At 46.6% G+C, this 121,916-nt stretch overlaps 2 protein-coding genes and 1 long non-coding RNA gene across 9 annotated transcripts; 2 read left to right on the top strand and 1 right to left on the bottom strand.

The window, feature by feature from the left end:
- Window positions 1-39,912: 39,912 nt before the first annotated feature.
- On the top strand, window positions 39,913-44,073 carry LOC121832073 (uncharacterized). The gene is made up of 4 exons (XR_013042436.1): window positions 39,913-40,312; window positions 40,440-40,542; window positions 40,986-42,779; window positions 42,858-44,073. It is a non-coding gene; the product is annotated as an uncharacterized LOC121832073 (long non-coding RNA).
- Window positions 44,074-60,669: 16,596 nt separating this feature from the next.
- On the bottom strand, window positions 60,670-63,720 carry LOC121832303 (uncharacterized). Of its 5 annotated transcripts, none has more exons than XR_006075921.2 (2): window positions 61,442-63,665; window positions 60,670-60,897 (listed from the first exon to the last, which is right to left on the bottom strand). XR_006075921.2 is itself a non-coding variant. In XM_076545093.1 (2 exons), exons 1-2 carry the CDS (start codon window positions 63,508-63,510, stop codon window positions 60,889-60,891), a joined length of 558 nt encoding a protein of 185 aa, XP_076401208.1. In that variant the 5' UTR covers window positions 63,511-63,720; the 3' UTR covers window positions 60,670-60,888. The 5 variants fall into 5 exon arrangements, 1 of the variants encoding a protein (XP_076401208.1); XR_013042434.1 differs by having other exon boundaries at window positions 61,970-63,665; XR_013042433.1 differs by having other exon boundaries at window positions 60,670-62,150; window positions 62,340-63,665.
- On the top strand, window positions 63,193-119,548 carry Lats2 (large tumor suppressor kinase 2). 3 transcript variants are annotated; one of them, XM_006988433.4, is made up of 8 exons: window positions 63,193-63,411; window positions 74,275-74,814; window positions 106,654-106,786; window positions 108,559-109,859; window positions 111,110-111,692; window positions 112,185-112,367; window positions 114,414-114,520; window positions 117,373-119,548. In XM_006988433.4, exons 2-8 carry the CDS (start codon window positions 74,476-74,478, stop codon window positions 117,865-117,867), a joined length of 3,141 nt encoding a protein of 1,046 aa, XP_006988495.2. In that variant the 5' UTR covers window positions 63,193-63,411; window positions 74,275-74,475; the 3' UTR covers window positions 117,868-119,548. The 3 variants fall into 3 exon arrangements, with proteins under 3 accessions (XP_006988495.2, XP_076401207.1, XP_042140874.2); XM_042284940.2 differs by lacking the exon at window positions 63,193-63,411 and adding an exon at window positions 63,758-63,988; XM_076545092.1 differs by lacking the exons at window positions 114,414-114,520; window positions 117,373-119,548 and adding an exon at window positions 114,308-114,339 and having other exon boundaries at window positions 63,271-63,411.
- The last annotated feature ends 2,368 nt before the right edge of the window (window positions 119,549-121,916 follow it).

Below are 121,916 nucleotides of genomic sequence, written 5' to 3'. Positions count from 1 at the left end.
GTAAGCAATATAAGTCTCTGTAGTTTACTTGGTTGGGTCTGAGCAGCTGTGGGACTGGAGGGAGACAAAGATTTGTCCTGACTGTGGGCAAGGCAGGAAAACTCTAGCTACACAGATCCCTACCTTACTAGATGAGTAGGTCATAGGTTTGGTGCCCAGGAAATTCTCAATTGAAATGACCCCTTTGGGTAAGTCCTATGAGCATTCAACTTTGAGAACCACTGGCCTTATTGGTTCAACATAGTGAATTTCCTCCTTGAGGTGCCATTTTAGGAAAGGACTGAGGGGTAAACCCCTGATTTCTGTGCTCCTCACTGACACCTCAATTATAAGGTCTCTACTTAATGGGAGCGAGGGCAGGGAGAGCCAGAAGGTATCACCCACTCTTGAGTATCTTTGCACAAGGCACTTTGATCTGCAGAACACCTTGATTTTCTCCGTTCAAAGCCATAAGGATAAAAATAAGGACCTTGGAGGGCTTGGATGGAAGCTGGCTAATTAATGATATGCACATTCAAATGTTTAGGGCTTTCTGGAAATTACCATGGAAAAACATCCAAAACTGAAATAAGATAAAATACATGGGTGCATGGAAATCTTTAATCTGGTGTCTGATTTGCCTCATGCTTCTGTTGGGTAGGGCTTTTACATCCTGAAACCCTTCCGGTAGACACTTGCATTCAAATTTCATGAGTTAAAAAGAAGAATGTAGTGGCCACAATGAGAAATTGTTGTGAGGGCAGAACATTATCATGTAAGGAGTGTCTCTGAATGTCAATGATCCAGCCACTGGCTGACCACAAAACCACAGAGAACGACTGTCCCAAGAGCCAAGAGCCAAAGTGCCGGGTACCATTTAGTCACACACATACTGAGACATGGGGAGGCGAAGAGCAGGACACATGGGCATCTCATAAGGGCAGATGTTAAAATGTCTGTAACTGACTTTTAATCTGCAGTCAGCTTGCATGATGTTGCAAGTGTGCCAATCAGTTTCAAAGTGAATTCTAAGAATGTCTGGCTACCAGCATGTCTGCAGCATGAAAGGAATGAATTACAGTTCCTCACAATTACGTGTCTCAAATGCCATTCTGCTAAGGGAAAGGAGGAGGGGTGGAAAAGCTTCCTAAGGTGGTGTGATGTCATCCCTGTGACATCCTGGGAAAGGCAAAGCTGTGGGGTTGGAAGATGGGCCAGTGATTGCAAGGAGCTGAAAGGTGAGGGATGCGTGGTTACCCATCTCTGTGGGGCCAAGCTGTATGAGTTTTTGTCAAAACTCAGAACTATATATTAAAAAGAGTGAATTTTGCCATATGCAAATTATCTTTCAAAACCTTTAAAAACTCTTTCCTGCACACAATCCACTGTGAGGCAAATAGGAGTATTTAGACACGGGCTTGTTTGGACACTGTGTGGCTTAGGAGTCGGGAAGGCTGTGATGTAATAGCTCACTGGTTAGGAACAGTTTGCAGAGGAGCTGAGTTTGGTTTTCAGCATCCATGTCACAACCTCCTGTAACTCCAGTTCCAGCAGATTCCACACAGCCTCAGGCCACAGAGGGCACACACAGGCAGCACACACACACACACACACACACACACACACACACACACACACACACACACGTAAAAATGAAATAAATCTTACCGAAGGAAGGAAGGAAGGAAGGAAGGAAGGAAGGAAGGAAGGAAGGAAGGAAGGAAGGAAGGAAGGAAGGAAGGAAACAAGGAAACAAGGAAACAGAAAAAGAGAGCCAAAGCCATGAGGCGATGACGATGACACATGCCTTTAATTCCAGCACTGAGGCAGAGGCAGATGGATCTCTGTGAGTTTGAGGCCAGCCTGGTCAACAGAGCAAGTTCCAGGACAGCTAGGGTTACACAGAGAAACCCTGTCTTGAAAAGCAAAAGGACAACAAAAAGAAAGAAAGAATTACATAGAAAGATTTGTGAAGCCACTTAGCACTCAGGGGAGGAATCTTATAACATGATTCCAGAAAGTGGAGAAAAATAAAAATCAGTCTGGTTGGTTAGAGTGGGAAGTCCCTACACAGAGTTTAGCTAGTGACTGAGTGAATGTTCAGGTTTCTCTTTCTCTCTTCATTAGGCATCAGTTTGCCTACATGTAAGCTTAAAGAGAGCCTGCCTGGTTAGCCTCCCAGTTAGAAAAGTTTTTCTTTTCTTTTTTGTTTGTTTGTTTTTTCGAGACAGGGTTTCTCTGTGTAGTTTGGTGCCTGTCCTGAATCTCACTCTGTAGACCAGGCTGGTCTCAAACTCGCAGAGATCCAAGTGCCCTGTCTCCTGAGTGCTGGGATTAAAGGCGTGCACCACCACTGCCCAGCTAGAAAAGTTTTTCAAATGGCACTTTTCTTTAAAACTAACCTTTAAGAATCCATCTACAAGGCAGAGGCAGGCGGATCTCTGTGAGTTCGAGGCCAGCCTGGGCAACCAAGTGAGTTCCAGGAAAGGCGCAAAGCTACACAAGAGAAACCCTGTCTCTAAAAACAAACAAACAAACAAACAAACAAACAAACAAACAAACAAAAAAGAATCCATCTACAGGGGGCTGGAGAGATGGCTCAGCGGTTAAAAGCACTGGCTGCTCTTCCAAAGGTCCTGAGTTCAATTCCCAGCAACCACATGGTGGCTCACAACCATCTATAATGAAATCTGATGCTCTCTTCTGGCCTGCAGGCATACATGCAGGCAGAAACACTGTATATGTAATAAATAAATAAATCTTTAAAAAGAATCCATCTACAGATATTGGTGAGTGGTTAATGGCTTGCACATTGGAATATTCAGGGGCAACAGTAGGGTGCCTGCAAATCACCTTAAAATACATCCACACATTAATAAAATGAATGGATGGACAGATGGAAGGTTAAGTAGATAGATGTGTGTGATAAAATAAGTATTTGTGTACCACATAATGACATTTTAGACAATAATGGCCCATATACACAATGGGAGACCATGACATTATAAGGGAACTGAAGAACCTCTGACAGCTTGTGACAATGTAGCTGGTTAATGCCATGGCCCTCACATGTCCCTGTACACAGTATGTCCCCAGCAGCACTGTTGATGTCTTGTGTTCATTTACTATCTCCTGTCACATCTAGGGGCGGATGTGGCTGGTCTGTGCTTCTAGGTGTGTACAAGGGGACTCCAGGAAGTCCCCACAATGAGGAATTCATCCAATACTGCATTTCTCGGAATTTGTCCCTACAGTGAGGTGGCCTGTGACTGTATGTCAAAGTATCAGCGTAGAAGCGTGATCTGCGGGTCTCCAATTGATGTGCAGGCACAGAGTGATGTCTGCATCCCTGGAAACTCCTCCAGATGTCTGTTGTCAGCTAGAAGCCTCGAGGCAGACGTTCTGGGGCAGCAGCACAGCCTGTGTTTTAAATTTTCTCTGGGTGATTCTGTTACTAGCCGAGATTAAAGAACTACTGTTATACTTTCATGATGGACAGCACTGAACAGCTGTCTGCTGGCAGACGGGTGTTCATCATACAATTCTTTCATGTTTTCAACTTGGGATGGTTGACTGTCTTAAGATACTGGCACACAGAGAACCGAGTCCAGGCGTGCTCAGCCGGCACTGTCAGGAAGTAGAACCTTCTACGGGTGATGATGGCCTGGCCTTCTATTGCCCCTGTCCCTGTGAGCAACTAGACGTTTCTGACAAGCACACAGAATTTCACAAATGGGCTTTTATCTGATAGAATAGCAGCTTGTTATTTGGTGGTGCAAACTGCAGAAATGGGATCCCACTGGAAATTAAAGATCTCTAAGTATTAACTGATTAAAAGCAATGAGAAAGTTTCCAAAAGCAATGAGAAATTTTCCTTATTTGCAAGAACAAGAATTCAGAAGCCTGCAGTCTTTGCATTTAGAGTCTGGCTTGAGGCTGGAGGATCACTTGGTCAGGAGGTCAGTCTGCTGGAATGTTGTGTCTGCCCCAAAGTTACGGGCACAGCAACTCTAAGGACAGAGAGCTAGGACTTCTCTGATCTACAAAATGGGCTTTACCAACTGATTGGTGCTTGCTTTGCTAATAGAGATCTGTCTAAAGCAGTGGTTCTCAACCTGTGGGTCTCAACCCCTCTGGGGGTCAAATGACCCTTTCACATGGATGTATATCATATATCCTGAATATCAGATATTCACAGTATTATTCATAATAGTAGCAAAATTACAGTTATGAAGTAGCAATGAAAATAATTTTATGGTTGGGGGGTCACCACAACCTAGGTGTATTAAAGGCTCACAGCATTAGGAAGTTTGAGAGCCACTGGTAAAGCCTGGTTTTGGAGCTTGATGGTAGAGTGTATGCTTAACATACACAAGACTCTTGATTCTATTTCTAGAATGTGCGCGCGCGCACGCGCGGACACACACACACAGAGACTTAATATCTCAATCTCAGTGTGAATCTTAAGTTGGGTTAAGATACCCTTTTATTATGCACACTTCAAAACTCTTTCTTCGGTAGCTCCCGTTACCTGCCAGTATGAACCAGGAATGGAATGGATCAAGTTCTCTGCAGTCAATCATAACATCAGGGCAAGAGATTATTTCACACCCAGATATTTTGGGAACATTCATGTGGTTATTTGACCAGAAATTCTACTTTCAAAATTCCTAGGTAAGTGTTTTCTGGAGCAGCACAAGGCTTTTGGCTTGTGGTTTCTAGCTAGGATTCCTTATAGATGATTTTGTTACCTCAGTCACTTTCCCACTGTAACAAAACATGGTGACCAAGGCAACTTCTAAAAGAAAGTGTTTCACTGGCTTAGAGTTTCAGAGGTTTGGAGTGAACATGGGAGAGATCCCATCTTGATTGGCAAGCAGGAGGCAGAGAGAGAGAACACTGGGATTGCTGAGGGCATTTTGAAACCCCAAAGCTCAGTGGTACAACGTCTCCAACAAAGTCACACCTCCCAATCCTTCCCAAACATCCCCACTGACTGGGGACACCATGCATTCAAACAGACGGGCCCGTGGGGGCCGTTCTCATTCACACCACCGCACTAGGCCTCTTCTTTTCACTGGATTATGAAAAGTGTTTACAGATTTTGGTAAAAGTTCATTCCCTGTGGAAGGAAAGGGAGCAACCTAGTGCATATTGTGATTGCTCCTGACAAGTACTGTCTTAGCCCAGGCTATCCCTGTGCGGAACTGCCAAGGTTGCTGTTAACTATCAACTTGACAGAGGTTAGAATCACCCGGGAGATGGGCCTCTGGACTTGCCTAAGGGTCATTATCTTGATAACATTCATTGAAGTGGGACAACCCATACACTGTGGGTGGAATCATTCATTCCCTGGGCAGGGGGTTGTGGGATGTATCAGAGTGGAGCAAGCACTGAGCTCTTGGGAGGTTGAGGTAGGCAGTCCTCTGTGAGTTCAAGACCAGCTTGTGGTATTGTATTGTGCATGCTAATAAACTTATCTGGGGCCAGAGACAGAGCAGCCACAATATTAAACATAAAGGATAGGCAGTGGTAGCACACGACTTTAATCCTAGCATTCCAGAGGCAGAAATCCATGTGTTCAAGGATACAGACAGGCATGGTGACTCATCACGCCTTTAATCCCAGAAAGCGAGCCTTTAATCCCAGGGAGTGATGGTAGAAAGCAGAAAGGTATATAAGGCGTGAGGACCAGAAACTAGAAGCATTTGGCTGGTTAAGCATTTGGCCTGGTTAAGCATTCAGGCTTTTGAGCAGAAATTCAGCTGAGACCCATTCTGGATGACGACTCAGAGGCCTCCAGTCTGAGGAAGCAAAACCAGCTGAGGATCCGTCGAGGTGAGGTAGCTGTGGCTTGTTCTGTCTCTGATCTACCAGCATTGACCCCAATAACTGGTTTGATTTTATTAATAAGAACTTTTAAGATTCATGATACACCACCTGGCTTTACATAGCAGATTTCAGGCCAGCCAGAGCTGCATAGTAAGACCCTGGAAGAGAGAGAGAGAGAGAGAGAGAGAGAGAGAGAGAGAGAGAGAGAGAGAGAGAGAGAGAGAGAGAGAGAGAGAGAGAGAGAATGTTAGCCAAGCACTACCAAATGATGTGCATTTCACATCGTGTGCCAGCTGCTTCAAGCTGCTGCCTTTGCTTTTTTGCAGTGGTGGACAGTAAACCGGAACTATGAGCTAAAATAAACCCTCTGACTTTAAGTTGCTTTGGCCAGAGGATTTTATCACAAAAGGGAAAGAAACTAAAACAGTGTCAACACGAGTCCAGGTTATTTGTTTTATTGCCTGCCCTATTGCCCATCCACTCTGCCTGCCTTCCTTCCTTCCTTCCTTCCTTCCTTCCTTCCTTCCTTCCTTCCTTCCTTCCTTCCTTCCTTGTCTTTTTTCGACCTTCCACCCGTTATTTATTTATTTATTTATTTATTTATTTATTTATTTATTTATTTATTCTCTTTTGCTCTTTTTTTTTGGAAGTCTCATTGTGTTACTGAAGCTGGTTCTGAACTCTGGGGTCTAGAGACACTCTTTCTCAGTCACTGGAGACACAGGGGCCCAGCTGAGAGAGTCTTCCTCTCAAGTGGATAGAACCCAAGTGGGTTTGCAAATTGGTGAAAATTACATCTTTATTTTAATCTTAACTTCTCATTAAAATTGACTTTCTTCCTGGTGTAAATATAGAGCGTATCTTGGTCACACTGGCAGTTCCAGTGACTGTACTGCCTACAGAAAATCTAGGGAGTCTCATGTGACATTACAACTCTCACCATCATTTCTAGAATGCCATGGATACCTGCTGCTACTGCAGAACACCAGACATGTCATGCCTGCCCTCAGAGCCTAATACATGTACCTGTGTGCACCCACATTCGCATAACCAGATCATATGGTCTTTCAGTAAAACTGGCTCCTTTTCATTCCATTTAAAATTTTTCTTTTCTCCTTTTTTTTTTTTTTTTTTTTTTTTGACAAGAGCCTAGGCTAGTATTGGAATATATGCGGCCCAGGCAGGCCTTTTGTGGCCATTCTCTTGCCTCAGCTTCCCAAGTGCTGAAATTACAGGTATGTGTCATCACACTGGCTAAAATTTTTCTCATATTATTATTTCTATGTTATTGTTATTCAGTGCTGGGGGTTGAACCTACGACTTCACACATGACTGGCAAGCCCTCTACTGCTATTTTGTCTCATTTGGAAAGCACTGAGAACGGAGTCCACAGGCTCTGCAGGCTGCTAAAGGAGCTCATGGCTCAAAAAAGGGTCCAGACTGAGACTCCCCTAAGGTTTCCTCGGGAGCAGGGACATGCTGGAAGCCACTCCTGGGTCCTGACCAGTCAGACTTTGCATTTTTCTGAAGTCAAGGGGCTGAGGGGAGGGGGTTGCTGAGAACAGCTTGGTAGGAAACAACACTTTCTGGAGGAAGTATGGCCAGAAGAGGAGGCATCTGGCCGAGTCCTCTTCTGTCACCTCCTCTGTGTTCCCCAAACTTCCCATCTGGGTCTGGTGACTTGCTAATATTTCATTGACATGTTTTGCTATGAAAAACAATCTTCAAATTCCTTGGTTTTGAGATGAGCCTCAGTGTTTTCAGTGGTATAAAAACAAAAGTAGATTTATTGCAAATGTATTACATAGTTTTCAGTGAAGCTCAATCTTGGCCCATTGTATAGAAAGTCACGGTAAATGTCTCTTGGTTTGGCTGCTGAAAAGCCAAGTAGAAGCTGTTCCAAGCTCAAGATGAGCAGTGTGTTTAATTTAAGAAGGAAGAGGAGGAGGAGGAGGGAAAGGAGGAGGAACAAGAGGAGAGGAAGAAGAGGAGGAAGAAGAGGAGGAAGTAGGATCCTTGATGACCTCATTCAAGTCACTGGCTTTTTATTAAAGGTGATTTCTGGTTGCCATGTCCTGACTATGGTTTCTTTGCTTGTTTTTCTTCCTTTACTTAAAAAAAGTGTTAAAATTGTTTAATTTGTTGTTAACTTGTTTTCCCCCCTTTTTTATTGCAAATAAATTTTTTTCATACCAATATATTTGGATCCCAGTTTCCCCTCCCCCATTTCCTTCCAGATCCTCCCCACCTCTCCACTCATCTAACTCCATGCTTTCTTTCTCTTTTTCTTTAGAAGACACGCCTCATTAAAATAAATAAGTAACACTCCTTCTGTTTCTATTTTGAAGAATAATTTGAGGAGTACTGGTGTTAATTCTTCTTTGAAGGTCCCATAGAATTCTGAATCCATTGGCCCTGGGTTTTTTTTAGTTGGGACAAATTTAATTACTGCTTCTATTTCCCTAGAGGTTATGGTTCTGTTTAAATTGCTCACCTGATCTTGATATAACTTTGGAAGGTCGTATATATCAAAAAATTTGCCCATTTCTTTTAGGTTTTCCAGTTTGGTAGAATACACAGTTTTAAAGTATGTTCTTATGATTCCCTGGATTTCTTCCTTGGTGTCTGTTGTGGTGTCCTTCTTTTTGCCTCTACTTTTATTAATTTGAATCTTCCCTTCCATCTTTTAGTTAATTTGGCCAAGGGCTTATCAATCTTACTGATTTTCTCAAAGAACTAACTCTTTGTTTCATTGAGTTTGAAACTTCTCTGTTTCTGTTTTATTGATTTCAGCCCCAAGTTTGATTATTTCATGCTATCTCCTCTTTTTCGGTGTTACTTCTTTTTGTTCTATAGCTTTCAGGTGCACCATTAAATTGCTAACATGAGCTCCCTCCCAGGTTTTTTATGTAGGCACTTAGTGCTACTTGCTTCTTAGAATGGTTTTCATTGTGTCCCATAGGCTTGGGTATATTGTGCTTTCATTTTCATTCAATTCTGAAAAGTTTTTAATTTCTTTCTTAATTTCTGTCTTGATCCATTTTTCAGTCAGTAGAAGGTTGTTCAATTTCCATGAGTTTTTATACATTCTGTTTTTGTTGATATCCAACTTTAATTCATGGGGGTCAGATATGATTCAGGGTGTTGTTTCAATTTTCTTATATCTGTTGGGACTTTGTATCTAAGTATGTGTTCAACTTTGAAGAAAGTTCAGGAGCTGCTGATAAGCAGCAGAAACACCTTTATGTTTGGGTGAAATATTCTGTAAATATCTGCTAGATCCATTAAATTTATGATGTTATTTAATTCCAGCATTTCTCTGTTTAGTTTTGCCTGGATGACCTATCTACTGGTAAGAGTAGGATATTAAAGTCTCCCACTATCACCGTGTGAGAGTTGACAAGTAATTTTAACTGTAATAATGTTTCTGTCATGAACTTGGGTGCCCTTGTGTTTGGGTCCATAAATGCTTAGAATTGCAATATCCTCCTGGTGGAATTTTTCATTAACAAGTATATAGTTTCAGTGGGTATGTAGTATCATCCTTCCTAATTCTGATTAATTTTGGTTCAAAGTCTATTTTGTCAGATATCAAAATAGCTACAAGTCAGGTGGTGGTGTACGCCTTTAATCCCAGCACTTGGGAAGCAGAGGTAAGAGGATCTCTGTGAATTCAAGCCTGGTCTACAGAGCAAGTTCCAGGACAGCCAGAGCTACATAGAGAAACCCTGTCTTGAAGTTTAAAAAAAAAAAAAAAAAAAAAAAGGCTCCACTAGCTTCTTCTTTGGTCCATTTTCTTGGAATATCTTCTTCTATCTTTTAGATGTTTATTCTTGGTGGCTACATGGATGCAGCAGAAAGATGGATCCAGGTTTCTAATCCAGTATGTTAGTCTGTGTCTTTTTATTGGGAATTGAGACCATTAATATTGAGATTCATTCATGAGCAGTGGTTTTTTGATTCCTGTTATTTTGTGGTTATTGTGTGGGTTTTTTCACTCTCTTTTGATTTACTGGTCTAGGATTATTTATTCCTTGTTTGGGAGGGGGTATGGCTAACCTCTTCAAATTGTAATTTTCCTTCTAGTGCTTTCTGTAGATCTTGATTTGTAGATAAATGCTGTGTAAACTTGGTTTTAGTGCAGAATGTTTTTCTTTCTCCATCTACTGTGATTGATAGTTTTGCTAGATATAGTAGTCTGGGCTGGCATTTGTGGTCTCCTAGAGTTTGTAGAACATATTTTCAGGTCCTTCTGACTTTTAGAATCTCCACTTGGGAACTGGGCATTATTCTAATGGGTCTGCTTCTATATGTTACTTGGCTTTTTTCCTTGCAGCTTTTAATATTCTTTCTCTGATCTGCACATTTAATTTTTTTTATTATGCATCATGGGGAATTTCTTTTCTGAACCAGTCTATTTGATGTTCTGTATGCCTCTTGTACCTTGATAGGCACACCCTTCTTTAGGTTAGGGTAATTTTCTTCTATAATTTTGCTGAAAAAAAAAATTCTGAGCCTTTGATCTGGGTTTCTCCTTCTTCTATTCCTCTTATTCATACATTTGGTCCTTTTAGAGTGTCCCAGATTTCCTGGATGTTTTTGTGCCTGGACTTTTTTAGAATTAACACTTTATTTAACTGAGATATCCATTACTTCTACCTTGTCCTCAATGCCTGGGATTCTTACCTCCATGTCTTGTGCTTTGTTGGTGAGGCTTACTGTATCACAAATTCTAATTGGTCTTAATAATAAAAACCTAGAGTTAGATATAGGGGTAAATGCTGAAAGATCATAGAGAAAAAAGAGCAAGCCACAACCACCACCTCTTACCTTGCCAGCTCCTCAGCCTGAAAGAGAGCAAGCTCCTGTCTCCTCCCCCCTTATATTCCTTTTCGCTGCCAATTTATATCACTTCCTGTCTCAACCTCCTTAGTGCTGGGATTAAAGGTAAGTGTGCCTCCCAAGTGCTGGGAGCAAAGGCATGAGATCCCAAGTGTTGGGATTAAAGGTGTGTGCCACCACTGCCTGGCTTCTGTGGCTAACCAGTGGCTGGCTTTGCCCTCTGATCTTCAGGCAAGCTTTATTTGTTAGAGCATACACAAAATATCACCACAGCTTACTTCTGAAGTTTTTGTTTGACTTCCTAAATTGTTTATTTCTGGTTTTATCTTGGTTTGGATTTTCTTTAGTGATTTTATTTCTACTTTCATATTTTGCACTGTTTTCATTATTGCATTGCACTGTTTGTATTTTCATAGACTTTAATAAGGGGTTTATTTATCTCCTCCTCTTTAATTTCCTTGAACATATTCATAATAACAAGTTATGAAGATATAAATGAATGATTTAAATTATAAAAATTTTTTCAGATTGCTCTTCCATTCTATGATATAACAGTCTAGAGCTTAACATTTAATAGCATTCTGATAAGCTGGTAGAACAATGACTACTTACTGTACAGTCACAGGCTCAACATTGTAGATTTATTTTGGTTGTCATCTAAATATAAACTTCAAAAAGGTTCTCATCAGGCCAAAAAAAAAATCTCTGTCCAATTTATACCTCAATCTCTAGACAGAAGGAAAATGCACATGCTTTTAACCTAAATCTGTAGTTCTTACTAGGACTCCAAGGTGTGAGTCCATTTCCGCTGGTTTACATATACCCATCACCTGCTTTGTCTATGATATGAATTTCAGTACAGATTGGTATCACTAATGTATCTAAAACTTTTATGTCATTTTAAAGATAATTCATATAGGCCTCAGAGGATTAAAAGAGTCATAAAACTTGTATCCACTTCACAGAGGTTGGAAGGACTCCATATAAGTACAGCTTAAATTTCCCCCACTTGTCTATTCCTAAGGATGGTATTTTTCTCTCTCCTGGTCTTGGGACTCCTGCCCTTCCCAATTACTAAGATTATGGGCCTAAAAGTTCCAAGTAAGTTCATAAATTTTAACTTCTGTTCCTAATTTAAATTTGTCTCAACAGGTTTCCACTTGGCTGACAGACACCTCCAAGCTTCAGTTGCTGACTACACTGCTTCAGATGTCTATGTACTTTAGACTTGCTAAAAACTGACATGTATCCAGCCCAGCCAATGTGATTGTTTCCTGTCTCTACAGCTGGGTCAGATAGCCACATGCTTCTGATGCCCCATTGCCCAACCTTTGACTAGCCTTTTAACCTTTTTGGGACCCTGACAACAATGCCCCAATGTCAGCTCAAAGCAGTTCCAGAAGAAAATACATCATCCCATGCTCCTTGCCCAGAATAGGCTGAAATGCTGGGTCAAAAGAAAACTCCCTGGCATAGGGGACAAAATGGCTAACTAAAATGCCCACTGACATACCAGAAAAATAGGTTCAGAGTTGTCAATTGATAAATTTATTAACTAAAATGGTTCTGCAATAAGATAAGACACTTGACTTTCTTTGTGCAGAAACAAAGAGATACTATATGTCCTTAAAAATTATTATTCAAGATTATAATCTGGCTCTACTCAAAGATCAGAACTACAGGGCCTTAAGAATGGCAATAGATACAGATGTCGCTGACCTAGAAAAATCAGTTAGCTAATGGTTCTTAGGTCCCAATATCCTTGAACCCCTGGGCAGATAGAACTCATGATTAAGTCCTATCATTGGTACTTGTGAATGGGGGAATGTAGGGAGTCCTAAAACAGCTTGACCACACAGCTGCCATGACAGGCTTAGAGGCCCAGACACAGCTTTTGTGACAGGCCTACTGGCAGGCAACATCTGGATCCAGAAGAAGCCATGTGCTGACCCCACCCAGGGAGGGCCTGCATCTAAGGGGAAACACCTGACATTTCAAACATTCCCAGCACCCCTAGACAAATGTCAGCCAATCAGGGTCCTGAACCCTGGAAATCCCCTCACCCCAACCTCTGCTATGATTAAAAAAGAAAAAAAAAAAACCCTTGCCTGGGCTTGGGACTCTCTGCTCTCACTGCTGCATTGGACAGAGAGTCTAAGCTCCAAGCTTTAAATAAAGGCTCTTTTCTTTTATGTATGGGATTCAGTCTCTGTGGTGGTCTTTTGTGCATCCCTGTGATCTGGGCAAAATAACAGTCTATGTATTCCTGGCTCTCCTGGAGTTCACTATATTCACGAGGCTGGCCTTGTACTCATAGAGATCCTCCTGCTTCTGCTAGAATTAAAGGTGTGCACCACCATGCTCAGCTTCCACATTATCTTTATGGATTTATTAATGAATATTTTGGTTCTTTCCATACTTGACTTGTGTAAATAAATACTCCTGCAATTAAAATAGGAATGCAAATGTTTCTTCAAGATCCTGGTTTCAATGGATGGCTCTGTAAACTATTATACTGTGTAAAAATAAACACATGTTCTCTCTCATATGTGAATTTTGGATTTTACTTTATATATGTGTGCATATATGCATTTGTATGTGTGAGGGTGTCATAGTTATGGTTACTATCACTGTAAGAAGACACTATGACCAAGGCAACTTAAAAAGTAAAGCATTCAATTGGGAGCTTGCTCATAGTTTTAGAGCGTTAGTCCATGAACATCATCATGGGGAGCATGGCAGTAGGCAGGCAGGCATGGTGCTGGGGCAATGGCTGAGAGCTTACATCTGATCTGTATGCTACAGTTTGAGAGAGTGAGACAGGGCCTATTGTGGGCTTTTGAAACCCCAAAACCCACCTCTAACACCCAGTGACACACTTCCTCCAACTAGACCGTACCTTCTCCAACAAGGCCATACCTCCGAATCCTTTCCAAACAAACCAAGCATTCAAATATATAAGCCTGTGGGGGCCATTGTCATTCAAACCACCACATTTCATCCTGGCCCCCATAGTCTTGTAACCATGTCATAATGCAAAATATACTCAGTTCAACTTCAAAAGTCTCCTTAATCTTTCACAATCTCAAGACTGCTTAAAAGTCCAAAGTCTCTTCTGAGACTCAAGCTGATCTTTTTATTGTAACCTCCTGTAAAATCAAAATTAAAAAAGCAGATCACATCACCATACCATGGCAGAGAATATACATTACCATTTCAAAAGGGAGGAAAGGGAGCATAGTGAGGAAATTTTAGACCAAAGCAAGACTGAAACCCAGCTGGGCAGATTCCAAATTCTACATCTCTATGCCTGATGTCAAAAGGCTTATTAGATGGCTCTTCATATCTCAAAAAGCTGAACACATTTCTCTCTCTCTCTCTCTCTCTCTCTCTCTCTCTCTCTCTCTCTCTCGCATGTGTGTGGCAGTTCCACACCCTATATGCTGCTCTCCTTGGCAAATATCCATGGCTCTGGCTTCTCCAATATCTGGAGGTCTCCAAGTCAATCCAGGATTCATCTTTACAGAGTCACACAATGGCCTCTCTGAGACTTCAAGGAAGGACACCCCTGACACATGCCTGGCCTCAGCAGCTTTCCTTAACACAGAGGAAGATTCCACAACCTTTTTACTCTGGTATCCTTCTTGATAAAGCCAGATCCCTGTGGCCAAAGCCACCAACATTTGCTCTCTGCTAGCGCCGGAACCTGGCCTACTCCTTGAATTATATTTGCATAAACTTCCTGTTTTTGTTTAGGAAATTCCTTCAGCCTTTTCCTTTTATAGGTTGCTGGATTAGCTGAGGAGAGTCTTGCCTTGAGGTTACTACTCCCATTATTCCATTTAGCACCAGGTCTTTTTGTTTGTTTGTTTGTTTTTAGCTTCTGGTCTCCTTGAATACAGAATTTAGCTCCATTACACTTCCAGGTGCTCTTTTTTCTCCTCTAACTCTGCATTTTTTATTTCTCTTTGCCCTGCTTGTACCTTTTCATTTCATGTCAATCTGCATAAGAGTGATCACTAGTAACCACAGGACGTAGTCAATACCAGGCTGTCTTAAAATCTGCCAGTAGTATTAGTGCAAGGCTCTTCAACTGAGCCTATGGCAGACTTTTTGGACAAGGACAGAAAGCAGCCACATTCTTTACCAAAATGTTACAAGAATGGGCTCTACCCCAGCTGTTACTGTTCCCCTCTGAAACCTCTGAGCTGGGCAGCTATAGTCCACATTGCACTTAGTACTACTGTCTTCCAACTCCTTACAGGGATGGCCCATTAAACACCCCCCCCCCCCCCCCCCCCCCCCGCTTAAAATGTTCAACTGTTCTTCTAGTCCATTACCATTGTTTGTAATCTGTATTTAAATCCATATTGTAGAAAAAGCAGCTAACTGGTATCTTGTAACACAGCTGTAGTAGACTCATGCCTTTGCATCATAGTAAAAGTTATACCTTTGAGTTAAAAAGCAAGAGGGCTAGATATATAAATTAGATAGAGATGTTTTAGCTTATAAGACAACCAGAAGAAATTTAAAATCTACACACAGATTGCAAACCCAGTGCCACTTTGAGATCTTTGGCAGCAGTTAACTCTGCAGCTCACACACGATTGAGCCTGTATGATAATGAGTATTCAGAGATGGGTAATTCCTGGGGAGCGCTCACCAACTTAAGACAGAATGCCTGTGTGGCCTGGGCAGGTGTCTTCATGACAAGTAAGGTGACCTGCAGATGTCCCATGCAACCTAAGTCAGAAGCTCATTTTTTTAGTAAAAGGGGGACCTGTAAGGCCCTGGCTCCCATTTTGGGTAAATGTTGCCTTGCTTGCTGACCTTGACCTTGATATCCTCCCTATGCTAATTCCCTGCCGGGTTCCACCCTCCTAAATGCTTAAGGGAAGTTTCTTGTCTGTATATCCTGCATAATGGGTGTTAATAGCTTAGATGCAAGATTGTAAAACATCGGTAGCAAACTTCTGCCCTCCAGGTTTCTCCCATTGTGCTGTAAGCCTGTATTTAAGACCTCTTCCCTCCTTCAATAAACAGCATTCGGCATTAAATAAATAAATAAATAAATTTAAAAGAAAAGAAATTTAAAATCTATGCATAGGACAGCATAGGCCTTTGGCTGTGAGACCCAGAAGGGTTGAGAAATTTTTCCATGGAGGAGGATCCTGGGAAAACTGACCTTCTGTGACAAGGCAGAGTAAGGAAATCAACCCAACAGTGTCCACAGTATGAGAAGAGCCCTGGCAGCAGGTGAGACACGGGACACTGTTCCCCAGTGGTTATCATTACCATAGTCCAGACGGAGTTGTCTGTGCCCATCATCATCTTTGGAGACCTTGGGGTTGCCTAAAGGATCTGGTATTTTTGTCTACCACAGGAAGCCTTTTCCACTTAAAATTTTAAATGCCACATTTATCAGATCTCTCTGAAAAATTTTGAGGGTCATCTATTAAGTATACCTGATTTTAAATGAACTTTACTTGTTTTTAGTTACTTGTTCTAGGTTTAACCTTGAAAACATACACAGGAGGCTAAATAAAGCTCATTTCTGTAAATAAATTACGTTTGTACTTAGCATGGCACAAGTATAGTTTTGAAGACATTAAGGAATTTAATCATTTATAAGTGACTCTTAACTTGCATGTCTTAATCATCTTTAACAGTTTACAACAAGTGAGTAGCTTTTGACAGTCTTGTGTTTTGCATGGGTCCTTGGAAGAATTAGGGTCACTCTAGGATGAAGTTTGGCTTAGCAGAGCAGTGGGGCAGCTAGCTTCTGGTGAACTGACTGCCCCTTTCTTCGCAAAAGGCCCTTTAAAAAAAAAAAAGATTGTTATACAACTTACACCTCTTAGCAGGTCAATTTCCACATACCAAAATTTCTTATCTAGAGTCATTTGAAGGAACCAAATGCCAAAGCAATTCCGTCAAAAGACCTCTTGGTTTTCCAAGTCTTTTCACAACCAAGTTTTGCAAAGGCTTTGAACCCTTCAGGAAGAACTCAGATAATAATGAAATACTACAAAGGGTACCAATAACAAAAGGTATCAGTAACAAAAGGTAACATCACAAAAGGCAGCTCAAAGCCCAGGTGCTAACACTCCAGAATTCAAGCCAGATGCAATGCTCTCTGGGATCTCCCCGCCCCCCAAGCTTGTATGAGATGAGTGGTGTGCGATATTTTGATTGTGTTCTGACAAATGAAGCTTGCTTGGAGTCAAGGGCAGAGCCACAAGCTGTCCAAATTTAACCATAGAGGTTTGGAGGGCTGTAGACAGACAGGAAGTAGTAAGGCAGGGCTGGGCTGAGAGAGGCTCTCAGCCCTTTTGGAGGAAGGAAGAGAAGTATTAGGATGTCACTGGTGGCTGCTCCCCTGCTTCTCTGATCTTTCAGGTTCTTACACCAATATCTGACTCCTGATTTTTCATTAATAAATAATAATTAGTTAAGGCTTCAGATTAGGATTCTACAGTTTTATCCCTGTTAAGTTTAGCCTTAAAAAATTATAATTCTTGAGTTGAAGCTTTTTTAGTATTAAAATAAAAACTAAACCATAAGTACAGTCCACAGGGAGACTGGCAACTTTACTTTCCTGGTCCTTTCACAGAGCACCATTGCAGAATATCACAGTTTCTCATATGACTCAGCTTATCTAAATAGCTAAAGCTTAACAAGGTTAGCAAAGACAAGGAGGCTAGACGTACATTCTTAAGTCAGTCTCTGTTCGCCTGAATAGACCCTAGGTAAGGAGAGACGTTCTACAGGCTCTTTTTCAGATGACTTGTGTCTTAATGCATCATGAGATAGGAATATCCCAGTTTCTGGTGTTTAGTAGTTGTGACCATAACCTTAGTTGACTGGTGACTGCACTGGGTATTTGAGATTCTAGTGTAACCTTGAGCCTTTCTCAGGGTGAGCCTTTAAACATAAAAAACCATGTTGGAGGTTAACATATTTCAGTTAACAAGAACAGTTAGCAGAACTTCAGGAATTAAAAAGCAAGATTAGTGCATTTGGATACTTTCCCAGAACTATGGACTTTGATGCATTAGGTCTTTGATTTCATTTTGGCTGGTGGTGTCTATATGCTGAGTTTTACAGCTTGAGTGGTAATATTATTTATGTATAAATTTCTAATTGTTAACCCTGTGTTATAAGTTTTAAATAAACTTTTTTTTACAGATTTTACAGACTTTTTACCATATCCAATAAATGTACAAATCCTGAGATATAGAAAGTTCATATAATAGTTGTATAAATCTTGAGGTAACATTTATAACTTAGCAAAAGTTTTAGGCAGTTAAATGAAACCATTTAACCATTAGTCTATTTTTTTAGCCATTCTGCCTTGGGTTCTCTCTCTCTCTCTCTCTCTCTCTCTCTCTCTCTCTCTCTCTCTCTCTCTCTCTCTCTCTCTCTCTCTCTCTCTCTCTCTTGCTGTGGGATGGTCTGTATGTCAAATTGCTCTGATTGGTCAATAAATAAAACACTGATTGGCCAGTGGCCAGGCAGGAAATAGGTGGGACAAGGAGAGAGGAGAATTCTGGGAAGCAGAAGGCTGAGGAGAGAGAAACTGCCAGCTGCCGCCATGACCAGCAGCATGTGAAGACGCCAGTAAGCCACCAGCCACGTGGCAAGGTATAGATTTATGGAAATGAATTAATTTAAGCTATAAGAACAGTTAGCAAGAAGCCTGCCACGGCCATACAGTTTGTAAGCAATATAAGTCTCTGTGTTTACTTGGTTGGGTCTGAGCAGCTGTGGGACTGGCGGGTGACAAAGATTTGTCCTGACTGTGGGCAAGGCAGGAAAACTCTAGCTTCTTCTCTCTCTCTCTCTCTCTCTCTCTCTCTCTCTCTCTCTCTCTCTCTCTCTCTCTCATATCACAGTCCATGTGACTCTTCTAACATAGGACAGAAACTTTCCAATCCTGGAGCCAGTTTTCAGTAAAGACTTACAACATAAAATAATATTTCGAAATTATCAATACTCAAAAGACATTTGAATCCCTGTTAGACTGAATCCGGCAATCAGAAAGAAATTTTGAGCCCTGGCTACCAAAGTAGCCATGGCAAGTGTACACAAAGCTGTCCCAAGTGGCATGCTGTGGAGGGGTCCGTATTGCCCCAGCGCAGGGCATGGGAGTAGCAGCAGCTAGAGCTTAGTCCAGCTCCCATGTCTGCCTGTAACTGGAAAAGATTAATGGAGCACAGAAACACTTCCAAGGGATGGAGACAGCAAAAATGAAACACAGAACACAGGCTAGAGGACTGTCCAGCTTACCAGTAGTATAACCCATGGCATTCATCTGTTTCGGTCACCATAAGTCTGAATACACAGACAGGTAACACACAAGACAAGACATGGGGCCAAATTAACAATAGGGACCATGACAACAAGAATTGGGAGTCATTCAGAGACTCACTGATGATAGGGATTCACAATACACCCCCATGGTTGCTGACCTAGACACTTCTGCCTAGCCATTTCTAGCTCAAAATAGCCATTTCTAGGTCAAAAAGTCTTGTGTGACCAGGACCCTGTGGCTTTGCGTGGTTGTGTAAAGCGTGCAGTGCAACCATGTGATCTACACGCATGTGTGGAATAGCCACGTGGGCCAGTGTGCGCAGGCGCAGCCCAGCCTTTATAAGCCGGTGCCATATTCCCGGCTCCACTCTGTATTCACATGTGTTTTCACAGGCCTGTCGCATCTGTCTCTCTTTCTTATCTTAATAAAACTCTTGTTAGTGGATTCTCTCGTGTTTCATGACATTTCCTTGCAGGGTAAGAACGCTGCAAATAACTAACAACCAGTTTGACCAAAGAAGTTTAAAAAAAAAAGAAAAGAAAAGAAAAGAAATGGGAGGCTTTTTCTCAACTGCCTCTCTACAACCCAGGCACTCTGCAACCAGAGGCTTCCTAAGTGTTGGAGTTCCCTGGTCAGTTAGGGCAGGCCTCTCTGATATTTCTATCTCAGCTCCAGGTGATGCTTGATGTCCTGCGCTGGGCCTGCCGAAGCTCTTGGCTCCCAGTATTGCCAAATGCCTTTGGGGTTCCACAGCTTTGTTGCACAACCCAGGCATGGAAACTCTGCCAGTGGGGAGTCAAGTGCTGAGCCTCTCTGATTTCCAGCTCAGCTCCCAGACTCGCCAGAGGATCCCTGGGGTCCTAAGGTGGGTCAGAAAAAGAACTGGTGGTTCTGGCCAAACTCCCAAGCAACCAGTGGGCGATACAACATCTCATTTGTTGCCCTGGATAGGGAAATACTGGATCTCATCAGATGCCCTCACATCCCCTGATCTGGATCCCACAGAACCAGATGTCACAGAGAGTATCATCTATGACTTAACCAGAGGAGGCTTCCATAAATGGTGTTTGCTGCCTGTTTTCTTTTGAAGTGGCCATTTGCTTAGGTAGTCCACTGAACTGAAGGCATGCCTTCAGGCCTTCGAATGTCTCCAAGGTGGGCATCCCCTGGGGAACAGCTCTTTAGTCCTTGAGGGCTGGAGGGAAGGGCCCAGCTTCTGAATTTGGCTTGGGGTCTTGATCTCACTGGGGCCACCAAATGTTAATCCCATAGATTTGAGAAGAAAGACCACTCATTTAAATTATGGCCAAATTAATTAAAGCAAGGTTTTTTATTAATGTACATGGGCTGTCTCTCCCTAGAGCAGGGCTCAAGGGATAAGCACTAAGCATGGGGAAGATAAAAGTTTTTAGAACTCAAGAGCAGGGGGTTTCCAAATGGGGGAATTTGGCAGGCAAATAGAAGGGGTTACAGAGGTAGAACATAAGCCTAACAAGTTGGTTATATCAACCTCCTGAAACAAAGACATGGTTGCAAGGTGGTCATAACTTTTTGAAGCAAAGGCTTGGTTGTCATTTCCTGGGAAAGGCAGAACAGAACCATTTATAGTTAAGGTTACAGGTGGGGCATAACCCAGTCCTGCAGAAAAATATTTAATCATAAACAAGAATAAACCTAATTTGGCTTTACTGTAAGATGGCTTTCAAACCCAAGATGGAGGCAGGCTGGTTTATCAAAAACCCACCCCAGTGACATGCCCACTCCAACAAGACGAGACCCACCCCTAATCCTTCCCAAACAGTTCCACTAACTGAGGAGCAAGCATTCAAACGTAGGAGCCTGTGTGGGCCATTTTCATTCAAACCACTGCAGAGCTATAGATTGTAGAATTAAAAATGGGAACACGAGAGGGAGAAAAGGAGGTCTTATAGACACAGAGAAGGGAAAGAGGTCTATTAAGGGAAAGGAGGAGAGAAGCAGGAGGGAGAATCAGTGAAATGAAAGTTTATGAAAATGCCATAATGAAAGCCATTACTTTACATGCTAATTTTTTTTTCTAGAGCTGTGGACCAAACCCAGGGCCTTGCACTTGCTAGGCAAGCACTCTATCACTGAGCTAAATCCCCAACCCTTTACAAGCTAATTTTAAAGAATTGGGATTTTTTTTAAAAATTCTGGTCACATAAGCCAGACCCATAAAGAAAAATATAGCATTTTTTCTCATATGGAGAGTGTAGATTTAAAAAACAATGAAAGTAGGAAAGTGACTGTTAGGCTAGGGGAAGGGACTAGCAGAGGGAGATGAGTAAGTACAATACAAAGCACATGTACCTGTTGCTTTGTATAACTGAATAAGCTGTTAAAAAGACCCAGCTTCCAGATAAGATGGCAGACTAGAGGCTTCCTCTGTGAGAGGTGGTGAAGGAAAGGATCTGAATCAGAAAAAAAAAATAAAAAATAAAAAAAAAATAAAAAAAGACATTATCCCAAACAGAGAAGTAGAGAAAAGATTCAGAAATCCACAAAGAAAGTAAAGGTGCCAGGAAAGGGTGTAGCTAGAGTTTTCCTGCCTTGCCCACAGTTAGGACAAATCTTTGTCACTCGCCAGTCCCACAGCTGCTCAGACCCAACCAGGTAAACATAGAGACTTATTTTGCTTACAAACTGTATGGCTGTGGCAGGCTTCTTGCTAACTGTTCTTATATCTTAAATTAATCCATTTTCACAAATCTATACCCTGCCACGTGGCTCGTGGCTTACCAGCATTTTTACATGTTGTTTGTCCTAGCAGGCGGCTTGGCAGTGAGTCCTTTTGTCTTCCTGTTCTTTTATTTCTCCTCTCTGTTAGTCCCGCCTATACTTCCTGCCTAGCCACGGCCAATCAGGTTTTATTTATTGACCAATCAGAGCAACTTGACATACAGACCATCCCCCAGCACAGCCAAGTGCAGACCATCTCAGACACCTGCACTCAGGCCCATGGTCTTAATCATTCTCTATGCGGACTTGCTGGGTAAAGCCATGAGGAACCCGAGAACAGGCTCCCACAGGACATACAGAATATCCCACAGCAAAAGGGTTCAGAAACCAAGACGCGACCTGCGGAGAAGCAAGCAGAACTCAGCCTCAGTCGCTCAGTTCCCCACGTGGGGAAGGGGACTCGGAAGTCATTTCCGAAACCGGGACAGTCCTGCCTTCTGCAAGAGCCCACAGTCCTCAAAAACCTCAAGTCCTGTGGTGGGGTTTTGGCAGAACAATGAATGATTCCTCCAGCAGACCGCGCTGCCGAGAAGAAAAATCCCCTTCAGCCATATTATATGAGTTTGAGGGCAGTGGCCAGGCACCATCCTGAGAGAGACCGTTGTTAAAAACCGAGCTACCTCAGAACAGGAAATATCTACAGATCAGAAAGCCTCAGCTTGACCTGCTGTTGCCCATGGGTGAGGGAAGGCCCAGAGAGGTGGCCGTGGAAAGCAGGAGGGGTCGGCTGAGAAGCCAAAGGAACCTGGTGGCAGGAGCCAGGTTTGGCTGGGAAGTGATAGCCTTCCTTAGAAGGCTAGGGCAGATCTCATCAGCTGTAGTGGGTCTGATACAGCCCTGAGCCTCAGGCCAGTGGGTGGATCAAATTCCAGAGCTAAGTATCTGTCATTTCCTACTGAAGAGCCTGTGCATTCTGGAGTTCCAGGGCGATCCGTGTTATCCATAGTAGGTGTGACCGGTATCCTGGAAGACCTGCAGGTCCTCAGCCTGTACCAATCTCAGCGCTGTGACTGCTTCCCATGTTCTGAACATACATGGGAGACCCTCATCCCTCAGCTGGGGCGGTCACCCAGTGTCCGGGTGGGGGTGGGGAGGGGGCGGGGTGTGTGATCAATACAAAGCTAAGTGTGGCTGGAGGAGGCCGCTGAAACGCAGAGAAGGGATGCTATGAAGACAGCTCTGACTTCATCAGACACTTGTGTGATGCACACTCAACAACAGCCGCAGGAGAGGCAAGAGTCCACAGCTCAACAGACATTTAACCGGCAGTCTCCACCATTTTATTTGTTTTGAGACAGAGTCTCGCTGTGTAGCTCTGATTGGCCTGGAACTTGCTGTATAGCCCAGGCTGGCCTCAAATTCATGGAGATGGGCCAGCCTCTGCCTTCCAGGTTTGAAGGGGTGCGGCCACTATGCCCGGCCTTTTGGGGCCGGTCCCCAGGTTTTGAGGATCCAAAGCGGCTTCTTTTTGTGATTCCTCCCCTGCAATTGTTCAGCAGGATTTTTACCACGCTGTATTTTTTTAAATATTTTTAAATATCTTTGTTATTCTCTTCCATATATTCATCTAATTTAAATACTTTTTTTTTTTTTTAAACCAGTGGTTTTCATTTTCCCTGTTTTTCACTTTTTCTTTTTTTCTCCTGCGGGCACCAAATGAATTTAGTAGTATTTTGAGTTTCCTTTATTGGGTTAAAAAAAAAAAAGCCTTCAATTTGTATTTTTTGCTCCCTTTCATGCTTTAAAAACATTTTTTGTTTTGTTTGTTTGTGTGTTTGTTTTTGTTTGTTTGAGACAGGGTTTCTCTGTGTAGCCCGGATTGTCCTGGAACTTGCTCTGTAGACCAGGCTAACCTCAAATTCAAAGCCTGCCTCTGCCTCCTGAGTGCTGGGATTAAAGGCGTGTGCCACCACTGCCCCGCTAAAAATAACTTTTTTAACTATTTGGAAATGCTTCATTTTCCTGAGAATTCCGCACCCCCGCAACTCTCCTGCTCTCTTCCACGGTTTCTCCCGTCCAAATCTTCTTCCCCTTTCACCTGTTTACACTCACTCCTTTTTAATTCCTGGTCCATGTCCCCTTTCTTTACCTTGGTCATTTACTATTCCACATTTTCAATACTTTTTTTTGTCAATTCTTTGTTTGTTTTTTTGAGACAGGGTTTTTTCTGTGTAACAGTCTGGCTGTCCTGGGACTTGCTTTGTAAATCAGGCTGGCCTCGAACTCACAGAGATCCACCTGCCTATGCCTCCCGAGTGCTGGGATGGAGTGTGCCACCACCGCCCAGCTTTCAGTATTTTTCAACCCCTTTCCATTTTCAGACTTGAAGTCCTTAGTGACATGTAGCAAGCAATTAAAGCCGTTACATTATCCATTTATTGACTGGGGGACCTTGTCTACTGGTTTTAAATTTGCACTTCTTTATATAACATCATATTTATCCCTATCTGATGTGTAGTGGGCAAAGTTTCCCTTGTTCTATAGGCTGTCTCTTCACCCTGCTGATCGCTTCCTTCACTTTACAGAAGCCTTTACATTTCCTGTGACCCCACGTCAATTCTCCTGATTGTTTCCTGTGCTATTGACTTCCTGTTCAAAAGCTTTGTTTATGCCCATATCTTGAAACGTCTTCCCTGATTCCTTCTACACAGTTTCAAAGTTTCAAGGTCTTTGCTCTACTTTAAATTGATCTGTGTGAAGAGTAAGCATGGATCTGGTTGAGTGATTCTCAACCTGTGGGTCGTGGCCCCTTGGGGGTTGAATGGCCCTTTCACAAGGTTTTGCCTAGGACCATCGGAAAACTCAGATATTTACATTATGGTTGGGGTCATCACAACATGAAGAACTGTATTAAAGGGTCACCGTATTAGGAAGGTTGAGAACCACTGATTTAGTCTCATGTGTCTACATCTGGAGTTCCAGTTCCCCCAAGTATCACTTGTTCCAGACGCTCTTTCTCCAGTGCATGTTTTTACACTTTCCTCAACCATTGGGTGCTGGTAGCCAGGTAGATTTCTTTGACCTGTGGGTATTTTTCTTCCAGTACCACAGCTCTTTCGTAGATATTGAGATAGGTATTGTGGCATGCCCAGCATTGATCTTCCTATGGATGATTGCTTTCGCTATTTTGGGGCCTTTGTACTTTTATATGAATTTCAGTGGTTTTGTTTTTCATGACTTTTGTAAAGAATGTCATTGGACTCTGGTGGGATTTGGGTTGATGATGGGAATCTCTTTCAGCAGTACAATATTTTCACAGTATTCTTTTCCTTCTCCTTCTCTTTTCTTGAAGCTGTTGTGAGTGGGATTGTTCCTCCGGCTTCTTGGTGAGTTTGTTACTGGTGTATAGGAAAGGCTCTACCTGTTGTGTGTTTATTTTTCATACTGCCACTTCGATGAAGTGTTCACTGGGTCTAAGAATATTCCAGTAGAGTTTTTAAAGTATAGGATCATGTCATTTTCAAATAGGGATAATTTCACTTCTCCCTTTCCTATTTCTATCCCTTTGATTTCTTTCTCTTATCTAATTGCTCTAAGACTTTGGACACTGTATTAGTAAGAGCAGAGATTGGGCACCCATGACTCATACAATATTTTAGAGGAAATGTTTCTCCATTAGAATACCATTAGTTGCATGCCCCTCACATATGCCCTCTGTTACACTGAGTCATGCCCCTTCTCATTTCTTCGGGGCTTTGATCATGAAGGGATATTGAACTTGTAGAAGGTCTTTTGTGCATCACCAGGAACATCGTTTGAACCTTTCCTGCTGATCTTCTTCTACAGATTTTATAGTTTCAGGTCTCATGTCTAAGTTTGGAATCTACTTTGAGTCAGTTTTTCCGTATGATGGAAGATAAGCGATTGCCATAGTTAGCTTCGGTCATCCACTTGATACATCTAGGTCGAAGACCCTCAACTAAGGAACCACCCTCATTGGATTGACCTGTGACCTTGTTTGTGAGGTTTTTCTTCTTGCTCTCTGTTAATAATTTTATTTTTGTTTAGTTTTTTTATACAGCATATTTTGATAATATCCTTTTTCCTTTCCCAACTCCCAGATCCTCTCCACCTCTCTATCCATCCAATGTCATATTCTCTTTGTCTCTCTAAAAAAAAAATCAACAACAACAACAACAAAAGCAAGACAAAATTAAAAAAAAACAATAAGGGAAGTGCCACAACAAAATAAAACAAAAGCCCACAAAACCCACCACAGTGTCTACTTTGTATTGGCCAGCTTCTCCTGAGCATAGGGCCTGCCCTGGATGGTGGTTGATAGACCAGTGACCCTCCACTGGATTGGTTCCTACTCCCATCAGGTATCAATTTGCCAATAGCTTCTTGGTTAGGAGTGGGACTTTGTGCTCACTTCTCCTTCTCAGTGCTGGAATTTTGTCTGGTTTGACCTGTGCAGGTCTGATGGGTTTTCTCCCTCACTGTGAGTTCATATGTGTGTCAGTCCTGTTGTGTTTGGAAGATCCTGTTTCTTTGGAATCATCCACTGCCTCTAGCTCTTAAAATCTTTCCACCTCCTTTGGGTCATTTTCTTCACTGCTAATTGATGCACAAGGGTCAAGCCTAATGGGGGAGCTGATCCTGGGCTGTGTAAAGTCACTGAACAAGCCAGGGAAGCAAGTCAGTAAGCACCGTTCCTCCATGGTCTCTGCTTCAGTTCCTGCCTCAGCTTCTCTCAAAGGTGAACTGTAACCTGTGAGCCAAATAAAGCCCCTTCTCCCCCAAGTTGGTACTGGTCAGTGTTTATTACAGTAACAGAGAAGTAAAGGAGGTCAGCGTTCAACTCCATTGTTCTGCAAGTTCTCCCGGCATCATTTGTTGAAAACTATTCTTTCCCCATTGTGCATTCTTGGTACTCTCTTTAGAAACTGATTGATCACACATGGATGAGTTTGTTTCTGGGCTCCCTAGTCTGCTCCATTTATCTGTATGTCAGTAATAATAGCAGTGTAATAGCGTCATGTGGTTTTAATGACCAGAGCTTTGAAATAGATGTTGAAACCGGCAACTGTGCTGCATCCAGATTTGTAATTCTTCAAGATTCCTGTGTCTATTTGGGACCCTTTATGATGTCAAATGAACCTCAACGTTGTTCTTTTTATAACTGAAAGTTACTATTGGGGCATCAACAGGGATTGCATTGATTCCACTGGGACTATGGACACGTTACCACTATTAAGTCCAACTCCCTCCTTTCCCAGGAAGAATGTGTGGACTGCTGTCTCTGGTTGTACGGAGCTGTGCTGAGGGTCGTGATTATGGTCACAGAATATCTTGACTTTTCCAACCACTTTTGATATGTGTGGTTCTGTGCTTGTTCAGGATGTGGGAGTCTCTCACCTCGTCTCTGAATTTCTCATAAGGAGAAAATGTGTATTAAGTGTTATTGGATGGGTGTGCCCACAGAGAGAAAGGGTTCTGGTGTTTCTTTTCCACCATCTTGCTGACATCATTGTTCTGATTAATTTCAATGTAATGACCTGGGAAAGTGGGTCAGGTATAAGTTTGGGACCTGGTTTTGCCACTTACTCCCTGTGAGGCGTTAGGCAAATCAAACGCTTTGTGCTTGGAGCTAGAGACATGCCTTGAGTAGTCACTGCTGTTGTAGAGGATCTGGATTCAGTTCCCAGCACCCACATGAAAGTTTACAACTATCTATAACTCCAGTTCCAGGAGATCCAAAGCCCTCCCTTGGCTTCTGAAGGCACCAGGCCCACCCATGGCATACATACATATATGCAAGCAAACATTCATGCACAAAAATAAATCTTTAAAAATAGCTTTGAGAAGCAGGTGGATGGATCATTGTGGGTGCAAGGTCAGCCATGACAAAGAGAGTTCCAGGACAGACAGGGCTGTTACACAGAGAAACCCTGTCTTGAGAAAAAAAATAAAAAATAAAAAAAAAACTTTGTATTTAATTTTAATTTATATCAGATAGTGTGCTGGTTACTTTTATGTCAAATTAACACAAACTAGAATCATTTGGGAAGAAGAAATCTCAACTGAGAAGATGTCCCCACCAGACTGGCCTACAGGAAAGCCCGTGCTACATTTTCTCATTTAGGGAATGATATGGAATGGCCCAGTCCATTGTCGGTGGTGCCCCTCCCTGAGCTGGTAGTCCCAGGTATTATAAGAAAGCAGGCTGAGCAAGCCACGAGAAGCCAGCCAGAAAGCAGCCTCTACCATGACCTCTGCATCAGCTCCCGCTTCCAGGTCCTGTCCTGACTTCCCTCAGTGATGAGCTGTTACCTGGAAGCATAAACTGAAATAAAGCCTTTCCTTCACAGGTTGCTTTGGGTCCTGGTGTTCATCACAGTAATAAATACCTTATGACAGCTGGGATCTATATCAGGTCAGCCATTTCATAAGATGTCGCTGTAGCTTTGAGAAAAACCCTTTAGGGAATTTACCCCAGGACTTCATGCATCCTGAGCATATACATCAACCAGGTCCCGCCCTGTGCTTGTAGAGAGCGGCTGCCCGGGACGGGGAGGGTCTGTTTTGTTGTGGTACTGTATAGCTATTAAGATGACAATCTAGCTATTTCAGCTCAGTGGCCTCAGGTATATTGACAGTATTATATCATCACCACTACTGTACTTCTCCAGGAATTTTTTATTATCATAAACAGAAACTCATTAAACAATAACTTTCACCTGAAGAACTCTCAAATAATGTCGAGGCCTCACCCCAGATCCACTGAATCAGGGCTTCTTGGAGGAAGCCCCAGCACTGGTATTTCAAAAACAGTCAAAGGGCTGAGGAGATGACTCAGTTGTTAAAAACACTGGCCATTCTTGCAGGGTAGTTGGATTTGGTTCCCAGCACCCACATGGTGGCTCACCTGTGACTCCAGTTTGGATGCCCTCTTCAGGCCTCTGCAGGCACACACATATACACATTAAATAAAAAATGTTAAAATCACAATCAGACTGGGTGCTCTGGTGCACACCATAATCTCAGCACTCAAGAGGCAGAGGCAGGAGGATTGCCACAAGTTCAAGGCCAGTCTTGTCGACATAGGGAATTACAAGTTAGTTATCCAGGGCGACAAAGTGAGACTCTTGTCTCAACAAGAACAAACAAGGGTGGGAAAAACGGCTCAGGACTTAAGAGCACTCTTTACTCTTACAAAGCACCCAGGTTCAGTTCGCAGTCCCCACTTGGTGGCTTGTATCCATCCACAACTCCATTTCCAGAGATTTTGGTACGCTCCTCTGACCTTCAAGAGTGACAAGCACATGTGGTATGCATACATGCATGTAGGCAAAACATTCATATAAAGTAAAATTAATAAATCTAATTAAAAAAAAATAATCCCCCCAAACCACCACAAAGCAAACAAAGGTAATAGCTACTGAATTCATTCACAGAATTATTAAACATAAAGTTTTCAGCTCATTAAGTTCTCCTGCCACCTGGACTCCTGAACCTATTAAGGAAGAAGATGAAGAGAATTGATTCTTAGGGGTCTCAGCCAGTTTTCCATCAACATAATGAAATTGGTGTCATTAACTTAGATAAAAGGTTTGTGTAGCTCACAGTTGGGTTCCAATCAAGCCCAGAAAAACACACGCCTCTGGTGGGAGTGCTGGATGGCGACAACCAGAGGCCCGTGGCCAGCAAAACTTCACACCTTGGGGCCAGGAAGCAAAGAGAAAGAGGGCAGGGTCCCACCATCTCCAATGACTCAGGGATCTCTATTATTCTCTACCTCCTACAGAGTCCACCATTCCTCAGTAGTGCCACTGTCTAAGTTAGGTTTTCTGTTGCTGTGAAGAGACACCATGACATGGCAACTCTTACAAAGGAAAAATATTTCATTGGAGTGGCTTGCTCACAGTTTTCAGAGGTTTAGTCCATTATCATCATGGTGCAACATGGTGGCGTGAAGGCAGACATGATGCTGGAGAAGTAGCCGAGCGTCCTCCATCTTGTCTTGCAGGCAACAGGAAGTGATCTGTCTCACTAGGTGTGGCTTGAGCATATTTGAGACCTCAAAGCCTGCCTCCACAGGGATACACTTCCTCCAACAAGACCACACCTACTTCAATAAGGCCACACCTCCTAATTGCGCCACTCCCTTTAGGGGACATTTTCTTTCAAACCATCACATTCCACTCCCTGGCTCCCAAAGGCTTTTAGCCATATCACAATGCAAAAATGCATTCAAGCCAACTTCAAAAGTCCCCATAGTCTATAACAATCTCAAACTTATTTAAAAGTCTCAAGTTCAAAGTCTCTTCTGAGTTTCATGCAATCTCTTAACTGTAATTTCCCTATAAAATCAAAATCAAAAAGCAGATATATAATGGCACAGGATATACACTACCATTCCAAAACATAGGGAAGGGAGCATAATGAGGAAATACTGGACCAAAGCAAGACCAAAAACCAGCTGGGCAAACTCCAAACTCTGCATCTCCATGTCTGATGTCAAAATGCTCTTCAGTTCCCTAACTCTGTTCAGCTTTGGTGAGTGCAACACACGTCTTTCTCTTGGGCTGGTTCCACTCCCTGTTAGCAGCTCTCCTGAGCAAGTGTCCCACAACTCCGCCTTTCTGGCTGTTTTGAGATTTCTTCTGCCAACAGAATTAATCCGAATCTCTTCACATTAGCCTCAGGCAGACTCTTCAGACAAGGGCAAAAAGCAGCCACATTCTTCGCCAAAATATCACAAGAACTATCTCTAGGCAACATATTAAAATTCTTCTCCTCTGAAACCTCTTGAGCCAGCCCCCCACAGTTCAAACCACCCTCAGCACCACTGTCCTCCATGCTCCTACTAGAATGGTCCATTAAGCAGCACTTAAAGTGGTCAACTGCTTTTCTAATCCACAGTCCCAAAGTCCATATTCCTTTAAACAAAAGCAAGGTCAGGCCTATCACAACAGTACCCTACTCCTGTTACCAACTTCTGTCTTAGTTAGGGTTTCTATTGCTGTGAAGAGACACCATGACTCCTAATAGTGCCACTCCATTGGGGGCCATTTTCTTTCAAACCACCACAGCCACCAAGGGAACTTAGCATGTGGAACTCAGGGGGACATTCAACATCCAAACAATAATGCTAGGCACTAGAACACAGATAGAGCACCAGGTTCTTTCCACCCAGACTCCCAGAGCTGACTTCCATCCCAGTTACCTTCATATATCCCTTCCCAATCTTTTTTTTTTTTTTTTTTTTTTTTTGGTTTTTCGAGACAGGGTTTCTCTGTGTAGCTTTGTGCCTTTCCTGGGACTCACTTGGTAGTCCAGGCTGGCCTCGAACTCACAGAGATCCACCTGGCTCTGCCTCCCGAGTGCTGGGATTAAAGGCGTGCGCCACCACCGCCCGGCCCTTCCCAATCTTTTAAAAACTGTTTTATATTATTATTATTATTATTATTATTATTATTATTATTATTATTATTAAATGGTTTTTAGAGACAGGGTTTCTCTGTGTAGCCCTGGCTGACCTAGAACTTGCTCTCTAGCCCAGGCTAGCCTCAAACTCAGAGATTCCCCTGCCTCTGCCTCCTGAGTGCTGGGATTAAAGGTGTGAGCCACCACACCTAGTTTAATAATTATTTATTGGGGGGACGGAGAGAGCTTGCATGCTACAGTGTGAGTGTTGAGATCAGAGGACAACTTTCAAAAGTTGATTCTCTACATTTTCCATGTGGGCCCTGGATATCAAACCCAAGCCATCAATGCTTGGTGGCAAGCACATTGAGTCTCCTTGCCAGCCTTTATCAATCTTTCAAAATGAGTCTGCATTTTTATTGTTGTTTGTTTTTCCTGATCAGAGAGGCAGCACATGTTCTTTAAAGTCACCAAATAAAGACGGGCTGGAGAGATGGCTCAGCAGTTTAAGAACCCTTGCTGTTCCATCACAAGAGGAGGAGTTTGGATTCCGACACCCAAGGGGGGCCCTCTTCTAGCCTCCATGGGTTCCCACACATATGTATACACACACACATACACACACAATTTTTAAAAATAAAAAAAAAATCACAGTTGTCATATTAAACTTTCCTATGGGCTGGGCGGCGGCGGCACAGACCTTTCATCCTAGTACTCAGGAGGCAGAGGCAGGTGCATCTCTGTAAATTCGAGGCTAGCCTGGTCTATAGAGTTCCAAGACAGTCAAGTCAACACACAGAAACTCTGTCTCAAAAAAAACCAAAAACAGAAAAACAGAAACAACAACAAAACAAAACAAAACAAAACAAACAAACAAAAAAAAAAACCCAACTTCCTAAGATGTTTTCAGATAACTCCAGGCCTATGAGGTCTTTCTTCTGCCCGACTGCCATCTGCCCCTGTGTCTGTGCTGGGTAGCTTTAGTTCAGAGCATCCTGCGTGGCCTTTAGCCTTATGCTCACAATTTCAGGGAACAGTTTTGTAGATGGAAGGTTCTGTTTCCTGACATGTTCATGTCACATCCTTGGCTTGCTTTGCTCTTGTTCACATTTTTAGTTGGAACCAAATTTTCTTCAGCCTTGTGAAGTACTCACAAAATACAAGGTGAAAGGCTCTGTTCATTTAAATAATTTTAGCTGCTTCCACAAAAGAATCTAATTTTCCAATGTGCTTTTTAAAATATGCTTTCTCACAAAGGAAGAAGTGAAAATTAGTCATGAATACTGTTCAAGTGTCTCTCCTCGGGAGAGGACTGACAGGTGGATGAGGATGGGGATACTGGTTCCCTGTAATGGGTTCTGAGTCCCTGTGATTGGTTCTGGTTCCCTGTAAGGAGTTCTGAGTTCCTGTGATGGGTTCTGAGTTCCAGTGATGAGTTCTGAATCCCTGTGATGGATTCTGAGTTCTTGTGATGGGTTCTGAGTTCCAGTGATGATTTCTGAGTTCCTGTGATGGGTTCTGAGTTCCTGTGATGGGTTCTGAGTCCCTGTGATGGATTCTTAGTTCCTGTGACAGGTTCTGATACCCTGTGATGGGAGTTCTGAGTTCCTGTGATGGGTTCTGAGTTCCAGTGATGAGTTCTGAATCCCTGTGATGGATTCTGAGTTCTTGTGATGAGTTCTGAATCCCTGTGATGGATTCTGAGTTCTTGTGATGGGTTCTGAGTCCATGTGATGGGAGTTCTGAGTTCTTGTGATGGGTTCTGGTCCCTGTGATGGGTTCTGGTCCCTGTGATGGGTTCTGGTCCCTGTGATGAGTTCTGGTTCCCTGTGATGGGTTCTGGTCCCTGTGATGGGTTCTGAGTTCCTGTGATGGGTTCTGGTCCCTGTGATGAGTTCTGAATCCCTGTGATGGATTCTGAGTTCTTGTGATGGGTTCTGGTTCCCTGTGATGGGTTCTGGTCCCTGTGATGGGGGTTCTGGTTCCATGTGATGGATTCTGAGTTCTTGTGATGGGTTCTGAGTCCCTGTGATGGGTTCTGGTCCCTGTGATGGGTTCTGGTCCCTGTGATGGGTTCTGGTCCCTGTGATGGGTTCTGGTTCCCTGTGATGGGTTCTGGTCCCTGTGATGGGTTCTGAGTTCCTGTGATGGGTTCTGGTCCCTGTGATGAGTTCTGAATCCCTGTGATGGATTCTGAGTTCTTGTGATGGGTTCTGGTTCCCTGTGATGGGTTCTGGCCCCTGTGATTGGTTCTGAGTCCCTGTGATGGGTTCTGAGTTCCTGTGATGGGTTCTGAGTTCCTGTGATGGGTTCTGGTTCCCTGTGATGAGTTCTGGTCCCTGTGATGGGTTCTGATTTCTTAAGCTGACTAACTTCTAGCTTCAGTTTTAAACACAATGACCCCATGAGGTTCCTGCCTTCCCGCTCTCTTGCCAGCCAGCAGCTCTTTCCTATCACCTAGAGCTTGAGACCTAATGGTCAATGCGGCAGGCTGCCCTGAGCATGCTGCAGGGGCAGTTTACCTTAGGAAACACCTTCTTTCCCAGGCTGCCCTCTCCTCCTCAGAGGCTTTTCCTTGAAGAGGATGAAAGCTGCTTAGAATCTTCCTCAGTTTCTTTGTTTCCAAATGGGATATTACCAGAGTGCCATCACAAAAATTTGAAATGTCTGTTGAGCCTTTACCTCAGGGAAAGGGCCACGGCAGCCACAGAATAAACAGCTGCTCTGGCATTTTCTTCACCCTCATCTTTCCTTCCTCTCCCTCATTAGCAGTCGCCAACACCATCATTGTCTGTACCACGCCGCCTCCGGCACAGGTGTGGTAAGCTGCTCATATCCACCTTTGATTTATTTCTCCCCAGAGAAGGACTAATAAGAGATTAATTTCAACCCTGTAATTCTGGTCCCAGTGAGTAACATCTAGTAACAAGGTCCCCTTTAATCAACACAGACAAGCATGTCATTAGATACACCTCAGTGAGCTTGTTAAGGACAAGTAGTATGGCTAAGCTAGACAAATTTCTTAGTCTTACATATTTTTTAAATGTCTTATTACCATATATTAATTATGCATCATAATAATGTTTCATTATGATTTTATTACATGTACATAGTGCATTTCGGTCATGTTCATCTCAACCCTGTGACTCTCTTTCCTACATCCAACATCCTCTAACGTTCATTCAGCATCCATGTCCTCTGTGTGTGTGTGGCTCAGTGAGTTTCATTTGGGTTCTTTCCAGGACACCGGCACCTTACCAGTGGGTACACACTGAAGGAAACATCTCTTGCTCTCCCACCAACATTGACAATGTATAAATCCTGAGGGAGGGTTAGGCCCCACAGGTCCCTCCCTCCTACACAGCAGGATCCTGAGGGCCTCAATCTTTTGCAGATCCTGTGTAGGCAATCACAGCTACTATGAGTCCAAGAGTCTACGGACATATCACGCTTAGAAGTCAGTGTTCCGTCCACACTGCTCCTCACTCCTTCCTCGGGCTCCTCTCTTCTTCTGCCCCTTGTTCCCAGTGCTCCCCAAACCTTAGAAAAGTCGACACAGAGGTCCTACTACAGCTGTGCGCTCAACAGGCATTTACTGTCTGCCCCTTGACCAGTAGAGTGTCTCTGGTGACCAGCAATCACCGTGAAAAGAAGCACCTGGAACCAGAGCTGATAAGAACACTGATGTACGGGCAGAAACAGTTTGGAATACAATTCGACGGGCACAATACGTCCATTTATTACTATAATGGCCGTGGCTTCCCACTAGGACCCACAATCTCCCCAGCCATGGGCTTTTGACTAGGTGTACAGTACCTAACATGAATCCCCTCCTGTGGAGTGGGCATCAAATTCAATCAGAAAAGGTGTCCCCAAAACAGACTCACGAGAGTCTGTTAAAGGATCTCAAGAATTTATTAAAGTATAAGATGGGGATAATACACTCACAGATACAGAATAAGGAAGACACAGCCACTGATCCAGTTGCTGAGTCCTGCCGTTCTGCCCAGGGGAGCCGGGAACCAAGCTCAAGCTGCTCCACGCTGGCTGGTCCGGTCCTCGCCACCCAAGAGAGTGCCTGACTCCTCTCCCTCAGCTCTTAAGGGGTCATATATGCAGACAAAGCCATGCCCTAGGGCTTGCACCCCAAAGCCATTGGCTGAACGAATGAATTCCCACAACACTCACTACTTTTAAATCATATCCATTCTATTTCTCTCCATTCAAAGAATCACTCCCCACTCATAAACCCCTTTCTGGTTTCCTGGGCTCCATGCACACTCTCACCTCAACATAAATGCATATATAAGTTAGAATGGTTTGCATATGAAAAAGAATATGTAGTGTTATCTTTCTGAGCATGAGTTACCTCAATGTATTTTCCAGTTCCATCCTGGACATTTTGCAAATTTCCTGCAAATTTTGTTTTTTCACAGCTCCATAAGATCTACATTTTCATTATCAATTCATCAGTTGATCGACATCTGGGCTAATTGCATATCATTGCTATTGGAAATAGAACAAATATGGCTGTACAAGGATCTCTGGCAGGATATGGAGCCCTCTGAGCGTATGCCTAGAAGTGGGAGATCTGGATCATCTTCAAGTTCTATTTTTCATTGTTTTTTGTTTTGTTTTAATTGTGTGTAGGTGTGTGTCTGCATGTGGGTGTGTACTTGGAAGTGCAGGTGGTCTCAGAGCCCAGAGGCACTGAAGCCTCTGGAGCAGCCTGATGTGGGTGCTGGGATCCAAACTCCAGTTCTCCTAAGAAGCAGCAAGTGCTCTTAACTTCTAGTTCTCTCCCTCCAGCCTCTGCTTTTCATTTCTCGGCAGCCATCATACCGACTCCGACTCTGTAGCGGCTGCTCTGGTTGACACTCCCACCAGCAGGGCTAAGTTTCCTCTCTCCACATCCTCACCAGCGTCTACTGGGATTTCTTCTCTTTTTCTTTCTTCCTTTTTTTTTTTTTTTTGTTTGTTTTAGGTTTGTTGTTTTTGTTTTTTGTTTTATTTTATTTATTTATTTATTTTTGGAGGTAGGGTCTCTCTATGTAGTCTAGGCTGTCCTGGAACTCACTGTAGACCAGGCTCATCTCGAACTCAGATATCTATCTGCCTGTCTCTGCCTCCCGAGTACTAGAACTAAAGGCATGTGCCACCATAATTTGTTTTTTTTTTCTTTTTTCTCATTTTTTTATTAAGAAATTTTCTACTCACTCCACATACCACCCACAGATCCCCCTCCTCCCACCTCCAGCCCTCTCTCCCAAGCCACCCTGTATTCCCACATCCCCCAAATCAAGGTCTCCCATGGGGAGTCAGCAGAGCCCAGCACACTGAACCTAGGCAGGTTCAAGCCCCTTCCCACTGCACCAAGGCTGTTCAAGGTGTCACGCAGACACCAGATTCCCAGAAGCCTGCCCATTCACCAGGGACAGATCCTGACCCCCCTGCTTGGGTGGCAGAGTTTGAGCCAAACAACCGTCTTGATGACGGCATTTCTACATGGGTTGAGATGGAATCTCAAAATAATTTTAATTTACTTTCCCTGATGGCTAAGGATGTTGAACACCATGAAAATATTTATAGCCATTTGTGTTTCTTCTTTTGAGGATTCTCTGTTCAGTTCCATTATTTATTTTTGTTTATGTGTATAGATGTGCCTGTGTGAGTAAATGCTGTGTGTGTGTGTGTGTGTGTGTGTGTGTGTGTGTGTGTGTGTGTGCATGTGTGTGTGTGTGTGTCTACGAAGCCTATTCAGGGGATCAGATCCCTTGGAGATTGAGTTACAGGAGCTTGTGAGATGCTTACTCCAGGTAGGAGGAACCCAGCCAGGGTCCTCTGGAGAGCAGTAAGTGCTCTCCAGCACTAAGCCTCCCATAGTCTATTTCTTAACTGACTTGTTTATTTCCTTGTTTTGTTTTTTTTTTGGGGGGGGGTTGTTATTTATCCTTTTAGATATTAACCCTTTGTAAAATGTGTAGCTAGCAAAGATTTTCGACAATTCTGTAGGCTGTCTCTCCACACCATTAAGGATTTCCTTTGTTATACAGAAGCCTTTTTCTTTCCCAAGATCCCATTTACCAATGTCAGCCTTGTTTCTGACTCCTGGAGTCCTATCAGGAGCCTACACTGGAGCTGATAGCTTGAAGAGTCTGCCCTCCTTCTTGCTCCAGTGGCTTCAGAATTTCAAGCCTTACATTAAGATCTTTGCTCCATTTGAAGTTTATTTATTTATTATTTATTTGTGTGCAGGGCAAGAGATAAGGATCTATCTGGTTTGATTATTTTACCTGTAGATACCCAGCTTTCATAGCACCATTTTTTGGAGAGGCTGTCTTTTCTCCAATGTATCAGGTGGTCATAACTGTGTGGGTTTCAATCTGGGTTCTTTATTCCATTGATCTACATATCCTTTTTTCCTTTTCTTTTCTTTCTTTCTTTTGAGACAGGGTTTTTCTGTGTCACCTTGGCTGTCCTGGACCTAACTATGTAGCCCAGGCTGGCCTCAAACTCTCAGAGATCCGCCTGCCTTTGCCTCCCAAGTGCTGGGATAAAGATCTGCATCTCCACCCCCTATAGTTGTTTTTTGTTTTTTTACTCGTTGTGGGCCCACCAGCTACCAAATAAATCCATGGAAACTTATTCTTATGAATGCTCTGGCCTTAGCTTGGCTTGTTTCTAGCCAGGTTTTCTAATTTAAATTATCCTGTTTCTCTTTAACTATGTTTTGTCTCTGGGCTTTTTGCCTTTCTTTATTCTATATATCTTTCTTCTTCTTACTCCTGGCTGGTTGTGTGGCTGGGTGGCTGGCCCCTGGCATCCTCTTCTCCTTTTCTCACTTCTCACTTTTCTTTTTTTGAGCTGAGATTTTTTTCTCCTATTTATTCTCTCTGCCTGCCAGCCCTGCCTATCCTTTCTTCTGCAACAAATGCAACATAAAAGAATGCAACACATCTTTGCATCATTAAACAATATTCCACAGCATAAAAGAATGTAACACATCTTCAACTAATGTCCCACAACAACCACCCAGCCTTTTTTTTTTTTTTTTTGCCAGTACCATGTTATTTTGATGACTATGGCTCTGTAGTATACCTTAAAGCTAAGTTTAGCTCAGGTTGCTTTGGATACCTGGGTCTCTTTTGTCCTTCCGTATGAATTTTGTTCCTTTCTATTTCTGTGAAGAACACTGTTGGAATTTTGATGGGGTTGATATTGAATTGTAGGTTGCTTTTGTAAAGATAATTTTCACGGTATTGATCCTTCTAATCATGAGTATGGAAGGTCTTTCCATCTACTGGTATCTCCTTCAGTTTCCTTCTTCAATATTTTAAAGTTTGTATCATAGACATTTGAAAAGATATGTCCTTGCTGGGTGGTGGTGGCAAATGCCTTAATCCCAGCACTTGGGAGGCAGAGGCAGGTGGATCTCTGTGAGTTCAAGGCCAGCCTGGTCTACATAGTGAGTTCAAGGACAGCCGGGGCTACACAGAGAAACTCTGTCTCAAAAAATAAAAACAAACAAACAAAAAACAAAAACAAAAAAAGAGATATGTCCTTAATGATATCTCAATTTCACTGGTACCTGTTGAAATGTCTTCTTTTTCTCTCTAATTTTATTGTTGTATTGGGGTTAATACTGTGACTTTATATCTAGTAGGACTTGTTTTATGAAATTGGGTGTACTTGTGATGAGTGCATATAGGCTTAGGATGCCATGTCCTCCTGATGGATTGTGCCCTTGATAGCACGCAGTGACTCCCTTTGTCTCTTCTGATTAGTTTGGTTTGAAGTCTATTTTATCAGATATTAGAATAGCGATGCCTGCATGTTTCCTAGTTCTATTTGCTGGAATATTTGTTTTGTTGAGACAGGGTCTCGCACAATCCTGGCTGGCCTGGAACTTGCTATGTAGATCAGATTGGCCTTGAACTCATAGAGATCTGCCTACCTATGCCTCCTGAGTACTGAAATTAAAGGTGTGTGCCAAACATCTGGCTTTGAAATGCTTTTGACCATCCTTTCCCCTAAGATAGAGTTTGTGATGGCTATTCTTGGCCATGAACTTGACTATATCTGGAATTAACTAAAACCCAAGCTGCTGGGTACATTTATGAGGGATATTTTTTTCTCCTTGATTGATTCATTTGAGGTATGAAGACCCACCCTAAATCTGGAAATCTGGATCTTTTCTTTTCTTTTTTTTTTTTTTTTTTTTTTTTAGCTGAGGATTGAACCCAGAGCCTTGTGCTTGCTAGGCAAGCGCTCTACCCTGAGCTAAATCCCCAACCCAAATCTGGATCTTTTGAGGCAGGGAGACCCACCTTAAATTTGGGTCACACCTTCTAGTGGCAGCCTATGTAAAGGACATGGCAGAAGGAAGCTCTCACTCTTTGCCTGCTTGCCCTCACACTCACTGGCAAATCCATTCCTTCGCTGGGATTAGAGCCTACTTCTTTGGGATTACAGCATATACTTAAGACTAGCTGAGACATCCAGCCTCACGGATCGGACCATTACTGGACTCTTGGATTTTTTTCCATCAGGAGAGCACCAACAACAGAAACAAAGGAATAATTCCACCCAAATGTGGCTTTGTGAACTGAGTTTAACCGGGGTTACTCACAGGAGCACGGTGACTCGTGGTCACACCACTGAAGAAAAACATCTCTCTTTCCTAGCAACTACTAACGACATATCCATGGGGAGGGTGAGAGCCATGAGTCCTCTCCCTCCCAGCAACCAGTAGAATCATCTGGGGTGGGGGGGTGGAGCTTCATTAGCCCCCCCCCCCCTTAACTGTCTAAATCCTTGGTGAGGATGAGATCGCATGAGCCATCCTCAGGAACTGTTAAGTGTCTGTAAATCCTGGGGGCAGGAGCGGAATCTCCCGAGCTCCTCCCCTCCCACAAGGGAAAGGTAACAAGCCCAATCCTGGGCAGGTCTCTTACAGCTAACCACAGCCGCTGGCGACTCAGGAGGACCCATTCTCTTGCCCCAGTGGGCACACCTTTCCTGGCGTGTTGATTGTGAAGTACACAGAATCCAGAGCTGAGTAGAGCTGTTGGTGACATTCTCCCTCAGCAGCTTGCATCCCGCCCTCCGGCACCACAAGAGCTAGCCAGAGAGGGAAGGCGTTTCCAGCCCGGTCCCAGCTGATGGCTCCATCTTCAGCTTTAGGGTCTTATTGTCTAATTCTGGAATGCAAGCAGCGTAAGCGTCAATAGCCTCCATCATTTCAGGGGCCTCCGGGGTCTCTGAAGTAACCCACTCCTGGCCCTGGGGTTTTCATTTAACACCTTATGGCTTTGGGGGCATGCCTTTCCTCATTTACTTCCAGATGAATCTCCAAATCTGTAGGACGCTCAGAGGCACAACTCGTAATGAAACCTTTTACGGAGGGTGGGCAGGGTCTCTGAAGGCCCACCCCCTACCCATTCCAAGTAAGTACCCATTCCAGGTAAGTACCCCTTCCAAGTAAGTGCTCAGGAGTGAGCGGCTAGGGACCACAGCTGTTCCAACAAGGCCACACCTCCTAGTGCCATTCCCTTGAGGAGTCATTTTCTTTCAAAGCATCACGGAAGGCCTTAGGCTGGGCCAGCAGTTTCCACCCTCCCACTAGTTTTTCTTGCAGGAGGAAATGTACTTGGCTTATTCGGGGTGGGGATGCGGGCAAGCACAGCCTTTGCACCTTCACTGCTCTCCCACTGGTATTTTCACCCTGGCCTTCTGGACGCTCACAAGCAACGAACTTGGCTGTCAGTCTTTTTTATTTTTCCCTATAAACTCCAACTCAACACAGATCCTCCCACATTTGCTTTCAGGTTGCACAGATGGGTCCGTGTCTGCTCTTTCTGTTTCTAACCCCCTTTGTCTGTTTTTACAGGAACCTGACTCACTTGCCTCTGTAAACCATCCAGACCCGCTGAAGCCTCTGTTGCCTGAATGATGCTCTTCTACCAGGGAGCTCAGCACCATCACAAAAGCCCCACAGCCGTCCTGAGGTCCCTGGGAATCAGCCTCTTTCTTAACGCTCCAAGGAAGACGGCCCTGTTTGGCACAGTGAACCAGGCATCAGACACGTCCTCTCTCGTGTGCAGTGCACTCAATAGTGCCTGTGCTTCCGGTTTTCCTCCAGTCCCTGGTGCTCACGGGGACCACGGCTGACAATAACCTGCTCTACTTCATGTTCATATGCAACCACTCCAGAGTGACTGACTTTCCTCATACGGCCCCAGATTATTCAGCCTTTGTCTTAAAGAGGCATGGGTAGCTATGTCGCTCAGTTGCTCCATTTGCATAGTTTTCAGACTAACCCCATTTGCCCCCATGTGGTGGAACAATCTTTTTGTACACTGCAAAGGTGTATTGCTCTCATTGGTTAAATGGCCAATAGCTAGGAAGGAAGAGGTTAGGTGGGACTTGCAGACAGGAAGAGAACGCAGGGATGAAGAAGGGCAGAGTTGCTAGGAGACATGGGGAGAAGCCAGCCAGCCACGAGCAAGTCGAACACACAAAATGGGATAGAGGTAATAAAGCCATGTGGCAGCAAGTAAATTAATAGAAATGGGTTAAGTTATAAGGGCCAGTTAGAAACAAGCCTAAGCTGTCAGCCGAGCATTTATAATTAAAAATAAGTCTTTGTGCGATTATTTGAAAGCTGGCTGGTGGGGCAGAATATTCTGCCTACACCCCCATGTCCTACAGTCTCACAGTCCACACTGTGAGAGGGTCCCCCATCTGTTGTTCAAAGTCTCTTCCCAAGGCAAAACACTCCCTGATTATCATCGTTTCCTGTACTGGACCATTATTAAGTCCCCCATCTGCACGTTATAGAATGGATTTTCCTTTCTTCTGTATTAAAGGCTAGCTTCTATAATTTATACCTCCCTCCCTCCCTCCCTCCCTCCTCGTTGTCTAATTCTTCCTGAGTTCTGGGTTTGGGGATCCCAGGAGGGACTGTTCAGCGACAGTCTGATTTGTACTTTTTTCCTTTCCCCTGCCAGCCATGAGAAACAGCAAGTTTCTCCAGCACTCCATCTCCTTCCCCCACCTTCACCAGCCCCTTTCCTGCTAACTTAGAGCAAAAGGTAGCATCCACGTGTCCCTCCTTACTCAGGCATGTTCTTTCTGGGCAGATAGCTCAGCCTCATTTGCATGTCTTACGGTCCAGAGTCATGTGATCGATACCACAGTCTGCTTACCATCCCTTCCCATACACGCTACCTTCAGATCGTAATATATTCTCTGGCTTGTCCGCCATCCCGCACTCATGTGTAGACCCCATGCATCAGGAAGGCCCGCCACTGCATCCCACACAGAGGAAGACGACCACCCCAGGATTCACATGTCGAGAATCTTCACCCACAGGAGACAGGGCAATCCTCACTGCAGCAAGAAGGCAGGACCGTCCGCACCACATGGACGACAACATGTTGGGGTTATGTCCACGGATGCTGAACCCTCAGACAGCTTAGCTTCAGCCACACGTCTCATCACGCACAGCAGACAATGCAAGCGCTCCTCTTGAACTCATCTTTGGTTCTGTCGGGTCCTTTGCTGGGGCTCCAAGTGTGTGAACTTCTAAGGAATCCCGAAGAAACATCTGCTCACCCCAGATAGGGGACCAAGGACAGGGACAAAGAAATGACTGCACCCAACGTGGCTTGTGAACCAATGAGTATGGCTGGACTTTCTTATAGGAGGGTGGGAAACTTTATGGGCAGTTATAGCAGTAGAGGAAAAATTTCTCTTCCAGTAACTGCTTGGTGGCGGCGGCGGCGGCGGCGGCGGCGGCGGCGGCAGCAGCGCAAGCCTTTCATCTCAGCACTCGGGAGGGAGGCCAAGACAGGCAGATCTCTAAGATTTCGAGGCCAGCCTGGTCCATAGAGAGAGAGTTCCAGGTCAGCCAGGGCTACACAGAAAAGGCCAGTCTCAAAAACAAACAAAAGAGCAACAAAAGATTATCTATGAACCCTTGGGGATGGATGGGGAGGGGTCTTGTGAGCCCTTCTCCTCTAGCAACCTTTCACCGTATAAGCCCTCGGGGAGGGGAGGCCTCATGAGCTCCTCCCCACTTCCTTGACAGAAAGGGAGCAGTCTTGAGTGGGCAGCTCCCTTTCCCACAGTCACAGCTGGTGACAGTTCAGGAGTGCAACGACCACCTCACACCTGGAGGACGGTGATCCATCACACACCCTACATGCATGCGGGCAGTGCCCTTCATGGGCTGGGGAAAGAGGAAGCGAGCTGAGCACCAGCATTCCCCCACCCCCACCCCTCCTTCCCTCTCTCCCTCCCTAACCCCCCCCTTCCCAGCTGGGGACACAATGTGACCAGTGTCTCACCCTCCTACCTCCATGCCTTCCTACCATCGCACAGTGCTCCGTGAGAGCCACAGTAAGTCCCCCCTCCTTTAGTTAGGTATCTGGTCACAGCGACCACACTTCCACCCAACACCCTGTACCCGTGTGTCCCTGCACACGGTGTTTCTGGAGGCTTCCGGCCCACCTGGCTGGTACTCTGGCAAACCAAAAGCCTGCATTTGCGAAGCCACAGGGAAGGTGCCCATCCACCTTCACAAAAACGCTCTGTAGCTTGGGCTGGTCTCAAACTCCTGACCCTTCCACCCCACGAATCCCAAGTGCCATGCCCAACTTGGTGTTGTTTAATCTCAAATAACTGTATTTTGGTTGCTTAGAAATGTTCAATTGCATCAATTTACCACTCGATACGAAAACTTCTGGGGGAAAACAGTTCCGAAGCCAAGCCCCAGTGGTTGAACACATTCTGCCTCTTCTTAACCTTTGTCTTATTGCCACCAAGCACCACGAATTTAAGGGTTGTCTTCAAACCAAACATCAGTTTATTATGCAGTCACAAAAACTCAGATTTTTTTTTTTTTACATGTACCCATTGTAGTTCAGGGAAGCAGATAGTGCTTTTGATCGCACAATAAAAATGATATTGGAGTGAAATTATAGTTCTCTGAGGCTAATTTGGGGGTGTGGTTTTAAGACTGTGTTTCCAGGCTGTGGACCTGGGGTTGAATAACTTGAGCTGGCATAGCACTGACCCCGGCGTGAAGTCTGAGCTGCTTTCCGGTCTTTTCTCCGCAGCAGCCCCCATTTGAACCTCAATTGCTATTTGCTGCCCTCTGGGCACTTGAATCTTTGTTAGTATGTTGCTCTGAGCTTCTTGGTGGGTTGCTCTATAAAAAGCATCTGCCATTATTTCTCTTCTGGGTGGGACTTCCCCCTCGGTTTATTCCATTCATTCTGTGCACAATCTCTCCACAAAAGCACTCGATGGAGGCCGCCGGCTGACATCCAGTCTTCGCCAATCTGACTAAAAGGCACACCTACAGAAACAAAGTCTTACACCCCTGAGGGCTTCTGGGCACTGCCGGGAAGATAGGCACTGTGACCCAGCACCTCTGAAAACTACCCCCGCTTGCTTTCATTATCTCAGCGGAGAGGAACGCAGGTTCAAATCTGAAACCCATTTCCGACGGAGCGAAGACGTGCTTGTTCGCTTAAATGGAGCCCGTGGGCCAGTGTTTTGTCAGCTCTGCTTTTCCAAGAACTTGGAGATAATGACTTCATTGCAAATTAACGTCCAGGGAATGGTCCGCTGCAAATAGCTGCCAGGGAATTCTGGGGGTCCTACCCCTCACACTGGCACGTGTCCTCAGTCAGCCCATTTGGCACGGACCACCATGCCCATGAGATAGGAGAGCTGTCTCCTAAAGCAAAAGGGCAAATTCCTGTCAGCATTCCTTGTGGTGTGAGGAATGACTTCTCCAAAGGAAGGAATTGAAATCATCCGACCAGCTCACTTCACCCAGAGTCTCAGTTTCCTGACATTCTGCAAGTTTTTCAGTGACACATTCTGTGGGCATGTGAACTGAGGAAGCTGGGTGCTGCCTTGAACCATGCTGTTGTAAACACCTGCCCAGAGAGCTAGTGCCCTGCATCAGTGAGACATTCCTGTGCATGTGCCTTGCTTTATTTTTTAATTACTGGTCTTTTGAGACAGGGTCTTACTATGTAACCTAGGCTGGCCTTGAACTCACAATCTTCCTGCTTCAGCCTCCTCAGTTAAGAGATGACAGGCCTCCATCATCAGACCTCCTTTTCCGTAAAGCATGGGCGAGCACAGAGCTTGCTTGACTGGCATCAGCTCAGGTAATTATATGATGAATGTAAACACAAACCTACCAAGAAAGGAGAGGATGAAAGAAGAAAGGAGGAAGGGAGGGAGAGAGGGAGAAGGGAGAAGGGAGGATGTGATAGAACGCTATGGGCTCCCCGCAGGTCACATCATCTGTGTATTTCTAGTCTGACTGGTGAGTCCTGTTTCTTCTCCGCACAATTGTGCTGAAGGAAGACTCTGATTATCCCTGAACCAGAACCCCAAATTTCAAACCCTCCACATCAGGGTTCTACTCTTGCCAAACAAAACACTTGTCAGGCCTTAAAGTGGCTTAAAATTAATTCCCCAGCTGCAGCTCTGATGTGCGGTCAGCGGTGTTCCTCGCGAAGGCTTGGGAAATTCCGTTCAAAGTCCCCAGATTCCTTTAGCTTTCCTTGGCATGTACAGCCTGTAGGATTTAATATGGCTTAATAGTTTCATTAAAAAAAAAAAAAAAACTATTCAAAAGCCACAGGATGTTTGTTGTAACTGTGCCTTACTTAAAAATCACCAAAATTGCCTTTTTCCAGAGGCTTTGCTCATGGCTCCTAAGAACCCTCGGAAGCTCTGTGCTGCGATCAGCAGCACGCGGGGCCGTCACCTTCTGCACAATTCTACTTCCCTCTTCAAATTTGGTGCTAATAATTTGATTCCTGAGACTGGACATTCTGGAAGGTCTCTATCCTCCCTTCTAGGATGTCCTTCCACTTTTGACACTAAGCTTGAAAGAAAGGTTTACTCCACACCCTACTCTTCACCAGGGGCTTCACACATGCTACCACTCTTGATCCTCTTGACGCTAGAGACAGCATGGATCTTTACAGAAGAGAAAAACAAAGCCCTAGAAGTTAAGGAGCTTAGGGTTGGGGATTTAGCTCAGTGGTAGAGCGCTTGCCTAGCAAGCTCAAGGCCCTGGGTTCAGTCCACAGCTCAGGGCGGGGGTGGGGGGTGGGGGGTGGGGTGGGGGGTGGTGGTGGATGGGATTAAGAAACTTGGTCAAGGTTCCACCATTGGCTGGTTATGTTGGCTTCAAAGCTGGGTGGGGGTGAGCGATGTCTTTCCAGACTAGAGGTTGTGTGCCTGCCATCCAAGGCAGGGAAGGGCTTTACGTAGAGTGGCAGGAAGAAGTGTTTTTAAGGTCAGATAAATGAGACCTTTTTTTCTCTTGAGAAAAGAGAGGGGGAGATTATTAAAAAAATGAAACCCGCCGGGCGGTGGTGGCGCACGCCTTTAATCCCAGCACTCGGGAGGCAGAGCCAGGTGGATCTCTGTGAGTTCGAGGCCAGCCTGGACTACCAAGTGAGTCCCAGGAAAGGCGCAAAGCTACACAGAGAAACCCTGTCTCGAAAAAACCAAAAAAAAAAAAAAAAAAAAAAAAAAATGAAACCCATATATAACCTTGGAAGCCAAGGGTTGTGTTATACACATGAATCTCAATATTCGGGAAGCCAGGGCAGGAGGGTTACTCTAACTTTGGGGCCTGCCTGGGCTACAGAGTGATACTCTTGTCTCAAAACAACAAACCAAACACAAACAAACAAAAACCCATATGGAAAACAAAAACTTTAACACAGCATTCCTGGGTCCCTGAACTAAGAACCAGCCCACACTACTGGCCTGATCAACCCCTCGGCAAGTTACTCATTTCAACATATCACATCCCATTCAATTCTGCCACCAACCACAAGCTCCTCTTTGCTGGGCCCTGAGCTGCTGGGATCAAGACTAAAATCATCTCTGCAGCGCTTTTCACTGTGGCAGGGTGAGGCTTCTCGCCATCTCCCAAGGGGTTCATTTCTAGCCCCCCGTTCAAGAAGAGGAGGCTCCACCATAGCCTCAGAGCAGGTCCTGGCTGGAGGGGGGACCCCAGAGGGGCAGAGGCACCCACAGCATCTCTATCATAGCTCCCCTCAAGCCTGATGGCAAAAACACATGGCGAGCACCAGCAGGCTGGCGGAGGGAAAGGCCCACCCACACCTGCTGGGCTTCCTACTGTCTCCATCTGTCCATCTGTCTGGTCTGGTTGCTTGGCCAGTGGTCCTGTAGAAGGTGCCGCCTCCCACGTTCTCTCCTTTCATAGGCAGTTCTTCCAAGAAGTCAGCTCCTTCCTCTCTCTGCTGCTTTTCCCAGACAAGGATGCAGGGGATCAACTGGGTGTGAGGGATAGAGGAACTAAACACCTAGAGGGGGAAAATAACATTCCAGGAAATAGGCTGATGGCCTTCAGAAAGAAAGGCGGCTGGCTGGGTATCCATAACACCAGCCAGGCAGGTGTCCTAGTCTGTTTGTATGTGTGGGGTCTGTTGTTGTTTTTATCTGCATGTGTGTGAAGGTATTGTACGTCCTGTGTGCAGGTGCCTGCAGAGGTGGAAGGAAGGTATTGGACCCACGGAGCTGGAGTAAGCACCCTTAACTGATGAACCATTCTCTAGCCTCCCGTTGAGTTCTTCCACAAAATACTAGAGCCTGGGTAATTTATAAAGAAACGTATTTCTCACACCAGTCTCGAAAATCCAAAATCAAAGTGCCAGCATCTGCCTAGGGCCTCTTGTTGCATCTGTCACGATGAAAGGGAATTACAGTAACCTGCTGTACTTGTCACAAGCTAGAGGCTCCTGGGAAGAAAACACCATCAATTGAGGAATTGCCTACATCAGATTAGCCTGTAGGCAAATCTGTAAGGACACTTTTTTTTTAGGCTTATTTATTTATTTACTTATTTATTTAATGTGTGTAGGTGTTTCGCCTGCAAGTATGCAAGTACCATCTGTGGGTCTGATGCCTCCAAAGGCCAGAAGAGGACACCTGATCCCCTGGAAGTGGAGTTATAGGTGACAGTGAGCCATCGTGCGGGTGCTGGGAACAAAACCTGGATTCTCCGCAAGAGTAGCCAGTGCTCTTATCCACCGAGCCACCTCTCCAGCCTTGTGGGACATTTTCTTGATTAGTGATTGATGTGGGAAAGCCCAGCCACCCCTGAGTGCAGGGTGCTAGGTTGTATAAGAAAGCAGACTGAGGGAACCATGGACGGCAGGCCAGTAAGCTGTGTTCTTCCATGGCCTCTGCTTCAGTTTCTGCCTTAAGTTCCTGCCCTGAGTTCCCTCCATCAGGGACTGTATGCTATAAGATGACGTCAACCCTTTCCTCCCCGCGTGACTTTTAGCCATCAGGGCGATAGCAAACTAATTCACCTGTAGACACAGGAGTCCCCTCCCCTTCTCATTAAGCCCATCAAGCGATGTTGTCTTTATTTTTTCATCTAACCCTAATCGATTTCCAAGGCTCCACCTCTCAACACCACCAGCAAATACTTTGGGGACTGAGTTTTCAGCACATGAACTTTTGTGGGGGTGCATCACACAGGGGACCCTGGGGTTCAATTGACATAAGGCTCCGCCACTGCCCTTGAAGGCTCACTGGTCTCTCATTTAATGAAGTCTTAGAGTGGTAGTCTAGCAGATTAGCCTGGATTTGGATTCTACTGTCTCATTTCATCAGTATAATGTTTCTCACAGGAGGAAAAAAAAAGTTTTCTAATTCTTTTCTTTCTTTCCTTTTTTATTTTTTTATTTTTGCTAACTTGTAGGCTAAGCATTTGTACATTAGTCTAAACACAGGTTCAGTCACTGGGCACATCCTGGGCCATATGGTAATGTGGGTGGGGCTGGGGGATGCTAGAGAATCAGAAATCATTGATAGCCAATTCCTCTCCCCTGGCCTCCCCCTACATCGTGTTGATCTTGTCTCAATGACTCTCGCTCCCATTCACAGTTTTTCCACGCCTGCTGGCATTGCTCTGGAGCAATTTTTCATGTAAAGGACAGATAACAAATACTTAAGCTTTTATAAGCCATATGGCGTGTGTTGCAATTACTCGACTGTAGACAGAAAGCAGCCACGGGAGATATGGAAGCGAGTGAGCGTGGCCGCATTCCAGTTACAGCTTGCTTCATGGCCCTGCAATATGGATTGCACATCCTGTTCATGGGTCATGAAATGCTTTTCTTCTCCCAATAACTTATAAATAAATAGCCCATGGGCTATATAAAACAGACAAAGGGCCAGACTCGATCCATGAGCCCTCATGATGGGTGGGCGTGTGTTCTTCCAACGTGCATATGTTGGCACCCTAAGCCTTAGTACCTCAGACTGTGACCTTCTTTACAGATAGGATCTGTGTAGATGCAGTCACACTGAAGTGAAGCCGTCAGGGCGGGCACTAATCAAACACGACCCGTGTCCTGATGCAGAGCCGGGGATGCAGACATACGCAGAGGGCCAATCATGTGGAGAAACCCAGGAGGTGGCCACAGACCTGGAAAGATGAGCCAAGGCCACCAAGAGAAGGAAAAGAGCCTGGAATAGGTTCTCCTCAGCTTGTGGGCACCAATCTTCTCCACACTTCCCCACACCTTGCTGGTGGATTTTCAGCCTATGGGGATTTGAGGGGGACTTGCTTTCTGTTGCTTAAGTGATTCCAGTCTGTGGCATGGGTGCTCTTCAGTCCATGATGGGACGATGTCCCCAATAAACCACCACGAGCTGAAAATACCAGGAATAGAAAGTGTATTTAACAACCCAAGCCAGCGAACAGGGCAGCTCGGTCACACAGCATGCTCTTGACAGTCCTCATCCCCCCTGGTGATTTCAGGGCTGACCTGGAGCCCCAGATGTTTATCAGCACACCTGACTCTGCTTAGATTAGAATTTTTCATATTTTCACTTAGCTATGAATTACCTAGCTTGTGAAGTTAGCTCGGTGCTCAGCCTGAGCAGCGCACACACCCTGTCTCCACAGAACGTGCACTTTGTAGGAGGAACTAGGCCTAAGTCAAATAACCCTAAAGAGAACTATGTGGTGAGAAACAGTACCACATGCCACACAGTCTAACTTCTCTATCTGGTGGGCAGTCTATCTGGTGGGCAAGAGAGGCCATCGGGGCTGGCCTTCTGAAGGGGGTGTGACACAGAGGGTGGCCTTAGTATCCTAAACACATAAACATCCGCTCTTGTTCTTGAGGACATTCTCTAAGCAAAATCCCCAGGAGATGTCTGAAGCTAGATGCCTGCCCTCCACATCCACTGCGTCTTCTTACGAACACTTGCGGTGAAGTGTGAGTTATGAAGTAAGCTCGGTGAGAGACGAGCCACACTAATGGTGGAACAGAGCAGTTCTAACAGCACATGGTATGCTATGGATGGTCTCTCCCGAAGTGGTTACAACACAGTAATCCTACCCTTCTTTTCCTGGCCCTCCCCTCTCTTTCCTCCTCCTCTTTTTGTGCTGGTGGTTGAACCTGGGTCGTCCCACCTGCCAGGCAAGCACTTTACGGGCTGAGCTATCACCTATCCTAATTGTTTATTTCTTGAATTTTCCATTTTTTTTTTTGGTTGGTTTTTTCGAGACAGGGTTTCTCTGTGTAGCTTTGCGCCTTTCCTGGAGCTCACTTGGTAGCCCAGGCTGGCCTCGAACTCACAGAGATCCGCCTGCCTCTGCCTCCCGAGTGCTGGGATTAGAATTTTCCATTTAAAAATTGGGTGGGGGGGCATGGTTGACTGTGGGAAACTGAGACTTCAGATAGAGGGGTGGGGACCACTGCACATTTTTTTCTTATGTTAAATTTTTTCTTCATGGTTTTAAAAGGAATTGAGACGTGAAAACATTTTCATGGAGTCCTAACAGCATCGCATGCTCTGGGATGTGGGTCCCTCGGTCCCTCCAATAAAATAGACAACCCAGGTGCTGCTGGCGTGACAAAAGCAGGTTGGGACAAGCTCTACATTTGGCTCAGCCAGCTGTGGCCCTAGAGCCTCCTGTGATGGCCTCCGAGAAGGACTTGTCTGGAGAAATCTTCTGGGGTGTCCAGCAAGAGTGGAGTGACAGAGTCCTGCTCTCAAAGGCTTTATACCTTGTGCAGCTCCTTTTACAAGTGTCCACTGTAAGCCGGGCGGTGGTGGCGCACGCCTTTAATCCCAGCACTCGGGAGGCAGAGCCAGGCGGATCTCTGTGAGTTCGAGGCCAGCCTGGGCTACCAAGTGAGTTCCAGGAAAGGCACAAAGCTACACAGAGAAACCTTGTCTCGAAAAACCAAAAAAAAAAAAACAAGTGTCCACTGTAGCCGGGCGGTGGTGGCGCACGCCTTTAATCCCAGCACTCGGGAGGCAGAGCCAGGCGGATCTCTGTGAGTTCGAGGCCAGCCTGGGCTACCAAGTGAGTTCCAGGAAAGGCGCAAAGCTACACAGAGAAACCTTGTCTCAAAAAAAAAAAAAAAAAAAAAAAAAAAACCAAGTGTCCACTGTTGACTACTTAGAAAATGTTGACCAGAAAGGGTGGAGAGATTCAATGAAAATGTTCAGACATTGTTTCCTGACATGTCTCTTCTTAGATTTTTGTTTGTTCATCTATCTGTTTGGAAATCTCTCTTTCTATGTAGCTCAGGTTAACCTTGAACCTAAGGTCCTCACTGGCCCTAACTCCCCACAAAGCCAGACTTTAGCTGCATTTTCTCTAGATTTTTATATGTAAACTGCATTTATGTTGGAGTAGCTGCACTCATCAGGGGGATCTTATCCTCTTTAATAAGTGAGCTACAAGACAAGAGGCCCAGAAGCAAGACTCTGCTAAGGCCTATACTATCATGCTTCGTCTTTCCAGACAGACCTAATATGCGGTTTTAATTTTGAGCTGTGCTTTAATCTTATTTTTAATTATGCGTGTGTGTGTGTGTGTGTGTGTGTGTGTGTGTGTGTGGTCCTGTGTGCATATGAATGCAGTCCCTGGAGAAGACAGAAGAGGACTTCAGATCTCCTGGAACATCAGTTACAGGTGGTTATGAGATGTACGAAATGCATGCTGGGAACTGAACTTGGGTCCTCTGCAAGAGTATGTACTCTGATTCATGGAGCCAGCCCTTAGCTATTATTTTAAATATAATTTTAACTGCTTAAAACATTTTCCTTAGGCCGGGCGTTGGTGGCGCACGCCTTTAATCCCAGCACTCGGGAGGCAGAGGCAGGCGGATCTCTGTGAGTTCGAGGCCAGCCTGGTCTACCAAGTGAGCTCCAGGAAAGGCGCAAAGCTACACAGAGAAACCCTGTCTCGAAAAACCAAAAAAAAAAAAAAAAAAAAAAAAAAAAAAAAAAAAAAAAAAAAAAACATTTTCCTTTTGAAACCAAGAGTGATAGCCTACATGCAAAAACTTAACACTCAGGAGGTGGAGGCAGAAGTTCAAGGTCATTTTCAGCTGTGAGTTTGAGGCCATCCTGTGGTACATGATGTGGTTTCCAGCACCCACATCATAATTACCAGTAACTCCAGCTCCAGGGGATCCCAAACCCTCCTCCTGGCCTTCAAAGGCACCAGAATACATGTGACGTACATACAGACAAGCAGGAACACACACACACACACACACACACACACACACACACACACACACACACACCTAAATAAATAAATTCTGGGACCAGCAAAATGACTGAGAGGCTAAGAGGTGCTTGGTGCCAACTCTGACAGCCTGAGTATCCTTGTGATAGGAGAGAAAGAATCAACACAAGTTGTCCTTTGACCTCCACTGTGGCCACACACGTACACATACAAACGTAATAGAAGATCTTTGTGTCTTAAAGTTATGGGATCTCTGAGTGTCACACTTCCATCATCAAAGGGAAAGTCAGGCCCCATGTTTGAAGGCTGCTTTATTTCCAGCTGTCTAAACAGTGTAGCTTCATGTCTATGGCCACTTAAGACTACGTAAAGACTAAGTCTAAACACAATTTCTATCACCTCATACTCTTCCCCGGCCCCCAACTCTAGCCGGGAAGTACAGCCTTGTAATCCTAGGGCTAGGCCTGCTGCGAATGCCAGCAGCTCAGGAGGCTGAGAGGGGGATGTCACAAGTTCAAGACCAGCTGTGGGATGCAGTGAGACCTTGCCTCCAAACAGCAAGCTAAAAACGGATGGGGGATAGGGAAGATATGGAGACACAGCTCAGCGGCAGAACAAGCCTCGGGTGCAGGAGACTCTAGGTTCAATCTCCAGCGCCACAAACAAGCACACAGACTTAGGCATTCATGAGTAGGTCAAGCCTTGCTGGTATGAATTTAATTTATTTCTTACAAAAATAACACCTTGGTGGGCAGTAGCCATTTGGAGATAAAAGTGTCTTTTTGTTGTGGACTATTTGTTTACACTGTGTGAAGATGTGTTGCTGTGATTGGTGTAATAAACAGCTGAATGGCCAATAGCTGGGCAAGAGATATAGGCAGGAATTTTCAGGAAGGAAGAGGAGGATGAATCTAAGCTCAAGAAGGAGATGCCAGGAGACGGGGAGAGGAAACAGGAGGTGCAAGATGGAAGAGAAGTAACCCTGTGAGATAGAGTGTAGATTATAAATGCATTAATTTAAGTTTCAAGTTATAAGCCTAAGCTAAAGGCCAAGCTTTCATAAGTTTCTGTGTCATTTCTTTATGGGCCAACAACAGTCCCAACTAGAAAGTACTGTTACACCTGTTACTGATTCCTAGGTTCTAAGGTTCTCTTCTTTGGAAAGGCGTGACATGTAACCAATTAAAAACTATTATGCGCTAAGAATTATATTTCCTGTTAACAGTTAGCATTCAAATACTTGATAGATTTGTATGCCTCTAATCCCAGCCCTTGGAGACTGAGGCAGGAGAATCACAAGGTTGTCTGTCTGAGCTATGCAGTAAAACTGTCTAAAAAAAAAAAAAAAAAAAAAAAAAAAAAAAAACAGAAAAGGAAGCAAGGAAGGGGGCAGGAGAGATGGCTCAGCTGTTTCAGGCTGGGCTCACAACCAGAATGTAAGAACTAAGGAAAGAAGAAAGGGACAAAGGTAGGTAGGTATTCTAATTTCAGAAGACACCAAGAAGAGTGCAAGCACTGTGATTATTTTGTTTTTCTCATCTTTAGTAGAACTTCTGTCTGTTCTTTATATAACAATACATGGGGCTGGAGAGATGGTTCAGCGGTTAAGAGCCCTGGGTGTTCTTCCGAAGGACGTAGGTTCAATTCCCAGCACCCACATGGCAGCCTGTGACTGCCTGTAACCCTACCTCCAGGGGATTCCACACCTTCACACAGACATATATGCAGGCAAAACACCAATGCACATAAAATAAAGATAAATAAATCAGTTAAAAAATACATATTTTGGTAAAGTGGCCGCTGGGTACTAGATAAGGGACTAGATCCTATGGTAGCTACCACACTCACACAAGTTCTAATCCCACCCTTAAACATGTTGATCATCTTTCTATTAGTGTGACAATATCTGAGGAAATCATGATACACAGAGAGTTTCAGAGGTTCCATTCAAGTGGTCCTATTGGTTTTGGCCTCCAGCAGCGAGTACATCCTTGTGGATGCTTGGAGGAGTCTAGTTCACTTCACAACAGCTGGTGAAGAGAGATACAGGGAGGCACAGCGGTCCCCTGTTCCTTTCTCCTTGCTTCAAGTGATGGTTTTTTGTTTTTTGTTTTTTTTAAATGTGTTTTGTGCTTTGTTTTGTGTTTTTCAGACAGGCTGTCTGTAGCCCAGGCTGGCCTTGAACTCTTGAATTCATGATGTAGCTAAGGTTGACCTTGAACTCCTGATTCTCCTGCCTCTGCTTTCCAAGTACTGGCCTCACATGCCACCATGCCCAGCTTTGTCGTTGTTGGTGGTCGTGGTCTGCTTGTTTGTTCTAGGTCATGACCCAGGCTGATCTTGAATTTCTGGGTTCAGGGACCCTCCCACCCCAGCCCCTTGGCTAGCCAGGGACACCACAGGCGTACACCACTGCCATGCTGCTCTTTCCACTGGACAGTAATCACGGAACTCTGCCATCTCTTCTCCCCACTCCCTGCCGCTCTAACACCCTCCCTGTTCTCTTCCAAGTCCATTCTCTGCATGCCTCAAATACCAGCTTCCCTCCGGCCTGCTCAGCCCCTTCCCTTTCTACATAGCACTCTCTCAAACGCTGGGCCTTCCGCTCACCTCGGTCCTTCTGAAAGGGATTCATTCTGGGGCATTTGCCCAGTTCCAGCTCTTCTGGGCCTTCGATTACTGATCATCTAGCACAATCAGCAGCAACTGCTTCCCTTTGCTCCGGAATCTGGCAGCCCGGGCCTCACTGGCCCGCTCCCACTTCTGCATGAGGAATCAACTTATTACCATCTCTCAGGCTTTCTTCAGGTCAGGTTTATCGAGCAGCTAATGATAACACATTTCATTTTTCCGTTTCTGACCTGGTATCCGATAGACAAATGGAAATGACTTGTCGTTTATGGAACCACTAACAACCCAAACAGCACCTCACAGTCCATTTTAAATTCAATAGATCAAAACACATTTCCTTTACCATCAGTTACACAATTAACTATTTATTGTAGATTTAGATAGATAGGCTGGATGCTCCCAAGTGACTCTGAAATGTTCATTTTGTTACAGAAATTGAGTGTGGTAAGACAAAGGCCTTGGACTTATTCTTCATAAAGAATATTTACCAATATTTGCTACAAAATAGTCCTTAAACTTTTTAGCAGGTATGGCAGCACACACCTATATACCAGCTGGTAGAGTTCAGGGTCATTATCAGCTACATGAGATCCTATCTCAAAAATAAACAAAGAAACAAACAAATGTTTTTAATGAGCCAGCTGAAACTATTGGCACATAGCTTCAGTAATTGGGAGACCGAGGCAGGAACACTGTTTGGGCCCAGAAGTTTGAGACCAGAGTGGACCAGGGACACCAGTTCCTTATGTTTTGTTGTTTGTTTCTGAGATGAGATCTCTCACTATGCAGGCCAAGCTGACCTCGAACTCACATTGATCCACCTGCCTCTGCTTCCCAGGTGCTGGGATTAAAGGCGTATCATCATACCTAGCCTGTTTCAAGTTTTTTTTCTTTTTAATTAACTTTTAAAAAATGTTTTCTGGCAGGGTGGTGGTGGTGGTGGTGGTGGTGGTGGTGGTGGTGGTGGCGGCGGCGGCGGCGGCACGCCTTTAATCCTGGCGCTTGGGAAGCAGAGCCAGGCGGGTCTCTGTGAGTTCGAGGCCAGCCTGGTCTACAAAGCAAGATCCAGGACAGGCAATGGAGAAACCCTGTCTCGGAAAACAAAACAATGTTTTGTCTTATGTATGTCTGTGTACCTCTTTTGCATTTGGTGCCTGCTGAGACCAGAAGTTGGCATCAGATCCTTTGGAACTGGAGTTACAGCCAGTTGTGAGCTGCCAGGTAGGTAGGTCATCTGGAAGAACAGCCAGTGCTCTTAACCACTGCGCCATCTCTCTGGCCTCTGTTTTATGCTTTTGTTATTATTAACGCAGGATTTTACTCTGTAGGTCTGGCTGACCTGGAACTCACTCTATAGACCAAGGTGGCCTTGAACTTACAGAGATCCACCTGCCTCTGCCTCCAAAAGCTGGGGTTAAAGGTTTGCAACCCCTCCACCCTCCCCACCCCCACTTGTTTTCCAGTTTTGATGGAAGGCTTCAGAACACACAGAAACAGAGTATCTGGAACTTTTCCAGATACAGCCAGAGCAGCATTCTGTTCCTATCCTGATGTGACAGACATCGCAGTCGACCAGCAACATAATGAGGAATTCTCCCACACAGTGAACCAGCTCCAGGAGAGCTCAAAGAGGGCATGCACTAGAAGAGTGTCTACTGATCTCCTTACTAACAGGAATTGTCAAAAGAAACTGTGTAAACGCAGAACTTGGCTGCTTTGGGCTTTCCTGGGAACAGATCTCAAAGTATTGAGCAATGCTGACTGATGCAACCCCATACTTCATTACTCATCTGAGAAGCAGAGCAGCTATTTGGAAAATGAACATAGCATCACTGCAGGCATCTGGAAGAGCAGGTCTGTGGGATTTGCCAGGGGCCACCAACATGGTCCTGGTTCCTGAACTGCCCAGCTCTACATAGGAATACATAGGAAGCTTGTCTATGTTGCTTCTTCTTCTTCTTCTTCTTCTTCTTCTTCTTCTTCTTCTTCTTCTTCTTCTTCTTCTTCTTCTTCTCTCTCTCTCTCTCTCTCTCTCTCTCTCTCTCTCTCTCTCTCTCTCTCTCTCTCTCTCCCTCTCTCTTGGTTTTTCAAGACAGAGTTTCTCTGTGTAGCCCTGGCTGTCCTGGAACTCACTTTGTAGACCAGGCTGGTCTTGAGCTCAGAGATCCACCTGCCTCTGCATCCTGAGTGATGGAATTAAAGGTGTGCACCACTACCACCTGGCTCCCCTCCACAACTAGAAGTAAAGCAATTAGAAATAATTTAAAATCAGGGAAGAGTTCACCCGCCCGACTTTAACACTGCAAGCTAAGTGTGAGAGCTCATATTCTAGGGATTTAGCCCTGACACCCAGACCGCTTCACTGTTGAGTGAAATACTTAAATGTGGTTAAGGGAAGTCCCTTATCTGCTGAGTCTCAAAGCAGCCTTTGCTTTGCTTTTTTGAGATACCATCTCCCTGGCTACGAGGGTGAGGATGACCTTGAATCCTGAGCATCTTGCTTTTACCTTCCTTGTGTACCAGGCCTGAGCCACCACACCCAACAGTCAAGCTTATGATAGCAGAGAAAATGAGTATCCGATCACCCGAGACAGAACCGTGGCCGAGGAAAAGCCAACGGAGGGCAAAAGCGTTTCCCATTTACACTCCACCTTCCTCTGTTTGCCAAGCCGGGGAGTGCTCTTCACACCCCAAGTGATTATCTGCAGAGTGTCCTATAAACATTTTGAGTTGTCATTGGGGTTAAAAGTCAGATTCCACTACCTCTGGCCTCTTTTGGCCTCTGGTCTTCTGGCCTCATTTGGACTGTATGCAAATGGTACACAGATATACATGTAGGTGAAACACCCAAACAAATAAAATAAAAATAAATTCGGAGTGGTGGTGGTGGTGATGGTGGTGGTGCACGCCTTTAATCCCAGTACTCAGGAGACAGAGGCAGGCGGATCTCTGTGAGTTGAAGGCCAGCTTAGTCCACAGAGTGAGTTCCAGGAAAAAACAAAATACATAATTTTTTTTTAAGCTTTAAGGAGTTCAAATGCATCATGGAAATTTATTATCTAACTAGCAAAGGCGATATGGTTAACTCTTTTCTCAAAGTTCTATACGTTTTTAGAACCACAATAGCCAAAGAACAATGGAGAAGGAGCCCTCCCTAGCCGACTCAGAGAAACAGCTAACACTCACTCATTCATTCATATGGGTGTCTTTACATAGTCTAAGCTGGCCTGGAACTCCATCTTCCTTCCTCAGCATCCTGAGCGCTGAGACTTCAGGTCTGCACCCCACACTTGACCAGAAATGGTTAATGCTTTAAACTTTGATATTTGGCATTCTAAAGATGGCTTTAAAGTGTATTTGCTATGCATGTCACTCAAGAGATTCTTTATAGTTTCCTGTTGTGGAGGAAGCTGTGGCCTGGTTAGTGAGACAAAACATATGGGCCTAACCAATCCAAAATGAAAAGAATCAGTGTGGCATGCTTTCTTACCAGTCATCCGGGTCTCTTGTGATCTGATCCTGCTCCACATTTTTATGAGTGTCCAGGGAGAACTCTAGATTTTGGTGAGGCAGATTTCCTGAGTCTCCAACACACTGGTGGCAAAGAAGGAGAAAAGCACGTGCCTGAAGACCAGAGTCTGCTCTCCAAACATCTACCGTGTGAAGAGGCTGAGTAAATAATCAGATTTTTTTTTCCACTCAGCGACAACATGAGCAAGGTGTGAGTCTTAGGGGATCTTCTGCTTGGAAGGACACCTAAACTGTCCTATCCTTACTGCAGGAGTCTCTCCTCTCCTCCTCCCTGGGCAAACATCTCTGCTCTCAGACACACTCCCCCTGTCTTCAGGCCCTGCTGGGGGTACAGCTTAGTGGCACCTGTGAGGCCCACCGACAAACCAACAACACCAAAAGCGTAAAGGGGTTAATCTGGCTCGTTTCCTTATTTGTAAGTGCATTGTAATCATGACTTCGTGTGATTCCCTGCAGAGAGCCTAGTAATTCAGTGCGCCTAAGCTCTGCACTTAGTGCTATCTAGATTCAAATCCCAGCTCTTTGATCCTGGGCAAATTACTTGGCTCTCTGCACTTCAAGGTCGGTTTCTATCAGAAAGGGTTAATAGCACGGGTTACCTTGAAGATTGGATGAGATAACTCAGGCAGACCAGAGCATCACTGGGTGGGAAGGACAGCGCTACAGCACAGTACACACAAATTATAGAGCAGTCTGTACATGATAGTTTTGTCACTGACGATGATGTGCTCAACAGGCCTTGTGTTATCTCTTTCCCTCCTCAGCTACATACATCAAGTAGTTTGCTAATTTAAAAATATTTTTTTTATTGTGGGCTATCCTACTATAGATGTATCAAAAGTTGTGACAAAAAAATCAACTAGAATCACTATATTCAGAGACTACACATTTATTATTATTATTATTATTATTATTATTTTAAAGATGGGATCTCTCTGGCCTCAAAGCTGGACTAGAATTCACTGTGTAGCTGAGGATGACCTTAACTTCAGATCCTCTTGCCTCCATCTCATGAATGCTGGGACTATGGGCACGATCCATAATGCCTGATTTGTTTGACTATTTTGGACATTTTCAATTTGTCTCTAGTCTCAAATACATGTATTTAAAGACATTTTAAAAAATTAAAGGTGTAAACAGTGTACTTGTGACTCACAACCATCCTAGTCCCAAGGGATCCAATGCCCTTTTCTGGCCTCCACGGGCACCAGGCACACGTGTGGTGCCCATACCTACATTCAAGCAAAACACTCACACACATAAATCTAAAAACCAAAAACTTAAATGTAACAGTTTTCCTTCATCTTTTTTTTTTTTTTTTTTTTTTTTTTTTTTTTTTTTTGGTTTTTCGAGACAAGGTTTCTCTGTGTAGCTTTGTGCCTTTCCTGGATCTCACTCTATAGACCAGGCTGGCCTCAAACTCACAGAGATCCACCTGGCTCTGCCTCCTGAGTGCTGGGATTAAAGGCGTGTGCCACCACTGCCCAGCACCTTCATCTTTTTTTCAAAATTTATTTATTTTTATGTGCATTGACATTTTTGTCTGCATGTATAGTTTGAGCAAGAATGCTAGATCACAGACAGCTGTGAGCTGCCATGTGGGTGCTGGGAATCAAACCCAGGTCCTCTGGGAAAACAGCCAGTGCTCTTAACCACTCGGCCATCTCCCCAGCCCCCTGCTGTCACCTCTTCAATTAAAGCAATCAAGCACTATAGATTGGGTTGAAGATTTTCCTCTCCTGGTCCGGTTCCCATTCCCTTTCTATAGGCCACCACTGTCATGAATTTGGTGTATAAGAGTTCACACTCACACAAAACATGGGATTAGTATAGGTTCCAAAGGCTCTGTTTATTTATGAATGTGGTATCATAATGTATACAGTTCTGCAAACTGCTTTTCTTCACTCCACACTGGTTCTGAATTCTCTCTGCAATCACTATCCTTGGACAAAAACGAAGCCAGTCTCTTCGCTCCGTATGTATACCACCATGTGAATTTTCCCTCTTTGCTGTTGCCTTTTCACTGTTATAATCAGTGTCATAATAGTCACTGCAACTGCAAAAAAAAAAAAAAAGTTTTTGTTTTCTTTGAGACAGGGTTTCTCTGTGTAGTTTTGGTGCCTCTCCTGGATCTCACTCTGTAGACCAGGCTGGCCTTGAACTCACAGAGATCCGCTTGGCTCTGCCTCCCGAGCGCTGGGATAAAAGGTGTGAGCCACCACCACCCCGGCACAAAAAGATTTTTTTAAGATTTATTTTTATGTATGTGTGTGTCTGTGTTGTGTGTGTGCGTGTGTGTGTGTGTGTGTGTGTGTGTGTGTGTGTATGCGTGTGCGTGTGCGTGCACATATATCCTCAAAGGCCAGAACAAGGTATTGGATCCCTGGAGTTACAGGCATCTGTGAGGTTTCTGATGTAGTTGCTGGAACGCATAACAAGTGTTTTGAACTGCTAAGCCTTCTCTCCAGCCCTAAGTGCAAAAAACTGATTAGGTATTTCCACATGAATGGGAAGAGTCCATTTGTATTGGTAAGCAACTTAAAGGAGGTCTGTGTCTGTGGGGGCTGGCTTTGCCCTCTTGGTATGATAGAGCTTCTCACCTCACTGTACCCTGGAAGCAAAAGCCAGGAGGGGGTCCCGACATCCTCAAGGGCCCACAAGATGATTTAACTTCAGCTGGGCTCCACTTTCTAAAGGTGCCACCCATCAACATAGACTTTTGGTTGGAAGCCAAATCTTCTTCAATACATGAACTTTTCTTTCTTTCTTTCTTTCTTTCTTTCTTTCTTTCTTTCTTTCTTTCTTTCTTTCTTTCTTTCTTTCTTTCTTTCTTTCTTTCTTTCTTTCCTCTTTCTTTCTTTCTTTCTTTCTTTCCTCTTTCTTTCTTTCTTTCTTTCCTCTTTCTTTCTTTTTCTTTTCTTATTTATTTATTTATTTTGAGACAGGGTTTCTCTTGTGTATTGCTGGCTGTCTTGGATTTCCTTCTGTAGATCAGGCTGGCCTTGAACTCCGAGATCCACCTGCTTCTGCCTCCGGAGTGCTGGGATTAAAGGTGTGTGCCACCACAGCCCCGCTGAATACGTGTACTTTCGAGGGACATTTATAATCTAAACCACAACACCACTTACTTTATAGTATTTTTCATTTGATGAAAGTTTCCTTCTTTTGTTTATTTTGTTGTTTTCTCCATGGCTGTCTTGGGACTCTCTCTGTAGACCAGTCTGGCCTCGAACTCCTCGAACTGTCTCCCGGGTACTGGGATTATAGGTGTGCACCACTAACAACTGGCTTGATCAAAGTGTTTTACACCTTTAAAGCGCAAGAGACAAGAACTTTAAACACACAGTGAAGGCTGCCCCTGTGCTTGGCGTTGGGGGAGGAAGCACCCAGGTGAGTGCCCGTGTTGGAGATGCATTCATTTGGGTGCAAGATGCATGTCAGCGTAGCACACGGGGTTAGGATGACAAGAGAAAAATAATCTGCAGGAGGCTTACTTACTAAAGTTCAAAGGATGGAGAAAAGAGAACTCTCAGGAGATTCTCAGGTAATTTAAACAGTCCAGACAAGGTTTCCTCTGATAATTCAGCCTGAATTTAGCACAGGAGCCAGGGTTTGAGTTCCTTCCCCAGTACAAAAATAAAATAAAAGCTGGAACAAATGATCTTCATTATTGTTTCTTCCGGAACTGAAACTTCAAATGTCACAATTGTTAATTAAGGAGGAAACCAGGTTGACTTTTAAAACCATTAGTCCTCAGCATCACTTACCACAGACCGTAGGTGGTGGGAAGTGTGATGTTAGAGAGCCAATAGGAGATGGAAGACTTGGCTTCCACGCTGTTATTTCTTCTCAGCGTCTGTCCCTGGACCAAATCCCCAAATGGAGGCTAAAGGAGTGGCCGAAGTGTAAACGCCAGTCTCGCTGGTTGGTTCGTACTGTTCTGTTCTAGAAAACCATAAGGCACTTTCCATAAAACGTGCCCGGGGAGGGAGCTGGTTAAATTGCGTCCTATTAAGCTCGGATTGTCAGGCGTCCTGGTTTTTTTTTTTTGATTCGATGCTCCGGTCTCAAGAGCCAGCACTACTTTCCGCGGCTGGCACCGGGGCCTGTGTGAACTTACTTTTTTTAACCGACTGGTCCGAGGCGCTGGGGAGAACCGGCGCTCCGGGGCTGCCGACTTCCGACGCGAGCCGCGCGCAGGGCAGGTGGCGGCCCGGCCGGGAGGCGCAGGAAGCGGCCGGCGGGGCGGAGCGGGCGGTGGGGAGCAAGGCCGCGGGCGCCCCGCCCGGGCTGGTATGCGGCCGGGAGTGACGCGGGAGGAGGGGTCACGTGACGCCCGTGGAATGCCAACAATGTAGCGAATGTCCCGCTCGGGTCTGCGCGTCGGAACCGCGGCGTGAGCGCCCCGGGAAGATGGAGCCGCCGCCGCCAGCGCCGCCACCGCTTCCCCGGACTCCCCCGACCCTACGGGGTCAGCAACCACTGCCGCCAGCGGCGCCCGGTCTCCCGGCGCGCGAGGTCCCGGAGCCGCGGGCCAGGACGCCGCCGAGGGTGTAGAGCGCTCCCGGAGGTGAGGGGCCGCGGCCGGGAAGTTTGTCGGGACGGGGCTCCGCCCGCCCGCCCGCCCGATCCCGCGGTCGAGCCGCCCCGCGGGCCGCGGAGAGTCCATCGGGCCGGTACCGGGCGGGTGCGGGGCAATGGGTGGCGGCGGCGGGGCGGCTTTGTTGTGCTCGGCGGCGGCGGCGGCGGTGGCGTCCGGAGGCTGAGACCCCGAGTCCCGCGGCGCCGACCCCGCCCAGCCTGGGCCTCGGGGCGCCGCGCCGTCCTCCACGCGCGCTCGCGGCCTTGCGCGCTGCGGACCCCGGGCTCCCCGGCGGCGCGGTCCCCGCCCGGTGTCCTGTCCCCGGCCGCGCCGTCCGGCGGTCCGTGCGGGGCCGTTGCGTAACGCCTCTCTCTCTGGAGCCGACTTCTCCCCGGCCGGCCTCCGCTGCTCCTTCCTCCCCGCCGCGACGCTGGGCCCTGAGTTCGCAGCGCTGGTCCCCAGCCCAGGTCACCCACACAGGAGCCTCCTGCGGGGGCCCGGGTCTCACCCGGGGCGACCTCGGCTGCCAGCCTGGTGCTCGAAGCCGCCGAGGGAAAACACGCCTGTGAGGAGGGAACGGGAGAGAACTGGACGTGCAGATTTTGTTGACAAAAAGTTTAAGGGGAGGACTTTTACTTCTTTAAACTTTTCCTGCGTGTCCGTACTGTGGCTGGTTATTAGGGGGTTTGTACCAAATCTTGCGCCGTAGTTTTCGTTTAACCCTAGGTTAGGTCTGTAAATGATGCTCACCAGTTTTGAGTGCTAAATCCGGAGACTCGGCTACTTTTTATGATTCTACCCCCCACCCCCCTCCTTGGCAACTGTTGTAATAAGGCATTAACAAAAATCTTCCAGTACAGGAATGCAGACTCTGCTTAGAAAGCCTGTTTTAACTTAACTATAATTAACGAGACATTACAGTATTCAGCCTCTCGTAAAATTTTGTCTCGTTATCCGGGTATAGAGAAGACTGTTGAACGAATCCACCGTGGCTCCTTTGAAATTGCTTAGCTTTTACCACATTTCAAAGTGTCAGCTTTGTATGGGACCAACAGAGGCTGCTATGCAGAATTATTAGAACAGAGTTACAGAATCGCATACGTTCTGAACCGAGAGTTATTCTTCAGCCTCTCCATCTAGTTGGAATAGTCGTAAGTGTAAATTGGAGCTGTCGGTATTTCTCTCCTTAGCAAATCACAGCTTTGGTGGGAGGGACTTTCAGTGGTGGGCGGGGAACACGCTTACAATAAAATGCCTTGTTATTTTAAATGCTGTGTTGTAAATAGCCTGCCCTAGGCTCTTAAAACCCACTGGAGAGTGGAATGAAGGGTTTGGAACTGGTAAATCCACGCTAAATGCTTACGAAAACTATTGGGGAGCCTTGTGGGGGAGGGTAAGGGGGGGGAGGGTATTGTGTTTGTATTGGGAAATCCAGACTAACACAACGTTTTGTATTCATTTCACGCTTGTAATAACGTGAAACTTCAAAGCAATATTCTATACTATTTAAGAATAAGAATATGCTTGAAGGACAGTTGATAAAGTCAATGAATTTATTTACATTGTCTTGACTAAATCTGTTCTGCAAATGGGTAGCCGTCCAGCCGTCCACTGAAGGAGCGAGTCAGCTCTGTGGAAGCTGTAGAAATTCCCAGAAATCTCTGTCCTTCTAAGAAGCCCATGGTGATCCCTCTGAAGCGGCTGGAGTTCAGAGGAAGAAGACCTCTTCCAGTGGTAGGGCCACTATTCCCTTCGTTTGCCAGTTCTGTGCCACCCTCCGAGGGGCACCCTTAGTTCCTAAGGATCTACTACTCAGCTGCTCCCTCTGTGCTTGAACCCGAATGCCATTTGATTTATTGTTTCATCCTAAAGGTATAATAAAACAGTAATGTTGGAAATAAAGATAATTGGTGATGCTAAAATTATGGAGGAAATTAGGCAATTGCTTAATGCTTGCCATTCGCTTGGCAAATACTTTGTGTTGGTTAACGTCTAGACTTGGTCGACCTAATTGTAATTGAGAGTGGTGGGTTTTGTTGTTGTTTTGTTTGTAAAGCTAATTAACAAGTAGTTTTTGTTTGTGTACCAATGTTTGAGACATACATAGGATTTTTCTGGCTGATGAATGAAAGCGGTCATATTTCTTTTTTTTTTTTTTTTTTTTTTTTTTTTTTTTTTTTTTTTTTTTTTTAAAGATTTATTTTATTTATTATATAACTGTGTTCTTTCTGCAAGTTTGCCTGTACTCCAGAAGAGGAGATCAGATCTCATTACAGATGGTTGTGAGCCACCACATGGTTGCTGGGAATTGAACTCATGACCTCTGGAAGAGCAGTCAGTGCTCTTAACCTCTGAGCCATCTCTCCAGCCCCCGAAAGCGGTCATATTTCATAGCAGGAGTTTGCATTTCCTGTTGTTGACCCTGATTGCTAAGATACCTAGTTGCAGACCGTACAGATCTCTAAATCAGGGTAACACAGACCTTGAAGAATGGAAGTTGGTTTTGAATGAAGTAGGCCTGGGTAGAATATGAAGCTCTCTGGCCCTGGCAGTTATTGGAGCAGGAATGCTGAGGGCTAGCACGTTCCATTACTAATTAACTCATCCTACCTCCTGACTCTTCTCCTGTTTAATTTTATTTTTTTTTAACATTAAAAGTCCCCCAGACAGCACCTGCCCGCCCCCAGCATTGTCTGTCTTCCTGAATACATACTTCATTCTTGTGTGTTCAAGCCTTTACCCGGAAGTTGGAGACTCCCAGAGTAGCTCCACATTCCATCAGCAGTAGCCCCTGAGCTCTTCCGGGTCAAGCATTCCTTCCTCTGCACGGTTTTCTCTGAGTGGTCTCACACGGAAAGACTCATGCTCGTGCATCAGCAGGCAGGCACACACACACTGGCTCTTCAGCTAGGTTGATGGTCTCTGTGATTCTCCAGCGGAATGCCCGTTCTCAGTCCGGATGCTAGGTTGATGGTCTCTGTGATTCTCCAGCGGAATGCCCGTTCTCAGTCCGGATGCTAGGTTGATGGTCTCTGTGATTCTCCAGCGGAATGTCCATTCTCACTCCCGATTGAGGAAGATGGGGAACTTGGAGAGGGTGGGTGCAGAGGAGGCACAGCTTGCCCAGAGATATGGAGCCCTGCTGGGGGTGGCCTGCCCTGTCCTCTTCGGCTACTTGCTTTTATGAGTTCTGCAGGGAAGGAGCATGCGCTTGTCTACTCTGGCCACCACACAGGCTCCCCAAGGCCTTTGGTGACTCTTGGACAGTGGGGAACTGGTGTCTTCCTGAACCTCCAGGAAGACGGCCACTGCCTTCCTTAGAGACCCTCAGCCTGTGGCTTTCCGGCCTGGACGGTGGTATGTGATTCTGACATTTAGTGTCTGGCTCGAGGTCTGGCCTCTCCATTTGATTTAATTTCATCTTTGCTAATTTAATTATAGTGGGAATGTAATTTAAATAATAACTGGAGGTTTTGGTCTAAGAAATACTATTTTAAAATAATGCCCCCCCCCCCCAAAAAAAAAAAAACCAAATCTAAGCCATGTGAGCAAATGCAGAGAGCTGATAGCGAGGTGGCACACATTGCCACTCCAGTGCAGGGCAGGGGGTGGGTGCTAAAGCAGGTGGACTGAGTTTGAGACCAGCCTGAGCCACATAGTTAGACCATGTCACAGACAAGGCTGGCACAATGGCCTAAGCCTAAAGACCTGAGTTTGATCCCCAGCACCTGCATGGTAGAAGAGAAGAAAGAACCGACCCCTGTAAGTGTCCTCCGACCTCCACAGGTGTGCTGTGATGTTCACACACCCACACATACACAAACAAATGTAAAACAATTTTTTAATTAAAAAAAAAACAACCCACTAAACTAGAATAGAGCCGATGTGTGTCATAAGCACTATCCTGCCGGTAAGGGTTTTGAACGGTTTGTTGGTTGGTGTTTGGTGAGTGTTTGGCCGCCTGTGTGGGATGGGGAAGCATGAGGAGAAAGGAGAGCAAGAATTCTTGACCATCTGCTGGCATTCTCCCGGATCGGGTTGAGGACAGAGCTGGGTTTGGTAGGAAGCATGGAAGGAATGCTTAAAATGCTGCACGCAGTTGTCGGCAGCCGCCAGCCAAGCGGAAGGTTTGGTAATGGGCTCTTGTTCTGCAGTGAGGTGGTTTTGTTCTGTGGCTTGTTACAGATTTTTTTGTTTGTTTGGGGGGTCTTTGTTTTGCTTTGTTTTCCGATAGGGTCTCATTGGGAAGCCCTGGCGAGCCTGGAACTCACTATGTAGACCAGGCTGGCCTGGAACCTTCCCCAGTCTTCTTGTCCTGCCTCCTGAGTGCTGGGATTACAGGTGTGAGTTGCTAAATTGTTTCAGATTTTCAGTTTCAGGGTCTTATTCAGTTTCCTTTAAAATACATTTAAATCAGTTGTTAATGCCAAACAAATTCCAACAACTAGATTTACTTTATTTGATATTCCCAAGGGCCGTATTTATAAACTTACTGATGAAGGAAAAAGTCCATCTGTCAGTCTTGTTGGAGGGTGTGGGAGTTAGCTCGGCAAAGCTCATCTCCGGCTGTACTTTTCATTTGACTGATGAATATTTCCATGAAAAAATTCTTTTAAAAGTTCAAGATTTGGCTGTAAAACCAACTGTCTTCAAATTAAACCTTAAAACGCAGAGTCTCCAAGCTGAGAAGATAATTTTTCTTTTTTACGAAACTGAAAACATGCTGCTTTCTAGATGATTCTGTCAAGGACCTGGGGCACTGCTGGGTGCTATTTTACCTCTTAAAAAGACAGAGTTCCCGGGGTCTTCTAGGACCAACACTTCCCACAGAATGTTGGGGAGAGATCGGGAGAAAAAAATCAGAACACTGAAGAAAATCAAGTGGTAGCTTTATGGGGTGTCCCTGAAATCCTCTCTGCTTACTTATCTTCAGGTTGTTTGTGAGTCTGGAAAGGGGAGACAAAACCAAAACCCTTGACCCTGGGGCTGCCACCACCTGGTGTCTCTCAGCTCAGGTGCACCCTGACAGACGAGTCTTCGCTTTCCCTGCCTTGGTCAACTGTTTTTGTTGGAGATGAGATCTCAAGAGCCCAGGCTGGCTGCAGACTCACTTTGTAGCCCAAGACTAAAACTGTTTCTCTTCCTGCCTGCATGCCCAACTTTTGTGGGTTTTGGTTTTGTTTGTCTGGGGTGGGGGGTTGTGGCCTTAGGGCCTCGCTGTGACTGGAACTCAGGGCCTCCTGCTTGCTAGGTGGGTGCTCTCCACGGAACCATACCTCCAGTCCCTCGGCTGACTTTGTGATTGGAGTGGTTGTGGAACATGTCGGGTGTTGTGTGGACGTCCTCCCTTGGTGACAGGGGCTAGGATGGTGTGTGAACCACTCCTGGAGTTTAGACTCTAGACTGCGTGGGACTCAGCCCCACTATTAGGACCCAGTGGCTAGGCTAGGTATTTCATCTAGGAACCATGGTTTAGAAAGAGAACCATTATGCATGTGTGTGTGCATGTGTGTGTGTAACTATTTATGAGTATGTACAGTTTTGTCCCATGACATTAAACACATTCTTGTTGCAGCAAGCGACACTTGTCTCTACCTGAAACTTGCTCATGGGTCCATCAGGCAATCCCTTCTGTCCTCTTGCTTCAGACTAATCTCAGTTCTCCTGTCTCTGGGCTGCAGGTTCATGTTTCAGTTGGCCTGGGTCATGGCTGGACTGGCTTTTTTCCTTCTGCTTTTTTCTTTCCCACACAGGGAAGTCCGGTTTCACTTTCTCAGACCATCCATCCTCACATCCTGGAGACACGTGGGCATACCTGCTTTCTGTGTTCAGTGTGGTCCCTTTTCAGTTACCATGATGAATTTTGGCTGGCTTTTGTCTCCTGACCTGAGTTCAATTTTGTGCCTGCCCATTCTGAACCCTTAGGTGTATATCACTGTAATACACTACTTCAGCCCTGTCCTGTGAACATCACCAGTTCCGATCGGTCGGTGCTGCCCCTTGGTGATAATGGGCTGGGCCACTTCCACTAGCCTGTGTTAGAGCCCTAGAAGTTTTGTTTTGTCAATTTTTCGTTAACACATTTCATGCAGTGCTTAAATAATGATTATTTTGTCTGTCTCCCATCTTGAAGTTTAAGCTGCACAGTGTGAAGCTGCTCATTCTTAGCCCAGTGAGCAGGACACCTTGTATGGATGTTCAGTTTGTACACCGGTCAGAAGTCCTACATGTAGGAGTGTGGGCCTCATATCATATGTATAACCGTTCATTTGAGAGTATATCCAGCATACGTGGAGACCCTGGGCCACTCTCAGAGGACCTGGGCAGCAACAGTCACCTTTTTTGGTAGTATCATGCACATTTTCTACAGAGTATACATGGCCACCTCTTCTGTGACCTGTGCTGAGACCATTCCTGTTTTTCCAGTGCCTGGAAGTTGGTCCAGTTCCTACCATCCATTTGATGTAGACTCTTCCTGCCCCACTCTGTGCTAGGTTATGATAGATGGTATCAGAGTTGGCTATACGTGGTCAGGGCTGTGCCCACAGCCTTGGAAAATGTCCCAGGGCAAGAGCTGATGCATAATAGAAATGAAAACATCATCTTTTTTTCTCACAAAGGTGTCACATCAGCTACCGTGGGCCCAGCAGGAACTGTAAGGAAGCATCGCTGTGGGAAGCAGGGGCTTGGAGCAAACCACTCACTCGGGCCTCTTGCTACAGCCCCTGAGCTTGTGCCAATGTGGTCTGAAGGCAACAGCATCATATGTTAGTTGTGCGAGATTCGCACAGGAGAACGGTACCTAGCAGTGAGTGATGGCTGCTGCCATACATGGCCTGGGTGAGGGAGCAAGAACCACGCCCAGAGTGGAGACACAGAAGCCAGAGGCTGCGGAATCACACGATAGAAAGTACAGAAGCTGGTCAGGCTGATCCTAGGTATCAGAAGTCAAGGAAACAGGTCCCTTGAGTCTGGGCATAGGGTGGTAGTGGCATGCCGTCTGGTGTAGCCGCTTCTTCCGAGCATGTGAGCTCCTTGTGAATGCTGTCAGCCTAATGATGGCTGTGCCAGGAAGAGACTGCCCAGGGTCCCCACTCCTCTTCTTCCTCCCGGCTTCAGCAGCCTCTGTTTCAGTTCCAATTCCAGTGGAAGCTTGGAGGGCTTGGGCCCACCGGGGCCTCCTTTGTTGCCCTGTGCCCCGGCCTCGGCTGTGGGATGGGCGGGAAATGTGGCTTGTTCTGGTTTAACAGAACTTTGTGTGGCCGTTTTCTTCACAGCCCTCGCCCTGGCCTCGATGTCGGAAAGGGCTAGCCTTCTCTGTAGTCTGCTAGAGTCCTTTGGTAGTAAAGTCTGGCTGTCACAGACCACCCCTTCCCTGAGGGAAGTTCCGGGAGGGGCTTGTGCTCTCTGTCCTGCTGCCCTTTGGCGTGTGTGAGTGGGTAGCCTACAGGCTGGTTAAATGCCTGGGACTCTTACGGCAGCTGCCTCTGCCTTTAAGCCCAGACCTCTGGCTTGGTGTGACCAGGTCCGGAAGCTCTTCTCACCATTTGTGGGCAGGTGTGCTGTGCCGCCTCTCAGTCAGCCAACAGATTCCCAGCCTCGCTTCTGAACTGAGACCAAAAATGACATTTGCCAAGGGCCCTTCAGAAGAAAATCCTGCTGCCTCTGTGGTTTGTCTCCAGGAAAGCCTCAGCCTCACTGTTCTGAGTCCTGCATTCTTCCCTCCGGCTGGAATTCCATCCCCTCTCCAGTCAGACTCCTTATCGCTGCTCAGTGTCTCTGACTTTCCCCTGCATCCTCCTTCCATCCTGTGCTGGATTCCTCTCCTCTGGGGCCTCTTTCTCTCCGGTTCCTGCTTCCCTTGCCCTCTGCCTCACTTCACTGTGAATTGCTGAGGTGAGTTCTCAGTCATTCTGTCAGCGCCTGAAGCCTAATAGGCACTCGGCCCATGCCTCTGATCTAAGCTCTGGGAGGGAGGCTGAGGCAGGACTGAGTCCCAGGCCTACCTTGGCTGTATAGCAAGGCCTTCTCTCAAAAAAGATATCCCCAGGGGCTGGGGTTAAGAGAACTTGTTGCTCTTTTAGAGGACCATGGTTCCATCCCTAGCACCTCCTTGGGTCTCCTACCCACTCATTAACACCAATTCCAGGGAGTCTAATGTCTTCGGACTCCAGAAGAACCAGGCATGCATCAGGTGCACACACATACACAGAGGCAAAACATTCATACACAGAAAGTAAACTTTAAAAATCTTAAGAAAAAAAAAGACCCCACCCCATTTGCAGAGCAGATAGGCTAGGAACAGAGCAGTGGGCAGAGGGTCTGTGTCTGTCATTGGTTGTCAAGATACGGCGCTGGTAGCTTTAATTGTCAACTTGACACAGCATAGAATCATGTGGGAAATAGTCTTCCTGAGGGGTTGCTTGGTCAGTTTGGCCTGTGGGTATATCTGTGGGAAACAGTTCTGATTGGATTTAATGAAGCAGAAGACTCACTCACATGGGCCCCACCATTCTGGGGGGTCCTGGGCTGTGTCAGTGGAGAGTGAGAGAGGAGAGAGAGAGAGAGAGAGAGAGAGAGAGAGAAGAGAGCGCATTTGATGCGTTCCCACTGTGTGGTGTCCCTTAATGATGAGCTGTAGACTGGAATTGTGAGCCAAGCAGACCCTTTCTCCCCCAAGTGCATTTTGTCCAGGGTTTATCCTAGGTATGTTTTCTCTTAATTTTTTACAGAAAGGCAAGAAAATTAAAGCTTAGATACCCCACTTTTATGTGAATTCTGAGTGGAAAGCAGTAATTCCTTGCGAGTTTCCAGCCATACGCGTCACTCCCAGGATCCTCTGCACATGCTGTGTAGGCTCTTAGGAACCTTCTGCTTTTGTTGGAATGTGAGCTTATGGTTTTAGAAATCTAGGTCTTTCAAAACAGATGCTCAGACCAGGAAGTCCCTGGAAATGAGTGTGCTCGCAATATGCCTCGTTTTACATCAATTAAGCAGAGTTCTAGGCTTCTAGGCCTTAGCCAACCTGGGCCCAGGGGCTCACCTGTCCAGGTCTCATAGCCCACTCTCTATCTTGCTTTCCATAAGCGTTTCAGTGATTCACGGGAAGAAACCATGCATTAAAATAGAGATTTCACAGTGAGAATTTAGTCTGGTTCTTTTTAATGGTTTCTCCTCAGTTGTACCAAGAAAGTGGACAGTTAGAACAGTAAAGACCGCTGTCCCCATACAAAGCAGCCACTTTAATGTCATATCTAGTATTTCCTGCTGTATGTGGTTATGTAACAATGTAACAGCATGTGAGTTAATTCATATAAACTTCTGACATTGTCTAGCCTGTGGTAAGTACTGGACAATATTAGTTACTCTTATTTTTACCCCCACGTGAAGATGGCTGTGAAACGGAATCTTGTTTGTGGTCATGGGGTTACTGGAGCCGAAAGTCCTGATTCTCTGTCTATCTGTAGAGGGTGTTCTTTTAGGAGTCAATCTTTGTGTATTGAAACTCAAAAGTCTCTCCCTTGAAGTCCATTTAGTGAGCTCTGGAGAGTGAGAGGGAGTTGGTGGGGGAGGGCAGAGACAGAATGGGTTAGGGCAGTGGGCTTTGGTACCATCTGGGGTGCCAGCCTGCCTTCACTACCACGGGCACGCCTGCAGGTGAAGACAGTTTGTGAGTGAGTGGCGGCACTCTTCGTGCCGCGGCCTCCCTGTGGGGAGGATCGGTGCCTCTTGTTTGTGACTGGGTGGCCTCTTGATAAATGCAGCATGCGCTGGACAGATTGTAAGTGGGAAATACGTTCAGGCCACAAAACCTGCCCCTCACAGCCCAGCAGGCTGCAGAGTATCATGCTCCTCCTCCCTTGTGATCCTGGGGCAGCTGTTAGCTGTGGCCTCTGACTGGCATCGAGAGGATCAGACCATGTGTTGTTAGCCCCGGGAAAAGTCCCAAGTGCACGTCCTGAGGATAGTGTCTCCCAGTGCCCGTTTCTTCCTCATTATCAGAGTTGAACACTCCTAACCCGACTTTGCTAAGTGGAACGCTCTGGCATGCTTTCTCACTCTTCCTTTTTAAAGACGTATGTATTTCATGTGTTGGGTATTTTGCCTGTGTGTATGTGTGTGCACCGACCACGTTTGTGGATGTTACTTGAAGAGGGCATCAGATCTCCTGAGCTGGAGTTACAATGGTTGTGGCCTACCCTGCAGGTGGTGGGCATTGAACCCCGTCCTCTGGAAGAGCAACACTTAACCCAGGGCCCTGTGCATGCTAAGCACACGCTTCCCTCCTGAGCTCTCCAGCCCCTTACATTCGTTCTCAAGGTGTCGTATGCAGCCACTTTCAACCACAGTAAATGACACCTTCAATAGGACGGTCTGTTTTTTCAGAGAGTTGGGGAGGGCTTCATCAGGAAATTTTTCAAAAGATGTGAAGGGTCACCGCCTCAGGTGGGTGAAGATGTTGGGTAAAGCCACATGGAGAGTGGTGTGGATCAGTGGTGTTGATTGATATTGGAGACAAGCCAGAAATCTGCCGAGTATGTTTATAACCCAAATCCTCCTGCTGTGTTTTCAGATTACATGACAGTGAGCTGGCAATTGCTGAGACTGTGGTGTGTGCCCCGTGTGGTGTTTTGGGGGGTACACTCAGCTGTGGGCTTCCTGTTACGGGAGCCTCCTTGGGACAGCTCCTGAGGCAGGTGGTAATGACACTTCTGGGAGGCAATGTGCTTCTTCTTTACTGTCTAGGTAGAATATTTCCAAAGTCACCATGCATTTCTGCAAAGTAGCTTTAACATTATGTGTGAAGTCCACAAATGAATGTTTTTGTCCCCCCCCCCTTTTTTTTTTCAGAGAGTGATGGTCTTCAAAATGAAATCTCTGGAAGATTTTAGATTCTCTTTAGGAACTACAGAAATTGAAGGACAGAAAACGTTTGAAAGAAGTTGTTCTGAAAGCATGTTTACAATGAACTGACACTATTGACTGTGCTTTTTTTAAATATAAGACACTTTGAGAAGATTGTATTTATGGTAAAAGGAAACTGGACTAACGATGAGGCCAAAGACTTTCCCTGCCACAACTTACTCTGGAAATAGCCGGCAGCGCCTGCAGGAGATCCGCGAGGGCCTGAAGCAGCCATCCAAGTCCTCCACCCCGGGGCTGCCTGGGGCACCGAACAGTGACCCTCCCCTGGATGCCAAAGGCCTGGGGGGCAAGGATGCCTCCAGGCAGCAGCAGATGAGAGCCACCCCGAAGTTTGGACCTTATCAAAAAGCGCTCAGGGAAATCCGATATTCCCTACTGCCCTTTGCCAATGAATCGGGCACTTCAGCCACTGCGGAAGTAAACCGGCAGATGCTTCAGGAGTTGGTGAACGCGGGATGCGACCAGGTGGGTCCAGGCGCCAGCACCCTTCAGCCGCTCTGTGGAAACTTTGAACTGTTTAACACACAGTCCTTTTCTGTGTCCTCAGCCGACGGCCACCTTCTCTCCAAGGGTCTTAGCCGCTTTTCCTTCTTGCAATTGTTCCTTGTTGTGACTCTTTCATTCTGTCCTGGGTTTGTGTGTACATGTGTGGAACCCAGGGCCCTGTGCATGCTAAGCATAAGCTACGCCATCTTCCAGTTCTGTTCTTAGCCCTTTCCTTGGGACCTGCTTGGGATTATTCATTCTGAGCTTCTGTGGGGAAGAGACTGACTTCTCTTACCTTGTTTTTGGTTTGAACATTTATTTCCTTCCTGTAGGAGTGCTATTTAACATGTATCAAAGAACATGCTCAAAGAACATCAGGTTGGCTTAAATGCTTTTAGTTTCTTGGAAATAATTTAATGACTGGATCACAGTCCTAGCACAGGCTAACCGTGTCACCCTTCACTTCCAAAGGGAACGTCAATCCTCCTGTACTTTACTGCTGCAGATCCCAGAGAACTGACCGCGAGGTGATGTGTTTGTGAAACATCCCTCTTTTTTTAATGTCCTCTCTGACGCTTGGGGATGTGCCCGAGTTACCTTGGCTCTAGCGGGCTCCGTTCAGTGGAGTCATTTTGCACAGCCCAGCTCCTTGAGTAATCTGTGGCCTGCTGTAACAGTGGAGGCTGACAGCAGCTGCCTGACCTGTCTTACTGTGAGAGCGTGCAGCTGAATCTGCTGCCCAGCGAGCGCTGTTCCCTGACAGAACTCGGTAGTGTAAGGGTCGGGGTGGAGCAGCTCTGAGGAGCGAGCGAGGTTGAAGAGGCAGCTTTCAGGCCAACAGCAAGTCTTAGGATCTTCTTCTAATGAAAATCACTTGCAAACAAAAGAGGCAATCACAGCCTGGTGTTTTCGGAGTTGTACTTCAAATGCAAGAGAAAGAAACACGTCAAACAAATAATGCAAAGTACAGGTGGGCTCTTACTAAAGTAAAATCCATTAGTGTTAATTGCAGAGCAAGAAATGCCCTGGCTGCTTCTCTAATACAGTGAAATACAAATACAGGGAAGCTAAGGCTCATGATGCCTGCAAAGGGCCCATCCACATCTAATTTATGTTAATTGCTAGCAGAAAGGCCTCCCATTTACCATAGTTAATGCTCCCGAAATAATTCAGTCAGTTTGCTGTCTAGTGTTACTTTACAACTTAAACCAGCTGCGCCTCCCCACTTACCCTCCAACTCAGACCAGAGTGAGTGCATTTGTTCTCAGGGGACTCTGGGAGGAAAGTCATTGTGTGAACCCGAACAGCAGGAGGGAGATTGACAGTGCTCTGGAGTTGCCCGTGGGCGGGTTGTACCAGGTGAAGGGCGTCCCCCCCCAGCTTCTTCCCTTGTCCCTGTCACATCACAGTAGGTGCACTGTTTAGATGCAACTTTGTTCTTTCCTAGTTTGACTTAGAGCGCCATCTTTGTTTTCTGGGGTCCATGTTTCCCCACAGGGCCTAGTGGTGGTGGCCCATGCTTTGCGCTCGCGCACACCCCCCCCCCACACACACACCCCACATCCTCCCCCCCCCCCACGCACACGTACTGTCTCTTTTAGAGCCAGGTTCTTGCTATATGTCCAAGCTGGCCTTGAACTCCTGAGCCCCAGAGAACCTCCTGTTGGCTCTGTTGCACTTAACTCCACAAGTGATGTCTTAAGCCTGTGCACACAGGCATGTATTTTTCTGTTATTTATACTATGACTAATTGAAAATATTTACTTGACTGCTTGAAATGGGCATTTTCTTTTAAATATTACATTAAAGTAGATATACATCTTAAACATGCACAGTTTATAAACTTACAGCCCCATGGATTTTCATACATTAATTACACCCATCTAGCATGTATGGGTACTTTTGTAATCAAACCTTTTAAAAGGGAAGTATCAGGAAAAAGTGAAAGACGTCAGGGTATTTTCAATGTAACAGTGTAATGTGTTTGCCAGATGATATACTGTGTACATAATACGTGTAACTTTTGTAAATAAATGACATGAAGCCTTATGAGATGTGTAAGTAACTAGGTTAATGTTCTAGGAGGTGTTAGCTGTTCTTCAGCTAGAGATTCAGGCCTTGGAAGGTGAGGTTCCGATTATATTATCACACTCTGCAGCTTTGCTTGCGTGCGGGTAGCCTGTCTCTGTCCCGAAGCTGTGTGGGACTTATATATTATCTCCCTAAGCTGTAGTGGGTGACAGGCAGGTGGAGCACCCACTTGGGCGTGCAGGGTGTTGCAGGATTGACAAGTGGAGCACCTTTGTGGTGAGGAGGGTTGCAGAGTTGTTGGGTGATAGGCAGAACGTGTCCTTGGGGGTACAGAGGTGTTGCCGGGTGACAAGAGGCGCGTCCATATGGTGCAGATGTAGAGGCGTTGCTGGGTGACAGGCAGAGGACCTGCATGGGGGTACAGAGTGTTGCTAGGGGCGTTGCTAAGGTGCAGGGGTGTTGCTGGGTTGGTAGACAGCTTCTGCATCCAGCCATGGAGGGGTATTATTTGGCTTCCTGTTCTCAGGGAGCCTGAGGTGTTTTGGAGGCTGAGGTCTTGAGGGATGTGGATCCAAGTGCAGACACATGGCTCCTGGCTGTCTAGAATAGCACCTTCCCTGGGTTGTGTCCCCTAGGGGAAGACTTAGATGAGAAAGTTCTTTCAGATGCCAGTAGAAGGAAATGGTTTTGCCTCCCTTGAGGACTGATGTTTTTCCCCTGGACTCCATGTCTGTAACCAGCCTGTAGTCTGTGGCTCCACGTCCTTAACAGTTCCTTGGTCCTGGGTTTCTGTGTCAGCCGTAATTTCCCTAGCCCACCTCACACGTACTCTAGTAATTCAGATCTGTAATGGAACCAGGGCAGAGAGAATGTAAACAGACTGACTGTCTTTACGGTGGGCCAGGAGTACAGGCTGTGGTCAGGATGTGCCTTCTCACAGCGGCTTCCTGACAACAGGCCCAGCGAGAGGTGAGCGGGGTGCTGTGGGAAATAAGCAAAGGAAGTCAGTTCGTGACATTGTGAAGCCATCAAGGGGAGATCGTGAAATTTGCCCAGCAGTCAGACAAGTCATTGGCAGTGCCCAACGGGGCAGAGCCTGTGTACCAGGAGCTCACCTAGGCGCGGAGTGTGCTGTTTGCAGCAGCTCCTCCGAGCTCGTCATCTGTTACAGCAGCCGTGTGAGGTGGGCTGTAGTCCCTGTTTGAAGCCACAGTGAGTTGAGGGGAGTCAGAGGGACCCCTACCTGCAAAGTACTTGCTTGACTTCCTTAGTGGTGGCTGCAGATTCGGGCTTTGACTCAGTGTCTGTCACTGGGCCCAGTGCTAGGTGGCTGCTGGCTTTTCAGACTGTTTTCCACGTGGGGTGACTTTTCCCTCTGGCTCCCTCCTACCCACTGAGGGTGTGGGTTATCATCGCCTCCTCTTCTGGCATTGGCTGGTGGGGCGCACAGCCCTTGCAAGCGCTGGCGTCCACAGTGCTCAGGCTGTAGCTGTGATGCTCCGCACACTCCCAGCTGCCCATTCTCCTCCTGGAACAGACTCCCTGTCTGTTTATCCAGGGGCCTTCAAGGTGCCATTTTGTAGCGTCCCACCTTCCCAGAGGGATCCTAGTGTCCGCCAAGCTGGTTTTGTCTTAGCAGCAGGCTTTCCCGAAGCCCACGTGTGGATTTGAGCTGTCCTGTTTAGCCCTCCATAACACTTTGTTTCCAGCTCCTAGGGCTGAGGCCTGTGTTGGCAGGCTCTGAGTACTGTTGTCTCACTTCCCCTCCGAGGCCTGGGCTCCGAAGAGCTCCCACAGGCCTCCCAGCTGCTGGTTAATATTTGCCAAAGCAGATGTGGTTCATATACTGGTCCAGGCAAAAGCCTCCGCCAACCCCCCCCCCCCCCATACACACACCAGATAAGGAATAGTCGATAATCCACAAAGCAGATCTTCCTTATGAAGTTTATCTGGTTAACGTGAAAAGAGCGTAGAGAGCTGGGAGTGGTGTGCGCACCTGTACCCAGGTGCTGAGTTTGAGTCCTCGCTGGGCTACCTAGGGAAGAGAGTGTGAAGAAGCCTAAGCTGTGCTTGGCTTTGTGCTGGGATCTGCCTCCAGTGAATCTCTGAAGTACAGGTATTGGCCAGTGGAAAGACGGCGGATTTAGATCTCATATGTTTCCTCCTCCTTCCTTTTTCCTGAAAGGGATCCCCTTTCAACATGAATGCCCCTGAAGTACTAGTAAGTGGGGAAGGAGGAAAGCCGCATTTCAGTCTGTAGTGCGGGCAACAGGAAACAGCTCACAATGGTCTTCGGGTGGGACAGCTGTTTGCCTCATCACCTTCTTCTTCTAATGGCCTTCAAATCAAATTTGGCCCTGCCAAAAGGTAAACCACATACTTTTTGCAAAAGGATATTTTAAAAGGATTTAAGGGTAGCTCCTCCGCAGAGTATGTGCCTAGCATATGCAAGGCCCGGGACCCTGCCCCCAGCACCTAGAAAGCCCAAGTAGATAAATAAAACGACTGCGAGGAGATACAAGAGTTCCTACCTCTCCATCATCCCCGCTGTGCGGTCTCTCCCTAACTACTAAGGCATGCCACTTTGTGAAGGTTAGCAAATAGAGGGAAGTGTAAAGACAAGACTTGCCCGCAAGCCTCCCATCCCAGCCGTAGCCAGGCCCAGCCCTGCCCTCAGCTTCAGAGATCCCAGGAGATGGGATGTATTCGTGGTACTGTGGCTGGAAGCAGATTGCTTGTATTTTAATGGACACAGATCTGACCACTCTTGAACATTTGCTTTAAAATTGGGCATTGTTTTCCTAATTTAAAGAAGTGTGTATTATATGACCTGTTAAACAGTGGATGAATGTGTTAGACATGCTTTTTTTTTTTTTTTGTACAGCACAGTGGGTTCACGTTGCATGTAGTAGTTTGCGTCTAGCTCCCTCAACACCCCTGGTCTCTTCAGTTCTGGGAACATTCCCCACCATCCTCAGAAGGCCGTAGGCTGTCCCTGTCCCTTCTTTCCTGCTCTTGTCCTGTGGATTCTGTCTTCTCCCCCGACTCCCCAGGCTGTCTTCAGCCAGTGATTGAAGTTTGAACTGGACTCGTCTTCTCTCACTACCCTGGAATTCCTTCATAGCATTCATCAGAGCTTGTTACCGAGTGGTAGAGCGCTGTCAGCTCAGCCCAGGAAGCAACAGTTTTGTTCTAGCCACTGCTTTCTGGAACTCAGAGCCAAGCAAGCACAAAAATACCTAAAGCAAGTCAGGGGGCGAACATTTCCACATGAACATTTTCATGTCGCTTAATACCATTTTAAAACATGACTTTTAAGGCCTGCATTATAGTCCATTGCTCAAATAACTGTTCTTGTTTTATCATAAAAAGCCGGAATGAGTCCAGCAGTGGTGGTGCACGCCTTTAATCCTAGTATTCAGAAGGCAGAGGCAGGCGGATCTCTGTGAGGTCGAGACCAGCCTGGTCTACAGAGTGAGTTCCAGGACAGCCAGGGCTGTTACACGGAGAAACCCTGTCTCAAAACAACAACAAAAAATGCTGGAATGGCCATCCTTCTCCATGAATCTGAATGGATGGCACTGATTTCCTTGGTGTAACGTTTAGAAATGGAATTAGTAGGGTAAATAGCATTTTTACAGTTTTTCCTGTATTGCTGAGTTAGTAAATGATGCGTAGGCATCCATCCCTGCTCACTGGGACTAAGATACAGCAGGAGATAGTTGTTCCTTTATGTTTGAGCCTGGTAGTGGATGTGTGCGAGCAACAGAAAGTGGACCAGGTCCTGACTTTAAACAGCGGCCAGGCGCTACATTGTTAGAGGCTCCTACTGTGTGCCCAAGCTGACCTGCCTGCCTATGCAGACCACACTTAAGGGCAATATCTTCTCTTCCTCACCATCCGCTACATTTGTGATGGTGCAAGTCTTAGCTGATTTTGGAACCCCAAACCTAAATTTGCAAAAGAGCTGGCCGTGGTCAGGCAGATGGGTGAGACCTGCTTGTTGAGGAGAAGCCAAGCTACAGGCACCCTGGAGCCATGGTTCCCTTCCCCACTGCGGCTGCCAGTGTGCAGAGGTGTTCATCCTCACAGCCTTTAGTGAGCTGAGACCCTGGCGTCTACTTTAAGCAGCCTTTCCCCCATCCCTTAGTACAGGTGCTAGCGTTTTCTATGTATGCCATAATGCGGAGATTGCCGGTGATCACAGATAGATTTACTTAAAGCCCATGCTGTCACCCTGCAGTTCTCTGTCACAATTATGTGGTGGTCTGCTGGGTTCCCAGGCTGTGACACAAATGTAGCTTAGGTTAGAGTCATAGCAGCCTGACAGGAGGGGTCTTGGGGGCAAGGCTCTGAGTTCAGTTTGCACAGCCTGTTGCCATCCACCCATTTTGTGGTTGTAGAGTGGAGGAGGGGCTGGGGAGATGATGCATCGAAGAGCACTGGCTGCTTCTCCAGAGGACCGGATTTGATTCCCAGCACTCACATGGCAGCTCCCAACTACCTAACTCCAGTTCTGGGGGATCTAACTCCCCCTGCTGGCCTCCTCAAGCACTGCATGCGCATAGTGCACAGATGTACGTGCAGGCAACCCATGGCGACTTTGTGAAGGGTTCCTTCTGTCTTCGCTGGGGTATGGGAAACTGCCTTTGACCCATGTTCCTCAGCTCAGTCAGTGCTGCTGTAGCACCCAGCCTCACTGTCGGGAGCAAGGTGCTCAGTGATGCTCCAAGTGTCAAAGGCCCACAGACTGTGGACGCACCATCTGAGCGCGCTGGCCACGTTACTGCTGGTAATCCATCCCCAGCGCCGGGGCAGCTGCAGGGGGCAGGAGGATGTGGCTGTCGTGTAGGGCCCAGGATGTCTTCTTGTCCATCCTTCACAAGTGGCATCTTTTCATCCAGTACCATGCCCAGGTTGAGGCAGCCGACGCTTCCACTCTACTAACTGTCTCTTCGAGAGCTCCCCCAGGCCAGGACCTGGGAGCTGAAGAGCCTTGGCGACAGGCCTGTCAGCTGGCACAAGGCCACCAACAAAACTGTGTGCCGTCAGGAAAAGGGAGAAGGCGGCTCTTGTTAGGAGTCTGTAGTACAGCCGCATCATCTGGCAGTATCAGCAGAGAGTCTTGTCTCTAGATTATTGAGGTAAACACTCCCGCATCATGAGCTGTCTTGCGGAGTAGAAAGAATGCCTGCCTGCATGGTGGCTGGCACATGGTTGGAACATGTTAGACTATGGTGGCAAAATCCAGTGCCATCTGCCATATTTTATTAACTAGTAAGATCAGTGACCTCTGACCAGCTTTCAGGTCCCCTTTTCCATGGGATCACATGGAGAAGATTTCCTCAGACCCAGAGAATGGTGGGTTGGTGGATATACATTTGGCTGGCTATGATGTTAGAAGTATTATTAGTCACGTGTTAGACATTAAAGTTGTTTTATACAAGAATAAGTGATTAACAACAAAACTTTTACCCCAGCCAGCAAGTAAACATTCATTGTAAATTTGACATAATTTCATTTGGTTTATAAAAGGTTTTATTCAGCGAAAGAGCCTGGGCTGGTGATATTTGCCATCTAGGAGTCCCAAGAATGTGGTAGAACAGAACAGCTTGAACCCTGGTCAGCTGCCTCTCTTAGAGTGTCTTAGAGATGGCGTCAAGGAACGCTGTAGCTCTGTCACCTTCCGGCTTTGCCTTCCTTTAGTCTTGCCGCTGCTTCCTGGTTTCCTGTTTTACTTTGGAAATGTTCGGCCAAGCAGCGGCAGCCTCCCGGTGGCTGGGATGAGCCAGTGAGTCTTGGTAGGACGGTTTCTGGGGGTCATATTCACAGCTCTGCCTTTGGGTGTCCCAGGAAAGTGGAGAAGCAGTAGCAGAGAACTGCCGTCTCTGAGATGCCGTTGACGGCTTCAGGGTCTTCCCCGGCAGGAGGTGCTCCCTGCCCCTTCTGCTTCTCTCTCTCATGCCTCTCCCTTCCTCAAGTCCTTTTTGCCCTCTCACCCTCTCCCTGGTCCAGGAAAGTCCTGGGCATTCTTCCTAGTGTCTGGATATCCTACTTGGTTTTGCCATTGTTCTTAACTCCAGTCATTGGGTTAATGGGGGCTTTCCTCAGGGCTGTCTGCTCTTTCAAAGTGCCTTTCCAGTGTGCGTTTTCACTGCCGACCTGTTCTGCATGTAGGTTTTCTCATTACCGCCCTGACACAGTGACTCTTCCAGCAAGTTTCCAGATGCAGCATCCAGCACCTCGTTTGCTGCCCTGTGTCCCTCCTCCTCCTCCATCTGATCCCACTTACCTAGCAGACTCCTGTTCCTCCTGTTACTGGTTCAGCTCTTGTACCTCAGATGGGTCTCCACATTTACACACACACACACACACACACACACACACACACACACACACACACACACACACCGTCACCAAGCTCTGTGACCTTATCCTTTCTAGCTTTCCTCACACTGCCATTCCAGCTGGACTGCAGTCCCCTGCTCAGCCACACAGTCACACTCCCGCTGTCCTGTGGTGTCTGTGGCCTTTTGGTTCAGTTCAGGCTGGCCTCTCAGTCTTCCCGATTCCTGTTTGTGTGGGTGCTGTGCATGGGATCCTCGTAGAGTCCCTCTCCTGGGAAGTACAGGGATTCCTACCTCCGCCAGTCTGTCCACGGTTATCTGAAACCTAGGAGGTGATGCTGTCGGGGTTACACTGCATGGTACCTGAGCTATGGAGCTGGGCAGCCGCGCCCAAGGGGTGGAGGGAGCTGTCCCCTCCCACTTTATACAACATAACATTCTCGCGGAGGAAGATTGAGCCACCAGCCCAGCACCCAGAGACAGTTATTCTTACTTACTAGGCTTTTAAACAGTATTCCCTCTGCTTCTTGTTTCATCTGTCTCTGGGATTACAAAACAACAACAGGGGCTGGAGAGATGGCTCAGAGGTTAAGAGCACTGACTGCTCTTCCAGAGGACCTGGGTTCAATTCCCAGCACCCACATGGTGGCTTACAACCATCTGTAATGAGATCTGGTGCCCTCTTCTGGCCTGTAGGTAGAACACTGTATACATAATAATAAAAACAACAACAAACTTCAATTGAGGTATAGTATCTAGGTATTTTAAAGCCAAATACTGACATGATGTCCCTCATAAACACTTAAGTATACTACTCTAAGTGACAAAGAATCAAGACTGTGGGCTGGGGAGATGACTCCGTGGGTATAAGGCTGCTGTGAGTGATGAAGACCTGAGTTTGGATGCCCAGTACCACATAAAAGCTGAAAGATCAAGGTCAGCTTGGGCCACATCCTGAGGCCTGAACTCAAAAACCACCACTTTTATTACCCAGGAAGATCTTCAGCTATGTTTGAGAGATTAAAATGCTTATCCAAGCTGGGCGTGGTGGAACATATCTGTAATCCCAGCCCTTTGAAGTCGGAGATCAGCCTGGGTTACAAAGTGAAGGTCCTATCTCAAAAATAAGAAATGATCACTTGAGAGGCAGAGGCAAGTGAATCTCTGTGAACTCAAGACCTGCCTGGTCTACATAGTGAGTTCCAGGCCAGTCAGTGCTACCAAAAAAAAAAGTATTTAAAAGTTCAACTAAAAATATAAAATAATTTTCAGGTTGGAGAGATGGCTCAACCATTAAAGGCTAGGCTCACAACCAAAAAAGACAAAATAGCCGGGCGGTGGTGGCGCACGCCTTTAATCCCAGCACTCGGGAGGCAGAGGCAGGCGGTTCTCTGTGAGTTCGAGGCCAGCCTGGGCTACCAAGTGAGCTCCAGGAAAGGCGCAAAACTACGCAGAGAAACCCTGTCTCGAAAAACAAAACAAAACAAAACAAAAAATAATTTCCTTTGTACAGTTCATGTTTTAAGACCTTACAGCTGTCACGATAGTAAACAGTTACTTGCAGGCATGGCCTTTGATGCTCAGGATGTATGACAAGAGGACTGTGAGGTGACTCAGTAGGGAAAAGTGCTTGTGGCCGAGCCTGGTGACCTGAACTTGATCCCCAGGACCCACATGGTAGAAGAAAACTGACTTCTACAAGTTGTCCTCTGACCTCCACATGTGCTCTTGCGTGCACACACACACGCACACGCTCACACACACACACACACACACACACACACACACACACACGCACACATACACGCTCACACACACATATGCGTGCGTGCGTACGTGCACGTTTTTTAAAACGTGGTGAGGTTGGGTTGACAGTTAAGCGCGTTTCACGTAGGGATTAAGGAATGTCCTCTTTGTCAGCATAGAAGAGATGGTCCACCTAGGATTCAGGCTCAAGTCCTTCCATCCCCAGCCCTTAAACCCTGTGCCAATTGCAAAATGGATGCATAGAAGAGATGAGGAAGAAAAGTCAGTCAGTGAGGGACTCAGAGTGCCCGTGTACGATGGCTTGTTGATTGGACCTTTGGGTAAAGAGTATCAGGGTTGATGAACATGGTCTCCCTGACCAGAGGGCCTTAGAGGTGTTGTCGAGGAAGACTCTGGCTTCCCACCCACACTGGTACAGCCCAGGTGGCCTCCACTAAATGTGCTCACCTTCTCTGCCTCCTCAGCACGGTATCTGCCTTGGACATAGTTTCTCTTGGTGTCAAAGCCCCCTCTGATCCCCACAGCCGGACAAGAGTAAATTCTGTGGTGTTGCACACTGACCTCAGCACCCACACCTGGCAGTTACTATGGCTACGGTCCTGCCCCACACAGAGAAGGCTGTCTGCAGCCCTGCAACAAGTGTTTTGTTTTGTTTTTAGTAAATGCTTACATTCTAGCTGAATTCTGAGTATTTTTAACACTTGCCTCAGAGAATGCCTGGGTTTTAGAGGCCTTTTTGGTCTGTCTACCAATTTACATATCTGCTACCCCCCCCCAAAAAAAAACAACACCCTTTCCAAGGCAAACCGAGTCCACATCTTCTGTGTGACTGAGCCATGAATGCAGTCCAGAGAGCTGACACCGAGGTGGCCTAGCCGCTTTCAGTTTACAACCAGAACGAGAAGCTTGCCGCTTCACCAAAGGGACAGCATTTTCCAAAGCCTCACTTGTTAAATTTATTTTTATGTGTGTGGTGTTCTGCCTGCTTGGGTGTGCAGTGCTCATGGAGGCCAGAAGAGGGCATCAGATCCCTTGGAACTCAAGTTACAGATGGTTGTGAGTCACCATGTGGGTGCTGGGGATCAATCCAGGTCCTCCGGGAGAGCCATCAGTGCCCTTAACCACGGAACCATTGTAGCTAGAGCAACAGATTTGACATACAGACCATCCCACAGCACTTCCCTTTTTCTTTTTTTTAAAAAGGAAGGTTTTAACTTTTACACATCTCCAAAGCCAGCTTAGTATATTTGGGAATTTGGGCGTAGCTTCTCTTACTACTTCCTGCTGGAGGGGGGCGCTGTATCTTATGGGGACACAAAGAAAATTTTAGGATCATGGAGTAGTCTGTGAGACTGTATCGTCTGAGCCAGTTGCCTTGAAACGATTCTGGATATTGGATCATCTGGGCCATGGTGTCATCGGAGACCTTTCAGGTGGTCTTGGCTGGTCAAACCTGATGTATCTTAATCTGGAACAAATCCATAGCCTCTGGCTTTCTATGGAAACAAAAGCAGAGCCTCCTTTCCAAAGCAACATATCCTTACATCCAAATTTTGAAGTTAAGGTACCTTTAAAATACACATTTTGGCATAACTCAACAGCTTTTGCAATCAAATGTTTCTCTTCAGTTACGAATATCAAAGAGAACATAATCCAGATTCTCTGTGTGGTAGCCATCTTTATGTGGCTTATTTTTTATATTAGCTTGAGCCTATTGCTTTTAATTGAGGCCTATTGCAGCCTTTTAAGCCTGAAACGGCACTGTGGCTGCTGACTCTGCCCACTTCAGCTTCCCAACATGGCGGTGGTACGTTTTCCGCCAGCTCTGGGAGCCATCAATTTTCAGAAATAGTGGGTCTATGCTTCTTATCAAAGCAGCGTGTAGCCCAGAAACCTCTTTTTATTTTGTACTAGCAAAAGCTAAATCCACCATGCAGCTTAATGTGCCACTTGCAGAGGCCTTATTCCCGCCATACTGCAGGTTAAGCACACACGCCAGGAACCCGCCAGTAACTCAAACCGGCAGCTGCTGCTCATTTGAGAGAGACAATTAGGAAGCTGTTTTTAGCTCCGTTTTAGAATCTTTTCTCAGGTTTTAGGTGGGAACTCTTGCCCTCTCTTTGGGCGCCATTTGTAGCTAGAGTTTTCCTGCCTTGCCCACAGTCAGGACAAATCTCTGTCACCCGCCAGTCCCACAGCCGCTCAGACCCAACCAAGTAAACACAGAGACTTATGTTGCTTACAAACTGTATGGCCGTGGCAGGCTTCTTACTAACTGTTCTTATAGCTTAAATTAATTCATTTCCATAAATCTATACCTTGCCACGTGGCTGGTGGCTTACCGGCGTCTTCACATGCTGCTGGTCATGGCGGCGGCTGGCGGTGTCTCTCCTCAGCCTTCTGCTTCCCAGTATTCTCCTCTCTCCTTGTCCCACCTACTTCCTGCCTGGCCACTGGCCAATCAGTGTTTTATTTATTGACCAATCAGAGCAACAGATTTGACATACAGACCATCCCACAGCAGAACCATCTCATCTTGTTTTGTTTTGTTTTGATACAAAGTCTATCAGGTAGCCCAGGCTGGCCTTGAACTGGGATTGCACCGGGATCTTGGGCATTGGCTGGTGTTCTATCACTGAGCTACATCCTCAGCACTGAGCAGCTGTTACAGTCTGTTATTTAGTGAATAACATGATGAAAGCCCAGGCCATTTTTTTCAGTTAGCATATTCATTGTACAAAACAATAAGTTCCATAGTGGGGGTTTTTGTTTGTTTGTTTGTTTGTTTGTTTATTAAGGTACACAGTATTTTGGGGAATACATTACCACCACATTTCCTCTCTTTTTGTCTAAAATTAAAGAAAGCTTATAACTAATACAAGAAAAACTATACAATATATACAGCCAAAAATTACATTAATGATGTCTAGTCCATTAACATTTGACAAATTCAGATAAAAACTCCATTATATATATTAAGAGTGTCCAGTACAGTAACATCTGATAAACTCAGACCAAAAAAATTTCATTACTTATCTTATTTAAAACAAGTAGTTCCTTTTTAAAAGTAGATTTTATAATCTCCCTTTTTATCTTATCATATCCATATTCTCTCTTTTTCCTTTTCATAATACATTCAGTAGTCTACCTTTTGTCATTTTTATATCTTCTCCTTTTTCTTCAGTGTAGATTCAATGATCTACCTATTTATCCTATTTATCTTTTTGATCAAAGTGGATTCAATGATCTATCTCATATCTTATTCTCTTTTTCTTTTTGCTTTCTAGGGGTGAAGATATCTTTAGGGAATCTTGAAAAGAAAATTTTTGGTTAATTGTCAAGTCCTGTATCATTTGTCCAGCCGCTGCATAATGAGAAAGTTCAGGGTTTGTTTCAAGTCCTTGTTCAAGTAGTCTGTCAGGCTGGATCATCTCAGCTAGCCATCTCAAAATTGTCCTAAGCAGTTTGTAGTCCAAAGCAGATCTTTCCATGGTGTTAATCAGCTTAATGGCTTTACCATAGTTCTTTTGAAGATTTTCAAGTTACAAAAAAGAGACAAGGTTTCTACTTTGAAACAGACCTGGCTCTCCTGGAACTCACTCTGTAGACTAGGCTGGCCTTGAACTCACAGAGATCTGCCTGCCTCTGTCTCCCGAGTGCTAGGATTAAAGGTGAGCGCCACCACCACCCGGCCCATGGTGACATTTTTGTATATATGTATCGTACGCTTTGATCATACCCTCCATTATCCTTTGTCTCTCCTCCTTCTGATGCCCCAAGTTCTCCTTCTACTTACATGTCTTATATTCATATTTTTAAAATTTTTAGTATATGATCTGTATTATATATGCATGTATATGTGTCTCTACAGTGTGTATGTGCACATGTGTAGTAGTTGTGAATGTAGGCAGTATGGGCATGCATGTTTGTAGAGGTCGTAGTCTTCATTTTCCTTTTGGACACATACACTAGATGCATGCAAGTATGTGGCTTCTCCTGTGTCTTCCACCCATGTCCCAAGTAGCAGCACTGAGATCACAGACATGTGTACATGCTGCTACAGCTTTGCAAGGTTCCAGGAACCCACACTCGGGTCCTCACACTTGTACCTCAAGCATCTTCTCAACCCTTTTCATTCACATATGATTAAGACTAGATTCTGTAAATGGAGAAAACATGACATCTTTCTGAACTTGGCTAATTTTGCTGCATGAGATGATCTCAAATTGCATCCACATCTTTTTTTTTTTTTTTTTTTAAACAAATGTGACTTTGTTCTTCTGTATGGCCTAATAAAACTCCTCTGTGTTTACCTTTGTCTCTTCTTATTTATTGATGGGCAGTTAGGCTGGTTCATAGCTTGGCTATGATGAATAGCGCCTCAGTGAGCACAGATATGCTTGTTGTATGTGACCTAGGTTCCTGCGGGGGAAACCCGGGAATGATAGGGCTGGATCACAGAGCACTTCTGTTTCTAGCTTTCCTGTGGACTTTCCACACTTTCGCCCACAGGCACTGCACCAGGTGACATGCAGCAGCTCTGCTCTCTTTCCCACAGGCGCTGCACAAGGTGACATGCAGCAGCTCTGCTCTCTTTCTTTCCCACAGGCGCTGCACCAGGTGACATGCAGCAGCTCTGCTCTCTTTCCACAGGCGCTGCACCAGGTGACATGCAGCAGCTCTGCTCTCTTTCCCACAGGCGCTGCACCAGGTGACATGCAGCAGCTCTGCTCTCTTTCCCACAAGCACTGCACCAGGTGACATGCAGCAGCTCTGCTCTCTTTCCCACAGGCGCTGTACCAGGTGACATGCAGCAGCTCTGCTCTCTCTCTCTCGACATCCTCACCAGCATTTGTAATTGCTTGTCGTCATGATCCCCATTCTGAATAAGTGGACTAGAGTAGCATTTGCATTTTTGATGATTGCTGACGGTGAACCTTTTAATATGTCCCTACCATTTGTACTTGAGAAAACTTTCAGGTACTCACTCCTGTTTTGATTGATTTGGTTTTGTAGATGTTTAGGTGTTTTGTTTTAGTTCTTTATGGATTCTAGAAACTAAGTTCCTGTTCAGTGTATAGCTAGAAAAGCTATTTTTCCCACACTATAAGCTGTCTCTTTACTCTGATACTTCCTTTGCTATGCAGAAACCTTTTAATTCCACATAATCTCATTCATCAATTATTTCTTGGCCTGTTGGAGCCTTGTTCAGAAAAGCCATGCCTGTGTCTATATCTTAAACTGTTTTATCCTAGCAATTCTGAACTCTTAGCTCTTCCATTAAGGTCTTTGATCCTTTTTTTTTTTTTTTAAACAGAGAAAAGGGTAGGAGTCTAGTGTCATTCTTCTGCATATAGATATTCAGTTTCTCAGCTGTCTTTTCTCCAGTATATTTTGAGACATATTTTTTTTGTGTGTGTGTGTGTGTGTGTTTTCTCAAAACAGGGTTTCTCTGTGTAACATTCTTGGAACTCAATCTGTAGACCAGGCTGGCCTTGAATTCCCTGAGATCCACCTGCCTCTATCTCTTGAGTGCTGGGATTAAAGGGATGTGCCACTATGCCTAGCTCAATTATTTAATTATTTATTTATTTATTTATTTATTTATTTGAGATAGGGCCTCACTATGTAGACCAGGCTAGCCTCTAACTCACAGAGATCTGCTTGCCTGTACCTCTTAATGTTGGGATTAAAAGCATGTGCCACTGCCCCACCAAGTTTTGGAATATTCTTGATCAAGGCTGGTTGAATCCATTTATCCCAAACTCTGACATCTGAAGGGGCAGTTGACAGCTGCGCTGTCCACTTTGAACCTAGAATACTAGTCACTGACAGAGCTCCGGTTCTCATGAGAGGACCTGAGGAGCCCTCTTGGAGCTTATGGCCTGGCCTCCTCCACCAGGCAGCATGTGTTGTCTGAACCTCTTTCTAAAACCAGCTTCATTTTCTTAAAGATCTTAGAACAGTGTGGGCTGTTGGAGGTAGAGGATGATGCTACTGTTACTTGTACATTTCTGAGGAAGGAGCTTTAGTTTGGTTGAATGGATGAATTTAGCCCCTCAGCAAACAAACATTCTCTCCTTTTCTTCTCTCTGGCTTTGTAGCATATTGTTCTGCCTTTCCACTATTATGCCTATTTCCTTTTTTTTTTTTTTCTCTTTTTGGTTTTCTTGAGACAGGGTTTCTCTGTGTCATTTTGGTGCCTGTCCTGGATCTCACTCTATAGACCAGGCTGGCCTCAAACTCACAGAGATGATCCGCCGGGCTCTGCCTCCCGAGTGCTGGGATTAAAGGCGTGCGCCACCCCCCGGCTTGATGCCTATTTTCTTTGCTCAGATTGGACTTTAATGGAAGGCATGCCGACTGTGCAATCGGGTTTTTCCAGGAAGTGAATTTGACCGTTTGTTTGCCGGGCAGACAACCCTAGCCATTCTGACAGACAGTTGAGGCGGCAGGACCTGGGAGCACTGCGTGCACACCTCAGCCTCCCCTGGCTGCACACTGCGAGCATTGCTGGGAAGCCTCCCTGGTGGCTGAGACAATCAGGCACATAGTCTCTGTTCCAGAGCACCTCCTTCCTGTCAGCTCCATGAGCTTGTGCTTGGTGCTTAGGTAGCATTCAGCTAAGGCAACCATGGTAGCAGCAGGGCCATCAGGGTTGGTTTAACCCAGTGGCATGGTGCTTTCAGTGGCTAGAATGTTCCAGTACTGGACTTTGTTTCATATAAATGGCTGGCTACAGAGAATCACTGGGATCCTGACTAAATGCCCTCCTGCTGTCACGTAGTTGTGGAAAAACAGACAGGAAAGCCACTGGATCTTGGAAGTGCCCTTCTGTGACGGTCTGAATGAGAATGGCCCCGTAGGCTCATCTGTTTGAATGCTTGGTCCATAGATGTTGGAATGCTGTCTGTGTGCGGTGGTTTAAACGAGAAATGTCTCCCACAGGCTCATGTCCTTGGTCCTCAGTTACTGTTTGGGGAGGTCATGGGATTTTTAAGACAGGGGTCCTTGCTGAATGGAGGAAACACGTCACTGGGAACAGGCCTTGAGAATTTATATTTGCCCTCCATTTCCAGTGTGCCCTCTGTGCTTCTCCCACCATGAGGGAGTCTCCCTCTGCACTGGAGAGCAGAATAAGCTCTCGCTTCTATAAGTTACTTTTGGTCATGGTGTTTATCACAGCAACAGGAGCAGCAAGGCAAAAAAGTCACCAGCGAGTAAATAGACCATTCCCATAGAAACACAAGAGGTGTCCATAAACAGCAAGGGACATTAACAGATGAAGCCTTCCTGGGCATGGTACCCAGGTACCCAGGTACTTCTTGTGACCCAGGCATAACTTCTCTTCTCTTTTTTGGATCTCTTTTTTGTTGTTGTTTTGTTTTGTTTTTCTGTTTTGTTTTTTTTGAAACAGGGTTTCTCTGTGTAACAGCTCTGGCTGTCCTGGGACTCACTTTGTAGACCAGGCTGGCCTGGAACTCAGAGATCCATCTGCCTCTGCTTCTGCCTTCTGAGTGCTGGGATTAAAGACCTGCGCCACCACTGGCTTTTGGGTCTTGCCTACAAAAAGTTGGTCTCTTTGCACAGACTTTGGAATGAATAAACAGTGTTTGTTCACTTTTAATAGACATAATTAGCATTTCCTCAAGCACATTAATTACTGCCTAGGTGGGTTGGGGTAAACACACAACCCAGGTGCTTCTGGTCATCCAGCAGCCCTGCTGGACAGCCTCGCTCTCCCTGCAGCTCCTATCTGAAGCAGGCAAGAACTTCTAAGGGGTTGAAGCTAGCCCAGCACGAGAATGGAGTGCCATGTGCAGAGAGAGTGTCTGCTCACAGAGCTGTGTCCTCAACTTCCCAGAAAAAGAGCTTCATAGTGTTTGATTATTGATGGGTGTGTTTCCTTTTTTGAGACAAGTTTAAAGCTCTGTAGTCCAGGCTAGCCCTCCTGCCTCTTTATTGCTGGTTTTATAGGTGTGAGGTGCCATACCCAGTTTGATTAGTGGCTTCGTGTGAAAGAAATGTAGCTGAATACAAGGCAGAGGCTCTACCACTGAGCCATAACCTCAACTCAAGATACAGCCGAGACCACAAAGTCCCTCACTGAAAAAGATGACTTCTCCTGGAACTGGTTGTTTCTGATGAAGCCTACACTTAGAGCAGCCCCCGCCCCGGCTGCCCCCACCTCCCACCCGTATTTCTGGGTACAGTGTTAATGCATTTTTTGTTTTGGCTCTTTTGTTTGTTTGAGACAGGGTTTCCCTGCATAGCCCAGGCATAATTGAACCCTGGGTCATTGTTCCTTAGCCCCCTGAGTGCTGGGATTGCATGTTGTGTTAGCATGCCTGGCTCTTGCCACTTGGAAGTGTGGCTTGTAATGTTCATTTTTCCAAGGATGCTGGCGGGGTTGACAGCTTATTGCAACACCTGGCCCTTCATGGACACGCTTCATCCCGTGGGCCCCTCGTTCGGCTGTTTTCTCTGTAAGTTTTGGAGGGCTTAGACACTGCTCAATGACTGTCTGCAAAACTGTAGTAGGGTGGGGGAGGGTCCTGAAATAATGGTGAAGTCGGGACCAGCTGTAGATCGGAAGTCTCCTAGAAGAGTTGGGCACTTAGTGAACAATAGTAAACACAGCACTCTGTCCTGGAATTTTTAGCTTTGTTTTGTTTGAGCTTTGAACTTGACAGCAGCCAGCTAGCTAGCCCCTGGATTTTTCCAGACTCATGGGGGAGGAAGCACAATAGGTGTTAAAATTCCTGGAACATGGCAGAGGTTTCTAGCAGCAGCCGAGAGTGTGGACCACCCTGCTGTGACTTCTGACAGGGAGTCACTTAGCTGTCCAGAAGAGGCAGCTCAGAAAATGCCCTCCACTTGGAGACTGGTAGTGTGAGCTTTCGTCCCGACGGCCCCTCTTCAGTGTGGGTGGAGTGGAGTGTAAGGATCCATCGATAAAGTGCTTGCTAGCAAGCGTGAGGACCCGGGTTCAGATCTCAGGCGCCTTGTGAAAGCCAGGTACAGTAGTGTGCACTTGTGATCCCAGGCAGGGCAGTGTGCACTTGTGATCCCAGGCAGGGCAGTGTGCACTTGTGATCCCAGGCAGGGCGGTGTGCACTTGTAATCCCAGGCACAGCAGTGTGCACTTGTGATCCCAGGCACAGCAGTCTGCACTTGTAATCTCAGACACAGTAGTGTGCACTTGTGATCCCAGCCATGGAGAAGTAGAACCAGGATTCCTGGCCAGCCAGTCTAACTGAACTAGTCAGCTCCAGGCCCGTAAAAATAAGCTGGACAGCGACAGAGTAAGATAGCCAATGTCACTCCTTGTCCTCTACACACACTCACACATACACTCTCACACACTCACTCACACACACATACAACAAAACAAAAGAAAACTCCACAGAAACAAAGCCCCACAATGCCCTGTTAGAAGTGACGCCCCAGTAGGGTCCAGTGCAGCAGAGGGACAGAACGCAGATTTCATGTGTGTTAAGGCCAGTAGGGGATGCAGGGACTCGGATTCCAACTGAGCCGGAGCTGACATCCGGACTGGGGCTTGGGAAGCTGAGCAGATGCTTCACAAAGCAGCTAAGGGTGGGACGAGGCGGGAAGCCCCGGGTCCTGGCCGGCTCGCTGCTTTACCAGTGTTCATTTCTGTGTGTGTGCTTCACAGCCACTTCGTGAGAGAGCCACCCTGGTCACGTTGACATTTTTCAGTGCTGTAATTTTTAATTTTACAAAAGGTAGAATCATTTTCTATGCACTGCCTGTTCTAGCTTTGTGTTGGAACGTTTTCTTGAAGTCCAGTGATTTGTGGTGTTCCCATCTAGAATTCTGTCTTCTGTCTTCTCCAACTTTTTCTTTTTGCTTACTGGTTCAGTTAGTAAACTCCTGGGATCTGCTTCCCTCCACACCCTTACCCCTGTGACAGCACCTGCCTTTTACCTGGGTGCTGGAGATCCGAACTCAGAGCCTCAGGCTTGCAGAGCAAAATGGTCTCCCCATACCCCGTACCTGGAAGGCTGCCTCTGGCTGTGGACTGGCTGTGCAGCAGATCACATCTATGTTCCCTTGATGATGACATCCTTGTTTACTTAACATTAGCTGTGAATAGTTGTCACTCAGTTTTATTCCTTATCACAACAACAACAACAGTGTATTCTTTTGAAAAGATTGCAGACTGTTGCTTATCAGAGACGTTTGGGATGTTGGCTATTTTTTTTTTAAGATTTTATTATTTATGTATATGAGTGCTTTATCTGCACGTACAACTTTATGCCAGAAGAGGGCACCAGATCCCACTAGAGGTGGTTGGGAGCCACCATGTGGGTGCTGGGAGTTGAACTCAGGACCTCTGGAAGAGCAGGCAGTGCTCTTAACCACTGAGCCATCTCTCCAGCCCCTCTATTTTTTATCCATAAGCCAAACTCGGAGCCAGAGGACAACTTAGTCATTCCTCAGGTGCCGTTCGCTTTGTTGTTGAGACTGTCTCCTCACTGTCCTGAAACTTGCTGGTGGGCCAGGCTGGCCGGCCAGGGAGCCCAGGGATCAATTGTGTGTTTTCCCCTGGGCTGGAATTACAAGGCCATGTGTCTGCACCTTGCTTTCCTTGAAGGTGTAGTAGGATCCAGTTCAGATCCTTCTGCTGGCAAGGCAGGAGCTTCCCTGGTTGAAATATCTCCCCAGCCCTGCTTCAGAGCTGTTTGCTTTATGTTTATGATCTTTTGCCTGCATGTGTGTGCCTTTTGCCTGCAGAGGTCAGAAGAGGGCATCGGATTCCCTGGAACTGAGTTACAGATAATTGTGAACTTCCAAATGGGTGCTGGGAATCAAACCTAGGTCCTCTGCAAGAGCAACCAGTGCTCTTAACCTCTGAGCCATCTTTCTTGCCCATTTCAGAGACTTCAAACAAGTGCTCTGTGGCATGTGCCCAGGGCTGTGCCCTTGTGTGCCTACTTCCCAAAGCTGCCTTCCTCCTCCAGGCTCTTCACCCAGCTTGTGCTCTGGCTTGTTCTTCCAAGGCAAACTGTGATTTATACAGTAGGACTTTGTGATCTGCACTCTTCATTGTGTGGTTACAATTTATGCGTGTTGGTGGACTGTGTGTTGGGGACACGTGCTCCACTGCCCTTTCCACTGTCTCGTGGTGGTGGACGTTGAGGTCGTCTGGTTTTCACTGCAGACACGCTGAACACAGTCTGCTGCCTGTCTCTGCTTGGGACAGTCACCAAGAGGGGTGGACATGGTACCGGGGCCATGCATTTTTGAGTGTATTTAACTCTGGCCTGCGTTTGGCACACGTCTCCTTTCTTCGGGGTCTGCAAGTCCCTAGCCTTATTGCTCTCGGGCATCCTGAATGTAATGGGCGTGAGACATCGCTTGTGTTTCATGGAGTGACGTTCCGTGTTTACTGACATTCAGTTTCTTTGACTATTTGGGTTCGGGTAAGGTCCTGGGGGTGGAGCCAGGGTCTTGCCCTTGCTAGCACAGGCACTGAACTCCAGCTCCTGTGTAGGTTTTGAAAATTCACACTTTCCCTGTCTTCAGGAATGACTGCTCATACTGAGAGTCAGTCTCTTGGTTTTGAAGGATAAATGTCCACAATTTAGAGTGAGGAGAATTAGGGACCATGCTCAGTTCTTGGTTCTAAGCATGTCTTGGACTTGAGTCATTCTCAGGAGTTCTGCCACCCAGGGAGACCCCAATGTCTGGAACAGCTGGAGCTAGGCAAAGAGGTTTGTTGGGACTGGCAAGACCCTCCTGAAGCCCCCACAGGAGAACCCTCTGGATCTGCAGCTCAGGGTGGAGACTGGCCGTGGCGGCTGGATAGGTGGTAAGACCACTGCCCTGTGTGATGTTGCACCTGTCTGTCAGTTCAGCTGCCCACCTCTGTCCTCTCGGATAACTCTCCAGAGAGCAGTAGGCTTGTTTGTTTTAGTTGAGGGTGTGGAAACACAGCTCTCATCTCAAAGGGAGTAGGATATATTTATTCTGGAGCCAGAATCAGAGTGACTATGGCCCTGGAACAGAAATTTAGGTTACCCCAAATACATGTTCCAGCTTGGTGATGGTGTCATGAAGTTTTATAGTAACAGAATAAAGAAAGTCATAAACCAAGGCACCTCAAAGTTCGCCGGTGGAAACATCAGGGAGGCAGAGCAGGAGGATCTCAGCCATTGGCCTTAGATGCCATCTGATGGCATTCTTAGCCTTTGGGTTGGTGGAAGTTAGGGGTCTGTTTGTACGTCCAAAGGGATTTATCATAGTCACGAGGATGTTAGGTAGGACACAGGCGGACAAGGAATGGCTGCTAAGGGGAGTTACACATAGAGCACGGTATGGCAGAGGTGGCTAGTGACTTTTAAGTGGGTGGGTCAGGAGAGGGGACAGGTAAGGGAGGGGCCTGAGTCCCAGCAGCAGCAGAGACTTGTTTGTGTGTATGCCACGGGGCAGGGCGTATGCTAATGGCACCTTTTGCCTTTATTTCTGAATGTATAAATAATACGGACTCTCAAGAGAGTCTCATCTGATGTCACTGCATAAGATCCCTGTCCCTGTCCTTTCTCCAGTCCTGAAAGCTTTCAGTGTGCCTTAGATGAAGAACCAGAGGCACTAATTCAAATATTGGTGGCAGTCGCCATGGAGGAAGCTGTAGGTGGAGCTACGCATGATTGATTTATTTTATAGGAAGGTCCTTTTTATCTTGGTTCCCACACATGCATCACATCCATTTCAGGCCCCTTTAATTGTAATTTTTGTATTTTGTGTTTGTATGCATGAGTTTGGGCTTGCGTCATGATATGCATGTGGCGGTCAGGACAACTCTTGGGAGTTGGTCTGTCCTGATGCCTTGTGGGATCTGGGGACTGAACTCTGGTCGTCAGGTCTGTGCATATCGACATGTGGAGCCATCACACTGGCCCAGGCCATTATTTAAAAAGCCACTTTATCTGTGTCTTCCCATCTCTCAGGACCATACATGAGGTCTCTCTGGCTGGCTGGATTTGTCTGTACAGGCCGAGTGCCTGGCATGCTTGTTCCCTGCCCAGAATAATTCTTTCTAAGAGGACCCTCAGTATCCAGGTTACTGTTCTTGATAGGTGTGCCCGGAGGGTCCACTGGCAGCAACCGAGTCAGAGAAGAGACTGACTAATGTAGTTAGTTACAGCGAGTCTTGAACAAAACTGTGGAAGCTGTTGCAGAGATTCCGTACATTTGATAACCAAACAATGGGAAGGCTAAGATGGGAGAATCACTTCAGCCCAGAGGTTCAAGACCAGCCTGAGTGGTATAACTCCCACGGGCTCAATCTAACACAAGTAACAGCCCCTACTGATGTGTTCTCACTTTAAAATCATACTGTAGTGTTTGAAAAGGACAGAAGAACTTAAGTAGGGCCGGCAGCTGGGCTCAGTGGTAGAATTCCTGCCTAGCTTGTGCAAGGCTGTGGTTCCCGTCCCTACCACCGTCCTTCAGAACCCGCTGTCCAGGTCATCTTTTAGGTGGTAGTTTGGAGGCCCGCCTCCTCGCCTCCTGGCTCCTGCCTGGCTACATCCCCGTCTGACACGCTAGGCCCACCACAGGCGCTGTCTGCCTGCTTGCTGTTGGGTTGCCTCTTGTGGTAGGAAGGCATGGGCGTCTGCCTACCTGGCAGGTGGTTTCTAGAACTTTCCTTGGCACTCCTTTTCTATGGATCTGTCTTCCCTTTGCCTGGGATGTACCTCTCCCGTGCCGGCTGCACAGGGGTTCCTGGTGGGCTCTGTCCCTCATTGATGGTTCTGGCCTGGCTCCATGTAGATTCTTTCCTTTTTCCTTTTCTTTCTTTCTTTTTTTTAAAGAGGCTATTTCCACTGAAAGTAAGGTGCATAGTCGTTCCCTCTGTGGATTTTGTGTATTTGCCTTTGGTTTTTTTTTTTTTTTTTGGTGCGCAGGTGTGTGCGTATGTGTGTGTGTGTTTTGGTGAGTCATAGAGTAGTGTATTCCCTAAAAGTAGGGATGTCTTGATTGGAAGGATTGGGAAGGAGGTCAGTCCTGCTGGGGGAGGCTCTCATGTAGTCTCAGGTGAGTTGATGTCACCTGGCGTTGTTAGAGCCAAGGACTTCCTGCCTGCAGCTGGCGGAGGAGCTGCTTCCCTGTGCCTGGAGTAGCTGGCTGTGCATTTGCCCACGTTCATTCCCTAGTGGACCGCATGCTGTTTAGAACGTGATGGTGGTTGGTTAAATGCTGCAGCTGTGACTGGGTTGGACAGGTAGAGGTCGGTTCTCCCTCCTTGCTTGAGTGGTTTTGTTGGTGCCGGTCCATCTTCTGTTGGTTTCACTTTTTAAAGATGGAAGTGCATTTTTTTTTTTTTCACAAAGAGAGTGGACATTAGTAATAGAGTTTGACATACCTTTAGAAAAAGAATGAAAATAAAACAGTGACTTTGAGGTAAGTGTTAACTCGGTTAGATACTTTAGAACCCCTAAAGACTCAGACTGTCCACCCTTGAGCACTGTTTACTGGAGGAGTGTAGACTGGACTACACTCAAGTGAAGACTTAGAGTTTCTGACTTCAGTAATTCATCAGCAGTCAGTATTGCGTTATTGTCTCATTCCATGGTAATAGTCGATTAATAGTATCAGTTCTTTTTAAGAAAATATTTGAATCTTTTGGGTTGTTTGTGTGTTTGTTTTGAGACAGAGTCTTACTATGTAGTCCTGGCTGTCCTGGATCTCTCTCTGTAGACCAGGTTGTCCTGAAACTCTCAGAGATCCACCTACCTCTGCCTCAAGATGAAAATACTTTAACCTGAAGAGCAAGTTTGAGTTTATCCAGGTAAAAACTTAGGAGATGAAATCGTTCGAAATTTAAGATCAGCAGATGGATGTATTTCCAGATGACACACAGAGAAAGCGGTGGTTGTCAGTAGTCAGCGCCACATAATAAACCATCCTACGGCTCAAAAGCGCAGTGAGCGGTCCTTTATCCTTGCTGTGACTCGAGGTTGACTCGGCCTCGCTGGGCAGTTCTGCTCTCTGCTGGCCTTCCGGGTCGCTCCGTCCCAACTGCCCAGCTGGCGCTGGCCGGGCACAATAGCTCCACTCATGGGTCAGAGCGGCAGCGGGCCGGCTGGGTCAGCTGGTGTCCAGCTATATGGACCCAAGAAGGGGAAACGGAAGCAGCCAGACTTCGTGAGGGTGAAGCCCAGATCTGGCAAAGAACTGCTTCATGCCAGTCTATTGTTTGGAGCAAATAGAAGAGCCTCAGCTTGTGCAGACAGAGGGGGGGGGGGACGACTTCCTGGTGCTCAGTTGGTCACTGACATAGCCAGGGGCACCAGAATAGAAATACGGACTCTCGTCCCTGGAGTATGGATGTAGCTGTGTAGAAGCTAGTAGGGGTTGTGGATGGGTTTCCGTCGACAAGACCCTAGGTTCTTGTATCCGTGGTGGCAGAGATTTTCTTTATTTTTCCCAAACATCTCTCAGTCTTGGAGTTCATAGATTTGGGGGGAACTTTGTGGCTACTTGTCTCACACTCTTCAGATTCATTAATCTGGAGAATTTTTGTGATCTGCCCATCCATAATTAGGAAATAAAACAGCATAGGCAGTTTTTGTTACAGTGAGATTTGATGTAAGTAAATGTTCTTATCTTTAACTAAAAATGCTATTACTTCAAAATGAAAGCAAATTAAGCCAGATTTATTTTCCTCGTGTTCTAATTAAGCTTTGTTCACAAGCCCCCTTGGTTGTTACCAAGAAACAGTGAGTGTTCCCACCCTTGTTCACATTGATATTCTGCAAGTATCCGCTGATAGAATTGTGATTGTGGGGGCTTCTGCACGCATGCGCTGTGTGTGCTCTGAGAGCACAATAATAATCAGCTTCCCCACTCCTAGAAATTCAGACTCTTTCCAACTCCTCCCCCACGGCTCTGAATCTAGACTTTGACAGACAGCATTTGGAGATAGGCTTTTTAAATATGGCTCATTTAAATTAGCCTCAAAGTAAAATTTGATATGTCAGTGTTATTAATATATCAAATGTTACTAATATTTAAATTGTTTCGGGGGTGGGGTGGGGTGTGCATGTGTGGAAACAGTCTGCACGCGCTGGTTTTCTCCTTCCACTGATTCAGGCCATCAGTCTTGGTGGCCTACACCTTCTCCTCCTGAAACATCGCACTAGAAGAGTAATTTTTTAGTCTTTATTGTCTGTCTGTCCACCACGCTGTGCTTGGTATGAGAAGAGGGCATTGGTCCCCTGGAACTGGATTCCTAGTGTTTGTGAGCCACTGTGGGGGCTTCCAATCAAACTGGGTCCCCTCCAGGAGCAGCACGTGCTCTTAAGTGTTGAGCCTTTGCTCCAGCTCAGAACTTTTTATTCTTAAAATGTTTTTGCTTGTAAGTGGCTTTATGGTTTCTACAACCTTCAACACCATGGCTGTGAATCTATACCAGTCCTTTTTTTTTCTTCTTTAATAATTACTAATCTTATTTTGGTGTTGACAAGCTAGAAGATACTGCCTTATTAGTGTTTCTTTGATCATTGGCAAAGCTGACAATTTTTTCATGTTGGTTTAGATTTAGAGCACATTTCTTCCTCATTCCCTACATATCAATTACCTTTGAAAATATAGTTTCCTCAGCAGTGTTTAGCACACAGCCCCAAGGCTAAAGAAAATGGTAAGACCGGGCATGGTGGAGCACACCTGTAGTTCCAACACTCGGGAGGCAGAGGCAGGTGGATCTCTGTGAGTTTAAGGTCAGCCTGGTCTACAGAGCTAGTTCCAGAATAGCCAGAGCTGTGACACAGAGAAACCCTGTCTCTCAAAACAAACAAACAAACAAAATAACAACAAAAAAGAAAATGGTAAGATGCGTGAGCTGCAGCTTCCCCTGCAGGCTTGGAGGCTGCTGTCTGGGCAGACATGCTCCGTGTGCCGCACAGGTGTGAGGTAGGAACTCCTTTTCCTTTCACGTCCACCCGCGGAAGCTGCCAAGACTGCTTCCATTTTCTCCCCTGTGTTTCTGGCTTCTCTGGAGCATGTTCTCAGAGCCCTGCTGAGCCTTCTAGGCTCTCTCCAGAAAGCACAAAGGCAGGGGAGATGGGTGGGCACCCTGAGTTTCACATGGGTCCCCCTGAGGCTGTGTTTCTGGTTAGGGCTGACAACTGTGAGTGGGATACTCTGAAACACTGTGTTCCTCTGTGCTTCCAGAAGGTTCCTGGACGCCACTTAGAGAAAGGCAGAGTCAGCCTGAGAAGGACAGTGGGTGGAGCAGGAGGCCTCAGCCACGACTTGAGCATCTCTGGCATCCCTCCAGTCCACCCCAGCCTGGGCAGCCACACGCTTTTTCCCTTTCTTTCTCTGTTCTTTCCAATAAATGGAATCCTTTGAGCTTTGAAACAACAGTCACCATGGCCTGCAGACCTAGCCACTCTTCTCCCAACCTTGGACGAAAACCACAAGCTCTGTGAGAGACCCAGAAACAGGCAGATACAGACTGAGACAAGGCCTGGAAGACCCAGCAAGGCCAGAGTACTCCATTTCTAGTTTCTCAGCCAAACCTCATTGTTGGAATGTTAAAGCATGGGATATGGCTTTGCTAACGTTTGAAAAATGCTTCCTCACCAGGAAGGGGTGGGAGAGGATCTGCAAAGGAAATTCCTTCCTTCATACATAATAAATTGTCACTGAATTTAAATAACTTGCAGTCACAAGGGATGCCAGTAACACCATTACACTGTATAGCAACTGTCAGCCCGGCTTCTGCCTGCCTGCCTGTGAGCTGGGTGAACCTGTGAGAACAGACTTGCTCCTCCAGCAGTCCCACAGGCCTCACTGGTGGTGGGGAAGCGAACCAGAGAGAGACAGAGAGACAGAGAGACAGAGAGATCGATCACTGGCGTTTCCAGTATGATGGGAGCCTCCCAGCTGGCTGGTTCCTGACATGTGGGTAGCCAGGCTGACGAGGCAGGGCTTCCCAGCCTGAGGTGTGCTTGGACAGGGAGGACAGGAAGTGATGCTGCACTTTTCAGAACAGCTCCGAAGCTGGGTAGATGCCCTCACGTGAGAGTCAGTCCTGAGAGGCTGGCAGGAGGACGTCAGTCAAGAAGCAGCTGCGCCTGCTGCCTAGCGATGGTGGGGTTCTTACAACCGGGGACTCGGCCTGACTGGGGCTGCAGGGCAAGGGAGTGAAGAAACAAGAACCAGCCAGACACAGAGCAACAGAAAAGCCGGCCTGGGAAAAGTCTGGGCTCCCAGCTGGAGAAGCTGTAGTGTGTCTATTGTATACAGTTGAACAGAGGCAGAATTGTTGCATACAGTTGAGCAAGGAGATGTGGTTATTTCGTGTAGATAAACAAGGAGGCAGGGTTTATGGTGTTCAGCTGGACCAAGGAAGCAGATTTAGCTAATCTCAGTGCAGTAGTCTTCAGACAGTAACCATGGAAGGTGGGGAGGAATTTATGGCGGACATTCTCTGTACACATTGTCACCATTCACACATGGACCAAGAGGGAAGGCTTTGCCGTTTCCATGAGCCTAACCTGGCCTTGAGGTGACCTAGACAAAGCCAGAGATAGGTATTAAGGCCTAGTAGAAGGAGCTCAACACATTGTCTTATGTAATTATGGTTAAAAGAATAAAATACGAAGTATTAGAGGTATTTGATTCCAAATGCACTTAAAATCAGCAGACGTCATCTTTATATTTTCTACCAGAGACAAATGAGAGAAGTGTAGCAGCTGATGTGGAAATGGCCCTGGAACACGGGGACACCAGTCGCCTCCCTCGATCCCCAGAGCAGCCCTAGGTAGCCTCGTTTCCCAGAGGAGGAAACAGATGCTCGGAGTAGGCAGAAGACTTGTGAAGGCTGCCCGGCTGCTTGGCAGCAAAGAGTGATACCTGCACGCGCTCGTGTGTGTGTGTGTGTGTGTGTGTGTGTGTGTGTGTGTGTACACGTGTGTGTGCACATACGCATTGAGTAGCTTGCCTCTGTATCTGAGCTCAGTACCGTTTTTTTTGGAGTGGCCATAGACGGTTCTAGATCAGGACTCAGAACACTGGCTCAGTGCTCTGAGAAGGGAAGGGGAAACGCCGGGTTCCTCTGCTGGAGCTGAGCCTCCCTCAGCCCTCTGGAGACCTCCTGCCACACCCCATCCTAACTTCGTATGTATTGTCCTTGAACGCTGAGAGCTGTGCTCCTGGTGGACTTAGGGACAGATTCTGGGCTTCCTTTCGCTCGGGGTGGAGCTCAGTGGTGGAGCGTTGCCGTCACATGTGAGGCACCACAGAACAAACCCAAAGCCCGTCATCATTTGGAATATGTACAGGAGCCTATTTGAGAGCTGCTGTAGAAACTGCAGACTTGCTAACCCTGTGGTGATGGAGATAACGCAAAGGGCAGGGCTGCAGGTTTTATTTATAAACACGCTGGCTCATGAGTGTCACTTGGGTTCGTGATTTAAAACATGCCTGCCACTCCAAGTCTTCACCTAAGGCTTCACTAGACTCCTCCTGGCTAAGTCACAGATCTTGAAGTCATGGGAGCTCGGCTTCCTATCCAGGTGACAAGCCCTTTTCTCCCGATGTCCATTCCCTGGCTGTCGGCAAGTCCTGGAAGTGAGGAGCTTAGGCAGATAACATACCCTGGAAGAGACAGAGTCGTTCACACAAAGCTGCTGAACTCTTAGAGCCAAAGGCCTGTGGTTAGGGGCAGCTCCACTTGGCACATTTTTAGTGGGAACAAAAGACTCCAAGTGGTGTGCTGAGATGCAGTCTTAGAGCAGCCTCCAAGTCCTTGAGAGTTGTGCAGACATGACCTCATCGCATAGCTTAGCCATGAAGTAGGGAAGGTGAGGTGTCATCCCCCGGCTCCAGGTGAGGAGAGCTCTGCTGCCTCCTCCTTGGCAATTGCAGATGATGAACGTTGCCTCTTCCGTCAGGCAAAGTACCGCCTCATGGAGTCCCCACCGCCGTTTCCAAGCCTGCGTCTTCAGCTCTCACTGCTGCCCCCCGTTTCTAGGTAGCGGCCCCTCAGACCTTCATCGGGGCTCATCCCTGCTTCCTTTGGCCCTCTGTCTTGTTGAGTCCCAGATCTGGCCAGTGACTTTACAGGGAGTCCACCCCCCCCCTTTTTTTTTTGTCCCACCACTCAGCTGTCACACAGCCAGGAACAGAGAACATGATTTAATGTTGGATGATCACATGGTGTGTAGTAAGCGCTTGGTTTGTTCTAGGCACTGTGTGAAGTGGGTGGATGAAGCTGTATAATGTAGAGATTTAGACCCTGCCAGATTTCTCATTTTTTTTTCCCCCTAAGACGGTTTCTCTGTGTAATCCTGGCTGTCCTGGAATGTGCATTGTAGAGCAGGCTAGCCTCAAACATACAGAGATGTGCCTACCTAGCGTGCCCCCATACCCAGCTGATTCCTCCCAGTCCTAAGGAAGCGGGCCGGGATAAATGATGAGGTGTCATCAGGCCTGGCCAGGAACAGCGAGGACCATGCTCCCTAGTCACAATATTTCTCTGCTCCGCAGCTGGACTGCCTACTTCTGAAGACCTCTGTGTGTCCCCTGTGTCCCCTGCTCCCATGCTAGGGTCTCCCCAATCCTGCCCCTTTCCAGTGCCTTCTTCCCACATTTCTCTTTTACAGTGCTTGGTCCCCTCCCCCCAAACCCCTGAAGCCTCTCTTGCTGCCTTTGTCTGCTGAGCCGCCTTCCCAGTCCTAAAGACAGGGCCTCCGCTGCCCTGCCCTGCCCCTCTGCTTCCTTCATCTCTGCCCCAGAGTGCCTGAAGTCTGCACCCCCAGTGGCCCCCAGTTCATCTTCACACTATGTATGTCCCTGTTTGAAAGTTCCCTTGGTGTTGTAAATAAGCAGAACCAGGGGTGGCCCCACCCTAGATGGGGGTCCCTGTCACATCACATGCTCCTGGGTGTTGCCACCACCATCCCAGCATGCCCCACCCACAGCTGCTTCTCTGTCTCGCCCATCGTCCCTGGGTAACCTTCTCCACTTAGACTTTCCACCTTCTCCAAATACATTGTCCTTGAAAGGGCATGTCCTATGCCAGGTCTTACCTTGGGGTAGAAGGGAGCCATCTCTTTAACTCGGGCTACTTTACCTGCCCTTTCCTGCTGTGTGTTCATTCTACAAACACTTTTAAGGGACATGCCCTGTGTAGGGGCGTCACGGAGACTGCTGTACTCCCTAACTGCTGTAGATGGCAGAGGACATTGTCAACAGGAGGCATTCAGCAAGCACCTCATAAATGGCTTCAGCAGTTTCTCCCTGCTCCCATCCAGTGCATTTCCACTGATTCCAGAGTTAGCACAGAGCCGAGGAGCTGGGATCAAGGCCAGTTTCCTACTGCCATGCTACTTCATTCTGGACCCACCAGTGGTCACTGAAGTTCTCTAAAGAGCCTGAGTCTCTTTCAGACCCACCATCAGAGACCCTGCACATTCTTGGGTGCACGGTGTGGTATGTGTAGATGGTTGCAACTGCTTGTGTGTGCTCCAGGTCATCTGCAGCACCTGGCGGGGGCCCCAGCAGCCACAGAAAGGAGTCACCAGTGACTTTGTTGTAGTAAAGATGGCGGCGGCGGCAGCGGCGGCGGCGGCGATGATGATAATGATGATGATGATGATGACATCGATGATATCCCTTGCTTTCTTCCTAGGAGATGGCTGGCAGAGCTCTCAAGCAGACAGGCAGTAGAAGTATTGAAGCAGCCTTGGAGTACATCAGTAAGATGGGCTACCTGGACCCCAGGAATGAGCAGATTGTGCGAGTCATCAAGCAGACCTCTCCAGGTGAGGCTGGCGGTGTGGTCTGAGAGCAGGCCCCACAGAGAGAGGCAGGCCTGCCCCTGAAAGTTGATCCTGGGGTGGTGGGGTGAACCACAGGTAGTCGATCAGTCCTGGAATTTAACCTAGCTGCTCACCTGACCCTCTGACACCTCTCCATGGCAGCTTGTGTTACTGTTGAGAGGGTTTATGTGTCTGTTGAATTTTTCCATCTTTAAAGGGGGAAGAAAAAAGTTCAACTTTTTAAATCCTTTTATTGGGGCCGGTGGGGGGGGGGTGTCTTTGAAAAGGGAGACTTATCAATTCCAAAAACCTTTTTTCACATTTGATAGCTGGCAGCTCTCAAGGTCTGCAGCTGTGAGCAGTGTTTCCGCCCTGGAAGGGACAGGGGATGCCCACTCTGTTTCCCCGGCTGTCAGGATGGTCCTCTCCTAGGTGGAGTAGATAACCTGTGGTCCCTGGGTCAAATAACGAGTGTATGTGATCCCCTGCTTGGTGGCAGACCCGGGGTAAAGCCTCCCGTGGTGAATGAGGACATTTCAAGGGCTTTCAGAGTGTTTGTGTTCTGGTTTCTTGAGAAAAGAAATTTCTCTCACCAGCTCTGACTGGCCATTGTTCTCGGATTGATTCTTGGCCTTCTGGGGTCTGTCCTGGGGAGCAGTGCTGCAGGGAAAAGGGCCCAGCTCTGCCTTCCTGCTTGGTTGAGGTGTGGTGTGCTAGTAGCATTGCTCAATCAGGTACACAGAGCCACCCGTCAACTAACCCCTGTTCGGTGCCAAGGCTGCTGGGTTATTTCTGTCGGGTATGTTAGGGGATGGCATGGGGCTTATCCCTAGAGTGAATAAGACACAGCCTTTGGGTGTCAGGGTCCTCTGTCAGATCAGGCAGAGCAGAGGAATCCAAGTGGGGAAGTGAAAGGAGCCTTTGTCCTTTCCAGGCATCCTCTTTAAATGAGGAAAGATTTTCAAAATGGAGAAGCCAGGAATAAGGAATCAGCCACCCACGTGTCTGGGTGTTTGCAGAGAGGGACTCTTTGAGGTTGTTTTTAAGGAGTTTTTAGAAGGTTTTTATTTTTAATGGGGGGGTGTGTGTGTGCGCACATGCACGTGCTGTCCATTGGAATGCCGTGCAGGGGCAGAATCCCCAAAAGCTGGAATCACAGGCAGTTGGGAGCCACGGGGTATGGGTGCTGGGACCCAAACTCCGTCCTCTGCACTCTTGACTCACTGAGCCGTTTGTTTCTCCTCCTCCTCGTCGTTGTGGTTTTGTTCTTAGTGAGTGTTGGGTATCTGTTACCTTGTTTGTCCTTAATAAAGGCAGAAACCCAGCAAATCTTTAGTTTGGAAAATAAGTGAAAGGAAAATGAGTATTTGGACAGTGGGTGCAGTCCTGCCCTTTGGAAACCATGACAGTACAAAAACTTGGCTCCCCCAAATAGGTGCATGTCATGGAGACAACAAAGTTGGCTGTTCAGGTAGTCAGTCCCCTATCATGTCTGGAGACTGACCTTGGGTGCTGTGTCCTCTTAGGGCACCGTACCCCGACCCATGACCATCCTTATGCTCTTTGGCCTTTAGCCCCATCATCCATCCATCCCCGCCCCCCCCCATTAGAGAGACCGGTTTCTGCCAGGGCAGGACCCACCCTGTCAGGACTCTCAGTAGACCTTATACATCTGCCCAACCCCAAAGATAAGGCTAGTGTGAGGACCAGCTTGCAAGTAGCAGCCCACGGGTCCCACGTGCTCTCAGGCTGACTTCTCACTCTTTCCTCTGTAGGAAAGGGCCTGGTGCCCACCCCGGTGACACGGAGGCCCAGTTTCGAGGGCCCGGGGGAAGCATTCCCATCCTACCACCAGCTGGGTGCTGCAAACTATGAGGGCCCCGCCACGCTGGAGGAGATGCCACGGCAATATTTAGACTTCCTCTTCCCTGGGGTCAGCACTCACAGCACCCCTGGTCACCAGCACCCTCCCAAAGGCTACAGCGCAGCGGTGGAGGCAGGTGCGCACTTTCCGGGCACACACTACGGTCGTCCTCACCTGCTAGCGGAGCAGCCGGGATACGGGGTGCAGCGCAGCCCCTCTTTCCAGAGCAAAACAGCACCAGACGCCTACTCCGGCCTGGCCAAAGCCCAGGGCGGCCCTCCTGCCAGCCTCGCCTTCCCTGCCCACACTGGGCTGTACACTACTGCACACCACAAGCCGGCCGCTGTGGCGCCCGGGGCCCACCCACTGCATGTGCTGGGTGCCCGGGGCCCCACGTTCTCCGGCGACAGCCCCCCACAGGCAGTGCTAGCGCCATCTAGGAACAGCCTCAACGCCGCCGACTTGTATGAGCTGGGCTCCCCAGTGTCCTGGTCGGCAGCACCACTGGCACGCCGCGACTCGATGCAGAAGCAGGGTCTAGAGGCCACCCGGCAGCACGTGGCCTTCCGGGCGGCCCCCAGCAGGACAAACTCCTTCAGCAGCCCACAGCCCGAGCCCTCGCTGCCCGCCCCCAACACGGTCACCGCAGTGACAGCTGCTCACATCCTGCACCCTGTGAAGAGCGTGCGTGTGCTGCGGCCCGAGCCCCAGACAGCCGTGGGGCCCTCACACCCTGCCTGGGTGCCTGCACCCACAGCTCCTGCCACCGAGGGCCTGGAGACCAAGGAGGGCAGCCCGGGCCAGCACCCGCTGGACGTGGACTACGGTGGCTCCGAGCGCAGGTGCCCGCCGCCGCCTTACCCGAAGCACCTGCTGCTGCCCAGCAAGGCCGAGCAGTACAACCTGGACCTGGACAGCCTGTGCACCGGCGTGGAGCAGAGTCTGCGTGGGGGCGCCGCCGAGCAGGAACGGAGCGACAAGAGCCACAAGGGCGCCAAGGGAGACAAAGCTGGCAGGGACAAGAAGCAGATCCAGACCTCCCCGGTGCCGGTCCGCAAGAACAGCAGGGATGAGGAGAAGAGAGAGTCACGCATCAAGAGCTACTCCCCGTATGCCTTCAAGTTCTTCATGGAACAACACGTGGAGAACGTCATCAAAACCTACCAGCAGAAGGTCAGCCGGAGGCTGCAGCTGGAGCAGGAAATGGCCAAAGTAATTTCTCACTTCCTTCTTACTCTGTTCCCAGCTTCCCTGTCCACGGCAGCAGATAGGCACCTTCACCACACGCCCACCTCATAGACATGGACATGAGCCAGGTGCTGGGAGAAGCCACAGTGTGTGGTCTCCCTTGCTTCCCTGTCTAACAAGTACATCAGCAAACTGATCAGTGTGGTGTGGCCTTACTTTTGAAGAAAGTACAAGGGTTACCTGCTATTAACATTTTAAAAGAACGTTTAAAAAGTTTCCTAAATTAGATATTTTTAGAGAGAAATGCAATATTTGTGGTCCATTGATCCAGAGTAATAGTGCTTTTAGTTTGCTTCTTTGAGACGGCTTGTTCATCCGTAGCCCCCATTCATTGAACTGGGTCTCCCAGTCCTGCCCCAGCTTCAGATGCCAGGGTTGTAAGTATGTGCCACAGTGCCCAGCCCAGGAGACTGTGTATGTGTGTGTGTGTGTGTGTGTGTGTGTGTGTGTGTGTGTGTGTGTGTGTGTGTTATTTTAGATTTATTTTCATGTGTATGAGTGTTTTGCCTGCATGTGTATTTGCTTGTGCCAGTGAAGGCCGGAAGTGGGCTTTGGATCCCCTGGAACTGGAGTTACAGACAGTGGTGAGCCACCATGTAGGTGCTGGGGACTGAACCTGGGTCCTCTGGAAGAGTGGCCGGTCCTCCTAACCACAGAGCCATCTCTCCTACTCCAGTAAAAGTGTTTTAAACATTCTGTAATTGATACTGTAAAGTAATAGAGGAGGTAATTTTTATGACATTACTTTAAATTTAATTGTGATAGTAAATTACATTGCACGAGCCAGTCATTTCAAATTCTAAAACTTAAGTTTGTGTTTTCATTTCCTGTTGGTCCAGATTCATTACCTGTTTTCTGTTTTCTTTAAACTCTGAAACACTAGATTATGAATTCCAGGAATGTTTTCCACAATTTTTTTTTTCTTTTTAGTAGTAGTAGTAGTAGTAGTGGCTTTCCTTGGCTTTTAGAACCTAAAATCACCTAGAGAAAGAATTTTCTTTGGATTCCATATTTGCATATATGTGTATGGATGTTCATGCAGAGATAGATGTCCACGTCCACATACAAAGATCCAGGCTGGCTGGTACCTCACCTGTAGTCCGGTAGACGCAGTCTTTCTGAAGAGCCCTCGCTGGTCCAAGGTGTCCCTGCCCCACACACTTGGCTGCCGCGGGGTCCCTATAACATGACTTTGTGATTTTCCTTGTGTGCAGGCTGGACTCTGTGAGGCTGAGCAGGAGCAGATGAGGAAAATCCTCTACCAGAAGGAGTCCAACTACAACAGACTGAAGAGGGCCAAAATGGACAAGTCCATGTTTGTGAAAATCAAAACTCTGGGCATCGGTGCCTTTGGAGAAGTGTGCCTTGCCTGTAAGGTGGACACCCACGCGCTATATGCCATGAAGACTCTGAGGAAGAAAGATGTCCTGAACCGCAACCAGGTGGCCCACGTCAAGGCTGAGAGGGACATCTTGGCTGAGGCCGACAATGAGTGGGTGGTCAAACTCTACTACTCCTTCCAGGACAAGGACAGCCTGTACTTTGTGATGGACTACATCCCCGGTGGGGATATGATGAGCCTGCTGATCCGGATGGAAGTCTTCCCTGAGCACCTGGCCCGATTCTACATTGCAGAGTTGACTCTGGCCATTGAAAGTGTCCACAAGATGGGCTTCATCCACAGGGACATCAAGCCCGACAACATCTTGATCGACCTGGATGGTCACATTAAGCTGACAGATTTTGGCCTCTGCACCGGATTCAGGTGGACTCACAATTCCAAGTACTACCAGAAAGGTACTCCTTCAGGCCTTCTGTGTCACCCCCCACACCCCCTTGGGGACAGCCCCACCAGGTGCCACATAGTCCTTATGGCACCTGCTCATTTCTAAATGATCTGTTGGTGGGTTCCTGTGATTTGTGTGGTATGCTTCCCTTCCTAAAGGAGTGCTATGCTATGTGGAGGGTATTTTCTTTGTTAGCGGACTTTCTTACGATGTTTTTTTGACCACTAAAGGCTTTTATAAAGAACTTCCACACTGCCCTATTAAAAGAAACCTTGAAAAATAAGTCTCGAGGCTCCTGGAGTACTTGTTCAGTGAGAGAGATCTGACTGGCATGCAGAAGGCCCTGGGTTTGTCAGTGGAAGAAGAAAGAGCTTGTGCTGGCATGAACTGACATCTTGAATCACTCTTCTGTTTTAAGCTGTGGATTTGCTGCAATGTTGAGTTTCAAAACTGATGTTCTTTTCTGCTCTTTTCTGTCACTGCACCTTTTCCCTCGGTAAAGGGAACCACGTCAGACAGGACAGCATGGAGCCTGGTGACCTCTGGGATGACGTCTCCAACTGTCGCTGTGGAGACAGATTGAAGACCCTGGAGCAGAGAGCGCAGAAGCAGCACCAGCGGTGCCTGGCCCACTCTCTGGTCGGGACCCCAAATTACATCGCACCCGAGGTGCTTCTCCGCAAAGGTATGCCAGCCCGGCCACAGGGCTCCATCATCTCACCTCTGATCTGGAGGGGCCTCTGCTTCACCGTGATTAAGCCAGTGTTCCCGCACCCTCTAACTGAGGAGTGTGGGTTGTGGGCTTTCCACCTCAGATCCAACAATTAACAGGCATTTTCAGTGTCAGCTAGGGCCTGGAGAGATGGCTCACTGGTTAAGAGCACTGGCTGCTCTTCCAGAGGACTCAGGTTCAGTTCCCAGCATCTATGTGGCTGCTCACAAGTAACAGTGTTTCCAGGGGAATACAGTGCCCTCTTCTGGCCTCCAGGGGCACTGCACACAAATGGCACGTACACATACATGCAGGGGAAACACCCATACACATAAAAATAAATTAACTAACAAATACAGTCAACTGATGAAACTGTCTGGGGTCATAGGCCACTGCCCTCCCTAGCCCATCATTTCCAAGCTCTAGTTTACCTCTCTCTTGTCCAGGCTGAGTTACTCCATGTCTGACTCACAAATTAATTCTCTGTGTTGGGCCTAGAACTCCTAGGAGGTAGTGTGTGCAAACCTTAATGGGCATCAGATTACTAGTTGTTGGTGAAATTTGTTTCCTGGATAGCCTGGACAGTGTCTGCATCAGAACTGGAGGAACCCCAAGTGTGTACTTGGTCCATCATGACAGTGGGCTGTCAGCTTGACCTTGTAGCTAATCCAGACAGTCTTTGCGTTCCCATTGTATCTGTAGACCTAGTCTAACTCGGTTTAGGATGAGGTTTTCCATCACAGTGGTGGTCTGATGTGGGCTGTTGATCCACTCAGCCCTGTACACAAAGGTGTCTCCTGAAAGCTTGCAAATGCTAGTTCTGATGCCCAGGAGAGGCCCCACACTCCAGCTGTGAGTACTATTTTATAGAAACCATGGGCAAGGATTATTCTGCAGCCATCAGTGCCAAGAGGGACTGATGAAGGTAGAATCCATGCTCCAACTAGTCACTCCTGTTCCAGAGCCTACTACCAAGCCGTGCTTGACTGAGGTGTGGGGCCCTGAAGGAATAGTGGGAAACTTCAAAGATAAATGAACCTGTTCCACAGCCTCCTTGTAGGCAGCCCGACCACCGTAGGTGGGAGCTCTGGGAGGATACTTGGCTTCACCAGTGCCTTGGTGAACTGCTAATTGTCCACTGCCACAGTGGCTACCTTCATGTTCCTTCTGTTTATGTTTACTTTTGAGACATCAGGGTCTCTCCATAGTCTCCATGTTCTTCAGCATCATCCTAAACAGATTTGTAAACTTCCCAGGAAGTCGCCCTGCTTTCTATACCCGCCCCATACCCAGTGGGTAAAGCACTACCACGCCCGAGTTCAGTCCTTGAGACCCACATGGCGGAAGGAGGGAGCAGACGCCCACAGGGTTTCCTCTGACCTCCAGACATATGCCATAGTGCATGCACACACACACACACACACACACACACATGCTCTCTCTCTCTTAAATAGTTATAAAAAAATTAATTACTGTCTTGTCTTCTTACTATAAAAGCATCCTGTGTTTATGAAGACTAGTGATTAAAAATAAGAAAATCCGCCTGGCGGTGATGGTGCACGCCTTTAATCCCAGCACTCGGGAGGCAGAGCCAGGCAGATCTCTGTGAGTTCGAGGCCAACCTGGGCTACCAAGTGAGTTCCAGGAAAGGCGCAAAGCTACACAGAGAAACCCTGTCTCGAAAAAACCAAAAAAAAAAAAAAAAGAAAAGAAAAGAAAAAAAGAAAATCCAAATGTCTGTAGCCGCGTGATATCTATTTGCACCTTTGTGTGAGCTCATGTATCTGCCAGTCTGAGCCGCCTGCCTGAGGACATGCATTTAAGTAGCTCTCTCCTTTTAGCATCATAGTCCATCTAAGTGCGCATGCCTAAGGGGAGCCTGTGCTGTGGGGCTGAGGGAATGCTGTCTTCAGGGTACACACAGCTCTAGGACTGGTGGAGTGTGATATCGTAGTCCATCTAAGTGCGCATGCCTGAGGGGAGTCTTTGCTATGTATCTGAGGGAATGCTGTCTTTCAGGGTACACACAGCTCTGTGACTGGTGGAGTGTTGGCGTGATTCTTTTTGAGATGTTGGTTGGGCAGCCACCTTTCTTGGCACCTACTCCCACGGAAACCCAGCTGAAGGTAAGCAAGGAGTGTGTGCCCATGTGATGTAGAACACTGTGCTTTTCACAACCCTTGGCCAGTTTTGGATCTCTCCTCTTACACTCAATAGAATAGAAATGGCAGTCATTTGTAGTGGGATTTTCCAAAGAAAGGTTCTGTTACTTTTCCTATACTTTTGAATTTTTTGATATTAAAACAAAGCTAGACCTGAGTTTTTAATGTATTTGTATACCTGTAGCTTTATTTAAACCATTGCTGTCTGTTGGTCTGTCTGTCTGTCTGCCCTGGTGGTATGTCCAGGCAGGAACTACACACAGTGAAATTCAAGCGGCAGCTGTGGATCAGCCCCCTGCCTGGCGTGTCCTGAGGAGAACATCAGCCCTGTGCTTATGTGGACACTGTCACCGTGGCTATAATTAGCAGCTCGGTGGTCAGGCTACTTGTGTGTAGTCCCAATACTCACTGAAATAATTGAACCTATCAGCTAATCATTCAGTAATTCATTTTAGATTCACAGCCACTTTCTGAATGAGTAATCCTTAATTAGTTCAGAGTTGAGCTGAAAATCTGAACTCTTGAGTGGATTTACAGAAGCAAAAGTCTAGGGAGTTTTTATGTCCTGATCAGTCCATGGTGGAGTGGAACAAACTGGAACAGCTGGGCGGTGGTGGCACACGCCTTTGATCCCAGCACTGAGGAGCCAGGGGCTGGAGGATCTGAGTTCAAGGCCAGCCTGGTCTATAGAGGGAGTTCCAGGACAGCCAGGGCTACACAGAGAAAACTGCACTGTGTCAAGAGAGGAGAGGGGTGGGAAGGGGAAGAGAGAGAGAGGGAGAGAGACAGACAGACAGACAGACAGTCTAGAATCAAAGCTCAGTGTAACTCTGAACAGCACAATTGGTTTTGGCATTTTCTGCTTTCTAGCTGAACTGACCACTCACTGATCTGCCTACGTGATAGTAAACCAGATCCTTTTCTTTTTATTGAGGCAAAATAGGTATGACAGGAAATTTACATTCAACTATTTTGAAGTGTATGATCTGTCAGCCTTAAGTGTGTTCACACAGGGCTCTGCAAACCATTTCTGGATATTTTGTCTCACATAGAAACTTCATACCCATTGAATAACTGCTCCTGTCCCCTCTCCCCAGCCCTTGTACCCTTTGCCTCAGAATTTGACCAGGTACCTCATAGCTGTGGAGTTCTGCGCTTACTGTTTGTCTTATTTTCACTGCCGCCTTTCACTTAGCATATATATATGTGAATATTCATATATATAGCATATACATATGAATATATATATGGATTCAAAGGTTCGTCCCTGTGTGTGTGTGTGTGTGTGTGTGTGTGTGTGTGTGTGTGTATTCCTTCCTTCTAAGAGTGAATTACCATCCTTTAAGTGTGTGCCCCGTGTTTTCATGACCCGTCCACCGGCTGACAGGTGTCTGGGTGTCCCTTGGCTCCTGTGACTAGTGCGTCCCTGCACACAGGTGCTTGGCTCCTGCTTCAAGCCCTCCTCAGTCATTCTGGACTTTCCCTCTTAGAACTGCCAAACTGTTAAGAACAACCACACTGTTTTATATGCATGTATTCATTCATCCATCTTTTTTTTTTTTGAGACAGTTTCACCATACATAGACCAGACTAATTTTAAATTTGAGACATCCTCCTGTCTCAGTTTGCAGTTTTCCTCAATTCTGAGATTACACATCTGAACCACGGTGCTTGGCAACAACATCTGTGTTCCATTTCACTCCAGTAATGTACCATTTTATCTACATCCTTGCCGCCACCTGCTGGTGCTCATCTGCCTTCACCTCCCGAGTGCCAGGATTGCAGGCATGCACCACCAACCCAGTCATCCTTATGGGTGGGTGTGAGTGAGGTAGTGTGTCACCAGGGTTTTCATTCGGGTTTCCCTCGTCGTTAGTGATATTAAGCATGTGCCCCCGGACTCATTTACCAATCGTATAGTTTTATGAGAATGGCCAATTGTCTTTAATCCTGTTCTAAAATTCAGATTATTTGTTGGAGGAGTTCTCTATGCATTCTAGATATTAAGTCCTCTACACATGTATGCTTTGCAGACGCAGTCTGTTTGATGGGTACTCTTCATTCTTAGTAAGTTCAGTTAGTGAGGTCCCAGTAGCATATCCCTGCCTGGCCTGGAACTCCCCATGTAGACCAGACTGGCCTTGAGCCTGCAGCTGCCCTGCCCCGCCTCTGAAGCACTGAGATGCTAGATGTATGCCATCGTCCATAGCACAAAAGTTTGTAATGTTCATGAAACCCAACATTACTTTTTCTTTCCTGCTGGTGTCTTGGTATCATAATCAAGAAGACCTGGGTCACATTTCATAATTTTTTTTTTTTCTCAGAGACAGGGTCTCTCTGTGTAGTTTTGGTGCCTGTCCTGGATCTCGCTCTGTAGACCAGGCTGGCCTCGAACTCACAGAGACCCGGCTCACATTTCATAGTTTCAGTCTCTCTGATACACTTGCTGTAGATGGAGCCTCTCCAGCAGCCCTCGGGTACACTGTCCAGTCCCACTCTGGGCCTAAGCCTGACCAAAACAGATGTTAGGTTTTTCTTCACGGTACACACGGCTTCATGACAGATAATAGTTAATGACCACCCAGATGAGGCCAAGGCCAGCTGGGGTCAGTTATTCTCAAAGAAAAGAAAAATTCCCGAGGCCAGCTGCCAGCCGCAGCCCATACCAAGTGAGCACTGTGGTGGCCCGGCAGAAAGCCCTTGCCATTGCCCAAGAGTTGGGTGGGAGGCTCCACCCCTCAGCTGGCCGAGGCTGCAGCGTAGGCTCAGGACCTAGGCTGTGGAAGCTCTAACCCCGCTCGCTCTGCTCCACACAGGTCATCAACTGGGAGAACACGCTGCACATCCCCACACAGGTGAAGCTGAGCGCCGAGGCCCGCGACCTCATCACCAGGCTGTGCTGCGCGGCCGACAGCCGCCTGGGCAGGGACGGGGCCGACGACCTCAAGGCGCACCCCTTCTTCAGCGCCATCGACTTCTCCCGCGACATCCGGAAGCAGCCCGCGCCCTACGTCCCCACCATCAGCCACCCCATGGACACCTCCAATTTTGACCCGGTGGATGAAGAAAGCCCCTGGCACGAGGCCAGCGGGGAGAGCGCCAAGGCCTGGGACACGCTGGCCTCCCCCCACAGCAAGCACCCAGAGCACGCCTTCTACGAGTTCACCTTCCGCAGGTTCTTCGACGACAACGGCTACCCTTTCCGGTGCCCAAAGCCCTCAGAGCCGGCCGAGAGCGCAGACCCCGAGGATGCCGAGCTGGGGGGTGCCGCCGCCGCCGCCACCGAGAGCTGCCAGCCGGTGTACGTGTAAGCGGCCTGGGGCCTCGGTGATCACATCTCGGGAAGCTCTGGTCGCCGACAAGAAAACCCCAAACAAGATTTTTAAAAGACAAACTCAAGTTTAGGAATCCTTCATTTCTAGTTGTGGCTAATGGGCAACAGGGAGGGTCACCATGACTTGGAATTGGTCCTCTGAGGACCTTCACTGCATTAAAACAATATTTTTAAAATTTTAGTACAATATGGAAAGAGCACTTATTTTATGGATACCCATTTTTTTCTTACTAAATTATAAGGATTAACTTTGACAAACCATGCTGCTGTTACTTCCGTATGTGTTTTATCTGATAGCACTTGTCCACATGTAGAAAAGAAGTAAGAACTGAAGAACATGTGATAAGAAGTCTGTGCAATAAGTGAGAGAAAAGACCGCGCTCCGCTCCAAGTCACGCAGACCGTGTATCTACACGGTGGCTTTGTTTCATAGTTTTCCCACATTTCAAAATTGTGATGTAATGTTTAAAAGCTGCTTTTGTGCTTTTCCTTTTCTTTGCCTATTATAGTATCCTAGAGAGAGTGACACAGGCAGTGATGGGCGGGCCGTGTCTGAGGTGTGGAAAGCGCTGCGTGAGCAGTTTTCTATTATAAATTACCGTATCTTGCCATTCACAGCAGGTCCTGTGAATATGTTTTTAAATGAGGTATTCTAGAAAGTGTGCTGATAATGTATTGTGTGGGTGATGATTGTAGCCCTTATTGTTAAAGAAATGCTTATATGTAACTGAAGTGTGATTTTTTTTTTTTTTTAAACGTGTGTGTCTTGGATATGACTGGGTACTTTGGGAGGCAAATGTAAACGTTTGTCATTTATGAAACACATCAAAAGGGATTAATTCAGCTATGCCAAAACGTTGGGTATAATCGTAGCACTCTGTCCACTTTTCTAGTCCAGCATGCCGTCAGTCTTGGTATGTGGAAAGCTGTAGCGGGGACCTACGTTTTTTCACCAACGGGTTCCCACACCAAAAGGCGAGGTAAGTGTTGTGTCCTGTTTCCTCGGTCAGCCAAGGCGTCACCGTGAGACTCAGTCCTCCTGTGCTTCTCACACAGCGAGGTGTCAGATCTTAAGATGGCTTAACCAACACGTTTTTCTAACTTTGTAAAAAGAAAAAAGATTCTTCAAAGTGACATTGAAGTACAAAAACAAGCCATACATTTTTTTCTTAGACATATAGGTGTATATATAACTATAGATAAACACACAGAATATTCCTTACTTCAAATTAGTATGGTTCCTATTTAAAGTGATTATATTTGAATACATTCAGTTTCTTTTGCTTTTTAAAAGATGGAATGCATCACATTTTCATTATACTATTCCACATACTTTCCTTGAGGTTCTTAGCATAATGTATCCGTTACTTAGTATGTATCTAGGCAGAAACACTTACAAATTTATCTATGTCTAAGAAACATTCCTGTGTCCTGGTTTACATTTGTATGAATGGCATATTCTGAAGTCTGCTGTGCTTGTATTGTGACTTACAGTATTCTTGCTATTTTGTAGTAATGCCGTGTTATTTACAGCGCTCTGACATAGTTTCATGTGGTAGGTTCTTTCTCAGGAACTCGATTTAACTATTATTTATTGATATATCATTGCCTTTGAAAGCTTCTACTGGCACAATTTATTATTAAAACTTTAAATCCAAGTCTCGTCGTTGGTGGTGTTTTGTTGAAGCCTGTAAGGTCTTACATAATAAACATTTTCCTACTGATTTACCGGCTGCCAGGTTTCTGACAACAGAGGGCAGAGAGAGTGAGTCCAGATCAACCTAAGATCGTGTGACATCTGTAAATGGTAAAATTGGGATAAATATGCCTCGTTAGGGTTTCTGAGTGGGTTGTGATTCAAAAGAGACGATAGGAATCAAATCAAGTGTCAACAGCTGCAACTCCTGTGTCATCCCAGCCTGGAAGAGGGATACTGCTGGGGTGGAAGTGTGGATACTGCTGGAGTGGAAGTGTGGATACTACTGGGGTGGAAGTGTGGATACTGCTGGAGTGGAAGTGTGGATACTACTGGGGTGGAAGTGTGGATACTGCTGGAGTGGAAGTGTGGATACTGCTGGAGTGGAAGTGTGGATACTGCTGGGGTGGAAGTGTGGATACTGCTGGAGTGGAAGTGTGGATACTACTGGGGTGAAGTGTGGATACTGCTGGGGTGGAAGTGTGGATACTGCTGGAGTGGAAGTGTGGATACTGCTGGGGTGGAAGTGTGGATACTGCTGGGGTGGAAGTGTGGATACTGCTGGGGTGGAAGTGTGGATACTGCTGGGGTAGAAGTGTGGATACTGCTGGGGTGGAAGTGTGGATACTGCTGGGGTGGAAGAGGGATACTACTGGGGTGGAAGTGTGGATACTGCTGGGGTGGAAGTGTGGCGTCCCTCAAGCTGTGGTGCTGTTACAAGCAGCTGGACGGTAGGGGCTCTGCCTTGACCCAGGGGTTAATCCTTGCTGCATCCTTTCACGGTACTCAGAGGTGGTAGAAAGTAGGTGAGGAGGAGTAGGAAGCCCCGGGGGATGCATGCTGGGCCCTGGCCCCTTCCTAACTCTCCGCTCTGTCTGCAGCAGCACAGTGAGTTGTTTTGCTGAGAGATCAGCCTCACCTCAGGCCCACACGGGGAACAGGCTGCCCATAAGCCAAAACAGCCCCTCCCCTGGAACAGTGTTATTGTCACACTGGAGAAGACTGCCAAGCTCACAGCCTTTTGTTTGAAATAGTTCGCATTTGGTTTACTCTGGCATTTGGTTTGCTCTGGGGTAGTCTTTCTTTTGAATAGATCCAGTCATATTCTTTAAAAAGTCATTTCATTTCCCTATAGACAACAAATGGCCATGGTGTGCATCCTGGGAGAAGTGCAGTATGAGGAGAAATACACTGTAGCCCACAAGAACACTGTGGTTTTTTGTTTTGTTTTCATCCGTGTTCTTGACAGCGGGTCTCAGCACGGAAGCTCTAATTTTTAGCAGTGCTGAGATTGAACCCAAGGCCTCACGCATGCCAAGTGCTACATTAAGCTCCACGCCCAGCTCTCTTCACTCTTTATTGTCACTCCATAGCATCCCATTAAGGTTTTAGAAACAACCTCCTCAAGTGGACATTCAGTTTCTGGGTTGGTTGGTTGGTTTTGATACAGGGTCTCACCATGTAGCCTTTGCTATCCATGAACTTGCTCTGTAGACCAGGCTGGCCTCAAACTCAGAGCTCTGCCTGCCTCTGCCTCCCAGGTGCTAGGATTAAAGGTGTGCATCATAGTGCCAGGCTTGCCTCTGTTTTGTTAGCTTGCTTGCCTTTTGAGGAACCTCTATACTGATTTCCACATGGCTATACAAACTTCTATTCCCACCACCTGAGAATAAGCATTCCTCTTTCTGCATCCTTGCCAGTATGTGTTTTCTTAAGGATGGCCATTCTGACTTCAGTGAGATTGAACTTCAAAGTTGCTTTAATTTGTGTCTCCCTGTTAATAGTGCTGAATGTGTTTTTAAGTATTTGTTGAACAGTGTGTTTCTTTTCTATTCTGTTTATTAGCCCTTTATTGAGTGTATGATTTAGCTTTTTCTTTTATCTTTTGATGTTTAATATCATACATCCTCAGTATTAATTTGTCTAATGTGTAGTTGGCAAAGATCTTTTTCCCTATCCTATAGACAGACTGTATTAGTTATTTTGTATTGCTGTGCAGTAAAACACCTCCACCAAGGCAACTTAGAAGAGAGTTCATTTGGGCTTCTGGCCACAGAGGGTTAGAGTCCATGATGATGGAGTGGAGGCTGGGTCACAGGAGTGGTAGGCTGAGGATTGACATCTTAACATTCCAAATGGCCTTGTCTCAGACCTTCCTCTAGTGACACACCTCCACCAAGACCACACCTCCTAAGCCTCCCAAACACCACTGAGGACGGGCGTTCAGATGCCTATGAGTGTGGAGGACATCTCATTCGGACTACAGGGATTATCTGTTCACTCCAGTTTGCTCTCCTGAGCTGCCCCTACCTTAGCCTGAAGGTGCTGGG

This window comes from Peromyscus maniculatus, chromosome 9 (assembly GCF_049852395.1).
Source record: "Peromyscus maniculatus bairdii isolate BWxNUB_F1_BW_parent chromosome 9, HU_Pman_BW_mat_3.1, whole genome shotgun sequence".
NCBI lineage: Eukaryota > Metazoa > Chordata > Mammalia > Rodentia > Cricetidae > Peromyscus > Peromyscus maniculatus.
Note: the sequence above shows the minus strand (reverse complement) of the source record. Positions and strands in the feature narration are given on the sequence as shown.

Coding starts and splice junctions, on each gene's coding strand:
- LOC121832303 (XM_076545093.1), bottom strand. CDS start 63,510: ATGGACTCTCCGCGGCCCGCGGGGCGGCTCGACCGCGGGATCGGGCGG.
- Lats2 (XM_006988433.4), top strand. CDS start 74,476: ATGAGGCCAAAGACTTTCCCTGCCACAACTTACTCTGGAAATAGCCGG. Junction 109,860..111,109: donor TGGAGCAGGAAATGGCCAAA/GTAATTTCTCAC, acceptor CCTTGTGTGCAG/GCTGGACTCTGTGAGGCTGA. Junction 114,521..117,372: donor CCACGGAAACCCAGCTGAAG/GTAAGCAAGGAG, acceptor TGCTCCACACAG/GTCATCAACTGGGAGAACAC.